Source organism: Pseudorca crassidens, chromosome 21 (genome assembly GCF_039906515.1).
Source record: "Pseudorca crassidens isolate mPseCra1 chromosome 21, mPseCra1.hap1, whole genome shotgun sequence".
In the NCBI taxonomy this organism is placed as follows: Eukaryota; Metazoa; Chordata; class Mammalia; order Artiodactyla; family Delphinidae; genus Pseudorca; species Pseudorca crassidens.
Window position 1 is genome coordinate 20,278,126 of NC_090316.1, and position 144,179 is coordinate 20,422,304.

General features: G+C 37.4%; 2 protein-coding genes and 1 non-coding gene across 8 annotated transcripts in view; all 3 read left to right on the forward strand.

Annotated features, from left to right (window-relative positions):
* Positions 1-13,142: 13,142 nt before the first annotated feature.
* MICU3 (mitochondrial calcium uptake family member 3) lies at positions 13,143-100,990 on the forward strand. Of its 4 annotated transcripts, XR_010939594.1 has the most exons (16): positions 13,311-13,754; positions 42,957-43,110; positions 49,407-49,438; positions 54,001-54,079; positions 57,809-57,856; positions 61,016-61,098; positions 64,050-64,121; positions 67,298-67,336; positions 76,444-76,539; positions 82,579-82,679; positions 83,181-83,352; positions 93,434-93,542; positions 95,553-95,710; positions 96,082-96,148; positions 96,861-96,929; positions 98,649-100,990. XR_010939594.1 is itself a non-coding variant. In XM_067721950.1 (15 exons), the coding sequence occupies exons 1-14, from the start codon at positions 13,368-13,370 to the stop codon at positions 96,927-96,929; spliced, it is 1,599 nt and encodes a 532-aa protein (XP_067578051.1). In that variant the 5' UTR covers positions 13,143-13,367; the 3' UTR covers positions 98,649-100,990. The 4 variants fall into 4 exon arrangements, 3 of the variants coding, with proteins under 3 accessions (XP_067578051.1, XP_067578050.1, XP_067578052.1); XM_067721950.1 differs by lacking the exon at positions 96,082-96,148 and having other exon boundaries at positions 13,143-13,754; XM_067721951.1 differs by lacking the exon at positions 96,082-96,148 and having other exon boundaries at positions 13,665-13,795.
* LOC137216235 (U6 spliceosomal RNA) lies at positions 27,784-27,890 on the forward strand. The gene has a single exon (XR_010939653.1). It is a non-coding gene; the product is annotated as a U6 spliceosomal RNA (small nuclear RNA).
* Positions 100,991-118,172: 17,182 nt separating the features above from the next.
* The window catches only part of ZDHHC2 (zinc finger DHHC-type palmitoyltransferase 2), a 66,855-nt gene continuing 40,848 nt past the window's right edge, over positions 118,173-144,179 (forward strand). Inside the window, exon 1 of one of the 3 annotated variants that reach the window (XM_067722077.1) lies at positions 118,173-118,546. In XM_067722077.1, coding sequence (XP_067578178.1) covers positions 118,407-118,546 — 140 coding nt within the window. In that variant the 5' untranslated portion in view covers positions 118,173-118,406. The remainder of the gene's footprint in view (positions 118,547-144,179) is intronic. The other 2 variants (XM_067722076.1, XM_067722075.1) reach the window with 2 other exon arrangements.

Genomic DNA, 144,179 nt, shown 5'->3' on the forward strand with positions numbered 1-144,179 from the left:
AATTGACCATGAAGTCACATAATTTGGGGGGGGGCAAATTCAGGCAGAATGAAAATTTAACACAAATTGAACATCTTTGTTATTTTCTCCTTAGTTCCAGGAATGTCAACTACTGTAATCCAGCCCCACTTCTCACTTTACCCACAGAGAGCAACAAGAGTAATAAACAACATAGTTTAATTTTTGCCTTGTACTTTTTTTCTTTCCTATCCACCTCACTAGATACAGGCAAGATATTTCCACTCGATAGTTATGAGACCCTGGGAACATTACATTACCTCCCTGGAACTCAGTTTTTCCTCTATAAAATTGGGTTAAAGAATGTTGTATGTAACTTGCAGAACTATTGATATTATAGGAATTATATGGATAAATGCATATGAAAATCCATTAGTTCTACAACACCTAAGTGATTATTTGAATGACGATAATCAGTATCTATTTTCCCTGTGTTTGGGGCAACTTAAAATTCCATGTTCTGCTCTAAGTTGCAAGAAAAGAAAGATGACTTATGGGATTTACACATCATTGAATCTAATAGTGGCCTTATTTGGAGCACAGAAAAATGCTTCCTGCAATGAAAGTTTTAACTAACAGTACTTAGAGATGTGTCTGAAAGAAATATGCTTCTAAAACAAGTTCTTTTGGAAGTAGCCACAGCATCAGGTTGACTATACATCATTTATTTGTCTTTCATAAGGTCTTCTACCATCATCCGAATGTATCATAAAATTATAATGTGAAAGTACTTCATATTTTTCATCACTTGGAAGAAATTTGCCAAGTTACCTCAACCAAACATCTTCATTTTACAAATGAGGAAGATGGCTCTCAGAGAAATGTCACCTAGTGGATAGAAAAATCATAATTTTAATTAAAATATTTCACATCCATTTCCAATGCTGTTCCCACCAAATAATGCTGCCAATACCCAAATAGTAATAAAAGCTGATTCTCTAGAGAAACTGAAGTACATACCTTTTAAAAAAACTGTGGTTCAAACTGATGTCATTGCTCATACACAATATTTTATTTGGTTACTCCCAGAATCAGCAACTGAATAGTGGATTTGGAAAAAGTTACGGTTGGTATTTTTTTCATTGCTTTATTGCCTCCTTACTATGAATGTATCCACAGATGCCACTAAACCTCTTTGTTTTTCATTTCTCCATTTTCAAAGTAAAGAAAGAGTATATAAGTTAAACGTGCCTCGTCCTACTGAAACATAATGCCACACAAACACTAAAAGCATATTTTATTACAATAACTAAAAATTAAATCATCAATATTAAAATAAATTGCGTTTTTGGAGGGCATAGAATTGCCATCTGATTTTTTTTAATGACACTCTTCCAAATATAAAAAAAATCTATTTATAAAATTTAGGGAGTCAATAGATTTAAACACTTAATGAATTTGTTCATTGTCTATCCTTAGAATTAGTCAGAAATAAAACACACCATTACAAGAATGGTGATACAAGTGTTTAATCTTTCACAACATCAATAATATGGATGAATTATATTTCCTTTAAAAGTTAGACAATGAAAAAGTAATTTATTAAATTACCTTGAAATTTCGTGTCTTTTAAGCACCGTAATGTGATAAGAGTAACTAAAGCCTTCTTTACCCATTTTTCTCCCGTAATTAGAGGCCTGAGATAACTAGGCCTGTTGATGCGAACCGGAGCTTGGCCCCAGGCAACACCTGCTCGGGAGGCCTTTCGCCAAGTGGTGCTGAAGGGAGAGGGATGCGTCTTCACCCCCGGACCAGAGGGAAGACTGGTAAGGCACTGCTTACACTTTGGCACACAGTTTAGGAAGACATACGTATCTCTCCATAACAGTCACCCTGGAGTGAGAAAATAGTATACGGAGCAGACTAACGCATTTGTATGGCGAGGTGTGACTGGAACTGCTACCAGCTATGTGAGTGACATGTTGCGGTCGTCTGCAGCTTGCCCTGAAGGCAGGTTAGAGAGATAAGACAGACACCAGCTACATGATTGGATGTTAAGAACACAGTTCATAATAGTACAGTTATTGAAATACATCAAGTTTACAAATAGCCTGGCTTGAATGTTATCCTTAGGAGAAATACGATCATTAGTGCTGTCCTCATACTAGAACGTTATGCTCCATGCCGGCAGGGATCTTTGCCTGTTTTGTTCATGAGTGTATAAAAAGTGCCTACAACAGTGCCTGGCATACTTTTTTTTTTTTTTTTTTTTTCCGATACGCGGGCCTCTCACTGTTGTGGCCTCTCCCGTTGCGGAGCACAGGCTCCGGACGCGCAGGCTCAGCGGCCATGGCTCACGGGCCCAGCCCCTCCGCGGCATGTGGGATCTTCCCGGACCGGGGCACGAACCCGTGTCCCCTGCATCGGCAGGCGGACTCCCAACCACTGCGCCACCAGGGAAGCCCTGGCATACTTTTTATACTTGATAAATATCTGTTGGTTGATTGATAGACACTGTAAAACTTTTTCAGAAACCTGAAGTACTTGCTTTGATGTTTCAATTCATCTTTTCGTTTCCCCTAAGAATGGTTAGAAGTCATAGAATGTTTATTCAAATATGTAAAATTTAATTTGACCTGTTTTTTTGTTTTTGTTTTTGTTTTTTTGGCCTCGCTGTGCAGCTTGCAGGATCTTATTTCCCCCACCAGGGATTGAACCCGTGCCCCCTGCAGTGGAAGCAGAGTCCTAACCATTGGACCGCCAAGGAATTCCCTAATTTGACTATTAGTAAACACATGCACACTAGTACAAATATCTTTCATCCTGAAAAATCACCCCTGGGCATAAAAGCCAACCTCTGAGAGAAAGGGCAGTCGGCCACAGGGGTACAGGGGCTGTGGGTCTCTCACGGGGTCATCCACTAGGGGACAATGTAGGCGCATTTGCTGCCAGACCCTCGATAAGGCCAAAAGGGACCTTGATAGAGAGGAAGGAATTGTGCCAGATTTCACTTCTCCAACTTCTAGTCATGCTGTTGGTAAATTCCTCATGTGAGTCTCACCTCCAAAAATGAAAACAGAAAAACAACACCATTATGAGGAGGTCCTTGGCAAAGAAAAAAAATCCAGGGAAAGTTGTGAAAATGTGAGTAATCTTGATGGGGAATAAAATGCAGCTCAGTAGATACTGTGCGGCTGTCAGGACACCACGGAAGTGCTGACGCTGAATATGTTTGACTGAAGCTCTTCCTGCGAACAAGGCTATAAGCTTCTAGCTGGCAATGAAATTGTGCAATGAGTTCAAGGACAAGGAGCTGAGTTAAGCAGATGAAACAGCAAGGAACTGGATTCGGAGTAGACTGCTGTCACACAAAACCAATAGAAAGAACAGTTCTTCTTTGAGAATTGCATCACCCATAAAACTGCAAGTACCAGGGCTTCCCTGGTGGCGCAGTGGTTGAGAGTCCGCCTGCCGATTCAGGGGACACGGGTTCGTGCCCCGGTCCGGGAGGATCCCACATGCCGCGGAGTGGCTGGGCCCGTGAGCCATGGCCGCTGAGCCTGCGCGTCTGGAGCTTGTGATCCGCAATGGGAGAGGCCACACAGTAAGAGGCCCGTGTACCGCAAAAACAAAACAAAACAAAACAAAACTGCATGTACCAGATTATACAACAAAAAAGACACAATAGCAACAGTAAATAACCTTTATGTAGATTTTTTAAAATAAGAGGTGAAAGGTTCAGACAGCAGTCTTTTATGATTGACTTCAGTAAACGCAGACCCACTATGAGTTCCTCAAAGTTATCAATATAATAAATTGTAAGTATCTCTAATGAGCTGTTACAATTGAAATGTATTTTTCAGGCCAATCATTTTAACCTAGTAGTTTCTTGACTTGGGTTTCTGAATTTTGAACAATTTAATTCATATCTTATTATCCCAAAGAATTTCTATTCATGTTAAATTTGCATGAATTCTAGGTAATTTTAGAAAAACAAATATTTGCCTTTCATTCAAAAAATACATAAGTTCTTACTATATAACAAGTACCGTCTGTGTTTGTTAAATGGCAAAACACATCTCCATCTTTCTGCCACTTACTGTCTAATTGGTTGATACAAACAAGTAGAGGAGAACGTGATAATGGTGGTGCTAAGATGGGGAAGTTCGAGGTATTTTGTCGAAAGCAGGTAGCAGGGTAGATTAAACCATCCTTGGAACAGGAGAAACATTTAGGAAAATTTGTATCTAAGCAGAGTCCTGTTAGGGAGGGGAAGCAGACAGAATTCAGACTAGGACATTCCTCCTGGTAAGTTTCCTCCCCTAAAATACAGGTCTTGGATTAGATTATCTCCATGGCTCCATTCAACCTAACATTTTTACAATTCTCTATTCAAATATCAAGTCAAAATTTAATTGGAAAATAGAATTCAGTAACTTTGCTTTATAGACTGATTTTCACAAACCTATTTATTCAAATTACTTAAATTCTTCATCCCTTAAAGCTAGAGATTTAAAGAATGATGGTTCTAATTATGAGACTCAAATACTGATATTTTAGCAAAACAAATATGTAGATAAAGATATTTTATGTATATGAGGTTCCAACTTCTGAAGTTCTCAAACACAGCACAATATTTCTCTAGATGTATCTGCAAGCTCCCATTATTATGTAAATGCTACATAATTTATAATTTTTGACTCTAACATAATCCATTTATAGTATACATAAACTGTCTTTCAAAGTATCTTATTTTTTACTAATACCACATTTAAAATTCAACTAAATTTCAGTACAAAGCTGCAGAGTGGTATTACCACCTTTAAGACCTCTCTCTGGTTTCACATCTCTAACTGCCTGGTGGCCTCTTCCAGTTGGATGTTATAGCAGTCATACATAATTATCAGAGAAAGATTAGAAGGAAATTTAATTTTAATCTACAGAATGGAAATTTTAAAAAAGGAACATTTATCCCATGTCCTGAAATCCATTTCTCATTTGTTTCCACTTTTAAGAGACTTAAGATGATGAATTACTCTGTTAGTTCAACTTTTAGCTCTTCCTCCTTTATTTGATTCATTATCAGTCTGAAAAAGCAGGTAGTTTGGATAATGACCTTGAGTTTCATATATGGGTTTCATCACTGTTTGATGTTCCTCTTTATTTAAAATTCATTTTAGGGATGAACTCTTCACAGGCACATAGGTGTTTAATAAGTAAGTCAATGTAATTATTATATTTAACCATAGCCAAGAGTACAATGATTAATTCTGGATATCATAGAACACAAGCCTCCATTACATAGATTTTGATCAAAGCATATGCCCTGAAACAAATGCTGCACACAATAAAATTCTAATCAAACATGGTTTCCGTGTATAACACTGGAAGAATTGAAGGAACAGACCTCCTTATTCTTGAATAATTTGTTCAAGGAGCCCCCGGCACCTGCATGACGATGTTAGAGAAACTCGTTTAGTGGTATTCTATAAAGTCTTGTCATCAAGTGAAAGGTTCACTTTACTTCCCTTGATGTGGTGGTCTGAGGTTTACAGGTTCCTGAACATAAGATTTGACATGATCCTGAAAAAATGGCAAACATTTTCAAAGCACAAGAGTTTTGATATGCTTCAGTTGCCAAGAAATTTATGAACACCCCTATTTTCAGACTTTTTGCTTTTAGATCAGTCTCTAGTGTTTGAGGCAAACCGATTCATTGTAACATAAAAAGATATTGCATAGTAACCAAAACCACTTTATTATTACTTTGGCTTAAAATGAACATCTTCCTGTGAACAAAACCCCTGAATTTTAAATGTAATAAATTCAAGTATTGTTTAGATGTATTATATTGTTATATTTTAAATTTGAAATAACATTTTAATCAAACCTAAAAATTAATATTAGCATAAAGCAAGACCTAATCACCTGGCAATATCAAATGAAGTTGGTCCCTATTGGGTGGCAGTTTTTGATGCAACACTTTTCAACTAGGTAGCTTCAGGCTCAGCTCTAGAATAGTCTCCACCTGGTCCTGGTTAGTCAGTTGCACCCATCTAGACCTGAGATGATTCCTTAACTCCAAGTCTTTGGAAAAACAAATATAATTAATTGGAAAGAATAAAAATAAAGGGAGAAGGTTGGGGGGGAAGGGATAGTTAGGGAGTTTGGGATTCACATGTACACACTGCTGTATTTAAAATGGATAATCAACAAGGACGAACTGTATAGCACAGGGAACTCTGCTCAACAATATATAACAACCTAAATGGGAAAATAATTTGAAAAAGAATAGATACATGTATATGTATAACTGAATCACTTTGCTGTACACCTGAAACTATCACAACATTTTTAATCAACTATACTCCAATATAAAATAGAAAGTTAGAAAAAAAAGAATAAAAAAATTCCATAGTAACATCTGCATGCAGGTTGATTGAAAATAATTAACGACCCCAAGAAGAGAGGGAAGGTTGTTAACCCTCTTCTTGACTAAAGGATGGGTAAATTCATTTTGCCATTTGTGGCTAAAGGCAGATCCTGATCTTTTTTGGCTTAGTTTTATGTCCTTCTTATTCTGTTTCCTTCTGGAATCAAACAGTGGTCTTCAAGAGCTCCCAAACTCTCTAAGGAATATGGTAATCTTTAAGTAGTCGTGTGGTGCAGCCTCCTTGCTCAAGCTCAGTAGAGCTGATTGTTAAATTTTCAGGCATTTAGTGAGCCAAGTTGTAAGAGACATTTTAAAAATTAAGTTATATAAATTTACAATTAGATAAATTATATTAAAATCAAAGGTAATAAGTACCAAAAACTCATCACTGCCCCAAGTTTTTTACTATTCCTGTCACCTCTTTTGTATGTGTATCGTGCAAATTTTATATAATGATGTGCTACTGTGAATCTTTTCACAACTCTGCAGTCAGTAATGTCATGTTGGTAGCTTGACATCAGCTGTGGTGGGAGTATATACACCATGGAAATCTGTAAATGCTACAAATCAGGACTTCCCTGTCTTCTACCCTAGAACCAGCTGTTAAACATTTACCAGCACACCGCCGGTGCCTGACCACCGAGCCTTCTAAGAGAAGCTATTCTTCGTATTTCCTAGAAACTGTTCCCATATGACTCCACCCCTTTCATCCCAGGCACAGCTGATTGGCCTTAGAGTAAGAAACGAACAAAGATAGAAAACATCTGTAGGCTAGACCAAGCCAATACTTTATCTTTAGGTTCTGACCTAAAACTCATAGACACTGATGGGATTAGCAGCCAAGTCATGTTCACACCAGTATGTTAGAATAAATGTCCTTGAACTCTTACTATGTGGGTCTCTAGAGCTAACTTGGTTACCATACTTTCTTAGATCTCATAGTACCACTGTTCCCGGATTTGATATGGCTTTTATCCATAAAATAACTCTTTTATTTGAGCTAATGCAATTTCTATTCTACTCCTTGCAAATTAATGTGTTCTAAGAAAAACTGTTTTGGGCTTCCCTGGTGGCGCAGTGGTTGAGGGTCTGCCTGACAATGCAGGGGACACGGGTTCGAGCCCTGGTCTGGGAAAATCCCACATGCCGCGGAGCAACTAAGCCCGCGCACCACAGCTACTGAGCCTGCGCGTCTGGAGCCTGTGCTCCGCAACAAGAGAAGGCCGCGACAGTGAGAGGCCCGCGCACCGCGTTGAAGAGTGGCCCCTGCTCACCGCAACTAGAGAAAGCCCTCACGCAGAAACGAAGTCCCAACACAGCCAAAAATAAATAAATAAATTCATTTAAAATACATATATATATATATCTTTAAAAAAACCTTTTAAATTCTTAGCTTCTGATTGCAATATAGAAACTACGTAGATATAGGGCAGAATATCGAGGCTAAAGCCCTGATTGTGTAACCCAGAGAAAAGTTTTAAATTCTTTTCCTCATCAGAAAAAATTAAAGATGTGTACATTTTCATGATTTTTAAGCCCTAAGATTCTACAGAGATGCTTCAGGCCTGGCTGTGGGTGTTTAAAGAGAGGCTTTAAGTGGACAGGATCTGGATCCCCTCCTGTTTTCAACTAGAGACACTCTGCTGTTGTTTACTGGGAATTCTGGACCTTGTCTGAAAATTCTGCTCAGCGCAGTGTTCTGGGTAACACATGCCAATCAGTTGGAGTTGGCAAGAAATGAGACTGGTTTGCCATCCCACTAAGTTTCTGCACATATGTACATGGACTTACCTTATGCTATGCTTGATTTCTCTAATGGTTCCCTCTTGGTGCTGAGCTTTCCATCTGTTCTGAAGGCTGCCCTTCTGTTTGATTATCTTCCCTTAAAGCAATTTCCCATCCAACACCTGACAGTCTGGGGTTAGAGCCAGAGACAAGGGTATATACTGGTTGCACTAGGTCTTACCACCAGATACCTACTGGGTCTGTCCATATGGACATTTCACAGGAGAAAGTGCTACAAGTCAAAGAAGATGAAACACTAGGTTGCTGCTTAAAATACCAAGTTCCTTTTGGTCTTTCCTTACTAAATAAGGGAAATAGCTAATGAGCAGCTTCTTAAGGATTTTCAGGTACTAGAAGACTTTTTAAGATGCTCCCTCATTAAATCTCTTTAGGCTATATCAACATTATCTACCTTTTCTGTTAGTTTCCAACTCTTCAATCAATTTTTGCTCTTAGCTCTTTACAAGCTCTATACATTCCTTTTAAGTCACATAGTTCAGAACTGAGCAAGTTATAACACTACAGTAAATAACACATCATATAAGAACATTAGGAAGAAAATCTATTTTTTATTTTATATAAACTTTTAATTGAAGTATGACATGCATTAAAAAAATATACAAATTGTAAATGGATAGCTCTAGGAATTTCCAGAGTGAATACACTTGTTTAACCAGCACCCATATCAAGAAACAGAACATGAACAGAACTCTAGAACCCCCTTTTCCCACTTCTAGTCACTACCCTCGACCCAAAGAAACCACTATTATGATTTTTGACACCACATGTATATATGTATATATATATATATATATAGTTTTTGAACATTATAAATAGAATAATACAATTCTTTTGCGTCTGCCTTCTTTGATCCACATGATTGCATGTAGTTGCATTTCAGTAATTTTCATTGCTATATAGCATTCAATTGTGTAGATATAACACAATTAAAAAAAAATCCAGGGCACTATTGATGAACTTATGAATACGTTCTAGTTTCTGGCCAGTTAAAAATATTTCTCTATATGTCTTTTGGTGTACATAAGTATACATTTCTGTTGAGTATTTCACCTAGGATTGAAATTGATGGGTCATAGGGCATGCATATGCTAAACTCTAGTAGTGATTGCCAACAGTTTTATAAAGATGATATTGTTTTGTAACCCAAATATCATGCTTGCATAATAGATGATCAATATATTATTACTCTGAGGCTATTCTTCCCCAGAAGACGGCTTCTGATGGGCATGGAAACTTTAATCGCTATCAGGCATGAAAACAGAATATGACAATTGAGAAAGGGCTCACATGTTTCAGGCAGGCGGCTTTGCTGTTCCTTGTTTCCCAAATACATAGGAAAAGAGGTCCTGGCTACCAAATGGAGGGTAAAGGCAATAACAAGAATTGAACAGTGAGACACTGTCAGCAAAGACCCTGGAAATTATATAAAATCAGAAATTATAGAAATCAGATTGGACAGATGTAATGGTCAGAGCGAGGTTATCACTGGTCTTGAAGTTAGATAGTTAAATGTGTACAACTGGCAGCTTGGTGGTGTCACCAGTGAGATATGTAAGAATGAATGGAAGGTATCAAGGTCAAATCACTGACCTTTGTCCATGGAGCATGCTGGAATTTGTCAGAGCACAAAAAGAACCAGATGGAAGTGTATTGTTTTAAGGCTCTAAATGTAGCAGGATTATGCCTCTTATTACTATGTAAGAGGATGGCTTCAAATCACAAAATTTGTTTCTGAATCAGCCCTTGTCCGTGACAGCAACTTTTTCTTGCCAACATCTTGCTTGCTCATTTTGCCCTTCCCTTTGCATTAATTGCCTTTTAGGATGTGTTGCTTACTTTATGAACTTCTTTAGCATCAGATGAGCTACTTTATTTCCTTGTCTCCCGATTCACATTCCCATCTTGCCTCTCCCCCTCCCCCTCATTACAATAATAAATTCCCTTCTTCATTTAATAAGCATTTGTTGAAGTCCTACTATGTGCCAGCACTCGAGCCAAATAGATGATCTGGCTTCATGAAGCTTAGAAGAATTTGCTTTGACTAAGGGAAGAGGGCAGAGTGCAAACCATTGTCAACTTGTCGCTGGGAGTGGGAGCTAGTCAAAATAGAAAACGATCTGTTTTCTCAGCGCCTTCGATGAATTGGTGTCCATGGCTCTGGATGCTAGGGAATAAAGTTCCAGACTCCTAGTGGCTGGCACTCTGAAGACAAAAGACCAAGAAAAGGCTGCAACCCCACAGAACACAGCCTTCCCATCACTTTCTCTTTTGATTTTGCCAATTGTCCCCCAAGGAAAACAGCACTGAAGATGGGAACAACTTTCCCAAGAGAGAAGTGGCTTGCTGCAGCCTTACTCTTTGGCCGGTAGCCTCCCTCTGTCAGAATTGAGTAGACCTGCGGGTGGGGAGGTTCATGTGCCCTGATGTAGGTCCTCAGGGATAATTTCTCCTCTTCCAACTAGTCAAGATTCTGGTGCTCAGAGTGAGTACAACTAGATAAGCAGGATTTTTTTTAATAGAAGTTTTGTTAAACAGGACATTTGTGCCTAGGCATGACACATATTACACTTAAATGTCACATTTTCAAAATTTAAAAGTCACTCATTTATTTGCAATTTTAAAAGTATTAAAAGGTTAAAATAATTAGGTCATGGGGTGGAATTTTAATTGGAAAGAATAAAGCAATTGTAGGGCAATTATGTGTTTTGAGAAGGAAAATGACATGTGAAAAATGCTATGAAGGAAGTATCTATATTCGCTTTACTAATATGCTTGGAGCATTTTGGTTAATTAGGATCATGGGTTCAGAAGGTGATCACCTATTCAATTCCATTATTTTGTAGGAAACTGTGGCCTCCAAAGCATTATAGGTTATGCAGTTAAGATGTAGCAAAATCAAGAGTCCAGATTTGCCTTCTACTTGATCACTCCACTGATAGTTATGCTTTCCTGAAAAACTGTCTGGCTTAATTCCTGCTGTTGTAAATATTTTTAAATGCTTTAGAGCATTTCTTTTTACTTAGACCATAGTGAACGTAAGTCAAAATTTTTTTGAAGGTGTAGGCTCTCACTGTATATTAGGGACATTTTTTGGATATTATTAATAGTAGAATTGAAATAAAAGATGAAAGAAATTAGGCTAAATCTATATTGATCTAACATTATTACCTGTAATTTCAAAAATTTTTCCAAATTCTTAATATCACGTTTTTTTTAAAAATAATTTTTCCCTTTGAAAATTAAACTCAAAATGTACAGGTAATAAAGGAATCGAGTTATTTTCATGTAGCTATAGTTACAGAGCATCAGAAGTGAGATGAAAATAATAACTATTCTTAAGGAAATTTAGCTTTTAGAAGAGAGGTACTGAGGAAAGTTAGAATAACTTCTGCATGTAGAGAGACCTTTTATCCAAAGCTTTCTGAGTACTTGGCGAACCTAAACCCAGCACCTCTCATGGCAGAAGTTGGTTTCTAGCCAAAGAAATGGCTTGCAGGAGCTACATTAATTTTTTTTTAAACTGGAGAGAAATTATACAGATAGATATGTGAAATCATCTTAGATGGATAATTTCTGTCATTTTCCTTAATTGTAATACCTTATTGTATTACCTCCCTAATTCTTTTTAAGCTACTTGTCTTTTAACATGTAGCTAATAAAAATTCATCAGTCTGTCCAAGAATTCTGCTATTAGGCCATGTCAGAAATTTATGAGAAAATCCGGAAATTGTATTCAGCTTGAAGTAAACAGTGCCAGAAGAAGAACTGTGTTGTAGATCCAGAGAATAAATGCTTCTGTGGGAATTTTCCAGAATTCAGAGAAGACAGAAATTGAAGGAATCTTGGTGATAAAACAAGGAGCCACCACTGAGTCTTCCTTGAGGTACTGGTTATATAAAACCAACAGGCTGAAAGTAAAAGAAATACAGAGATGGCATCTTAAAATAGACACATTTTGTTCATGTTATAGAGGCTTTTTCTGTTTATCACTTTTAGTGGCTTTAAGAAAGGAAAATTCCATTAGCCTATATTAAAACAAGATGTAACTGAGGTGTATCCGATAGATTACTTATAGGCAAGGGGTTAGTGAGGAGTGGCAATAGCAGGACCTGGGCCAGAAAATCTCATTTTGTTTGCCTCTGAAAGCCCTCAGTTTTCATAAGACTTGGCAGGATCTAATCCCATTGTGACCGCAGCCCATTTGAGACTAATAAATTTAGTTGTGCACATCCCTAGACCCAGACTATTTTAAGGGCTCCTGGAAACATTCCAGAATATAAAGACCAAAGCTAGGTAACTAAGTTACCAAAACTGGGTTCAGGGGCAGGAAACTGATAAGAATGTCATAAACACTTTCTCATAAAGTGTAGCACACAAACAAGTATAGGAATAACAAAAATAAAAAATGGCACAATACACGTACCAATTATTTATATCAACAACTTCCCCCCAAAAGTAAGACAGTTCTGTTTTATTGAATTAAGTCACGCCACTGGTATGGTAATGTTTTTTAAACATATTAACGGTAACTAAAAAACAGCATTAGCCTTCCCCCATCAAAAGACCAGAAGCTGTCATGTAGTCAAAAAAAATCCTTTTACTTAATTTGCTATTTTTATGACTCGAGCCAAATTTTTATATCTCATTTTTGTTGTACACCTGAAGATACCGTTCCAAATTATTCCCGACCTCGTATCAGAAGATCAGGATACCGTTAGGGGATGTGACTTTCTTAGAGGGGCATTACCGATGATTCGAGACCCACCCAGAAAAGCAGAGGCGAAGGGTCACGTTAGCGGAGGGGTGCCCGACACCCCCGCCCCCGAGGGCTCGGTTCAGCTCCGCCGACCTGGCTGTCGCCTGCGGTGTTGGGTTCTCGCGCAGTCAGGTGTAGTCCGGGGGAGGCGCAGTTATTTATGACCGCGGGGTTGGGCTGGGAACGCGGGGCCGAGGAGCAGCCGGTTGCGCCCCCTCCTCCCCAGGCTCTCCCCAGCCAGAGACCCCCGGTTCCCCAGGTGAAGGCCGCCCGGAGGGGACCCCAGGCCGCGCAATCGTAGGGGTCGCTCTCGGACAGCAGCGAACCTCAGCGAACCAACTTCTCGCGAGGTTTCGGGTGCCGCTCCACCGCCTCGTCCGCGTCGTCCTAGCTCCGGTGCGGGCAGCTCCCGCGATGGCGGCGCTGCGGAGGCTTCTGCGGCCGCCGCCTCGGCTTCCGCCTCCGCCCTCGCCTCCCCATCCCTTCCCTGGGCCGTGCGGGCGGCCTGCGGGCATAGCTCCGGGCTCTCCCGGCCGGCCCTTCTGTCGGGAGGAGGAGGAGGGGGCTGTGGCTGAGGCGGCTTGGAGGCGGCGGCGGCGCTGGGGGGAGCTGAGCATAGCGGCCGCGGCCGGCGGGGGTCTGGTCGGCCTGGTGTGCTACCAGCTGTATGGGGACCCCAGGGCCGACTCCGCGCGGGCGCCGGCCCCCTGGCTCCCCTCCAAGAGCGCGGCCGCAGAGCCGGAGGAACCGCCCCGCGGCCGGGGGCTGCTTCCCATCCCGGTCGCCGCTGCCAAGGAGACGGTATGTGCGTGAGCACCTGCGCGCGCCCGGCCGGCCCGCAGGTGACTCTCGGGGTTAGGACCGCCAGGTACTACACCTGAGCGCTGGGAGGGACGGTGTGACAGCCGTGCAGGGCGCGCGTGAGACCGGACGTTGGGGGTTGTCGCAGTGTGACTCTGCGGCTACAGATCGGGACGTCCTGTGAGCGAGACCGAAACCTAATAGGCCAGGCAGCCCCGGGTCTGTTCACCCAGGTGTTGGGAAGACGTACATGATGCATCACGTCAGGATCTTAAAGGTTGCTGCAGTCATCACCTATCTACCAAAACCCAAACCCACGACAAAATAAAACCAAAAAGCGACGCAGAAGAAGTCAAAGGCATGACAGGCAGAAAGTGGAGGGCCGCATATGTGAGAGAAAGGACTCCCAGGCAGGGCCATGCAACAGCAAATGATGGAGGAGGTCCAGTGCAGTAGGAGCGCACTGAAGGAGGATCTGAGGTCCCAGAAGCCTCGACATTATTGTATGGAAGTTTATTAGTCCCAAGAAAGGAAATGCCAAAACTGTGTAGCCTCCTTATCATAGGTCAGAAAGAATGAAGATGTCACCAGATTGGAAAAGAAAAAAAATTATTCAAAAAGAGTATATTTCTCTAATTTTTCCCCCCACTAAAGCCAGATATTAAGTAGGGACAGTGAGACGATGGAAAGTAGGGAACTGAATGAAGCTAACTCCTGCAGAGGAACTTCAGATGACAATGTTCAAGTCTCATTATGTAGTTGATAATATAAGGTAAAGGTGAGTGTAAGGCAAGAGTGAGTGAAGGGGCATGAAATTTTTGTCTTATCAGTATATTTAATAGTCATGTATGACTAGGAAATCGTCTAGGGAAATTTTTCTTGCAAGACAAGAAGAGTGTGAGGGGCTTAGATGACAGTACTTTGGAAAAGAGGTAGCTATTCTGTTTCTAACTTTAATGAGATTTATATACCCTTTATTCTTTGCCCAAATACGCAGTGGTGATCTGATGTAAGTGCATCAGTTCTTCTGGAGATTTTTGTTGTATTTAGGGCAGGGAATCTATTTTATCGACCTTCTAGCAGCAAATCACACATACATAGCATAAAGTATTTTTATACAATGAATACTTAAAATACTAGCAAATACCCTCAACCTTCATCCCCCAACCACACACACACACACACACACACACACACACACACACACACATATTAAGCTTGTGTCCTGATTGACCAAGTCAGAACTTTTAATCAACCATAGTTATCTGGGAACAGATTAGGATGGTAGTGAACGTTCAAATGGTATTTTCTTTTCTTCTTTTTTAAAATTAATTTTACTTTTAAAGTTGAGAGACAGTATCATGCAGTTTTTGAAAGACCATGCTCAGAAAGCTAGGACTCTGGCTCTACCACTTCCTAGATGTATCATTACTTAATCTCTCAATGCCTGTTTCCTCATCTGTAAATAAGGTTAATAGTGTCTTCCTCATAGATTTATGAGGGTTAAATGAGTTAATATATTTAAAGGAGTTTGAATGGCACCCCTAGCAGGTAGTGAGCATTCAGTAAATTGATTTTATTTTATTCATTTGTTTACCTATTTATTGTCTATTATTTATTTACTTACATTATTATTGCCTGGTGTTTATAAAAATTGCTGTACATTGTTTTAAAAGTCAAATAATACTGAAATCATGTCTTACCCTTGCCAAGTCTCCAGTAGTACATCCTGATCATTATTCCTTTTTGTATTTTACCTTTTCCCCCCCTGAAAACTTTTATAATCTTCTTTTTATCCCTGGTGTTTGAAAACTTCACAATAAGGAGCTTTGGAGTGGGCATTTTTTCATTTATTGTGCCTTATACTTGAGGGTCCTTTCAATATGGAGATTCACGTCTGAAAGTTCTCTATACTTTTCTTGTATTATTTCTTGGACAGTTTCTTCTCTATTTTCTTTTTTTGGAATCTCTATTAGTCCGAAGTTACACCTCCTGACAGATCCTAATTTAATTCAAATTTTAATCTTTCTTAAATTCTAACTTTTTAATCTTTTTGTTTGTTTTTATGAGAGATATCCTTGACTTTATCTTCCAGTCTTCCTATTAAATATTTTATTTCAGCTATCCTAATTTTTTAATTCAAAGAACTATTTTTGTGTTCTCTGATGTTCACGTGTTCATTGTATTTTGTTTTATGGCTGCTAAATTTCTCTTTTTATTATAAGGGTATTAATTATAGGGTTTTTAAAAATTGTCTTCTACCCCATGTATTGTGTGGTTTCTTCCAGGTTTTTGTTTTTGTTTTTAAATTCCTGTTTGATTTTCTAAGCTCTCACTTTCATTTTGGAGGTTTTCCTCACTTATCTGTGGTTGTTACCTATCTGTATTTGAGAGCCACTCAGAAGCTCTTCATACATGGACATGATTTTTCATTTGGGCTTTTCATTAGAGTGGCATCCAAATGTCAGTATTTTATGTCTTTTTCTCTGGTGTCATTGCACTTCTTCAAAGAATAGGTGAGGTGGGAGGAACAGTAATATTCTGGGTTCAGGCACAAGTGCACATATGTGTGAGAGCATATATGCTGGGGGAGTGTCCAGTGATGGACTTACGTATTGTTCTCTAACCCTCTCTTTTCATCCCCACCACTTACTCTCCCTCCACAGTAACTTGTGTTCCCTGGTCTTATCTTTTTTGAGGTCTGTGCTGAAAATCAGCTAACTTCCACTTGGTCTCCTCCTCCACAGTACCCAGGTAGTGTGTCTGCTCCCCTAGGTCAATTATCACTCCTCCAGCTCTTCAATTTTATAAAAATTTGATGAATTCTCTTGAGTGTTTTAGTCTCCTCTCCTTTTTTCTTTTTTAGTTCTCGTATGTTTGCACCTTTTGAAAGATTCATTTACTGGGATTTTAATGTGGTTAGGGGAGGAAGGGGTTCAAAGAAACTCATGAGGTCAATCTGCCATTTGTCAGAAATATTTTAAACCTGTGTTGCCTCCTCATTTATTATGCTTATTTGATTTCCCTGAAGTGGTAGAAGTGATTCCTTTTGATGTTTCAAACTATAGCTAAGAACCTTTGATTTATAAAGCCTCTTTTAAGCTGCATTTTATACTGAACATAAACCTAGCATATAAATTAACCTGTACGTGTTGTGAGAATAATATAACTGATGGGAATGAACAGCAGTAACCTACAGACATGCAGTTCTGTTACCGTAGCCTTGAAGATTTTTGTTTTAAAGGCATTGCCTCTGAACTTCCTCCAGAAGGCCTTCCCTGACTCTATAGATTTGTTAAAATACCCCTGCTTATCCTGTAGCCCCAGATGATGACTTTTTGCAATTATTTGTTAATTGTCTTCTCTTCTTAGTCTTTTAAGGAGTGGCATTGTGTTTGTCTTGATCACCTTTATGTCTTCATTGCCTGCTATGGAGCCTAGCCCTGGTAGGCACATAATAAATACTTGTCAAATGAATAAGCCCATGCTAAATATTTACATGGGACATAACACATTGAAAAGACACAACCACATTCTGTGAGAGTTAACAGTTTCATATTTTGTTCAGCTAAAGTAGTTATTTATAGCATTAGAAATGGGAAGACATCAGTCAAGGTCAAAATTCCACGCTTCAGGAGACCAAATCATGTGACATTGTATTTATTTTAATTGTGCAAGTTTGGCTTGCCAAAATTTTTTCAGTAAATGTGGCCTTGAACTTTATTAATGTTATAGAGAGATGTTGACAAGATTCTGTTAAGAACCCTACAGTTTTAACCTTAAAGCATTATTTTTATTAGAGAAAAAATTTGGGTTCTAGAACTGCCTTTCTGGTTCAGGTTCAAAAATTTTTAAAGCTACTAGATTGATTAACATACTTTAATCCAGTATTTTACCTATTATATGTAACGCATGATCTATTTTATGGTTTGATCATCTTAAGACTTTAATCAGTTTAGTTTTACTCTCAAGTGAAAAAGAGAGCAATACTTTTTATCTCTTTTGTATATTTCTATAATAATTGCCAATAATTATGCATTGTTTCTTTCACTGTATACCTTTTCTAACCTCTTTTTAAGGCAGCACGTTTTGAGACTTGAGGTAATGCTCATTCTTTCCCAGAATATTGAAGAATTTGCCAGATGTGTAAATGTAGAAGAGTCTTATGAGGGGAGTCACACAGTTGTGAAATTGGAGACAGGTTAATTCTGTGTAGAATAACCTTGTTGTATAGGAAGCTAAATTAGGTGATCCCCTCTTTTGGTTTCCTGGTAGAATCTGGTAGATTTATTTGTCACAGGGTAGCCAGGTAAGATGTTGTTGCCTCTTAGGTGAGAATGTTAGAGAGTATGGTTCTCCATATTCTTTAATTAAAAAAATACATGTCAAGCAGTTTTTTTTGTTTTGTTTTGTTTTTTGCCACGCCATGTGGCTTGTGGGATCTTAGTTCCCTGACCAGGGATTGAACCCAGGCCCTCGGCAGTGAGAGCACGGAGTCCTAACCGCTGAACCACCAGGGAATTCCCACGTCAAGCAGTTTTTAACAATAATATTTCTTTAGACAAGAGATAGTTATGGCTTTACTAGGAAAATGACAGTGAAGCACTTGGAAGTTGCTGGACTGGAGAGAGATTCTGGAGGTAGGATCAACAGGATTGGTAGTTGATTGGATTTTAGGGATGAGAGAGATGGAAGAGTCTAGGATGATATTCAGGTTTTTGTCTTGGGTGGGTTGTGCAGTAATTCACTGAGACCAGGTCTTCAGGAACAAACAAACAAACAAACAAACAGGTTGGGGTAGTGGACATGGATGATGAGTTTTTAACTTGCACAGTGGATCAAGGTATCTTTGGGCAGCTGAAGGGAAGTTTCCAGCTGGATACATAGGTCAGAAGCTCAGGAGAGAAATCTATATTATACATACAGAATTGGGAATCATCAAGTGTTAAAAGTCGTAAGAATGGATGATGTTGTTCAGAATATGTAGAACAAGAGAAAAGCACTTAAGGAGAGAGCCCTGGTGAGCATCAGCGTTTTAAAAGACTGACAGAGAAATGGAACTCTGCAAAAAGCTGAGATCCAGACAGAATAAAGCAAGCCAGGAGAGTTGTGGAAGCCAACAAAAGACTGCACTTCAAGTAAGAGTTATTCAGTTAGAGTGAACGCTACGAGAGGAGGTCAGCTAAGACGAGTAATGGGAAGTGTTCAACGGTTTTAGCAACAAGGAGGTCATGGGTGATCTTGGTGAGATCTTGAAGGAGAAAAGCACATTATAGTTGGCTAAGTTGAGAGTAAAGGTAAAGAAAAGCTGAGGTGGACAAGGTGAAGCAAGTGTTGACAACCCTTTCATGAACTTGGCCATGAAGAGAAAAAGAGGGCAGTAGCTCAAAGGACTACTATTGTGGAATTGATTTTTTTCTTAATGAAAGACCCTTGAATATAATTTAATTGCTGATGGAAAGAAGAGGAACACTAAACCCAAAGGAAATAGAGGATAATTGACTTGCCAAGGACCAAGGTGGAGATGGGAGCTGAAAGTTAAAGCACAGGGAAGAGTTTAATCTTGTATAATAGGAGATGCCATTTCCGGTGTGACAGGAGCAAGGGCTGGGAGGAGGCAGAGAGCATACATGTTTAGTGGGAAGCAGTCGAAGGAGTTCATGCCTGATGGCTTTTATTTTCTCTATGCAACAGAAGATGATGTCATCTTCTGGGAGCAAGATAGTAGAAATTTGTGGAGTCACCATGACAGAGATTTGGGGGAGAGTAGAGGATCAATATAGCCACTTAAAAAAAACTAGAAAACCATGAAACCTTTTAATTTGCTTATGTTTAGTATTTGCAAGTTTAAATGTGAGTTTTTAAATGATAAAATGAGATTTTAACTTGCTCATGAAACGTAGAAGTTTTTCGATGAATATTTTTACCTGGTCACAACTTTTGCTGTTCTAATTCTTGTTTATGCTATCTCTTTTTTTGAGATGTATAAATGCTAGTAATATGATTTAACTAGTACTTTTTTACCCATGATGTAATGTTTAACTTACATAGGAAATGCACCTAACTTATAGTACACTCCAAATTCTATTCTTTTTCTTTAAACTTGATGGGCAAGTTTAAACTGGACAGTACTAATTCTCGCTAATACTAATTCTGATTTCCTGTATGTGCCAAACACTGAGAATTTGAGCAACTTTATTCTGTGTAGTGTAAACACACCCATGCTGGAGAAAAATGTGTTTTAAAAAATTGAACAAGTTTTATTTATGGCATTATGTAGCATTAAAGAAAACACCTAGTCATTTGTATACTAAGTAGGATTTTCTAGACATATTGTTTTCTTCACCTTCCTCTTTAAGTAACCCTTTACTCCTTTATCCTTTGATGTATTACTAGATTATATAAGCTAAGTAAAATATGGAACTTCAGTGCTGTACCACTTAATTGACTGGCATAGTGTTTGCTCATTACAGAATTATTTTTCCAAATTGGAAAAGTAGACTCCATCTACTTTTTGGGTTTTTTTTTTTTCCCATTCACTAGTTTGCCTTTTAACAATTTTAATACTCAACTCCATCTCTGGAATTTAGAATACAGAAAGTATATATAAAGGAATTTCAAATAATTCCATTTTTTTTCCCTGCTTTCTGATAAGGATGATATCTATCCAGTTGACACTCTTAAGTATCGACTAGGTGAGAGATTTGGATTTTCCATTTCCCTGGAAGGAATATAATGGATTGTTCAAATTGCTTGCAGCAATTCAGAGTGAACACTTCCTAACCAGTCTCACATCGGGTCAGAAGGACTCTTATAGGTTAGGTCCAATTTAAGCTAGCTCCAACCTGTTGAAATTGGTTCTATTCAGATAGGATCATCTAAACTTCTTCCCACCACTTTAACTTTATTCTTACTGATCTAAGGTGGAATGTGGTTTGTAATTCTCCATATACATACAAGCACATTCACTCTTGTCCCCAGGAGATTAAGAAAGCTTTTGAGACATTACTGTTATCAAGCTCAATGATGGAGTCCTAAGGACAGTAATAGAAAGCTTTTGGACTAAGGTTTGTGGTGATAGGAGATCAGTGTGACTCGAACTTTACCTCCTTTCTGCATTCGATCTTTGTGGTCATGTGGCTTCCTCCAGACTGCTTGCTATCCAAATAAATGTGTCACATCAGGATTTTATGTCCTCCTAGTAAAGAATACAGTCTTCGTAACCCTTTGGTCTAGTACTGTGCAGCTGTGCTATCACATATGCCTGTCATGCTCTCCTCTGATCTGCTAGCCCCGGTGATTACCTGATCACCATAAAAGGTCAGGTAGGAGTGTTGATTCAAGTCTTTTATAACACAGACTTAATCAAAGTCAAGACATCCTATTTGGGGAGCAACGTTAAAAGTCTGTATTTCATACTTTGATCTAATATTCTAAATTTTATTACTTAAAAGTACAAGAGTGCTATTGTGAACTAAGTATTTAATTATCAAAAATATTACACCTATACATCACCAAATAATTAAATCTAAAACTTATCCTGAATCACTATAGTAGTTATTTAAAACTTTTTATAAAACTGTAGGCAAGGAGGCAAACTTCTCAAGATTCCTGCCATTTGCTGGCAAATTATAGGAGAATAGCACTTGGTGTCTTTGGTCTTCTACCCACACCCCTCATCTAACAGAATTTGGAACATGGCTAAAGCCATAGATGAGGTTGAACATTGATCTTCAGTAGAATAGTGAAAACTGGGAGGATATGGAAAAGTGACCCAGAGTGGGATTATCAAAGTGTCAGGTTTATAAGGGCAGAAGTTAGGTTGTAGGCGTCTATTGTTTGATTAAAGGCTGACAGAGAAGTTCTAGAAACATGTCTTTTCTATATTTTGGTGATATGTTTTATTCAGGACTTTACTCCGATTCTCTCAGAATCTTACAGAGAAAGTGGCATTCTTAAATGTACTATATAATTCCAGTGTCTGCTGCTGTGCTTTCTTAATTGTAGGCGAGTACAGTGGCTCCCTGGGAAGTTTAATTCCTTTGGAAAAACAAGGTACTGGGGAACAGATGGGTCAGTTACCTAACTTAGAAAAAGTGGTGGAGACACTGTGGTGTGACTACTGATTCACTCACAGCACCACATCCTAGTCCAAAGCAATTTGATCTTCACACAGTGTTTAGCTTCTGTGTGGGAAAATACAGATCTTCCTCCCTTGCCTTTCCCTCATGTCCTCCCTCTACAGTGATCTCTGCCCATTGCTGCTTATGATTGCCCTCTACAGCAGCTTTAAACTCAGGGATGAAAGTGATTATGGAAATAACACAGGCTGAAATAAGTAAAAGCAAAGTGCAATGAGGAGCAGTTGGCTTGGGGTCAGGAGAAATAAGTCAAAATGATGACTTTGCCTTTACTCACCTGTGCCCTGTATAGCTGAGTCAGCAACCTTTAAGCTGGCTTTTCAGGAAGTCTCAAAAAACACTTTTATTTACATTTACTGGCCCAAACTTAGTCAAACGGCCCTATCTAATTGCAACAAAGCTTGAAGAATGTGACCTTATTCTGTGTGCTATTGGGCCTAGCTAAACATCAGAGTTCTCTTTCTAAGGAAAAACGAGAGAATGAGCAATAGGTATATGTCGGTCTTTGTTAGTTGTGAAGTATATTGTGTTGGGAGAATGGCTTTTAAGTGAAATGAAAATGCTCGTAGATAAATTATGGGATGCTCATTTAATAAAATAAATGGTTTAGACTTCTGGTTTTATCCATACAGCATGCTGCATAATCTGTCCTAAAAATATTTGAAACATCTTTTTACATGCCATGCCATGCTTTTCAGAAATTAAAGGAAATTGCCTGCTGCAGGAATAAAGAGGAAACTAATAACTAGAACAGTGTGACCTGTGGCTTAAGTGGGGAGCAATGAGTCATTATTCATGGAATTCTAGGGATGTGGATTTTAATGCCTATGTGGGGACAAGACCTTGGGAAGTTGGAACTGAGGCACCACCTCCCTAAAGCCAGAGCCCTCATCAACAGAACGGACTAGAAGAAAACCATCCCTGGTCCTGCCAGTACAAGTTGATGACAGGGAGGCCTGACGATGTCTGTATGGGCTCTAAGTGGAAAAAAGGACTCTCCTGGGCTTCCCTGGTGGTGCAGTGATTAAGAGTCCACCTGCCGATGCAGGGGACACGGGTTCATGCCCCGGTCCGGGAAGATCCCACATGCCGCGGAGCGGCTGGGCCCGTGAGCCATGGCCGCTGAGCCTGCGCGTCCGGAGCCTGTGCTCCACAACGGGAGAGGCCACAACAGTGAGAAGCCCGCGTACTGCAAAAAAAAAAAAAAGGACTCTCCTGAGAATGTATAAAAATGGTCCCACACTCCCTCAAATGGGTTTAGAGTTAGAACTTCTATTACCCATGCCGAGAAAAAGCTGTTGTAGCTGGCAGAAAGAAATGCAAAACTTCTTTGGAGGGAAATGCCCTGAACACTGGCCACATGGACATCCTACAGAGAAGGTCTCCAAGAGGGTAAGCTCATAATCCAAAGTACAAAGTATATTAAGTTCTATGAAAGAGAGTCAGCAAACTGAGTGATTAGTTTGTGATGGGAATAAACTGCCGAAACTCAGTCATATTCCATGGTTTTTAAAACTTGTTTATCCTTTTCAATATTAATTTCTACAAGTGAAAAATTGATTCATTACTTTAAAAATTTTATACCTTTTGTTAGTGCTTCTATTGTACTCTCTTTTCAGAATTAATAATTGTTACCATTTGGAAATATTTGTTTCTAGTCTTTTTCAGAGATTTAAAACTTACTAAGTATGCTGTCTTTTTTAATAGCAGTGTTGAAGAACATTGGCTTTCAATAGAGTTTCTCTTCATTTTTTCAAACTTAGCGATCTTAGCAATAGAAACAGTTGTTAGCAGAGTTATGGTTAAGAGTGTGGTCTGCAGAGTCAGAATACCTAGATTTGAATCTCCGCTCTTTCACTGAGGAACCTTGCCAAAACTAAATAATTTTACATGCTTCATTTTCCTCATTTGTAAAGTAGGGAAGTAGTAGTACCTACATTATAGGATTATTAAGAGGGGTTAAAATGGCCAGGCACATCGGAAGTTCTTGTAGGTGTTAGCTATTTTTGTGTGTGTGTGTGTGGCTAAATAGGGACTTTGTGTATGCATAGCAGCAGAGTTACTGTGCCACTTGTCAGATTATCACCTCAGCTCCAGATCTACCTTTCCTTGCCCTGCTTGTGATGCTGCTGCTGGAAATTGCAAACACTTCCTCTTTGCCGGGAGATTATGACAGGGACACTGCAGGCAGAGGAGGCTTCTGGCTCTGGCTCCGGCGTGCCTCTCTTCTGCTTGTTCCTGAGGCAGCACTGGGACGCCCCATGACACTCATCTTCAGGCTCTCCTGTATCAGTCAGGGGCCAGTCAGAAACAGAAGCAGTTAAGGTTTAATATAAAGAATTATTAACTATTTACAGGGGATTAGCTACTAAGAAGGAATCAAAATTAAAAGGAATACCCTAGGGCTGAGGGAGAGTACCCAAGGAAGGAACAAAGTTGGAAGGCAGCGGCCTCCCTAGGTTGGGATTCAGGCCTCGTTGGAAGAGGTGTGTTCACCTCTAGAGCTTTTCCAAGTTGCTGGGCTGAGGCTGGCAGATAGAGAACCAGAAGCTGGGACTGGCAGCCTGGAAGCCTCCTGCTGGGGTGCCATTGGACCAATGCTGGCAGACAGGGAACCATGGGCCGGAACTGGCCTGCAGGAGACACCGCCCCCACCCCCCGCCCCCCAAGCTGGGATGCAGCAGGCCAAGGCTAGTTGGCGGGTGGGGAATCTCAAGTTGGGACTAGCAAGCAGGAAGCCCTCCCACTGGGGTATAGGTAGGTCAAGGAGACTGACACTGATCTTATTTAATGTTTTTTGTTTGGTTGTTTATAAATGATCCAAAAGAGAGGGGACATGGTTAAATCTCCAAATATTCAAGTTCTTCCAGAGAGTAAATTGCCAACTTGACGGGGATGACCTACAAGAACATTTTTAAGGCCTATATAAGTGAGTAGAGAAAAAGGGCAGATGGGTTGCTCTGTGGCTGGTGTTCTGGAATGAATGTTTTGTGTCTCCCCAAAATTCATATGCTGGAGCCCTACCCCCCAGAGTGGCTGTATTAGGAAATTGGGCCTCCAAGGAAGTAATTAAGGTTAAATGAGGTCATAAGAGTGGGATCCTGATCTGATAGGATTAGTGTCCTTACAAGAAGAGACGCCAGACAGCTTGCCCTCTCTTTCTTTCTGTGCCCACACACTGAGGAAAGGCCATGTGGGGACATAGAAAGAATGTGGCAATCTACAACCCAGAAAGAGAGCTCACACCGTGACCATGCCGGCACCTTGATCTTGAACATCTAGTTTCCAGAACAGTGACAAAATAAATTCTGTCACTTAAGCCATCCAGTCTATGATACTTTGTTTTAGCAGCAGGTAAGTTCACGGTGATTCATTTAGGGAAAAATAGTTCAAACTATTAATGGTATGTTGTGTTTGTTTCTTTCAGTTGTAATCTAGAAAAACTATTTTGGAGTGATTATGTAGCCAGGCCTAGAAGACAGTGGCTCAGTGCATAGCTAGAGGTTTTGTCATTACGGGTCAGCCATCACTCTCAAGAAATAAATAGAATACCACCTACTGTATAATCTAGGAGTTTGGAGCTGAGCCAGGAAGATTGAGAGAAAGGGAGTAGCGTGTGAGGCAGATGAGAGCCACAAGGAAATTCCAGGCAACTGGAATAGTTTTGTCACCATGGACGTATTTAGAGAACTCCCAATTTATAGTGACACAGAGGTACTGAGCTGCCACATTCTCTGTGTGGAGCTGAGGTGCCAACGACTGATTAATAGAGAGGATTAATAGAGAGGATAATAGATTAATAGAGAGGATACTCTTCATAACCTGATTCTATTGACCAGGGGAGAAGGAAGTGTGCTCATTTAGTTTTCATTTAATGTTTACAGTTCATGGAGTTAGTATTTATTTGTCCATTTTACAGTGAAAATGCTAAAGTTCGGAAATCTCTTTTCCCCAAGTGTACCTAATTAGGAAGTGTTGAAGCTGGCATTTGAACCTAGGCCTGAAGGATTGTAAAATCCAGGCACTTTCATTTCAGTGTACCAAGTTGTGTAACGTGGAAGAACACTGGGTTGGGTGTCCTAACACCTGAGTTCTGGTCCCAGACTCATTTGCTGTCTGTGTGGTCCTGATGAAGTCCTCTCTAGCCTCTAGACTAAGCTAACCCTTTTGTAAAAATGAGTTAATATATGTTCTGTTTGCTTTTTTTAAAAATAATACACCATTCCACAACTTTTTCTGTCTATGCATATATGTGTATATATGTGTGTATGTATGTGTATGTATTGATATGTACATATATATGTGTATGTTTCTTTGAAGAATGAACTTTTTAATGGTCATAGACTACTCCATTGATGTGCCATAATTTATTTAACCATTGTCCTGCTGATGGGAATTTTGATTGTTTCTATTTTTTTCACTGTTAGAAGCAGTGCTGCAGTGAATATCCAGGGTTCTTTGTAGATGCAAATGTTAAATTGCTGGGTCCATAGCTATTATATTTTAATAGGCACTGTCAAATTGTTCTTCAAAATGGTTACACTAAGATATACTTTTACCAGCAATAAGAAATGGGCTTCCAATGTTCCCCTTCACTTAATATTGTTAAGTTTAATTGTTTTCCCAATTTGAGTGTGAAAAATGATTTATCATGATTATTATAATTTCCATTTCTATGGTTACTAGTGAGGTAGAGAATTTTTTGTTTGTTTATAGTTTCCTAGGAATTGCCCATTAATATCCTTTGCCAACTTTTATTTTTTTATTGACTGATTTCTAGGATATGTCAAAATATTAAATCCTGTTCCTACTTTATAGGTCACAAATATTTTTCTCACCTCAGTCCTTTTTAAAATATATTTTACAGGCCTGTAAACTTAAACACATATATCATTTCCTTTTTAACACAAATGTGACCATACTGTACATATTGTTCTTGCCTTTTATACTGATATTTATCTGAGATATTAATATATTTATTATAGGTCTCTTTATTCTGATCTTATATTTGGATGCTCTTCCAAACTATGGATATGCCATAATTTATGTTTAATGTTGTCTCTTTCATTTTCAGTTCTTTTTCAAAATCAGACTTGATAGAGGTTTGTCTATTTTATTAAGTCTTTTCAAATACCACTATTTTGTGTTTACTGTTTTATTGGGGGGGTTGTTATTTATTTCTGCTTTTATCTTTATTGTCTGTTTCCTTCTGTTTTTGTCAAATTTATCTTATCCTCTTTTTTCACTTCTTGAGTTGAATACATAGTTCATTTATTTTAAATTCTTAATTGTTCTTTAGTAAATACATGTAAGGATATGAATTTTCCTGTGTCAGTAATGACTTTGACCAAATTATACAGGTGGCTATTTGTAAGTTCCCAAGTGTCATTTATTTTCAAAAGGCTTGTAATCCCAGTTTTTATTTCTTTTTTAATCCAATAATTGTTTACTTAATGGTGTATCTTAAATTTTCCAAAGTGGCCTTTTTTCTGTCAGTTTTTTGCTGTTAAATTTTAACATTTTTCCATATGCAGCAGGGAATAAGCCTTGAATGAGTTTGTTTTTTAAAATGGAGTATATCCAACTTTTAAAAAGACAATAGACAATAATACTATAATGCATAACTATGTATGTACTACCAGCTTAAAAAATAAACTATCAACATATATACCTTCCCCCATCATAATCCTCTCTTCCCCAAAGAGGTAACCACTGTTCCAAGTTTGATTTTTATCATTCCCATGTAAGTTTTCATAGTTTTATTACAAATGGATGTATCTCTGAATAATATACACTTATTTTGCAATTTAAAAAATTTTACATAAACAGTACCTATCTTTTTATAATTTATATTTTTAAGATAATGTTTAAGAAATTTATCCATTTTGGTGCTTGCTTCGGCATCACATATACTAAAATTGGAACGATACAGAGAAGATTAGCATGGTCCCTGCACAAGGATGACACACAAATTCGTGAAGCATTCCATATTTTTTTTAAATAAAAAAAAAAGAAATTTATCCATTTTGACACATGACTTCTAGTTAATTTATTTTCACTCCTGAATAATACTCTACTATATGAATATTTCATTATACCTGTATTATAACTTTAACATTTTAATCTTATTGATGTTTTAGTGATGACTAATAAATGGTCACTTTATATATTCTCTGTTTATTAAAATCAAGGTTAATAAGCACCTTCTTTGTTTTGTTACTCAGATACTTTTTCTTACTTAGTTTTTCCACTTGACCTATCCATTTCTAGTAGAGAAGTGTTGATATCTCAGCCATGATTGTGAGTTAAATTGCATTCTTTTAACCGTTTTTTCATTCTATTATTTTAAGCTGTTTTGTTCGTGTGTGTAATATCTTCTTGGTGAATTTTTCTTTGTCCTATTGAATGCTTTTGGTTCTTAATTCCATGTATTTTCAAACATTCTGGGTAATGTTTGACTCTTATAAGGAACATTCATAGCTTTTTAAAAAACACAATATGAGACTTGCTCATTTTTAATGAAGGAGTCTAACCCAATCATATTTATTGTAATTATGGACTTGTATACATTCATTTTTGCTATATTATGTGAGTGATCTCTTTTCCTTTATCACCTGACATTAGATTGGTCCTTTTCTCCTTATCATTTCTCTTCCTCTAGTGGTTTGAAAGTTATACATCCTATTTCTGATCTTCAAGTGGTTACATGTAACTTTAACAAAAAATATATATATATTAATATATACATCTGAAACTTGAGGACATAAATCAGTATCAGAAAATTTACCATTCCTAAAAAGATGCATCCTTGAACATGTTTTACTGTATCGCCTTCCCCACCCCACAGTTTCTGAGGTCAGCTATACTGCTAATACCAGATAATTATTGATTTTTTAATATTATGCTTTAATTTTTAAGGGAATCATTAACAGTTACAATAAGTTTTACATCCACATTCACTCATTAATTTATTTAGCAAGTATTTGAGAGCTTGCTACAAGCCAGAAACTCTTCTAGGCACTGGGGAAATAGAAGTGTACCACTTAAACAAAAATTCCTGCCTTCATGGAATTTATATTATTGCAGAAGGCTGGAGATAGAAATTTTGGATTTGTCAGTATATTTATAGTATGTAAAGTCTAGATGAGATGATTAAGGGAGTAATTATAGATTCAAAAAGAGAGGAGGTCCAAGGACTGGCCCTAGGACTGGCCCTAGGGCAGTACAAACAGAAGTACCAGGAAGGAACTGCCAGGGGAATAGGAGGAAAATGAGTACCTGGTGGACTTGGACATTACGAAAAATTATTTCAAGGAAAAGAGAGTTATCAACTGGGTCAGACTTTGTAAGATGAAAACTGAGAATTGACCTCTGGATTTAGCAACACGGAGGTCATCAGTGACCTTGACAAGCAGCGTTAGTGGAGTGGCGGAGGGGAGACCTGCTGAAGCGGAGGAAACCAGAGACAGGAAATGCTGGCAGCTTTCCAGTAGCCCTGCTGTGAAGAGCTGGAGAGAAGTGGTGGGGAGGGGGATGGTGGCTCAGTGCAGAAGTGGGAGCGGAAGCTTTCCAGGACGAGAGAAATGTGCGTGCGCTGAAGGGAAGGACTCAGCGGAAGAGGGGAAAGTAGTGAGGTAGGAAGGGCAAGGAAGATTACTGCAGGAGCAGAGCCCTTGAATAGGCAGAAGAGGTGAGATATACACATTAAACCACTGTGATTACTGCCTCCTTAGAGATACTTTAACTTACCATCCTATCAAATAATGAGATGATATATGTGAAAGTACTTTGTAAACTTGTAAAGAACCCTGTAACGTAAGCTAACATAACAATACAAGTGGAGACTTTAAAATAAGTGGTCACTTTTTATTTTTTCCAATTTGATTGCAGCCAGGGAAGTGCTTATAGACTGGTCTTCAGCTGTGTGTATTTCCACATAGACACATTTACTAAGCATCAAAACATTTCACCTAGAGGGCTTTGGGATTTTCTCACACTGAGAATTTGATGTTTAACCTTTTGACCACCCAAAAAGCAAAGAAAATGTTACCCCTTTTATCTTCTTAGAAGCTTTTAAATAAGCCTGAAGCCATATGAGAAAGCCAAGTGTAATACTTCCATGAACATCTTTTTAGCTAGAATAAAAATAGATGTGAATAGAATCTCATGCACATCTCATATGACTCTTGCCCAGAAAATATAAAGATCTAAATTCAAATGTCATTTGCTCTTTAATGTTTTATAAAAATGTTGGTACAGTTGCCAGTATCAGGTAGGGCCTAATAACCAAATGCTCAACCTCCTACATGAAATTAAATACATGTTTTAATCATTCTTTACTTTAAAAAATTAGTATTGATTTAATAAAAAAATTTTTTTTAAATAAACTACTAAGGATGAGTAATCAAAATAATTTTGCTTAATACAAATGGTTTTATTTTTCCTTCTTCCATTCTTTATTCTCCTGTCTCTGTTTCTCAGCTGCTCAAAGGTAATGCATTATATGGTGTTTAGATAATTGATATAATTGTTTCGAGTTACCTCTTTAGGGTATTATCAGCTTGTAGGCATCAGTTTCTCTAATTGTCAAGTAGTGAATCCTTTATCTAGCATTTAATCTTGCCTCCCTGGGAAAACCAGACCTTACCACACAGTAAATTTTCGAATTGCTAACCTGAAGTAACATGAGACTGTGCCTTGGCAGTGAACCTTTGCTTTCTGTTATTCATGGGAAAGATAATGATATAGTCTGTTGCCTGAAGGTCCTAGTTTTACTACCTTAAGAAATAACATCTAAGTACTAGTTGCAAAGGTCTGAGTTTTGAAATTCCAGAGAAAATAATTGCATTGAGACAATATTTATTTTGGGGCGGAAGATGTGGTAATTAAAAATGTAAGTTTTATCATTTGTACCATTTCTTAAGCCGCTTATCTTATGGCAGCATGACTTAGAGGATCCACAGTTACCTGAAAATGATCATTACTTATTTTTATGACTAAATTATGAATGTTATTTTACAGGTGTGTTTGAAAATTTTATTTCCATGTATATACACATGTATATGTTCAATTTTTGTAAGTAACACAACTGAGATTAAAGATCTAGAATGTAGAATGTTTTGCAGTTTCTCAGTAAAACAGAAGACAGCATTTTCTAGAACTAGAAGGAAAATTCCCTAAACATTTTTAGCAAACTTGAAAAGAATGTTAAGCAATTCCCATAAAATAATTTCCTAAAAAGTGTAAAATGCAATTTTCTAGAAGCTGTAAAATGAAAAGTCAATTTTGAAAAAATTTTTTATTTTTTATACAATTTTTAATGGTTACACTCCATTTACAGTTATTGCAAAATACTGGCTCTATTCCCCGTGCTGTATAATACATCCTCGTAGCCTGTCTTACACCCAATAGTTTGTACCTCCCACTCCCCGACCTCTATGTTGCCCCTCCCCTCGCTCTCCCTACTGGTAACCACTAGTTTGTTCTCTACATCTGTGAGACTGCTTCTTTTTTGTTATATTCACTAGTTTGTTGTATTTTTTGGATTCCACATGTAAGTGATATCTTACAGTATTTATCTTTGTCTGACTTATTTCACTTAGTATAATGCCCTCCAAGTCCATCCATGTTGCTGCAAATGGCAAAACTTCATACTTTTTTATGGTTGACTAGTATTCCATTGTGTGTGTGTGTGTGTGTGTGTGTGTGTATACCACATCTTCTTTATCCATTCCTTTGTCGATGGATACTTAGGTTGCTTCCATGTCTTGGCAATTGTAAATAATGCTGCTATGAGCATTGGGGCGCATGTATCCTTTCAAATTAGTATTTTTGGTTTCGGGGGTTTTTTTGTTTGGTTTTTTTTTTTTTTTTTTGGTATATACTCAAGAGTGGAATTGCTGGGTCATATGGTAATTCTATTTTTTGTTTTTTAAGAAACTTTCATACTATTTTCCACAGTGGCTGCACCAATATACATTCCTACCAACAGTGTACGAGGATTCCCTTTCCTCTACGTTCTTGCCAACATTTATTATATGTTTTCTTTTTGATGATAGCCATTGTGACAGGTGTGAAGTGATATCTCATTGTGGTTTTGATTTGCATTTCCCTGATGCTTAGCAATGTTGAACATTTTTTCATGTGCCTGTTGACCATCTGCATTTCTTCTTTGGAAAACTGTCTATTCAATTCTTCTGCCCATTTTTTATTTGGGTTGTTTGATTTCTTGATGTTGAGTTGTATGAGCTATTTATATGTGTTGGATATTAATCCCTTTGGTCATATCATTTGCAAATATTTTCTCCCATTCAGTAGGTGGTCTTTTCATTTTGTCAGTGGTTTCCTTTGCTGTGAAAAAGCCTTTAAGTTTAATTAGGTCCCATTTGTTTATTTTTGCTTTTATTTCCTTTACTTTAGGAGCGGGACCCAAAAAATACTGCTGCAATTTATGTCAGAGAGTGTTCTGCCTATGTTTTCCTCTAGGAGTTTTATAGTATCCAGTCTTATATTTAGGTCTTTAATCCATTTTGACTTTATTTTTGTATATGGTGTTAGAGAATATTCTAATTTGATTCTTTTATGGTAGCTGTCAAGTTTCCCCAGTACCAATTATTAAAGAGACTGTCTTTTCTCCATTGTATATTCTTGCCTCCTTTGTTGTAGATTAACTGACCATAAGTGTGTGGGTTTATTTCTGGGCTCTCTGTCCTGTTCCATTGATCTGTGTGTCTGTTTTTGTGCCAGTACCATACTGTTTTGAATACTGTAGTTTTGTAGTGTAGTCTGATGTCAGGAAGCCTGAATTCTCCAGCTCTGTTCTTTTTTCTCAAGGTTGCTTTGGCTGTTCAGGTTCTTTTGTGTTTCCATACAAATTTTAATATTATTTGTTCTAGTTCTTTGAAAAATGCCATTGGTATTTTGATAGGGATTGCATTGAATGTGTAGATTGCCTTGGGTAGTATAGTGATTTTAACAATATTGATTCTTCCAGTCCAAGAACATGGTATATCTTTCCCTCTATTTGTGTTGTCTTCAGTTTCTTTCATCAGAATCTTATAGTTTTCAGAGTAGAGGTCTTTTGCCTCCTTAGGTATGTTTATTGCTAGGTGTTTTATTCTTTTAGATGTAATGGTAAATGGGATTGTTTTCCTTAATTTCTGTTGCTGATACTTCATTATTAGTGTATAGATATGCAACAGATTTCTGTATATTAATTTTGTATCCTGCAACTTTTCCAAATTCATTGATGAGCTCTGGTAGTTTTCTGCTGGTGTCTTTAGGATTTTCTATGTATAGTATCATGTCATCTGCAAACAGTGCCAGTTTTACTTCTTCCTTTCTAATTTGGATTCCTTTTATTTCTTTTTCTTCATTGATTGCTGTGGCTAGGACTTCCAAAACCATGTTGAATAAAAGTTGCAAGAGTGGGCATCCTGATCTTAGAGGAAATGCTCTCAGCTTTTCACCATTGAGTATAATGTTAGCTGTGGGTTTGTCATACATAGGCCTTATTATGTTGAGGTATGTTCCCTCTATGCCCACTTTCTGGAGATTTTTTTTTTTTTGGTACGCGGGCCTCTCACTGTTGTGGCTTCTCCCGTTGAGGAGCACAGGCTCCGGATGCGCAGGCTCAGCGGCCATGGCTCACGGGCCTGGCCGCTCTGCAGCATGTGGGATCCTCCCGGACCAGGGCACGAACCCGTGTCCCCTGCGTCGGCAGGCGGACCCTCAACCACTGCGCCACCAGGGAAGCCCCTGGAGAGTTTTTATCATAAATGGATGTTGAATTTTATCAGAAGCTTTTTCTGCATCTATTGAGATGATTATATGGTTTTTACTCTTCAATTTGTTAATATGGTGTATCACATTGATTGATTTGTGAGTATGGAAAAATCCTTGCATCCCTGGAATAAATCCCACTTGATCATGATGTGTGATCCTTTTAATGTATTGTTAGATTCAGTTTGCTAGTATTTTGTTGAGGATTTTTGCATCTATGTTCATCAATGATATTGGCCTGCAGTTTTCTTCTTTGTGATATCTTTGTCTGGTTTTGGTATCAGGGTGATGCTGCCCTCATAAAATCTGTTCAGAAGTGTTCCTTCCTTTGCAATTTCCTGGAAGCAGTAAAATGAAAAGGCAAATTTAAAGTCTCTTCTACCTCTAGATTTCTATGATTTCATTTTTCTGTTGTGTTACCTTAAGCTTACAAATAAGATAATTTATGTGCCAACTCTGAGATCCATTCCGGGTAGTTGTCAGTAGCAGTTTTGCGACATCTTTTTGATATAAAAAATTCCATTTTCCCAAAAAAATATGCCACATCTAAAAATATTGCACTGATACCTTAACTTAAACTTACAATGTCTATATTTTTCCTGTTCTGTGAAAAATGGTTCTATAAAAAATTTTAACATATCTAATTAGAATATGCCCAGTAGAAGCCAAGAAATCATAATTGTATTATATTTAATAGTAATATTTGGAGAGGGCAGACAGCAGAAGCAAGAAGAACTACAGTCCTGCAGCCCGTGGAACAAAAAACACATTCACAGAAAGACAGACAAGATGAAAAGGCAGAGGGCTATGTACCAGATGAAGGAACAAGATAAAACCCCAGAAAAACAACTAAATGAAGTGGAGATAGGCAACCTTCCAGAAAAAGAATTCAGAATAATGATAGTGAAGGTGATCCAGGACCTGGGAAATAGAATGGAGGCAAAGATCAAGAAGATGCAAGAAATGTTTAACAAAGACCTAGAAGAATTAAAGAGCAAACAAACAGAGATGAACAATACAATAACTGAAATGAAAACTCCACTAGAAGGAATCAATAGCAGAATAACTGAGACAGAAGAACGGGTAAGTGACCTGGAAGACAGAATGGTGGAATTCACTGCTGCAGAACAGAATAAAGAAAAAAGAACGAAAAGAAATGAAGACAGCCTAAGAGACCTCTGGGGCAAAATTAAACGCAACAACATTTGCATTATAGGAGTCCCAGAAGGAGAAGAGACAGAGAAAGGACCTGAGAAAATATTGGAAGAGATTATAGTCAAAAACTTCCCTAATGTGGAAAAGGAAATAGCCACCCAAGTCCAGGAAGCACAGAGAGTCCCATACAGGATAAACCCAAGGAGAAACGTGCCGAGACACATGGTAATCAACTTGGCAAAAATTGAAGACAAAGAAAAATTGTTGAATGCAGCAAGGGAAAATGACAAATAACATACAAGGGAACTCCCATAAGGTTAACAGCTGATTTCTCAGCAGAAACTCTACAAGCCAGAAGGGAGTGGCATGATATACTTAAAGTGATGAAAGGGAAGAACCTACAACCAAGATTACTCTACCCAGCAAGGATCTCATTCAGATTCGATGGAGAAATCAAAAGCTTTATAGAAAAGCAAAAGTGAAGAGAATTCAGTACCACCAAACCAGCTCTACAACAAATGCTAAAGGAACTTCTTTAAGTGGGAAACACAAGAGAAGAAAAGGACCTACAAAAACAAACCCAAAACAATTCAGAAAATGGTCATAGGAATATGCATATTGATAGTTACCTTAAACGTGAATGGATTAAATGCTCCAACCAAAAGACACAGGCTTGCAGAATGGATACAAAAACAAGACCCATATATATGCTGTCTACAAGAGACCCACTTCAGATATAGGGACACATACAGACTGAAAGTGAGGGGAAAAAGATATTCCATGCAAATAGAAATCAAAAGAAATCTGGAGTAGCAATACTCATATCAGATAAAATAGACTTGAAAATTATGTTACAAGAGACAAGGAAGGACACTACATAATGATAAGAAGATATAACAATTATGTGTGCACCCAGCATAGGAGCACCTCAATACATAAGGCAACTGCTAACAGCTATAAAAGAGGACATCGACAGTAACACAATAATAGTGGGGGACTTTAACTCCTCACTTACACCAATGGACAGATCATCCAAAATGAAAATAAATAAGGAAACAGAGCTTTAAGTAACACAATAGACCAGATAGATTTAATTGATATATATAGGACATTCCACCCAAAAATAGCAGATTACACTTTATTCTCAAGTGAGCATGGAACATTCTCCAGGATAGATCACATCTTGAGTCACAAATCAAGCCTCAGTAAATTTAAGAAAATTGAAATCATATCAAGCATATTTTCTGACCACAACACTATGAGATTAGAAATGAATTACAGGGAAAATAATGTAATAAACACAAACACATGGAGGCTAAACAATACGTTACTAAATAACCAAGAGATCACTGAAGAAATCTAAGAGGAAATCAAAAAATACCTAGAGACAAATGACAATGAAAACACGACGATCCAAAACGTATGGGATGCAGCAAAAGCAGTTCTAAGAGGGAAGTTTATAGCTATACAAGCCTACCTCAAGAAACAAGAAAAATCTCAAACAATCTAACCTTACACCTAAAGGAACTAGAGAAACAAGAAGAAACAAAACCCAAAGTTATCAGAAGGAGAGCAATCATAAAGATCAGAGCAGAAATAAATGAAATACAAACAAAGAAAACAGTAGCAAAGATCAATAAAACTAAAAGCTGGTTCTTAGAGAAGATAAAAAAATTGATAAACCATTAGCCACTCATCAAGAAAAAGAGGGAGAGGACTCAAATCAATAAAATTAGAAATGAAAAAGAAGTTACAACAGACACCGCAGAAATACAAAGCATCCTAAGAGACTACTACAAGCAACTCTATGCCAATAAAATGGACAACCTGGAAGAAATGGACAAATTCTTAGAAAGGTATAACCTTCCAAGACTGAACCAGGAAGAAATAGAAAATATGAACAGACCAACACAAGTAATAAAATTGAAACTGTGATTAGAAATCTTCCAACAAACAAACGTCCAGGACCAGATGGCTTCACAGGTGAATTCTATCAAACATTTAGAGAATAGCTAACACCCATCCTTCTTAAACTCTTCCAAAAAATTGCAGAGGAAGGGACACTCCCAAACTCATTCTATGAGGCCACCATCACCCTGATACCAAAACAGACAAAGATACTACAAAAAAAGAAAATTACAGACCAATATCACTGATGAATATAGATGCAAAAATCCTCAACAGAATTCTAGGAAAAAGAGTCCAACAACACATTAAAAGGATCATACCATGATAAAGTGGGATTTATCCCAGGAATACAAGGATTCTTCAATATGCACAACTCAATTAATGGGATACACCATATTAACAAATTGAAGAAGAAAAACCATATGATCATCTTAATAGATGCAGAAAAAGCTTTTGACAAAATTTAACACCCATTTATGATAAGAACTCTCTAGAAAGTGGGCATAGAGGGAACCTACTTCAACATGATAAAGGCCATATATGACAAACCCACAGCAAACATCATTCCCAATGGTGAAAAACTGAAAGCATTTCCTCTAAGATCAGGAACAAGACAAGGATGTCCACTCTCACCACTGTTATTCAACATAGTTTTGGAAGTCCTAGCAATGGCAATCAGAGATGAAAAAGAAATAAAAGGAATACAAATTGGAAGAGAAGAAGTAAAACTGTTACTGTTTGCATATGACATGACATATACATAGAGAATCCTAAAGATGTCACCAGAAAACTACTAGAGCTAATCAATGCATTTGGTAAAGTTGCAGGATACAAAATTAATGCACTGAAATCTCTTGCATTCCTATACACCAATGATGAAAAATATGAAAGAGAAATTAAGGAAACAGTCCCATTTACCATTGCAACAAAAAGAATAAAATACCTAGGATTAAACCTACCTAGGGAGACAAAAGACCTGTATGCAGAAAACTATAAGAACTGGTGAAAGAAATTAAAGATGGTACCAACAGATGGGGAGATATACCATGTTCTTGGATTCGAAGAATCAATATTGTGAAAATGACTATACTACCCAAAGCAATCTACAGATTCAATGCAATCCCTATCAAATTGCAAATTACAGAAATAGAACAAAAAAATCTTAAAATTTGTATGGAGACACAAAAGACCTCGGATAGCCAAAGGAGTCTTCAGGGAAAAAAAGCAGAGCTGGAGGAATCAGACTCCCTGACTTCAGACTATACTACAAAGGTACAGTAATCAAGACAATATGGTACTGGCACAAGAACAGAAACATAGATCAATGGAACAAGACAGAAAGCCCAGAGATAAACCCACGCACCTATGGTCAACTAATCTATGACAAAGGAGGCAAGGATATACAATGGAGAAAGGACAGTCTCTTCAGTATGTGGTGCTGGAAAACTGGACAGCTACATATAAAAGAATGAATGTAGAACACTCCCTAACACCATACACAAAAATAAACTCAAAATGGATTACAGACCTACATGTAAGACCGGGCACTATAAAACTCTTAGAGAAAAACATAGGAAGAACACTCTTTGACATAAATCACAGCAAGATCTTTTTTGATCCACCTCCTAGAGTAATGGAAATAAAAACAAAAATAAACAAATTGGACCTAATGAAACTTAAAAGCTTTTGCAGAGGAAAGGAAATTGTAAACAAGATGAATAGACAGCCCTCAGAATGGGAGAAAATATTTGCAAACGAATCAACGGACAAAGGATTAATCTCCAAAATATATAAACAGCTCATGCAGCTCAATATGAAAAAAACAAACAACCCAATCCAAATATGGGCAGAAGACCTAAATAGACATTTCTCCAAAGAAGACATACAGATGTCCAGGAAGCACATGAGAAGCTGTTCAGCATCACTAATTATTAGAGAAATGTAAATCAAAACTACAATGAGGTATCACCTCACATCAGTTAGAATGGACATCATCAGAAAATTTACAAACAACAAATGCTGGAGAGGGTGTGGAGAAAAGGGAACCCTCTTGCACTGTTGGTGGGAATGTAAATTGATACAGCCACTATGGAGAACAGTATGGAGTTTCCTTAAAAAACTAAAAATAGAATTACCATATGATCCAGCAATCCCACTACTGGGCATATATCCAGAGAAAACCATAATTCAAAAAGACACATGCACTCCAGTGTTCATTGCAGCACTATTTACAATAGCCAGGTCATGGAAGCAACCTAAATGCCCATCGACAGATGAATGGATAAAGAAGATGTGTTACATGTATAAAATGGAATATTACTCAGCCATAAAAAGGAACAAAATTGGGTCATTTGATGAGACGTGGGTGGATCTAGAGACTGTCATATATAGTGAAGTAAGTCAGAAAAAGAAAAACAAATATCATGTATTAACGCATATATGTGGAACCTAGAAAAATGGTACAGATGAACCAGTTTGCAGGGCAGAAATAGAGACACAGATGTAGAGAACAAACGTATGGACACTAGGGGGGAAAGCCGCGGGGGTGGGTGGTGGTAGTGGTGTGATGAATTGGGAGATTGGAATTGACATGTATACACTGATGTGTATAAAATTGATGACTTAGAAGAACCTGCTGTATAAAAAAGTAAATAAAATAAAATTTAAAAATTAAAAAAATGTAATATTTGTGAAAATCACACATGCTGTAGTTTCATTATTTGAAGTTTGATGATACTTTATTTTCACAATGAATTGTTCTTTATTAATGAAAGAAATGAAGTTCTTAGAAATTAAAATTTAAAATTCTAATTTTGAATAGTGGACTTCAGCAAATTTGCCTGCTGCTTGAACCCCTGTGTATCACTTATATTCTTGGCTAAGGTCCCCAGCCTGGGTCTTGTACTTGGTTCAGGATTTTGCCAAATAAATCGTATGCTACATCTTCTACACCTTTCCTGTGCTGGCTTCTTGCCCCTCCACTGCTGCCCTCTCTTGCAGTCAGTCCTCCACGTAGCAAAAAGTGTAATCTACCAAATTTGAATCTCTTTCAAATTATATTTATGTTTGTTTTTTCTCTAATGATAACCAAGCACCTTCCTCTATGTTGTAACTCCCAGTGTTCAGTTAAATGTGAAAACCTATATTCTTCTCTTTCTGGCCTTCCCTAATTCATATACTGATAAAATTCTCATCAGTTATACTGTCCTTTTTTTTTTTTTTCCTGTATGCGGGCCTCTCACTGTTGTGGCCTCTCCCGTTGCGGAGCACAGGCCCCGGATGCGCAGGCTCAGCGGCCATGGCTCACAGGCCCAGCCGTTCCGCGATACTCAGGATCCTCCCGGACCGGGGCACGAACCCGTGTCCTCTGCATCGGCAGGCGGACCCTCAACCACTGCGCCAGCAGGGAAGCCCTATACTGTCCATTTTTGTTGTTTTTGTTGTTATTCCTGTAGTCAGAAGCTAGAATTTGTGAATTTTACTGTCCTTTTTGGAAAGATATCATAGAAGCAAAAATTAATCTTTATTGTAGGAGAAAATTGGTAATGTATAACTGAAAGAAGGCAACAGAAGTAATATATACCTAGTATCAGTAATTACTTTAAAAAGTTAAGTACGTGGAACCCTGTTTTAAAATCTAAATATGAAAAAAAAGAAAAACTTGAATTACCCAATTTTTATATGTTGCAGTCACTTGGCAGGAGTGCCTGAGAATTGAGTGCTCCAAATTTCAAGACTTAAACCAGAAGTTATTAATACTTTTGCCTGAATCTGCACTTAAGAAGAGATTCATGTTACCGGAATTTTTACTCTATTAAAATAAAAAACAGTCAAAATTAAAAATAAATCCCATAAGGCTTCTTATTGCAATAGATATCTTAAACAATTACCAACATTGGTTATGAAGATGGTATGTTTGAACAACTTTGAAAAGATGGATACACCTAAGTTTTAATGTGGTACCTTTCTCACTAAAGCTTTAGGTTGTCTTTTATTATCTCAGTCTAGATTCCCAGCTTGGAATCAGAAGCCTCTCTTCTGGTTGTCCTTCACTGCCATCTGACCCACACTCAGTATCCCTTTGGCTATTTATTATCCCGTTCCCAATTATCTTTTCATCCATAAGCATTCATTCATTCACGCAATAAACATTTACCAAGCCCCTTAGATATGCCATGCACTATGTTAATCATATGTAGACAGGTAACTGCAACACAGTATGAATGGGGAGGAAAGAGTACAAGCGACAGAATAGTAGGATATATAATGGAAATAGCTAGGATTTATCCAAGGTACAGGGTTAACTCTCAGGGAAGGTGTATTGTCAAAGTCTAAGATACGTTAATACAAGGGATGTGATTAAGTAGGATTGATTTGGAGTAGCATCTCATATAGTAGAGAGGGTGTGGCAGCAGAAGTTTTCTTGCAGGTCGCTTTCCTAAGAGTCTGACTAAAAGAATCCCACTGACCATTTGATATGGAGCAAAGATTCATCTCCTTGGCAATAGCTGCAAAGGTATCAGGGCTCACCTCCAGAGAAACTGAAAAGCTGAACAGGAAACGGAAGTTGGTCTAAAATATTCCTGGAGCTGGCCATTGCTCAGAGACCAGTACAGTTACTGGAGCTCATTCCAGGCATAGAGTGAAGTTTGACTCATTCTTGTTTTTATCAACAGGCTATGACTAGACTTTGGTTAGGATTAGCTTAGTTGGTTTCATGAAGTTCTAGCAGTAGGCAACCACTGAATTTATTGATAACTAGTGGATCTCTATAGCAGAGAGAGTCTAGAATGAGGCATCAGGGAGACCTGGTAAATAGCAGCTTAATACCAAGCACTGGAGTGGGGAGCTTAGCACGTGCTGTAGTTCCAGGGGAGCTACTAAAGGATCGGGAGAAGGTCTCAGGCACAGGTAGGAAATTGCTAAATTCCTTCATTAATCTTAATAACTTTTTTCTTGGATTTTCTAGGTAGATAATCATAAGTTCTTTCAAAATAGTAACAGTTGTAACTTTTGCTATAAACTCCCTGGAGGCATTTTGATAATATGTATGAAATGATTTTGTTTGACCAATCAAGTTTACTCCTAGGAGTTTACCCCAAGGAACTATTTGTAGATATATTTAAATATTTTCAAGGCTGGTCGTTATAACATTGTTTTATAATAGTAAAGTACTATGAATTAACTAAATAGTCAACCAGTTAGAATTCATTAATTGTGTTAAGCTACAAACATTTACTATTAAATATTATATAGTTACTAAAAATGGTCTACTAGACTAGTGACATGGAAAAATGACACATGATATATTAACACATTATTGACTGGAGGATTTTGTAGCCATAATATGTCTCTGGTCAAAAATGTGTTAATAAGTAAAAAGGATCAGATTACTGAACAGCATAGTATAACCCCCATTTTTTGCCAAAAAAGAAAACAAAAACAGTTATGTCTATAAAATTTTAAATTCTATCTTCTAAATTATATATAGTAACTATGCATCGCTTTTGGAATCAGGAAAAAATCATTTTATTAAAAAAGTTGTTCAGAGAGAAAATAAATAATAGTGAGAAATTATTTATCTACAAGGAAAGATCTTTAAGTAAGACAAAAGGAGATCCCCTTCCCCCCATATACACACACTCTTGATTCTGCTCATCTTAACCTTAGGTAGAATTCAGAGTGAACATTGGTGGTAACTCTACTGTAGTGATGTAGACTTAGCAACTTCAGTTCGAATCTAAGCTCTACCACTAAGTGGTTTCCTTAGTGGTCACCATGAACAGCCTATCACACTTTCTCTTTCTTCTTTTAGAAAATTAATAGACTACAATGAAAAGAGTTCAGATTAAATAAATAAGCCTATATAGAGAGTACATAGTAGGCATTCAGCAAGTGTTGGCGTTCCTTCTGAAGAAACTACTAGGTCAGAAATTTAATGTTCTCTGAAACTGAAGAAATAAATCGCAGGTCCTTCAAAGTGCCAGTGTAAAGTCTTCAGAACCTTAATGATATTCATTGTGGGATCTTTTGAACATTAGTTCATTTTATTCATGTGGGTAATTATTTATAATATGATTAAGTTCTCCAGAAGACAATATTTTCACACTTTTTCATTTGTTCTGTTAATTCACTATCAACATAATTGAAAACATTTATCATCTAAAAGGAGGTGTTACTTCACACAGTCCAGACTTACTTGCTTTCTTTACTTTAGGTTGCTGTTGGCAGAACAGACATTGAAGACCTAGATCTCTATGCAACATCTCGGGAAAGGCGATTTCGTTTGTTTGCTTCTGTAGAATGTGAAGGGCAGTTATTCATGACTCCATATGATTTTATTTTGGCTGTTACAACAGATGAGCCCAAATGTAAGTATATTTCTTCAGTTATCTCAATAATTTTATAAGATTTTTCTCTTGTCTCTAGTTTGTAAAAATGTGGAGCAGTATAAGTTTTCAGAACAACTAAGCAAGCAATGCGGTGTTTCAAAAGATACTATGCTCTACAATGTTACCAGACTAATATTTCTTATCAACTCCTACTGGTATCTTTTCTGTTTTCAGAAATTTCTGTTGTTTCCTCTTTCTCAGTACATCCAACTAAACACTGCCTTACTCTTTATAATAGGTTCTTACTCTGCCAAGTCAGTTCGTATATCCAGTCTAAACAGAATAACTCAGAGGGCTGGCTCCAGTTAGACCTGGACAAAAATTCTTCCCATATCTCTTCTGAATATGTCATGGCTCCTGCAGTGTAAATATAAGTTAATCGTTTTTCACCTTTCCATGTGTTAGAGCAGTGGTTCTCAAATTTGGGGGCATTATGTACATTCTTGCAAAGTTACTTTAATGTCTGACTTAACAGAAGCCATCTGGATTCTCATATCTGCTTTTGTGTTCAATTTGTTGCAATGTATTGTTTTTCAGGAAGTATCTGAACAAAATCTGCCTCACAAATATAGAAGTAAGAAAAGGGAAGAGTATTTCAGTAGCCTTTTAGATAATTGTAGATATTCTTCTTTGGTACTGTATCAATACTTGGCTAATGGTAGTTTCTTAAAGTTTAGCTGCAATGTGGACTTTGAAACTTTTTTGTTATCTGTTTTGTTAAAATACATTGGCCTACATTGCACTTTGAATGGATCTTTTTCCCTTATATAATCTTGTAACATCAACTGGAAAATGTTGGTTTATTAAATTATGCAGATTTTCCAAATGTTGACATATCTCATTATACAATATTTTTTAAAAATCACATTCACTAATATTGTCATAATCTCATCAGAAAAGTTTTTACTTATTGGAAAGCTGTCAAATTCGTGGTGTATACAAGTTTTCCAATATTCTGATTTTTACTTGAAATCTCAAATGTTATCATTAACAACAAATACTGTCAGTTTTCTTTAAGCAAGAAGCAACTTTGTTCATTTGTACAAAAATGTCTGCCAGATACCCAGGTCTAAATAACCATAATTTGTCTGTCAGTTATTCTTTCAAGTAAAAATTGGGTTCCATGAAAAAAAGGAACTAGTTCAGTTCACAACTCAAAAAATAATCACAGAGTATTTTTTCTCAAGACAACCATAGTACTTTGGAAGGCAGCAGAAGTGCTTTTATGCATCCTTCCCATTTCATCTCACAGAATATTAAATGACATGTAGTCAAGGACAACTATCAAATGGCAGGCACTGCACTAGGCACTGGAGATACAGTGGTGAGGGGAACGAAAGGTAAATGTTCTCCACTCTCATGGTGCTTGCAGTCTGGTGGAGGAAGCCAACACTGATCAACAAAATTTACATATAAACAACAAATTATAACTCAGTGCCATGAAAGAATGTTTCTTGATTCTATGAGAGTGTATTTTTGAGAAGTGACCTAGTCAGGTAGCTCAGAGAAATCTTCCTTGCGGAAATAAATATCACCATGAAATATGAAATCATAAGAGCTAGCTAGGTAAATGGGAAATCGGGAGTGGAGAATTTCAGCAGAAGAAACAGCGTGTGCTGAGGTGCCATGACAAGAAGGAGTGTGATACATTTGAGGAGTGGAAAAAAGATCTGGGTGGCTATAAGTGCAAAGAGCAAGGAGGAATATGGTATGTGGAATATGGGTAGGGCCAAATCATTTAGAGTCTGTAAGCTGATATTAAACATTTTTGTTTTTATCCTAAAAGTAATGGAAAACTGTGGTAGTGGTTTAAGCTGCAGGAGAATTTGGTGTATTAAAAAACCAAATTCAGGGCTTCCCTGGTGGCGCAGTGGTTGAGAGTCCACCTGCCGATGCAGGGAACACAGGTTCGTGCCCCGGTCCGGGAAGATCCCACATGCCGCGGAGCGGCTGGGCCCGTGAGCCATGGCCGCTAAGCCTGCGCGTCTGGAGCCTGTGCTCCGCAACGGGAGAGGCCACAACAGTGAGAGGCCCGCGTACTGCAAAAAAAAACCCAAAAAACCAAATTCAACTAAGTAAATTTTCAAGATCTTATTGGCTTTATTCAACGATTAATGAATTGAGCAGCATCCAATCTAGCAAATATAAAGGGGCTCTGAGGAGCTGTACAAAATGAAAGGCCTTTTATAGGCAGAAGGAAGCAGGAACAAGTAAGTTATATTAGGCCAGAAAAAGCAGGTTGGTTATTGTGAGGTCACTTGCCTTCAGGAGATGGTAGGGGTCTGTCAGACAGATGACCTAACTGCTGCTGATCAGGTGATTCCTGATGACTGGTTTAAGATTCCATGTGGGAGATAACTGACACTGTAATTAAGTCTCAGTTGGGTGACATGGGGCTTAGCATAGGCAACTCCATTTTGGGCCTGTTGTCTTGTTTTTAACAGTTGCCTGCCATGATTATATTGTGTTTTGAAAGATCTCAGGGTGGAGACAGATTACAGAGGCCCAGAGTGGCCATGAGCAGACCAGAGAGGAGACTCTTGTCCAAGCATCAGAAGCTTCTAACAGTGGTGGCAATGGTAATGATGGAGTAGTGAGTACTAAGGATTTCTGGTTGGCTTAACTGGATGGATGGCAGTAGGGACTGGCGTTAAAGGGAAAAATCACAACTTCAGTTTTGGACATGATGTAGTTAAATGCCTCAGATTTGTAAAAGAGGAGATATCAAGGAGGCAGTAGGATCTAGCTCTTGATCATTGATTTCAATTCACTGAAAATCATCGTACCACATAATTAGTTGTTTGATAATCTGCTTGAAACTGTCAAATGAATGCCTTAAGTTAGGTTAAAACAATTATAGCCATCTCTTCTTCAGAGATAGAGTTATGGCAAAACCAAACTTAAAATAAATCCTCAAGGACTAATGGAAGCATGGTTACTGTAGTTGATAATATGGTACAGCATTGTATAATTAAAACTTGCTAAGAGAACAGATCTTAAACATTCTCAACAACAAAAAAGGTAACTGAGGTGAAAGAAAAATGTATAAAAGTTCAAAAAATTCAATCTTCGGTAATTTGACAAATAGGCTACTTCACACATTAGCTTTTAATGAATTAATTTTTGATGCTTTGGATTATTTCCATTGGAGATCGGGGGGAAGGCTGGGAAGAGGTATGTGTTTGGGATTCGTCTGTACATGATTGGTAATTAATGCAGTGTGTATGGATGAGATTGCCTAGGGAGGTGGCATAGTATGAGAATAAAGGTGACAGTAGCGATACAAAAGGCTAGAGGTTGAGTAGGGCTCTTTTTTTGGAGAATTTGAAGTCTGTGGTAAGAATTGTATCTCTCTATGCTTTTTTGGTTCCCGTTCCCTCCCCCCCTCCCTCCCACTTCCTTCAAGAAATATTTATTGAGTACTTACCATGTGCCAGATAAACATATTCTGCCTTGGAATTGGTTGTTTCTGTATTTTTTGTCCTCCTATAATATTGTACGTTTCCTGAGTGTAGGGACTTTGTACATAGAAAAGACTCTTATACATAAGTAGGTATATACGTGTTCCATACATTTTGTTTAATTGTTTTTGTACAGTGTGGATTTTTATATTTATTTTTGGTATAGATTTGATAAAGCTATTAATATATCTCTTACAATAGCAAATGGTACTTTTGCATCAAATTCTGTAACTGTTGTCAAACATATTTGAGAAGTTATCCTTTAAGTAATGCTTACTGGTTTAAAATTTCATAATTTGAAATTTTTTAATTCATTATTTTCTTTATTTTTATCTTCATAATGTATTCACTGGAAGCCTACTGTTGGATTTTTGCTTTTTGGAAATAATTTTAGCTGTGATTCTTTTGATAGATATTCCAAAACTATCACTTGCAGGGGAAAAACTGGTTTCCAGTATAAACACAGGATATTTAACAACCACAAATTAATATCAGTTAATTTCTAACCAGCACTTTTAAGACATAATTAAGAATGGTAACTAAAGATCAAGATAGTTGTAAAAACTTTTTTAAAACTGTAGGGTTTTAAAAAGAAATATTTACCTCAAAAAAGAAAATATGCTTCATAGACTGAATATTAAATCATATACATATCAAAATAGCATATTGAAATTTGACTTGTGTTTAGACCTTGGCATTCATTTATGAGCTTTGAGAACCTGAGTAAGTTATTTAATCTTTTGTTTCTTCATTTATAAAAGTAAAAATAGCAGCCTTATGAGGTTTTTTAAGGATTGAATGATATCAGTTATGTTTAGTGTAATACCTGACATGCAGTAAGCACTAATAAACATTGCTAGCTGTCATTGTCATCATAATCATTATCACTTGAATTCATAACCATTATTTTTAAAAATCTTTAATATAATTTTATGGCAACATCAACAGGAAAATGGTATGCTATGTAAACATTTGCTTAATAATTGTAGTTCAAATAAATGTCAATTGAGATATATATCTGATTGTTGATTGTAACTTTGTGTTTGAAATCAAGAAAATTTCTTGTTTTACCCACTTAAATAGAACCTAAGAGGTAAACTGTTCATCTAGAACTAAAATAAGTAATTATTTTCATATAGCTTCAAGTATTATTTAATTTTAATTTAATTTTAAGTTAAAAAATTTCAGACATACTAAAAATATTAAAAATATAATGAAAACATCAACCTATAGCTTAAGAAATAAAATATATCCAAAAGAATGAAGTCCCTCTTCACCTTATATTTATATATGCAGTAACTTCATGTGAAATAAGGAATTTAGAAAATCAGAAAATCCTTTGAAGAACAATCTTAATGGCTCTTTAGTTTTATTAAAAAAAAAAAACCAATAATACTGACCATGGTGACATATCCGGCAGAATGAATATGTCTTTTGTGAATAATTTACCCTGGAAATCTCATAAACCCTACAAAACTCAAGAGTGTCTAACTTCCTCTTTTGATAAATAGCTTCTGAACATTGCATAAGAGCATGTGCATGTACTTTTGTACCATTTATTTTTCTTCTTTTCTTACTGCTATATTTCAAAAGCAACAGAATAATAAATATTATTTACATTGTTGTGTTCATTGTGTAAAGGAGGATGTCTATGAAATGAATGTGTAAAGTATTATAATTAAGGTTAAATGCTGAATTCTACTGTATAGACCTGTGATTTTAATCTTGATTTTAAACTTGATTACATGTTTGCATATAAACTGTCTTGGGTAAAGGAAGGATGTTGTTGCTACATAGAGAAGAAAACTATCTTCATAAAAATCAGTTTGCCAAATTTTAGAACATAGTTTTTCCCTTTTGATCTTAAAATGACTTATTACATCGCTTAAAAAAGAGAAAGTTAAGCAAAACATGCCTATCTTATAATCTTGAATTTGATATATTGTTTACGTTAGCTATGGTTAACTATACAGAAATGGCCACATTGCCATGTAGAAAAATTATTGGTTGTCATTATTGTAATGTAGCTGAAATAGTTGATATTTACTAGTTCCTAATGCAGCTGTGTTATAGGACTTAATCACATACAAACCTGGAGATAATTCTTGGACAAGCATTAGATATTCACAGTGTTCAAATCTGAGCAAGGAAACAGCAATGTTGACTATGTATTTATTTTAATATTATGAGATTTATAGTGTTTGAGATCTTCAGGGATGTGAGGAGAAATCAGAAAAAGAAAGTGATCTCAGGTATTTTATTCAACTATGACATTCTTAGGGGAGAAGGATGGAAAACAGGCCAAGAGTCTCTCTATCACATTACCTGTTCTCTCCTTGATCTTTTTTTCTCTTTGCCCCTATCCTTCCCCTTCACTCTAGAGAGACCTGACCTTTGAAGTATAATCAGAGATACTAACACAGCAGAGATCATGAGTGACACCTTAAAATTATAATTTCTCTATGTTAATATTTTATATTCTAACATCAGTGTTTAATGAATATCATTGTTTGTGTTTTAAGCCCATAGGATATTTAACATGGAGTAATTAACTTACTTTATAAATCCAGAAATCCCCAAAGTAAGATAATGATTATGGAAAATGTGTTTTCTATTCCACTGATATTATTTAAGTAGTTTATAGTACGTGAAACAAATACATAATGCATAACATACATAGGTTTAAATCTTGAGATTAAAAAAACTTTGCCTTTTAGATATAAAAGTCAGTGTTATGAGTTATGATTGTAGATGGTTACTGAATTTTGATATATATTACATGAAGTATTATCTAATTTTTTATGTTTATTATAGTTGCTAAAACATGGAAGTCACTTTCCAAGCAGGTAGGTTAAAGCTCTTGGTATATGTATGCATGCACACTATTTTATTTTATTTATTTATTTTTTAAAAATTTATTTATTTATTTGGCTGCACTGGGTCTTAGTTGTGGCATGTGGGATCAAGTTCCCTGACCAGGGATCAAACCCGGGGCTCCTGCATTGGGAGCATGGAGCCTTAGCCACTGGACCACCATGGAAGTCCCGCACACTATTTTATATATATATATTTATGTGATGTATACATATATAAATGTGATATGTACATATATATAAGATATATAAAGCTGAACTCAAAGGAGATTATTAGCAAATTTTGCTAAATTAAATATTAAAAATTTTGGCACACCAAAAGACAGTGTCAACAATGTTAAAAGATGTATGACAGGTGGGAGAATATGCTTGCAACATATTGGATTGGCTAAAAAGTTCGTTCGGGTTTTCTTAAGATATGAAAAACCAGAACGAACTTTTTGGCCAACCCATTATTAACAGAAAAGGCTAAGTGTCTTGTAGTCATATAGAGCTCCTGTAAATCAATATACAAAAGATAATAAGAAAATAATGGGTAGACATAGCCAGAAGGACCAATAAATATATGTAAAGGAGCTCAACCTCACTAGTAATCAGGGATATGCAAATTAAACCAATGATCTGATGCTAGTTCACACCCATCAGATTGTCAGGTTCTAGAAATCTAACAATACCAGTAATTCAAGGACAAGAAGAAGGAGGAATCAGATGAGAATGTAAATTGGTATAGTCTCTTTTGAGAGAAATTTGGCACTATCTAATGCATATCAAAAATTCTACTTCTAGATATGTTTACAAGAGAAACACTTGTATGCTTATACCAGGAGTCCTAAAAAAATTAGGAACAATATAAATGCCAGTCAGTAGAGGAATTAATAAAAGAATGTGAAATAGGCATATGAAGGACAATACAGTAATATAGAGCTAAGATGAATAAATACACAAGAGATATGTGTATCAACATGAATAGACCTAAAAAACATGAGTTTGAGTAAAACAGCAAATTGCAAAATAATATAAACCGGTCTTTCTTAACGTGCAAAGACCTTTTTGGGGGTCCATGAAGTCAAGACTGTTTTCATAATAATACTGAGAAGATACTTGTTCTATTACTCTCATTCTGTGACAAGTGTACAGTGGAGTTTTCCAGAGGCTGCGTGATGAGTGATGACATCATCACTCTGAGAACTAATAGAATATGTGCTTGTGTGTTTTTGTGTTCTAAAAATGTATCATTTTGATTTCCACATGCATTAAATATTGATAGATATAACCTACATAAGCAATATCTCTTTTGGGTAAACAATTTTTAAGAGTATAAAGAGTTACATTTCAGAACTGCTTATATAGACAATTGCTAGGTAGCCATTAAAATGAAAATGAAGAATATTTGGCAGGAAAATACACTCATGACATATTAATGCAAAGAGTAATTTACAAAACAGTAAGCAGAAAATGATTTAATATTGGCAACAAGAATGACAAAAATACTGTATAAATATGCCTAGATAGAGAATTAGATTAAAAGGAGATTAAATAAAATTTTTAATTGTGGTTCGTCCCTGGATTACAATCCGGTTTTATTTTCTGCACTTACTAATTTTCCTATAACATATATATTACGTATATAGTTATAAAAATTGTCCTCAGAAAAATTGTATAAAGCCTTTCAAAGGCATCTATAATTCTAGGTAAATGAATTCAATCCAGCAAATATTTATTTAGTCCCTACTTGCAATACTGCAATACAGTTCTGACACTTATCACCCAGAGTTAGCATCAGACCCCACAGATTTAAGGACCCATTTCCCAAAAAGGTGGCCCTCATTTCAGCTGTCAGCTGCAACTCAAGGGGTCCCGGACCACCCACACTGCTGACCAACTGGCTACAAATTCAGAGAGTTCCCACAACTCCACTCAAGTTTGATAATTTGTTAGACTGACTCATAGAACTCAGGAACGTTCTACATGTAGAATTATAGTTTATCATTATAAGGGAACAAATCAAAGCCAGCCAAATGGAGAGACACATACAGCAAGTTATAGGAGGGTTCCAAACACAGCTTCTGTGCCCTCTCCCTGCAGGATCAGGGTATGTCACCCTCCTGGCACACCCATGTGTTCACCAACCTGAAAGCTCCACTGAGTTTGGTGTCCAGAGTTTTTATTGGGGGTTTCATTGAATAGGTGTGATTGATCGAATCATTGGCCACATGGCTGAATTCAATCTCCAGTCCCTTTCCTCTCCCCTCCCCAGAGGTCAGGCTAGTTCAAAGCCCCAACACTTGAATCATGGGGTTATTTTTGAAGGTCAGCCCCCCATCTTGAGTCATCTCCTCAGCATAAACTTTGGTGTTATGCAAGGATATAGTCTTCCTCCCAGGAACCAGGGACAAAGGCCAATCAAATTCTTTATCATACAACACTACTACCTATAAGAGACTAAGGTAGGCACTGGGAGAGGGGAGAGAGATTCCCGCCTGAGTGGAAATACAGTTTTTAATAAAACTTAAAAGTCCCTAGCCTCCACTGCAGTGAACTCTACTCAATACTCTGTTATAACCTATATGGGAAAAGAATCTGAAAAAGAATGGATATATGTATATGTATAACTGACTCACTTTGCTGTACACCTGCAACTAACATAATATTGTAAATCAACTATATGTCAATATAAAATAAAAATTAAATTAAGAAAAAAAAGTCCCTGAAGTTGACACAAAACAAGATTAGTATGTCAACTGGATGATCTAGACCAGACAAGGAACTAAATTATTACAAAAATAAACTGCTTAGAGTCAGTAAGGATCTGGACAGTCATTTACTAGTTGTATAATCCCGGGTGAGTTACTTATCTTCTTTAAGACACAGTAAAATATGCATAATGAGGGTAATTTTTTAGAATTAAATGAGATATGTATCAGCCCATTGCCAAGCATATAGGGGACACTCAGTAAAAGGTAGCTATGATTTTTTTGGTCTTAAATTTTAGCTGAGTTTAAGTAGAAGAAATGAGTTGAATACATGGGAACAGTTAAAATGGAGATGGTAGTATTTATATAATAGAAACAGTATTAATGAAAATATATAAAATGTACTCAAAATATTAATATTTTTTAATCTCCTGCTCTAACAAAAATGTTTATGAGTTTACTATTGTTTAAACATTAAATATCCTAGCTTCTCATTATTATTCATATGTGAATTGCTACCCTAGTCAGACACTACTGAGCACCAAGTGGCATCTCTTACCTGCAGTGCAGAAATAACACCAGGAAGGAAATGAGAGCAAGGATTCACAGATAGACTTCAGGGCGTCTATAAATCCCCTAAAAATACCTCTCCTGCCTTTGGCATCCCAGAGATTCCTTATTTGCCTGCTAACCCAGCTCTATAATGAAAAAGATGGTTTATAAATGTCACAGAGCTTTTTTATGTACAACTACATCAGGAAGGATTTGTCTAAAGTGCTTCTCAAGCTTGAATGTGCATAAAAATCACCTGGAGATCGTGTTAAAAATTGATTCTGGTTCAGGAGGCCAGGGATGGGATCTGAGATTCTGCATTTCTAACAAGCTCCCCGGTGATGATGCCCGGGCCATTGGGGAACCACATTTTGAGTAGCAAGAGTCAGATCTGGAAAAAAAGTCATTTCTATTGTTTTTTCAGTATGTTACTTAGCAGACTAATTTTTTAATTTCAAATTATTTCAACTTATCTCAACAAATCCTTTAATAATTTTTTCACAGTTAACCTAATTATAATTTTCACTTATTTTTAACACAGTATGTGTAATAAATACAAAATCGTTTTAGTATCTGAGCAATGAATCAAATGTTTAAATTTTCCAAAATAGTCCCTCCTCAGCTTGATTAAAAAAGAAAAAAAGCTGGCTAACCAGCAATTGAAGTGGGTATTCTTTACTGAATATTTAAGTTAAAATTAGAAAAAAAAATTGCAGCGTTGGACAAAATAACTCAACACCCTGTCATCCCGCTTCATCTGATGTCATCATTCTTTGAGTCACTATTAAAATACTCTTCATTCTTTCCCAGCGTAATCTGTTGCCCAGTTACTTCATCTACCACAAAATCCCCTAAATCCAGGATGGCTACAGAAAACAGTATGTGAAGCCCAGTGATCATGTGTGACCTGTATTAGGAAGTCCACCTTTTCCTGTGGCTTCCACGGAACCATCCTTTTCTAACTGGCTCCAGAACTTAAATTCACTGTTTCATCTTAATTAGATTATCATATATATATGTATTTCTCCAGTTATTAAGTTTACCTGAAATTTTCGGTAGCTCTAATTGAATTTAATGTAGCATCTTTATCACTTATTTTTACATTTGGACTGTGGGCAAATATTGGGTTTTATGGTTGAATGAACCACAGATAAAATAGTATAAATACAGTCATGTCTCACGTCTTCTAAGCAGAGAATGTTTTTGCATAGGCATTTGAATATTTTTGGTCTATTTTATAAGAGTAAATGGTTTACCAGTTAATCAGCATTATGATACCTTATGTCATAGGAATTAAATCAAATGCTATCAGAAACACCACCAGTTTGGAAAGGATCATCAAAGCTATTTCGAAGTCTTAAAGAAAGAGGTAAGTTAACTATAGTATTTATGTATTTTAATATTGATACTATATTATTTATACTATTTATACATATTTTCCTCATGCTTAAATAATTTTATAATTAATGTGTCTATGTACATGGAAAAAAAACTGAAAAGAAAAACACCAAAATATTAATAATGATTGTTTCTCGGCAGTGAGATTAAGGGTGGTTTTTATGTTACTTTTTATATACACTATTCATATCTTCCACACTTTTCACAACAAAATGAACTTTTATAGTTAAAAAAAAACCTTTTTAACCATATTGAGAAGTATATGTTATATTTACCCACAGAAAGCAATTTTCAAAAATACCGATTTCCAAATGTCTATTTTTCTTCTTTCCTTTTACTTCCAGGGAATTGCAGATTTTCTTAAATTTAATCAATATGAAAAGCTTATTGGATATATCTTTTGGTTGCACAATTTGAACATGTTTCTTTTAAAAACAACACTCACTGCAAAAATCCACCTATTTCAACTTACCATATTACCCATATCTATTTATACATTAACTCGTTAATTCATACATGGCTTTGCAATCAAATTATATAGCTTTTATTGCAATTTTCTTTTACATTGTACTTTTTATAAATGTTTATAGCAGAAACTAATAAACTCTCTTTAATCTTAAAAAGGAATGTTTCTTAGAAATATATATTTTCATATTCAAATATAAGAGTATGCAAAATAACAATATAAAGCATTTATCTAAACTTACCTTTTTTTCATCAATTTCAACCGATATTGGTTTGAAAGTAATATATTTAATGTGAAGATAAATACTTTATAAAGGATTAGTTATAATCCATATATTTTTGCCTAAGCAGAATTAGAAATTCAGATTGCTTACACCTGGTTCTCATGGACTCTGGAAGGAGGAGACACCTTGTCTTTAACTGTAGGCTTTTCATAACTAGGGTTTTTAAATCTTTGTGAAATCTGGGCCATGGTGTCTTAGAAGTTTTTTTCTGGAAGTTGTCTTAAAGATTGCCATTTAAATCTTAGGGTGGAATGATAGGATCAGGAAAATTCAAAGCTCGGAATAATGAGGGAAATTGGTGAATGTAAAAAATATTTCTTTGATACCTCTCATGGGAAAATGCAATTGGATCAAATATAATCCAAGAAAGATAAATGCATGGAAGAAGGAAATTCTTTTTAGTTAGGGGGAGGGTTAAATCTGGAAGCCATAGGTTTAGGCAGGTCCTAATCCTACTTAAATTGTATGCATATTTGCATATTTTTTTCAGGGGGAGATGATCTATTCAGTGCTACCCAATAGAACTATCTGCAGTGATGGGAATGTCCGTATGGTAGCCACGAGCCAAATGTGGCTATTAATTACCTGAAATGGGGCTACTGTATCTGAGGAACTGAATTTTTAATTTTATCTACTTTTAATTATTTTAAATTTAAATAGCCCCGTGTGGCCAATGGCTACACTGTAGAACAGTGCAGATCTATGTCATAGTGATGGGATTATCAAGGTAATCCGTATACCCAAGAAGTTTTAGAACCATAGGGTTAGGTAAAGTAGAGAGTTACAGAGAATCTTGCTTTTTTATAAAGAGATTAGGTGGAAGAGGAATTGTAAAGCTAAGTTTTTAGAACTATTGAAAACTAATTTACAAATTAATTTTGTCTGCTTAAAATATAACCCAGCAAGAAAATGTTAGGCAGTTTTACAAAAATTTAATTGGTATACAGCATTTATGAAAACATGAATTACATAGACTTAGTTATAATAGCTGACTGTAATATATCATGATATAGGAACTAAACAGTGTAATGCTTTTAAGAAACTTCCCTTAGAATTTTTTAAAATTGAATTTTCAAGAGAAACCTAGTTGGCATCTTTCTTAGCCTCTTTTTCTAAGGATCGAAACATTACTATATGCTTAGCATTTATTACTATTTTATTTTTGACCCTGGGTGGCCTTAAAATAAATTGAAAGGTTAATCTAATGGTTTTCCATTTTTGTAATTAAAAACATTATGAATCTACAGTTCATGTTTAGTAATATTTTCCCTTCTCCCTGACCTTTTTTTTTTTTTACATCTTTACTGGAGTATGATTGCTTTACAATAGTGTGTTAGTTTCTGCTGTATAACAAAGTGAATCAGCTATATACATACATATATCCCCATATCCCCTCCCTCTTGCGTCTCCCTCCCTCCCACCCTCCCTATCCCACCCCTCTAGGTGGTCACAGAGCACCGAGCTGATCTCCCTGTGCCATGTGGCTGCTTCCCACTAGCTAGCTATTTTATATTTGGTCGTGTATATATGTCCCTGACCATTTTTATTAAATTATATCATGAGTTTCTCACATTGTTTTTCTTCCCTGTGGATTATACCACCTCAAAAACCACTTAGTACTTCAGACAAGTGCCTACCATGATCATCATCATCAGGACTCTCGCTGTTTTGTAATCCTTCAGTGAGGGGAATCTTGAGTTGATTATCAAGTAAAAGATGTAGAGCAGATATTAAACTTCTTTATGCTAACCAGCACCTCTTGTGCATTCCACCAAGTCAGAGCAACAGTCAGTGAGACGGGGTTATGGAGATACAGAGCCCATTTCCAGATCTTTTTTTTTGAGGGATCCCTATGGAATCTAGGTATTGTATCTTATATACGTTGACCATTCCAGAATCTTTCTCCCATAACATTCATGGCAATCAACCAGAACTATGTCTATAGGTCACAATATTCTAGTATAAACAAAAGACGGGAATGCTTTCAGGGCCTCCTAGCTCGGTCCCTTCACATCTTCTGACAAACTGCCTGACAGTGACTCCTCTTCCTTTGTTCTGTAACAAAGAGGGTAGCCTCAAAGAACATCAGGTAAAGTGGAGTTTAAAGTTCACGATCTGATTATTTTAAGGATTTTTATACCCTTTTACCAAACATGAGGACTGTCTGGTATCTGGATAAATGTTATTGGCTTATTTCTGATTTTCATTTTCTCAGGATACACTTGGAAAAACAATTAAGCCATTAATTCTAGTTTTGGGTGTTATAATCCAAAAGCAAGAATTTGAGTAACAGAATGTATGTTTTTATGTAGTCCAAACAAACTCCTTTTAAAGTTTATGAGATTACAGAGAACTCAGGATACAATATACAGAAAGTGTAAGCTTTCTGTAAAAATTGAAACTTCTTAGATTACATTTAATAGAAGCATGAAGCTTATCAAGAATAATGAGTGATAACTTGAAAGGAGAAAAGTGATAACTATAGAGTTGTGTTTTTTGAATGCAATAAGAAGTCAAATCTCTAAGCAAGAATATCAATGTTTTATTCAAGGGTTACTAAGAAATTATGAAGCATTTTACAGTGTTAACCATTTCCAACATTTTTATTTTATGTTAGATTCATACCTTGAAAGCTAGCAACACATTTAAAATTTACAGCTATATGTACACATTATTGATAATTTTGCTTTTATGCCAGTATATCTGGAAGCATTAATGTGATTTTTGTATGAGTTTCTACAGAGGCATATGAAACAATGTAAACTTTGTTTCTTTCACCCTGATTTTGTAGTAATAGTTTAGTCTCATTGAAAACAATATTTAGCATCTTCTTTAAAACTCTAAGTTCTTTATAAATATTACTGCTATTATAAGAATAATATTTTACCTGATAAATATGAAGAGAAAGTAATATTTTATATATAGCATAACTAATACTATTTTTCTTCTAGGTGTGATTTCTTACACAGAATATCTTTTTCTTTTATGTATTTTAACAAGTAAGTATACTCATTAAATCTATTTCTGGATACAGTTTTCTTTCTCAAGCATAATCTTGGGAAATAAATCTTTTTAAAATTAATTAATTTTTTGCTGCATTGGGTCTTCGTTGCTACACGTGGGCTTTCTCTAGTTGTGGCGAGCAGGCGCTACTCTTTGTTGCGGTGTGTGGGCTTATTGCGGTGGCTTCTCTCGTTGCGGAGCACGAGCTCTAGGCACATGGGCTTCAGTAGTTGTGGCGCACGAGCTCTAGAGCACAGGCTCAGTAGTTGTGGTGCACGGGCTTAGTTGCTCTGAGACATGTGGAATCATCACGGACCAGGGCTCGAACCTGTGACCCCTGCATTGAAAATCAGTTTAGGTCTATCCAGGCTGTTTTGCAAAATTCATGTCTAAATGCCAGTGGAAAATGCTAAGCACAGTACTATGAAGGGTCAAAACCATAAATATTATTATGGCTTATGGTGCAGTAAATAAAATGCTCATAAATTATACACTTAATATCCTATATCAATCCCTGTGGTTGGATCTACATGGGAGCCTAAAGGTCAGGATGTGTAGTGATTTGTAAATTTCCTGCTACACTCATTCATTCAAATCACATTTTCTGCAAGACTAGTGTGAAAGAATGAGTCCTTTAACTAGTAAGTCTATAAGAAGACCCATCATACATCCTACAACAGCTTTATTATTATCTTCCTCTCATATACAGCAATTCTTATGAAGTACATGAAGGGTTTACTAAGGTGTTCAGTTAAATTTCGTTGCATTTAATGGAGGAACTTACATGCTATAGTTCACAGTGCTCCAGCCACCTGACCTTTTTATTCCCTGAATTCTCACCTCAGGAATTCGTACTTTCTGCTCCCTCTACCATCAGTACTTTTACTAAAGATCCTCAGGATAGTAAAAATCATTCAGGTTTCCTTTGAAATATGAAGATTTAGAGAAGGCTTACTTGACCATTCTCCCTAAAATAACTCCCTCTTTCATCTCTCCCCTTTTATCCCTTTACAATGTTTTATTTTCTTCATAGTACTTGAACTATTCGAAAGTGTTTGTTTACTGGTTTACATGTTTTTGTCTCTCTCCCCACAGTTGAATGCAAGGTCCACGATGGCAAAGATTTTATCTTTTCACATGGTAGCCTCTCAGAAAATAATTGGCAAATGAATGAAGAAAGGAGTGAAATAAAAGAATGTGGCTAGTGGAATTTCCAATTGTGGAGATTTATGGAGATGTGTGGAAACAAGAACATCAATAAAATTGTATCATTAGAAACCAATCTTAAAATTCCTATACTTCTGTAATTAGAAAATTCACAGCCACTGTGTTATTTCTGAATTTAGTAATGGATGCTGTTATGTTGGAGTTCTGTTGCAGGAAATTTGGGGTGTGTGTGTGTGTGTGTGTGTGTGCTCGCACACATGTGTATTTCAAAAATTGTATATTTTTTTCTTGCTTTTTTCATCCTGGCTCAAAGTCATTTAAAATGTTGGTGCTGAAGAAAAGCAAGTATTGTGCAGTTAGTTATAGGACAGCCTGAGGTTGTCCCAGAGTGGAAAGCCATTCTGATGCTTTCAGTCCAGTCAGTGATGAATGCCACTGTGGAAAGTAGAGGAGTGGGTGCCAAGGAGTGTCTCAGAGACTTGTTTTAAAGTTATCTTGTTAGCAGAACAACTTTAGATGCAAAATTAGAAGTTATAAGTGCCTGGACCAGCAGAGTGATGGGTCCGAGTAAAACAAAACTGGTGAGGAAAGCCACTTGTTGAGCTGGGACAGGGTTGGTTTAAGCATGTTGGAAAAAACACAGATAGTGGTTTTTGCTTACTACAGAAAGGGTAGGATCTTTGGATGCTGTGAATCTTCATTTGGAGTTCAGGACCCGTCTTAGAAACTACTAAGAGTTTGAATTGAAAAGTTATGGGTGTCGTTTAGATTAGAACCAAGAAAAATGTGAAAAGAGGGCTGGCAGGAAGTGGGCTAGATAATCTATGTTACCTGTCCATAGTTTTCTCCCCTTTACTTTTTATTACTTTAACTTAATATTCCCTTCCAAGTAATGCTGGTGAGGACTTCTTTCTATATGTCTTCAGATATTTTTAAAGCTTAAATCTTGGTTATCAGAGATGGTGTAACTTTTTATTTCTTTCTCAAGCGAATGATAATGAAAATAAGTCTAGATTCCTAAAATACGTGCAAAAAAATGAACTTCCATAAAAGACTGGCTTTCATTTCCATTATTTTCAGAGACAGCTATTACCCGTTAAGAAAGTAGAGCCGTGTGCTTTGTTTTTGCCGGGTTCACGGTTTCACAACAGGTAGTGGCAAGTGTATCTGTGAGAGGTCCTTTTTAAACTTTTTGCCAGTCATCTTAAAAGAGAAGTTCAGATGTTTTGAAAAAGGCATGTACACTGAGCTCCTCTTTGAAGGATACGTTCAAGTTTTCTTCTGTCCAGGTTTTCTTCTTTATGCCTTAGAAGTGAAAAGAGAAGAAGGATTGAATCTCATTATAGGGTTCATAAAATTAAGGCAGTTCGTAATGTGTGAAAGTCTGATTTTCTCAGAAAAGGAGTTGTTCCTTGTATTTGGGGAGAATTAAGTATTCAAGCTCTCTTTATATTTCTGTATTTGAAGCCTCTAGAAGTTCAAACCCAAATATGTAATCTCTCATGCTTGACATTTTTTCTCAGGTTATTTCCATTATAATTTTCCCAAGATTTTAGACTGCTCCATTGTGTCATATTCTTATTTTTCCTTCTGTTCTAAGTAGCTGACATATTAAAAATACTTCAGATGTGATGAGCTGATATTTTCCTTTTAAACAAACTGACAGACTTTGGATAAGAAAGAAATATTTATCTTTGGAAGGAAGGTAGTCAAATTTTACTGTCAGTGCTATGCAACAGGTATCACACAAGTAGATTTAAAGTGTATTATCAATTGTGTTACTAAGTGTGCTAATTTATGAAGCAGAAATATATATACTTACATATAGCTTTTATTATATTTAAATAATAACATGTTGCTTTTAATTTCTTGGTTAAAGAAAGTATTTCTGTATAGAATGTGAATAATTGTTTACAACTAATGTGGATTTTTTTACTTTAAAAACATTTTTTCATTTCACAAATACTTTTCCTGTTCTTTTCTGGCAGAGCCACATGCAGGTTTTAGAATAGCTTTCAACATGTTTGACACCGATGGCAATGAGATGGTAGATAAAAAGGAGTTTTTGGTGGTATGTATATTACAAACTACATTTTATCAATAATTAAACATTGCTTACTTATTTTTTTATGTTTTGCATTATTTAGAATACCGTTGTAGAAAAAAGAGTGAAAATTTTATGCTTTCACTTTAATAAAGTATATACTCATGTACTTTATTTTGAATGATTTTGTTTTTTTGCTGTGTTGGGTCTTTGTTACTGAACGCAGGATATTTCGTTGTGGCGCGCAGGCTTCTCTCTAGTTGTGGCGTGTGGGTTTTCTCTTTGCTAATTGTGTCACGGGCTCCAGAGCACGTGGGCTCTGTAGTTTGTGGCACATGGGCTCTCGAGTTGAGGCCTCCGAGCTCAGTAGTTGTGGTGCATGGGCTTAGTTGCCCCGCAGCATGTGGGATCTTAGTTCCTTCACCAGGGATCGAACCCACATCGCCTGCATTTCAAGGCGGATTCTTTACCACTGGACCACCAGGGAAGTCCCTATTTTGAATGATTTTTACACTATAAAAAAATAAATTATATTCAGTGTATAAAGATGCTTATAGTTGTTTACACATCTTCTGGAAGTTTGGAATGTGTCAGATGTTTTCCACTGGGTGGGTGACAAGCAAATCCTGAGGTGTTATGCATGCTCAGTCTCTATCATATCAGCCACCCAATCACAGACAGCTCTTTGCCACAGGAACTCCCCTTCCTTCTCATTAAAGGATTTACGATTTTTCTTTCTCCTTTTCTCTTCCACTCATTGCTGCCTTGTATTCCAGTCTTAGCCCAATTTCCTACTCCCTTCTCCTGTCTTTGACCAGGGGCTGATCTCCAGTGGAGGGTAAGAATGTTCTTGGTATTTGTCCTTCAACCTTTCTCACCCGACTGGTCCCGTGTTGGTGCTGGTCTGGCAGCATCATCAGCTGCTCTCTCATCTTACCACCCCCACCTTCCAGAATTTTTCCATTGCTTTTTACCCCTGTGTCCTTTATCTGCTTCTGTGACCAAATGCCTATTATGTTTTTCTCCAAAACAGAGATTAACATTAGTTTACTCCTTCCAGTAACAACCTCTACCCTTAGCATTTATGTTTAACTCAATATTTACCTCTACTCTCCTAGTGAAAAGAGAAGGGAAAAATAACATAAATAGCCATTTAATTTTCTATTTTTCCTGTGTATCGAGCCAATAAAAATCCCTTGGAAAACCTCTTAAATAGCTTAGTATTTTCTTCAGAGGCTGGCGCATAGAAGAGAAACTATGCAGTCATTCTTTTCCATGGTAGGAAAGAGAAGAGAGAGAAATCCTCATCAAAAGCTAATTAGCCGTTAAAAAGGAAGCAAGCTAACTAATATTGCGATCTCTCAAAAGGCTTAATCTAATACCCATGTGGCCCTTGCCCGAGTACAGTGCCTGAGCAGGTCACTGGAGCTGGAACCACGAAGGGTCCCTCACTGCAGTGCTTTTCAGGATACGGGGGAGGTGAGAGGTTTCAGCTTCATGGCAGTAGATCGAGAGATGCACGTAACACCCTAAAATGGACAGGCTTAGTTTACTATAGTTCTGTCATGACAGTGTACAACCGTATTTTAGGACTTTCATAATGGGCCTAGTAATCTAAATAATTTTCAATAAACTTTCTATGACAGCAGTGCCAAGTTCCACCCCACTGTCTTAAAGATTAACTTTTGGAACTCAGTTCATTGGAAGTTGCCTGTCTTTCGGAATCTTGTTTGTTTGTGGAGATGGGAGGTGAAAACATTCATGCAGAATTTCTATTTATTTCCACTGTACACTCTTACAAAAGTTGCCCTTGCTTTAAAGCGGTGGTCTCCTCTGCAGTGGCTGTGTACTAATAGTTTTTTGTTTGTTGTTTGTTTGTAAACAGCAAAGAGTTTGGAAGTAGAGGTGGAGTTGGGCAAAGTTATATGTAGAGGTCTAAAATCTGCGGTCCTCCTGCCTATTTATGAAGTGATTATTAATAACCTTGCAAAAAATAAAAACTCTTTTCACTAAGAAAAAGTGTGGAAATAAATTTATGTGTTAATAAAATCATTTACATTTTGTACTGTATATTTTAATTGTTATTTCATATCTTGGGAGGTAACACATTTTGACTTTCAACTATAGCCATACGAAGTGAAGTAAAGAGTTGAGATAGCTGTTCAAATTACACAGACAAGAGCAATGACCTTGTCAGAAAACTGATATAGAGACAGGATTAGGCTTCCATTTGTAAAATAGGATTTTAAAGAGGAAATAATGCCTTGTATAATGGTAGCTAACATTTATTGAGAAGTTAACTGTGTGACAGGCAATGTGCTAAGTAATTACTTGTAATATTTACTCTGTACAACATTATTTTTATAAGACCTATCGATTATACCTCAGTAAAGCTGGAAAAAAATGCTGCCCTAAGAGATTCTGTAAGATATTATCTTCATGTTCCTGATATGGAAAACAAGCCTTAAATAATTAGACTAACTTGCTCAAGGGCTTATACATGGAGAGCCCATGTTCCTACCACAATGATCAGTTACCTGAAAGAGACCTTAGAGGTCGTCTAGCCCATCTGCATTTCATATAGGAGCAAATTGGAGCCCAGCAAGGGTTGAATGACCTGTCCCCCATTATAAAATTAGTGTATGACAGAAGATGGGCTCAAGCCCAGACCCCTGAGTTCTGGTCCAATGTCCTTTATCCCTCAGTAGACTTCATCTCTTTTTATGTATATGCCACAGGCTCCACATCTTTGTCTTAGAGATAAAGTAAAACTATTTAATAGATCCTTTGGTACTGGGTTGCCTTTTTCTCAGGAAAAACATTGATATCAGAAAATATATTTATACTAGTTTTAATGATCTTGGTATATGAAGCTAACTATTTTCTTTCTTTTTAGAATATACCTAGCACAGGGTGTTAGGTAGGTACCCAGAAACTCTTGTTGGATATTTGATTTTTGATTGTTTTTTTTTTTTCAGCTTCAAGAAATATTCAGGAAAAAAAATGAAAAGAGAGAAACTAAAGGAGATGAAGAAAAGCGTGCAATGCTGGTAAGAATAATTTATAATACTTTCAGGGGGGCTTTCTAGGCAAGAATTATTTTATTCATGTTGAGAAACAATAATTAAAGCCTGTAACTTTGGACCTGTCCCTTTCTTGAAAACTTTCTAAAGTTCTTATGTAGAAAAATTGCTTCAGTATTTATATGCTTTGATATCAATATTTATATCAAGTATTGATATTAAACATCTGTATCCATAATCACATTCATTAAATCATTTTCATCTGTATTGTTGTTATCCATGAGATTTGAAGGGTATATCATATAATAGATTAATACAGATCATTATGCATGTAAAAATTTAAAGGTGAATTGCAAAGATTTAATTATACCTGTGAGTAAATTTAGTGGTGCTATAACAATGTGAATGTTGAAGCAAAAACAAGGAAATAATATGTTTTTTTGCATTCATAGAAATATATATTATAGATTCTTCTTCTGGTAAGAGTAATGTTTTCATCTTATTCTGAAGGTAGAGTTAAGCAACATTTCCCTCCATTTTCCTACTAGTTTTCTTTTTTGCTTGTCCCAAGTATTTCAGCCTGACAACAACCCAGGTTCACATAATAAAAATCACACGCAGATACTGAGACCTTAGTATCAGACACTATACTAGGTGCTTTGCATGCGTTTTCTCATTTACTCTACCCAGCAGTTCCCTTATTATCTGTAATTATAGATGAGAAAACTGGCAGTTGGAAAGGTTAAGTATCTTGTCCAAAATTCCATAGCTATTAAATGGCAAAACCAACATTTGAACCCATGGCTGTCCAGCTCCAAAACCTGCCCTTTTACCCACTGTATCATATTTCTTCCTCTGGTACTTAGATAGCAGAAACATGGTGAATTTTGTTGGCATGTAAATGATAATTGTTTAATTTGCAAATTCATGGCCCTGTGAAATAGTTTAATTGGTCTATCTGCAATTCAAATAATTAACTTCAAAGAACTGCAACATTTTTTATTATTCTCGTTGTTATAAGGATATGTATTAGGTTTTTTTTAAACATGGGTTATCTGTAGCAGATGGGTGTCATATTCAGTCCCAGTAGATTTTCGAAGTATGTATTTATACTAATAAAAGCAGATTATCAGGATTATGAATATATATTATTTCTTAGGATATTTGACTATGATATATTTATCAGTATTTGTTGAATCACCCCCAGTAGACTAATTATGGAAGACACTTATATCAATAGAAGACACTGTCTATAGATAATATACTAAAAGAGTAAACAGTTATTTTAATTTTGATGGATTACCCCCAATTGACTGGATAGGCAAGTTGTTAATAAAATATCATTAAGGAGGTAGAATTATGTTAATGAATCTTTTGGTAAACCTCAGTGATAAAGTAGATAGTATTTCAATGGATACAAATTTAACTGTTTATTTATACTAATTCCAGAAAGGACTTAATGGATCTTAATGGACAGTAAAGTCACAATCCTATTCTAATCATTAACATTTACTAAAATACCTAAGTCGAGTAACAAAGGGAGAGAGGAAAGGGAATAATAATAGCAGACAACCCACATTGGGAAAAGCTACAGTGTCAGCACAAAAGCGTCTTTGCAGCCCAGGTAAAGTAAATTTAATACTGATGATTTAATGCAAATAATAGTGATATAGTAAAACTTCATTAAATTGGATTACTTAGGGAAAGTCTATCTGAATTATGAAATCTAAATTATATCAGCATACCCTAAATTGTATTAGTTTACATGAATATACGTAGATCAATGAAGCATTCTGTAGCAGATATATGGGGAAGGAGACCTGATTTAAAGAACAGATAAAAATAACTTATAAGTAGTATATAACTTATTTATGTGTAAAGGAATGCTTGCTAAAGGCACTGATCTCCATGGGTACCTCAGAGGTGTTTATCTTACATAGCTTACAATTAGTGGCTCCTGAAATCTCATTTACAGAATTTAGCTCTCAGAACTATTTCTTAAAACAATTCAGAAATAATCTTTAGTACAACCTCTGAACTAAACAACACTCTAGGACAATACAGCTCTCTCCAAATATTTGTTACTGTGTTTAACAATAATAATTAGTGGTAACTTATTGTTAATAGTTGTCACATTTTAAATAATGCATATCTGAACTGATGAGATATTTGAGTTTTGAAGCAATTGAATTTAGCTTATAGTGAAAATATATAGATTACATTAGGGAGACAGTGTAGCACAGGCTCAAGAGCCAGGTTTTCCGGGTTTGACTATTAGCTCTGCCATTCATTACCTGGGGGACCTTGAACCAGGTCCTTAAATTTCTCTGTGCCGCAGTTTCTTCATTTGTACGAGAATAGGAGTAATAAGCACATGTGATTGTTATGGGGGTTAAATGAACTAAAACATGTAGCCACTTAACAGTGTATGAAATATAATGAATACTCAAACAGATTAGCTAATCGTGAAACACGAAATTCTCTTTTAATTAGTAGAACGATACAGCTACTTTAAACTGAATATTACATACCCAAATCAAAATTTTAGCACGACTAAATTGTAAAATATTTACATACCAAAATTAACTATGCTTCAGAAAGAAAGAGGGAAATGAGCATAAAATTTCTTGGGACACTTATTATGTGCTAAGCTCTGTACTATATCCATTATAAATGTTACTCTCATTTAGTCCTCATTACACTTCTCTGAGGTAAGTATCATACCTTTTTACAGATGAGAAAACCATCTTAGAGAGGTTTGTTAACTTGCCTGAGGTCATGGCACTAAACAGGAGCAGAACAAGATGCCACTGTAGGTCTCATACCATTCCCACCACCATACTGCTGCATCTAGATTTCCCCCTTATCCCACATGGAATCGCTGAAGCATGTCTCAGTAAAACTGCATACTTTGGAGGAACATGTTTTACTCAAAGCAGTAGTTCTATCAAAAAGTTAAAATGAAAGTGGTTGAAATGAGCACAAGTTCATTTAATGTTTAATTATATGAGATTTAAAAACCTTTGCTACTCATCTTTAACATTTATCCCACTTGTACTGTGTTTATGCTCTATATAGAATGTAGCATAATGATTTGCCCTTCCTAATTGATTATTTTGTCATCTTTTTCTTTTTTTCTTTTGCTATACTTGGGTTCATTCTGAAATGTGACACTTCATTTGGCCCTTTGTGCTCTATGTCAGCGTCTTCAACTTTATGGATACCATTCTCCTACTAATAGTGTATGTACAATACTTTAAATGTTCTTTATGTAAATAGTCCTCACCTGTTTTACTTGATAATGCTATGTCTCTGTATAAAGCCAGATCTGTTACTGAGCATGTTTAGGAATTTATCGAATACAATAATGTGCAACCAGGCCAAAAATTTTTATTTCCTTCCTAGATTTATGAGGAGACTAAAACTAACAGAGCAATTGTATATCTTTAGCTTTAGATTAGAATAAGGGAAAGGTGAGTGAAACAACCAAAAACTCTGGTAGAATAATTGAAATTTTATATTTTTCAGTGGTATTTGAAGAGTTAAATACAATTTATGGAGCAGATTCTCAGGCTATGCTCTTGCAGGACACAGGTATTTTAAGAACTGGATCTGTCCATCTGATATACAGTCTTTTCTTAATTCTAATAAAGAAGATATTAATGGATAACTTTTCTTACTTTTCCGTATTTCTCCCAAATTTTTTTCTAAAACCTTTGATGCCTGCCTTCTGCCTATGGTCTATACAAAAGTCTGGTGTAAGACGACACTTGATATGTTTGATATATCACTCTATCACATGTTACTTCTCAAAAAGGATTATGATCTTCAGACTCACCTTTTCCTGAAAAAGTTGGGAGTTCCTGCAAGTGATCTTCCAACTGTACTCTTCTCACACTACGCTTTCCTTCTTTCCTTTCTCCTGGAAAGTCAGAGCTTGTTGGTTAGCCCAGCTACTACACAACTAAGAGTAGGCCATGGCCCCTTTTGAATGTAAACATGCACAGTCCATTTGATTTCCCCAAGGATCCTTAAGTCACTTAGAAGGATCCCTCAAATTATACAAATTACACCTGAGAGAAGCTCTTGAATTCAGGGTGACTGACTCAGAATTGTCCTGCTGAAAGTGTTCCAGTTATAGTGTAAACTCTAGGTGTGTTGCCTCCTATATTGTATATTTAATAAAAATTCCAAACTATAAAAACTAATTCTGTTCTAGATTTAAGTATACACTGAAGGCTGATTCAGCATAAGGTAAACCTAAGATACCTTGTCTAAGTCACAAGGAATGGACCTAGAATGGGTTGCAAAACAAGCCAAGTCCATGGGAACCTTATGACTGACTAATTGTTTTGATCCCTTACGAGATACTTTAAATTTTTTCTGCAAAATTCACTACTGTTTTCCATGAAATAAAGTCTACCATTTTCTTAAAATTTTTAAAAGATTCCTCTGTTAATTATTTCAAAAATATATAAGAATGTGTAAGACGAAAATCTCATAGATTCTAATGCCATATGCCCTGTGAAACTTAATAAATGTTAATAATAATTATGACTTTTTAATTTATTTTTCTAACCTAATATGTCATTACATGAATCATTTTTCCAACTGTGGCAATTTATATTTTTCTTTTAAACTCATAAATTTCATACAGGTGACAAATGGTTTTTTAAAAAATACATTTCAGAGTAATATTGTTAAAAGGAAATAGGTACTAATATAGCTCTAGTTTAAGCTACATATGCAAATTGTAGTCACTTAGACATTAAGAGAATAATGCTGAGAACCAGATTTAAATTACGTATTTCATTTATATTATGCTTACTTATGTAATAGGAAGGTAATTTACATTTTGTTGTGATAATATATATATATTTTATTTTACTGAAGGCATCTTTGTTTTTCATCTAAGAATGTAAAATACATATTTTAAAGTGATATAACTCGATGTCATTTTTTTATCCCCAGTCTTAAATGTATTACATGATGTTTCAACTCCCTTAGTTTAGTTGGCTATATAAACTGCCTTTTTTTCATATAATAGGAAAATTTTTGCTTAGAAAGGAATGATTATTTTCAAAAAAAATGCAAGCAAACAAGGAAGATTTATTTAAAATTAAAAAAAATTCAGACAACCTGAACATTTATATGAAATATCATTGATGTATGTTTTCACAAATATATTAGTATAACGTTATGAATTAACAGGCAGTTTTCTGCTAGTTTCCAGAATTGTAGATCAACTGGAGCGATAAAGGATCTAATTTGAGTGTAGTTCGTGGAGCTGAATGTAACCTAAGATTCTATCTTTAGGAAGAAGTTCCTTCAGGAAAGGCAGGGCCTCTGGATTTTACTATAGAGACAGAGATTCTGTGGCCTCTGTAGTAACCTGTTCCAAAAGTTAATCACCCTTACAGTAGGTTCTGCCTGTATTCTGTCAAATTATTCCTTGCTGCAGTGGAAGATTGAACATACTTCTTTGTATCCTGGAAGATAGTTACCTTACAGCCTTTTCTCTTCCAAACAACCCTGATTCTTTTCATATTTCTCATATAGTCAGCTCTTGATTATCTTACTACAGTAATGAAAAGAAATATAAAACATTCAAAAGAATAAATAATGCAAAAGTCAAGTATATTTGACTTTGACATACCTTATATTTTACAAATTTTTTAAAGATTATTACCCAAATTTCATTGTAGTCAAAAAATATAGCAATTTTTATATAATTTTTTGACATGGGTTGAACTTGTTTTATGGACTAAAACAATGTCAATATTCATAAATGATCTGTGTTTGAAAAGAATGTGTATTCTTCAATTTCGGGTACAGGGTTGTAATATATATATGACCAAACATATTAATTGTATTTTTAAATCTCTATCATTACTAATGTTTTTTTCTGCTGTTCTGTCAAATAGTGTGTTAAATTACACATTACAATGCTAGACTTGTTAATTTCTACTTATAATTCTGGTTTTATTTTATATATTTCAAAGCCTTCTTATTACTTGTATAAGAATATAGATTACTTAAGTCGTCTTAGCAAGTTAAATCTTTGATTATATACTATCCCTAGATCTCTAGAAATGTGTTTGTGTTAAAAATCTATTTTATTGTCAAAATAAATATACTACGTTTGTTTTTATTAACATGTTATTTTCCATTTTGTGTTTTTTATTGTCTATTTTTACCTCTAGTGATAATGAAGCTTTCCCTGATTTTTTTATTTTTTATTTTTTTTATTTTTGGCTGCGTTGGGTCTTCATTGCTGTGCCTGGGCTTTCTCTAGTTGCAGCGAGTGGGGACCACTCCTCGTTGCAGTGCGTGGGCTTCCCATTGCGGTGGCTTCTCCTGTTGCAGAGCACGGGCCCTAGGTGCGCAGCCTTCAGTAGTTGTGGCACGTGGGCTCAGCAGCTGTGGCTCACGGGCTCCAGAGCGCAGGCTCAGTAGTTGTGGCGCAGGGGCTTAGTTTCTCCGTGGCATGTGGGATTCTCCCGGACCAGGGCTCGAACCTGTGTCCCCTGCACTGGCAGGCGGACTCCCAACCACTGCGCCACCAGGGAAGCCCCTCCCTGATTTTTTAAATATGTATTTTAGTTCAGAAATATACTGCTGATAGAACGTAAATATAAAAACAAAAAACAATAAAAGTTTAATTACTATATAATATAGATCAAGAAATAAAACATTGCCTTTGCCGTACCCCAGAAGCCCCTTCATGTGTCTCCAATCATAATCCCTTCTTCTCCTTCAAAAGATAACCACAATCAAGACTTTTTATGTCAATTATTTCTTTGCTTTGCTTTGAGGTTTTATGACCTACTTATATGTATCCTAAACAATATAGTTTAGTTTTGCTCGTTTTTGATCTTCATATAAATGGGATCATATTAAATGAGTTTTTCTATGTGTTGCTCCTTTGACTCATCATGATTGGCAGCTTCATCTGCGTTATTGTATCTGGTCCTAGTTCATTCACTTTTATTGCTATAAGCAGCAGTGCTCAAACGTTTTGGTCTCAGGACCCCTTTACATTGTTGAAGATTATTGAGAGTCCAAAAGAGCTTTTGTTTATGTTGGTTATATTCATCTATTTTTGCCATATAAAAACTAAAAAAATTATAAATATTAATACATTTAAAAATAATTTTTAAAACTCTCATGTTACCATAAACATTTTTTATGAAAGATAATGTCAAAAATATTGTGAGGAAAGTTGGTATTTTTACATTCTTTGTAAATCTCTTTAATGTCTGACTTAGTAGAAGACCGCGGGTTTCTCATACATGCTTCTGTATTCAATCTGTTGCAGTATATTGTTTTGGCAACAAATACTATCAATTGTTTCCCTTGAAGCAACAGGCTCACTTGGTTCATCTTCCAAAAAGATGCCTGCCACATACCAAAGTCTAAATAACCATAGTTTGTGTATCTGTTGTTCTTTCAAGTAAAAGTGATGGTTCATGAAAAAAGTGGCTAGTCTACCTTGCAACACAAACCACCGCATAGATGTTTTTTCTCAAGGCAACCATAGTACTTCATTAGACAGAAGTGCTTTATGCATGCTTCCCTTCACACCGAATGTTAAAAAGATGTGTGCTCAAAGATTAAATTAACACAATTATGAGTTTTATTCTTCAGCAAGTACATTCTTAAGTGAAACTTTTTTTTTAAATATGAGTGTATGACTGAAGAATGTGACAACTTCTGAAGAATGTAATGACTTTGGTCTTTGGTGCTGTCATTGTACTAAGGCTTCAGCAATTTTACCCACCATTGCTTTTGTACCAGTCAACACAGTACAAAAGGCAAATAATGTGTTTAAGATGCTTTAAGATACATCTATATTATGTTTTGTCCAGTATTTTTCAGTTATTCTCAGTGAGAAGATTGGCACTGTTTTTTCTAGTCTGTCATTACTAGAAGCCTGGTTTATCATTTACAACCTCTCATTTTCCTTTATATTTTGGATGTGTCTTTTTTAAAAGTATATTTTGTGTATTTTATCGGTTCCTTTTTATCTGGATTGATAATATATGCTTTTTAATTGGAAAATTCAGTCAATTTACATTACTGTGATTACTAACTTATTTGGATTTATTTTAGCCATTCTATATACTGTTTTTTTTTCTCTTTTCTTACTTTCTTTTACCTGGGTTACCTGGTAAAAAAGGTAACCCTGGCATTACCTGGGTTTATTTTGAGTTTAGAAGACATTCACTATATTTCTTTTCTTTGTGTAGTTATTTTTGAAATTTTAATAAGACTAGATTAGGCCATATCTTTATTCTCTTTCTCAAAAATAGAGTTTAAAAGTTCTTTAATACTGTTCTTTCCTCTCCTGGCATGGGTACTTAAAGTTGAATAATGTTTGCCCTTGTCTTTTTTTAATCCCACAAGTTAGACTTATAAAATATGTATCATTCATGTTTGTTTCAAATTACTTATATATTTGCTCTTCTTTACTCAGTATTTCCCTCTTTAATCTCACCCCTTCCTAAATCTCATAATCTTATACTCACAAAGTATATCCTCAAGTGATCTTCTAATAAATTTTTTTAAAAACCCTCTCTCTGGAAATCTCTTTTTTTCCCTTTATTTTTTTCTAGTTTATTGAGATATAATTGACATATAACATGGTATCAGCTTATGGTGTACAACATAATTTGATATATGTACTTATCACAAAATACCACAATAAGTTGAGTTGACATCCATCCCCTCACATAGTTACAATTTTTTTTCTTGTGATGAAAACTTTAAGACCTATTTTCTTAGCAACTCCTAGCATACAGCACAGTATTATTAACTGTAGTCACCATGCTTTACATTACATCCCCAAGACTTACCTATCTTATAACTGGTAGTTCGTACCTTTTTACCTCCTTCATCCCTTTCCCTACCACCATCATTCCCACCTGCCTCTGGCAACCACCAACCAGCCTCTTCTGTTTCTGTGGATTCGTTTGTTTGTTTTAATTGAGATAGAATTGGCATATAACATTACATTAGTTTCAGGTGTATAATATAATGATTCGATATATGTTTACATGCTGTTATTTTGAAAGAATTTTACTATATATATTATTATGGGTTGACACTTATTCTCAGCACATTGTGGTATCATCCCAGTCTTCTGGCTTCTATTGCTGGAAATGAAAAGTCAACCCTGGGTCTAATTATTATTCTTTTGTAGGCAATCTGTTTTCTTTCTGGGTGCTTTTAAGATTCTGTTTGCCTTTGGTATTCTACAGTTTTATCACAGTCTATCTCTCTTTTTGCTTGTATCTATCATGAAATGTATTGGGCTTCTTAAATATGAGGATTGTTTGCTTTCATTATTTCTTGACTATCCACTGCCAATATGTCTCTGAATATTGCCTCTTTCCCATTTTCCCTAATATTACTTTCTAGAGCTTTGATAGATATTCATGTTTTAATGTCTCTTAACTCCTCTTTAATTTGCCATATTTTTTATCTTTTCACACTGCATTCTGTATACTTTATTCATATTATCTTCAAGTTCACTGATTTTCTCTCTAGCTATATATAATACGATATTAAATTTCAGTGGTTCATTTTTCATTTCTAGAAGTTTTATTTGGTTCTTTTTTCTAATCAGCCTAATAATTTTTGGTAGTCCCTTTTTCCTAAAAAGTCCTGTCAAATACAACTTCATCTTCTTTAAACTTATTAAACTTATTTTGTATTCCATATCTAATAATTTCAATATATGGAGCCTGCAGCTCTGGTTCTATTGTTTGTTGTTTCTGCTGGTTCCTACTTATGGTGGCTTACGTTCTTTTACGTTTAGTAATTTCCTATTATGAGCATGTATTTGTTGGAATGCATCTGTGTGGATTCTGTAAGCGCTGGGTTAAGGGTGTGTTTTTCCTGGAAAGACTTGTGTGTGTATGTTTGTTTCTGTGATACATTGCAGGTACCTGCAGTCCCATGTAACTTTAAATTACAATTCTCGGGTTATGGTTTCTCAGGCCACACTTGTCATAGTGGGGACAGATTATAAAGATGTAGTTTTCTTTTGTTTGTTTATATTTTTCTGTGTTTTTAAATATCACTAATAGCAAAGACAGTTTACCACCTATTCTGTGGGCTAATATTTTGGGATTTTTTTCCTAGTTTGCCTAACCTCTGCGTGTAGCCTTTCTCAGACCCTTACTTTATATATAGGGTATTTACCTGTCTGCACATGGACCACTTTAGGGAGCCTCTGTTCTGCTTACCACAGTGATGGAGTCCCATCTCTAAATCGGTCTTTTTTCCCCTAACTTCCTTTTTCTTCCTTCCTTCTATCTTCCGTTTCTCCCTTATTTTACTTCCTTCCTTCTTTCCTTCTGTCTTTGCTTGAGCTGCTATAACTAAAGTACCTTAAAATGGGTGGCTTATAACGAATAATCATTTTTCATAGTTCTGAGAGCTGGGAAGTCCAAGATCACCAAACCAGCAGATTCATTGTGGCAGCTGATGAGGGCCTGCTTCCTGGTTCATAGGTGGCACCTTCGCACTGTGTCCTCACATGGTGGAAGGGGGCAAGGGAGCTCTCTCAGACCCCTTTTCTAAGAGCACTAATCCCATCCATGAAGGCTCTGCCCTCATGACCTAATCACCTCCCAAAGGCCCCACCTCCTCCTAATACCATCACCATGGGGGTTAGGATTCCAGTATGTGAACTTCTCACACTATGGCTCCCTCCTTCCTCCCTCTCTTGCTCTTTTCCTTCCTTCCTCCCTCCCTCCCTCCCTCCCTCCCTCCCTCCCTTTTCTATGCTCAGAACATACATTTTTTCTTATAGAGATCTGTGTTAATATAGTTTTTTATCCCTTCATATGTTGTAAGTATGAATAATGTCATCACAGTCTGTGTGGGTGGGGTAGGGATGAGGGTGACCAGGGTTTGGAAGTAGGGGAGAGGCCTGGCTTCACCAAGCAAGTCACTCCTATTACCCTCCTAATAATAGTGTAGTGAGCCTTATTTTCTAGTTAGGTTGGTTTAGCAGTCCTTTTCTTGACCATATACTGCCTTTCTACGTTACAGTTTAAAAATATATCCACATTCAAAATATTTAGATAACTTTGCAGAGTATTTAATCTAGTTACCATTTATTGAGGTTCTGCTATATCTGTGTAAAAGAAAATGAACCGTGTTAGTGCTACACTCAGTTAATTTTACTTGGTTACAGCTTATTTAGTTGCTAAAGGGGGTGACGAGTAGATTCTCTGCCACGTTGCTACATTTACACTTATGGTAATAAATACATCTATGTTATATAAGTGATTCCTGCTTAATAATACTTTATTATTAACATTTTATTAAGTTTATTAAAATATGGGCAGTAGGCAGTGTTTTCTAGTTCATAATAATGAATTAAAACACAGATCTTTGAAATAATTCCCAGATGCTTATAATTTTATTAGTGGCACTGGACTTTTGAAAACTAGCACACACACAAAAATAAGAGTTCTCTCATCATCAGCCACTCCCTCCTAAATTCATCATGCAGCATTTTCTTCTCACAATAACCCAAAGAAGACCAAGCCTGAGAATCTGTGAAACCTTCCCTGGTAAATCCTGAGAGAAACCACATTTAATTATTTTTGTTTATAAAGACCCAAGGGAAGCTTGTAGTTCTACATTTCATGTAAAGATTAGACTACACTTCTTAATTCTGACATCGCCTGCTTTAGACTAGCCTGTACCGAGATAGAAGCTAGTGCTCTGTCCTTGGAATAGATCAGAAAGTACCTGATCTATTTACAATAGACACCAAAACCCTGATCAGCTTTGAGTGGTTTGCCTTAAACTTGCATATTTTTTTGTGACAAGTTTTCGATTAATTTAAATTTACTTTCTCTAAAGTATGGATATGGTCATTTTGATTCTTTGATGCACTAACATAATATAGGCTAACCAACAATGATTCATTTTTAAATTAAGCTGAATTTTTATAGGTTGCTATAAAATTACCAAAATCTTCTCCAAATGAATTTACTTCACACAAGGTGTGAATAAAATTTTTATTTCACACTTTCTTAGAAGTTATGTATGTTTCATTAGAAGGGCATGGGGCAGGGGTGAAGAATGTGATTCTTATTGACAAAGCCACGTTGTACTTAGAAATAGTGGTTATATACCATTACACCTTTGAAAATGCCCTGGTTTTACCAGTGATGTAATATGATACTGCTGTGTGCAGCAGAAAACAAAAAAGGTAAGCTAATGTGTTTTCTTTTCAAGGTTGGCTAGAAGAGATTTAAACTGTATAAATTATCATTGTTTCTGACTATTCTTTAGATTTCAGTTGTGCTTCTTAAAACTTCTACAGGTACTTAAAACAGATGCTGAGGAACTTGTCTCCAGAAGCTATTGGGATACACTGAGACGTAATACAAGCCAAGCACTCTTTTCAGACCTCGCAGAGGTATAATTAAACCTCAACCAGGTCCTTGTACTATTTGCCATTTTGTTAATCTAGTCCTCATTTCATTTTCGAGTCATAGTGATGAAACCAAAAATATATTTTATATTTTCTCTTTTTCTCTAGTAAAGCAGTAATTCCTATATATAAATTGGTATATTTGAATATGTCAACTGTGCTGGCAGGGGCGGCAAGGTCACCTGTAATAGCCCATGGTAAATCCACTAGCTTCTTGTAGAAAACACGACTTTCCAACTTAATTAAAAGGAAATACTGTTCTTTTTCACTTAAAGGTCACTTTCAGGAAATTTGAAAATACTATTTTATAGTTTCACTGAATCTTTTAACCTTATAATTTGCAATGTTACATGAAGTGCTGTAACTTCTAACTTGGTAAAAGATAGATAATGCTTTAGAGTTATGGTAGATATAAAATCAAATTTCCTAACATTAATAGCGAGTGGCTTACCAAGGGTGGGCATGGGGGAGGTGTGCTAACAGCTGTCAGTCAGAGAAGGGAGGATATTTTACCTTGACATTGGTTAGGATTGCCAGTGTGTGGAAAATTAAAAGTAGACTGACCATTATATCATGCACTATTGTTTTCGAATTCCATAGAGACACATACCTTTTTGCTGCACTCAGGTGGACTGTTCCCACCACCCCACTCTCATTATGGCACTGTTAATAGGGATTTGTCACTTTAAAAGATGGGCTATGTCTTGTAGATTAAATACTTTTCTATGTTCCCTATTAAGAATTTTTAAGAACTTTATTAGAGATGGCTGTCTGGCTTACCACAAAGGACTTTTCAGTAAATACCAAGAGATGTATTTTTTCATTATCTTTTTCTCTTGAAAGTTGGCTTCTCGTTTCTTTTTCTAAAGTTTGACTTTTAAAAGTTATACTTAAAAATATCTAGAGAAGTAAACTGGAATGAATTCTGTTACCCACATAGACAGTGTTACTCAGTGGACACCTCTAGAGCAGGGCAAACACTTGTAAATGTTAATTTTGTCACTTGTGCACAATTTTAAAGTCCTAAAACAAATAAAGCATTCTGCCCTACATATAGTCTGTCTGTGATATGTAAATATGATGTAATTATGACCAGCAATTATTAATCTTTAAAAATTACCTTTTAAATTTTAGCTATTTTTAGTCATAAAGTGCTAGTAGATAGTCCATTTACACATATTTTAGAAGTGCTTAATTCTGTAATCATTTATGTAGGCATATAGTAGTCAGTGCCTAAAAGTAAGAGCAATGGGGGACACTAGTCCTTAGAGTCCCTACAAGCCTGCTGTGCCCAGCTTCAAATTAGCAGTCGTGTCCTGCTGTCTCTTCCCACCATGGGCTGTCCACCTCTCAGCCTCCAACTGATCTTCAATCCCATTGAACTCTGCTAGAAATTCTCACAGTTAGGCACGACCTGCTTATTATATGTCAAATTTAATTTAAATCTTGGTAATATCAGAAGACCAGTCAGCTCTTACACATACTCAAAGATCTTTTATAAGATTTGCGTAAGATCTTTTGACGATGTTTATTGCTCCATCTGATGTGTGCTGGAGCTGGCTTTTACAGCTTCCCAGAGCTAGTTGTGCACATCTCTTCCCAACTCAGCATTCCATGACATTCCGTTGGTACCTTCAGATTGACCATGATAGGCATGTTACTACCGTAGACATTGGCAAACACTACAAATCAGGCTTTTTTATTTTCCTAGAGAGCCAGTTCACTAGCACACCATTAACTGTAATCAATCCACACTATAATCATAAGCTGCTAAATCAATTAGTGAATTGACTCAAACATCGTGAAAATAAATTTGATGGAGAGAAGTGCAAAGAAAAAGAAGAAAAGAAAACAAAACTTATATTGTGTTTCCAAGTAAAATAATTATTGGGGGATCATCTCTGTTACTGCCCTCCCACATTAGAGAAGATAATTGAGAATTAGCTGTAGTTAAATTACAACTCATTATAATTCCTTATAGGTTACTACTGATGCCAGTGAAACATTGAATTGTTTATACTGTCAGTACTTCAGGATTTGAATTAGTTCAGAAAGAAAGCTTAGAAATCTATTTGTATTTCTTTGTTTCTCTTATATTTAAAATGTAAATATTGAGATAAAGCAGTTCTCTTTACATAATGTAGGTAAATTTGAGGTTAGACTCTCATATTCTTATTCCAAAGCTATTTCTAACCATAAATTTTTTTTCAGTGATAGTAAAACCATGTTATAATGAAAATTTGAATACCACAGCTGATACCACTTTCTAACCAAAATAATAGATAATAAATTCATAGTACAATATATCTATCATGCAGCTATTGAATACAGTCTGAGTACCAGAATTACAAAAACTGTTTTGAGCTTTACAGATGCAATTTAAATTTTTTTCTTATCTGCTTTAAACTTTACTAACCCTTAATAAGTTTCAGTAGGTTATTTAAAACCTTCCTAACAAATCAAGAGTTTGACGATTTCCTCCAGCCCATGAGTAGAGCTTGATAAGATTATTATCATATAGTAATCAATAAAAATATATTAAAAGAATTTCTTAAAACTCTTTAATAGCTTGATATATTTTTATTTTATGCAAGTTTTAAAATTTGTTTATTCCATTTTTGGTGAAATCATTTAAAATAATTTTTAATCAAAACGAAGTTAGATAATGTCCACTCATGGGGTTCTTTTGTGGTTTTTTCTTGCTTTGTTAATGAAAACACCTGAATTCATTTTATTTTAACAATGAGCACAAGAATCAAAGGGATAAAGTCTCTATTTTTGTCTCAACTCTCCTGTGATTTAAGTTATATAACACTGTTAGGATACCAAGGACACTGGTATAGTTTTCAATGACTCCCAACAGTACTCTGTTTCACTGAATGGGGGGAAAAGGTTTTCACCATTTCCATTTTCTAATTTTTCTGTCTAATGTCAAACTGTTGTTTATGCCTCTGTGGGTCTGGATTATCTGGATAAGAGCAACCTAAGTCTAATAAGATTTTGATGATGAAAGACTGTAAATGAAGATTTGCTCTGCTCAATGGGCATGAGGAAAACTGGCCGAATGAGGTCATTATTTAAAACCTGTGTAAAGCAAAGCCACCTCATTTCAGTGTATTATGTCTCAAGGTAAGGAACATGACAACACTAGAGGAAGACATTCCATAATTATGTTATCAGGGCTCTCTAACTTTTGGTGTTCCTGTATCCTCTCATTTTAAGGCATTTTTTTAGATCTATATAACATATATGTATAGTTTCAATAACACAAAAGAAGTAAGAGTATACCATGTAAAAATATTTTTTTGCATTAAGCTCCAACATTATTTTCTGTCTTGTCTAGTCCTTTTACAACTTCTTGGAATATACTGATTTGTCAGAAATAAATAATAATAGCTAACACTTATTGAACATTTACAATATGCCAGTTATAGTGCTGACTAACGTGAGTTTTCTAATCCTCACAACAACCCTTTAGGGTAAGTACTGTTGTTGTTCCTGAGGATAATTATATCCTCGGTGAGATTAACTTCCCCAAGGTCACCTAACTAACGAGGAAAAAAGTCAGAATTCAAACCAGAAATCTCACTCTTGAGTTCATCATCCTATTTGGTCACCATACTACTGCTTATTTGTGAAGTAGCAACTTGTTCTAAAACCTTATCCCTGCTCCTCTTCTTGGTCACTTTGCCCCTCTTCCACATTCCATCGCTCTAGCTTCCAGATGGATACCCCACTTCTTCATGCTGACCTCTGATTGGCTCGAGCCCCCACTATTATGGTCCCTTTAGGCATGCCTTCTCAAATATTTCCTCCCCCTACTAAATTAAGCTGTTCCTTGGATAATAAACTGATTAGATTTGATTATACATGATCACAAAAGAATGTCTATAATTAACAAGCTACCTTCTCCCCCCACAAAGGTCTTAATGCTTTTGTCCAAAGCATCTTATGACTACCAATAAGAACATGTATATATTTCATTTACATTCATATCCTAACCTTATCCTGAAAATGGTTATTGTAGATAGGGTTTTTCCCATTTTACAGATAAGGAAGCTGACGATCAAAAAAGGTCAGTGAACTCGGGTCTTCTGATTTTAAATCCTGTCCTCCTTCCGTTACATCAGTGTACCTTCTCAACTTAAAGCTACTGGTGGAAGTATAATAGTAGTGCCTTTTGAGCACTAGTCAAAAATTACACTAATTTGTCACATAGGGGGCCTTGAAAGACTGGCACCACTAATATTCCTCAACACTCATAATAAGCTTGCTCAAGAAGATATATATGTGACACCTGGCTTCCTGGCTGTGTCTTTTTTTCCCCAAGTGATCAGATCAAACCACTATCAGATCAAAGGAGTTGGTTATATTATAGGGAACTTCTCGGTTATTCCAACTCCTGAGAATACTTGGAACTTGTCAGCAAACTCAAATAAGAAGTAGTAGAGATCATCCAAACCAATTATTAGGAGGTTACATTCTAGAGATTATTTAGAAAAATCCAAACTAAATTACAAATATAGACTACATAGATGATTACTAAAGAATCTCAACAATTTTAGATAATTTAAAGTAGAAGATACCCTACATGTTTTAAAGAGTCTTTAAGAGAGACATGAGTAATCCATGTAGCAGAAAGATCACTTTAGAAAAATAGTTTCATGGATTAAAAGAGGGCATGTTGGAGGGGAAAAAGCCTATCAGAAGATGTAGTCTTCTATAACTCCATTCTAGTCGTTACAAGAGAAGAAGAATATTTGGTCTAGGGAGAAGGGAAATAAAGACCCAACAAATGTTATGAAGGATAAAAATGGCTATCTTCATGAAAGATTGGGAAGGGGGCTATCAGGGATCAAAAGATTGCCAAATTTAGTGTTTGGAAGATGGGTAAGATGAGACTATATCAGGGAACATGGAAGACGACTGATGCTTTGAAGAGAAGTATATATTTTCTATTTCTTATGTTTTCTATGGAGTGGTATCATGATTCTGGTCAAGAAGTAATAGTTTCAAATATGTACCTTTAGATGGACATTTGCAGCTATTTTTTAAATATAGAAAAAGATACTTATTATTTAACCTCTTACTTTTTCTTACATTTCCCAGGATAATACATGGGGAGAGGTTATAATCACTTGAATTTTATTATTTTTGTAACTGAGTTTATAAGATAGGTATGAGTTAATGGCCAAGTGAAGAAGGAAGGAAAGAGAAAGAAGGAAGGAAAGGGAATGGGATGGGAAGGAGGGAAGAAAAAGGAAACCTATAAAGCTACATTAAAAAGGGAAGATTTTCTCAGGCCATTAAACTTTATAAGGACTATAATTAAGCTATTTTAAGAATACATTTGTTGGAACTTGTTTATCAGTTGAATGGGGAAGGGAAAATCCTCTGGAATTAATTTCTTATCCATTCAAAAAGTAATGTAAGACTTTTCTTTGGAAAAAATTGTAGATGATATAAATTCCAAGGTAATATTACTGTAGTTTCTATTTCAAAATACAGTGTCTTCTATTTAAAGTATCATGGATAAGAATACAATAGGGAAGAATCATCGTTCAAGGAAACTATTTTACGAAGCTTGAGGCCATTCTTTTGTCAGCCCTATCTGCTCAATAATCTGAGGAATTTACCTCTTTTGGACATCCTAAATGAATGAATTTTTCAGGTTGATTAGGAAAATCCAAAGTAAATTACTTAAATAAAAATAAAATATTTGATGATTACTAAAGGCTTGTAACTATTTTAGATCATTTAAACTATAGATACCCTATATGCACAATTTGAGGCTGAAGACTTCTTAATATAATCATAACTTCAAGTTTTTTGAAGATAAACATCAATTTCATCAGTATTTCCATTTTCGAATTTTGAACTTCTTTTTAACTGTAATGGCATGTATTAATACATCCTTCTGCTTTTCATTCTAATGTTAATGTATGTGTTCTTTGGGGGATATTGGGTATCTGTATTGTTTGGTTTTATTGCAGCTAACCTTTAAATTGTGATTTTTTTTTAAAGCGTGCTGATGACATTACAAACTTAGTAACAGATACTACACTTCTTGTACACTTTTTTGGAAAGAAAGGAAAAGCTGAGCTCAACTTTGAAGATTTTTATAGGTGAGCTTAATTTTTATATTTGTATTGAAAAACGTTAACATGCTAAAGTCAGGAAGGTCTTTAGGAATCATTTAGTGCAGTGACACTCACCTCTTTGCTGCTTTCATCTTAACTAAAGATACTCTAGAACAAATATCCACTCCCGTCAGTGCTTGTGTACCAGTAGTTCTATTGATAAATGTAACAGGAAGTCACTGAATGATGAAAACTATCCAGATATCTGGATTGATTATTTCCTATATATTCAGAAGAAAGAATATTACCAATTCCTCAGTCTTGATAAACTGCAGTAATAATAATAAATAGGCATGTATATAGTGTTTGCTGCAGTAAACAATTGGCAGGGCACATTAACTCCTTTAAGTCTCATCGCTACCCTGCAAGATATTCTTGTTATGCCCATTTTACAGATGAAGAAGCCAAAGTCCTGAGAGGCTAAGTACCATCTGTTACCATCACTCTTCGTTTATCTTATTCATTGTTTATGTATTTTTGTCATAGATTCATGGATAACCTCCAAACAGAAGTTCTAGAAATAGAATTCCTTTCCTACTCTAATGGGATGAATACTATCAGTGAAGAAGATTTTGCTCATATTCTTTTACGATACACAAATGTGGAAAATACATCAGTATTTTTGGAAAATGTGCGTTATAGTATACCTGAAGAAAAGGTATCTAATCCCCATTTTTATTTTGTTACATATGTTACTATCTTGTAATTATATAGGTCTGTAAAATATATTGTCCTTCTGTTAGTTCTTTTGCTCCTCTGTGGATTAATAGATTCTTTGGATATATTCCATCCTTCTTTCCTCTGTGTCTTAAGCGCTCTGGCTAAACTTTAAAATGGATTAATTTAAAATTCTGGGTTGGGACTTCCCTGGTGCCACAGTGGTTAAGCATCCGCCTGCCAATGCAGGGGACACGGGTCCAAGCCCTGGTCTGGGAGGATTCCACATAGTGCGTAGCAACTGAGCCCATGCGCCACAACTACTGAGCCTGTGCTCTAGAGCCCATGAGCCACAACTACTGAAGCCTGCATGCCTAGAGCCCGTGCTCCACAACAAGAGAAACCACCGCAGTGAGAAGCCCCCGCGCACTGCAACGAAGGGTAGCCCCCCACTCACCACAACTAGAGAAAGCCCATGCACAGCAACAAAGACCCAACACAGCCAAAAATAAATAAATAATAAATTTTTAAAAAAATTTAAAAAATAATATAATTCTGGGTAGATATCCATATTTTTCTTAGACATGCTGAAAACCTTTAAGGTTATTAGCAGTTGTTTTATTCACATTATGGATATCACTTTTCAAGAGAATTCTGCTGAGCTATAAGCTTTGACTACTATGTAAACATCACCTCATATAAAACAGTTTATATTGACATCATTTCAGTCACACTTTATTCATTTCTATAATACCCTTAATAAAGGGTCATTAGAAGACGGCTATTGACGAGTGAGTGATCTTATCGGTAGTTGAAGTGAGGTTTTTCAAAGAGTTTGGATGGCATGAATGGTTAAGAACCTGGGACAACTGATTGTCTATTTGTTTAGTAGCAAATGTTTTGTCAGCAATTCTGAGCAGTTGCATTATCTAGTGGTATTTGAGTGCATCACTGCAACCAAATAGAACTGGTGTTACAAGTACCCCTTCAAGCATGGGATGTTTTGGATATATTGCCTTCTATTTGTGTTTGTAGAAGGATCAAGTTAATCTATCCAAGAAAAACTTGCAAACAGTTTGACTTGGTTTAAAGTGGATACACTGTGACAGTGCTAACAATTCTGCAGGTCCCCTACGGAATGAGGAAAAAAGGACTTGATGCATTTGACTATTAGTTTATGTAATCACTTAGGGGTCTTTTATCTGTTTTACATGTTGAAGTAAATTTTTTCCAATTCATAGACACTTCCCTAAAAATAAATATCAGAAGTTGTACTATTTTGTCGAGCTACGAGTGTATTATTAGGGCCTTGAAGAATATGCTTTTTTTTCTTTTATCCACTGGAAACTTATAAAAATCTGAAATTCAAAAAAATCAATTCCAGGGTGAAGTGTTTAGGGAACTCTTCGTACTGTTTTTGCACCGATTTTTTACATTTAAAATTATTTCAAAATAAAAAGTTTGGGGGAGGGGAATTCCCTGCCAGGCCAGTGGTTAGGACTATGTGCTTTCACTGCCATGGCCCGAGTTCGATCCCTGGTCAGGGAACTAAGATCATGCAAGCCGTGTGGCACAGCCAAAAAATAAAAAATTTTCTTTTAAGTTAAATTCAGCTTCTCAAAACTTCTAATTGATAGAGGTATCTTAAATGTAACAAATCATTACAGTAAGAAAAGGAAAATATAGCAAGTGAACCAGCATTGATTCTCACTGATTTTTTTTTTTTTGCGTTATCTCATCAATCATTAGAACAACCTTCCAGATACTGATAAATTTCTTTTAGAAAAGAGGAAGCTAAGGCTCTCAGGTACTTAAGATAGTTGCCCAAGGATTCAAACCCAAGACGCTAAGCCAGTGATATTCCTAACACACCCTACTTCTGTATTTACCATCTTTTCACCTGCCATCCTCTTCTCTCAAAAGAATAACAAGTAGTAGTACTTGAATAGCACTTTACATTTCTAAAATACTTTCATTTCCATTCATTTATCTAGCAGATATTAAACATCTGCTGTTTACTAGGCCTTATTGTAGCCACCGTGGATAAAGTGACAAGATAAGCAAAATCCTTCTCTCATGGAAACACTTCTTCATGGAGAGATGCAATAAACAAGTAAAGGAAAAATAGTAAATGATATCTTTTCAGATAATGATAAATATTATGAAGAGGACTAGAAAAGAAGATAGACAATCAAGGTAGCTTTTGAGAAAAGGCTGTGAGGAATGACCTGTGCCAAGATCTGGATGAAGAACCTTCCAGGCAGAGGAAACAGCAAATACTAAGGGCCTGGGGACAGAAAAAGCTTCCTTTATCTGAGAAATTGCCAAAACGGTAAAGTCGGTGAAGGGGAAATAGTAGGAGATCGAGGAGAGATAGATTAGGGGTCAGGTCTCAGAGGATCGTGTAGGCCAAAATAAGAAGTTTAGATTTTATTCTAACAGTGATTCTAAGAGTGATGGTAAGCTACTATAGTATTTAAACTTTAAAGCAGTGGTAAGTAAACTACCTACTTCCTATTTTTGTAAATAAAGTTTTATTGGAACATAGCCACGCTCATTCTTTAATGGATTGTCTCTGGCTCCTTTTGAGCTATAACAGTAGAGTTGAGTAGTTGCAACATGCACCATATAACCTGAAAAAATTAAAATATTTATTCTCTGACCCTTTATAGAAAAAGTTTGCCAATCTTGTTTTAGAACATAGGTGTCATGTTTGTTCATTCAACAAGTATTCATTCAGTGAGTATTTGCTGTCTACTATGGCACTCAAATCTGATCTAACTCATGAGCCAGATATGACCTGATTCATGTCTCAAAAGATTATTGTGGCTGGTGTATACAGAATAGACTTCAGTTGGCCCAGGTTTGAAAGAAGAAGGCAAGTTAGAATGTTGTTATAATAGGAATATAGGTAAGAGATGAGCATGGTTTGGACCAGGGTGAAACTAGGGAAAAGTGGTCAGATATTGGATCATTTGAAAAGTAGAGCTGATAGAACATGTTGCTGGATTAGACTGCAATATGATGGAACAAGAATCATGAAGAACTCCTAGGTTTTGGCCTGAACCACATGGTGAAACAGTGCCATTTATTGAGCTAAGCAAGACTACAAGCTTGGGATTAGGAAAGAATCAATGGTTTTATTTTGGACAAGTTAAATTTTAGATTCCTATGAGGTATCCACTTGAAGAAAGTCTGCAGGCAGTTGGATGTGTGACTAGCATTCAGGGGTGCAATGAGGACTACTTTTGGTGTATAGACTTCCAAATGGTGTCTCCAGTTTAAACGTCTCCCCCGAATTTCAGTCTTTTACTTCATACCGCCTACTCAGCATCTCCAGTAGTATCCAGTAGACATCTCAGGCTTAATGTTGCAAAACTAAACTCCTGAGCATCCCCCCCAAATCTTGCTCCATGCGCCATCTTCCCTGCTTGAATTAATGGAAACTCCATTCTTCCTAGTCGTTCTAGCCCAAAATTTTTGGACCTCTCCCTCTCATTCTACGTACAATCCACCACAGATCCTCCTGGCACTGCTTCTGTCAGCATTTGATCACTCCTTGCCACCTGCACTGCTACCACCCAGGTCAGTTGCCTCCTAAGTCACCTCTCTGCCTCCAGCTTTGCCTCCCTGCCATCCGCTCCCCATTCAGCATTTAAGGAAGCGCTTTATACCATGATTCAGATCTTATCATAGTAACTCCCCATTTTTCTCCTTACAGTGGCCTCCAAGGCCTACACAGGCTGCTCCCTCATTACCTCGGACCTCACTTCCTGCCATTCTCCCCTGTCCTCGCTCTGCTCCAGCCACACTGGCTACTTTACTGTTTCTCAAATACCAGGCAGTCTGCTGTCTCAGGGGTTTTGTGTGGGTTCTTTTCTCTGCCCAGAATGCTCTTCTCTTAGATATGCTGTGTATATCGCTCACTATGTTATTTCTCAATGAGGCCTACCCTTCCAATCTAATATATAAAGACTCACCTATTATATAAATAATATGTAACATGCTATGTAAGTAATAATCTAGTAGATAAATTATAACCCTTTCCCTTGGCATTCCCTATTCCTTCTTCCCTTAATCTGTTTTTATTTCCATAGTGTTATTGTCTTCTAACATACCATATAATTTACTTTTTATTTTTCATTGTTTATCTGGATAAATAATAGTATTGATATTTACTTATTTTTATTATTTGTTGTCTGTCTCCCCTAACTAGAACATAAACTCCAGGAAGGCTAGTGTTTTTATCTTTTTTATTCACTCGTATATCCGCAGCACCTAGAGCCCCTGTCAAATGAATTGATAGATAATATTTAAAGATGTGGAACTTAAAGCTTTTCTGTTTTTGTGAATTTTATCTACATATATATTCACTTATATGAAATGGTAGATATATACAAAGTTATTTATTATAGCATTGTAGCAAAAGATTGGAAACTACCTGCCTCTTTCAGTAACATACTGGTTAAATACCAGAAACTACCTCTTGCAGTAAGTTACTGGTTAAATAAATTATGATGTAACTATAAAATGGGAAAAGGTGCAGCTGGAAAAAGACTAAGAAAGGTCTTTATGTACTAATATAGAATGATCTCCAAGATGCAGTAAATGAAAAAGAACACAACTTAGAACATTGTGTATAGTATACTACCATTTGTTTAAAAAGATAGCCTATGCTAATTCTAGAAGGACCCACAGAACTAAAAACATTGGTTCCTCCAAGGAAAGGAACTACATGGCTAGGTGACAAGGGTGGGAGAAAGGGAGATTTTGTGTTGTATATTCTTTTGTTCCTTTTGAATTTTGAACAGGTGAATATATTGCCATATAACTAACTTAAAAAATGTTAAATACCATGGGACCAGGTGAACTTATCTAGGAGAGAATGTAGATAGAGACTGTAGAAGGGAAAGGAAGAGGGCTTATCATAACCACGTAATGTAAATATTAACAAGAAAGTAATAAAATTACCGTTATTAAGCTTTGAGGACACTGATGTTCAGAAAGATTTAAGAGACTTACCTTATTAGGTCATTCAGCCAGTAAATTTCAGAGTTTGAATTTTCTGCTTTTTTCACAATGGTACACTTCCCTCAATCTTTCAGAGTTGTTTATATATTTGTAAAAGTTATTATGTATTTGCTATTTAGATCAGTTACTGATCTAAATAGCACACTTAATTTATGATATGAGTATGAATTTTGTGTTGAGAATAAACATAGTTTATATTCCTGAGGTCCTCTTAAGCGCATGTTTTCTAAATGGTCGTTTTAGTTTGGATGATAATTTGTCTTGATGATTTTTTTGGCTTTTTCAATTTAAATCTTTTCCTCATTCTAGTCTTTTGATTTTTTCAAATTTTACCGAGGTAAAAATCATGTAACATAAAATTAACCATTTTAAGCTGAACAATTCAGTGTCATTTAGTATATACACATGTTGTACAACCACTATCTCTGTCTATTTCCAAAACATTTTCATTACACCAGAAGTAAACCCTGTACCTATTAAGTGTTTTCCCCCAGCCTCTGGTAACCATCAGTCTGCTTTTTCTCTCAGTGGATTTAACCATTCTGGCTATTTCATATAAAAAGAATCAGGCAATATGTGACTTACCATGTTTGGCTTCTTTCATAATGTTTTTGAGGTTCATCCACATTGTAGCATCTATCAGTACTTCATTCCTTGTTATGGCTGAATAACGTTCCATTGTAGGTATATACCACTATTTGTTTATCCAGTCATCTGCCCATAGCCATGTGAGCTTTTCCCACCCTTTGGGTATTGTGAATAATGCTGCTATGAATATGTGTGTACATGTATTTTTTTGTTTAAATACCAGTTTTCAGTTCTTTTGGGTATATACCTAGAGTGGAATTGCTATATATATAAATTATAGCCATCCTAGTGAGTATGAAGTGTTATCTATGTAATCACCTTTACCTTTACCTTAACCAGAACTCTTTATTTCTTTATATAGCTTTGAGTTGCTATCTAGTTTCTTGTCTTTTCAGCCTGAGGGACTTCCTTTAGCATTTCTTGTAGGACGGGTCTGCTAGTAATGAATTCCCTTAGCTTTTGTTTATCTGAGAATGTCTTAATTTCTTCATTTTTGAAGGATACTTTTGCCACATACAGAATTCTTGGTTGACAGGTTTTTTTCTTTCAGCACTTGAAGTATCCCACTCACTTCTTGCCTCTGTGAGTTCTGATGAGAAATCAGCTGCTAATCTTATTGGGGATCCCTTCTATGTGAAGAGCTGCTTCTCCTCTGCTGCTTTCAAGTGTCTCTGGCTCTGGCTTTTGACACTTTGAATATGTGTCTTGGTGTGGGCGTTTTTTAGTTTATCCTACTTGGATTTCATTGAGCTTCTCAGATGTGCAGACTCCCATCTTCCCTCAAATTTGGTGTTTTCAACCATTATTTCTTTAAATATTCTTTCGACTCCTTTGTCTCTTTTCCTTCTGGAAGTCCCATAACGTATGTATGAACTTGATGGTGTCCCCAGGACCCTTAGGCTCTGTTCACTTTTCTTTTTTATTTTTTTCCTGCGGTACATGGGCCTCTCACTGTTGTGGCCTCTCCCATTGCAGAGCACAGGCTCTGGACGCGCAGGCTCAGCGGCCATGGCTCACGGGCCCAGCCGCTCCGCGGCATGTGGGATCTTCCCAGACCAGGGCACAAACCTGTGTCCCCTGCATCGGCAGGTGGACTCTCAACCACTGCGCCACCAGGGAAGCCCTGTTCACTTTTCTTCATTCTTGTTTCTTTCTGTGCCTCAGACTGAATAATTTCAATTGTCCTCTCTTTAATTTCGTAGATTCTTTCTTCTGTCTGCCCACATCTATTGTTGAACTTCTCTAGTCAGCTTTTCATTTCAGCTATTGTACTTTTAAGCTCCAGAATTTTTATTTGGTTCCTTTTACACTTTCTGTCTCTTTATTGATATTCTCATTTTGTTCATACATGGTTTTCCTGATTCCCTTTAGTTCTTTGTCCATGGTTTCCTTTAGCTCTTTAAGCGTATTTACAACAATTAATTTAAAATCGTTTTTTCTTTGGTCCAATGTCTTGGCTTCTTTAGGGATGGCTTCTGTTGATTCTTTTTTTTCCTTCTTGTGAATGGGCCATATTTTCCTGATTCTTTGTATGCACTGTAATTTTTTGCTAAAAATTAGCCATTTTGAATATTATATGGTAACTCTGGAAATCACATTCTCCCCTACAGTTGTCCATTTGCAAAATAGCTTGGATAAGTCACTAAACAAACAGAAAAGACTGTATTCCTTGTCGTGTGCAGTCACTTAAGACTCTGTTCCTTTATCTTAGGGGTTAGCCAGAGAACTGACAGAGATTTCCTTAAATGCCTGAAGCCAAGAAGAAAAAAATATAGTACTGTCCCAGTCTTTGCAGTTAAGCTGTGAGCTGGAGCACTCCTTCAACACTACGCCAGGCTACCTAAGCCCCTTTATTTACCTTCACCTCCTGCTTTCACAGAGCTCACATATCTGCCAGAGGTGGTAACCTAGGGTCCTCTCAGGTCTGTTAAAGCATGTGTCAGTTCCTGGGCATGTCCAATTTCCCAAGTATATGCAATAGCGCTGTGAGCCCCTATTCTCCCAGTAACCATTCTCTTCAGCCTCCTCCTTCCCAGGCTTTTGGATTCTGTCTGCCACTTGTCTCCTCTGTCGTCCCTTGCCCCAGGCTGGCATAGAGTGTGTATGTCTTTAAATGTTTTAATAGATGTCACTGTCACCAGGAAAGCCATTCTAGTCCAAGGGGAAAAGGGTGAAACAAAAGTTAGCCTCTGTGCTGGTCCTTCAGGGAATCACCAGACAGGTCAAATCACATATCATGACAATTTGAGAACAAGGCACCCTTACTGAAAATCAGTTGACCATAGATATTTGGGTTTATTTCTGGACTCTCAGTATATATGTATTTTTGATACTTTAAAGTCGTCAGATATTATCATCACTTTATTTTTGTTACAATGTAAGCTACTTCTTTTTACTCCACTTCTAACGATTAGGACACACTCCATTCAAGTCCCAGTGGTTCATTACAGAAGTGATTCTGGGAATAAGAATGGGGAGGGAGAAGAAATGGCCATACCCCTGTCTCTCTGCCACTTCCCCAGACTGTCTGTCCCTCACTTCTGTTAAGAATGGATTGCTTTAAATAATCGCCGTCAAAATGAATGCCCTGTTTTTCAATTTACAAACACAAAGAGTTTAATCTGTACAAAACAATTACTGTATGGTTTTGAATTTGCCCTGTCTTTCCAAACATGAGATCCCCATTTTGAAAAATCCAAAGGTTCAGATGGAGAACATTGTATTCTGTCATTCTTTGATTTCCTTTTAATTTTAAGCTCCCTAAAAGTATTGACATTTTTGTTTACACTTTGTTTTAAAATATCCCATCCTCTTGTTTTTCACTTTTACCAGCATTAACCTGTCACCCTGACACAGAGATTGTTGCTGGGACAGCTGATCCAGCACAAACTGATACAGAACCAGAGCAGTGGCCAGTTTCCCTGGCAACAAGCTCTTCACATCAAGACAAACCCCTTCTGGCTCAGTCTCCCTAATTGAGTCAAACAGTCCTGTCAGGAAAACATGGCAGGGGGGATCAGATCACAAAGCAGAATCCAGAGTTGGAATGGCCATAAATGAATGTAAGGAAAGAGAAAAAGAAAAAGTGAAGAGAAATGACAGTGATGATTCTCCTTGAAAGTAAAGAGGGGTGATAATTGAAGTGGAACTAATGTGTATTAAAATTTGGTATTATTATTTCAATAACAAATTGATAATATTATTTTGATAATAAATCACTTAATCAGTAGCTGGCTTATATGAAAATAAACTCTCTGGTTCTTTGCCCAGCTTTCCAGTGCCACCTCCTTAGCTTCCCTTCCCCTGCTACCCCAGTAGTAAGGTCAGAAATTGTGACGCCTAAGCTCTCAGCCCTCTGCTTGTTCTCTGTTTACTTTGTCTCTCAGTTTTGTTCATCTTGCTGAGGAGAACACATCAAGCAAATGCAGCCCTTTGTATCCAAATTCATATTATCAGAGATACATTGTGCTTATTTCAAGTAACTTTCCTGTTTAATTGAAGTTATAGCAGTGGCAATAAACATTGTGCTTATTTCAAGTCACTTTCCTGTTTAATTGAAGTTATAGCAGTGGCAATAACTTCAATTTACGTAAATGAAATTCCAGAGTCCTTTCCATGACCCTACCGGAAGCCCTGTGTTGGGCCTCCCAGAGCTCTGCTACAGTCATTGTACTTCCTCCTGTTATTCTGGCAGCCTTATCATGGCAGGAACAAGTAAAAATACACGACTGTTGGCTTATTAGACATATTTATTTTGCATTGTCATTATAAAGACATTAATGACCTAATGCTGAAATATATTTAAGGAGAAATACATGTACAGGAGAAACTGGGTGTTTTTTTGTTGTTTTTTTTTGTGTGTTTTTTTTTTGCGGTACGTGGGCCTCTCACTGTTGTGGCCTCTCCCGTTGCGGAGCACAGGCTCCGGACATGCAGGCTCAGCGGCCATGGCTCACGGGCCCAGCCGCTCCGCGGCATGTGGGATCTTCCCCGACTGGGGCACGAACCCGTGTCCCCTGCATTGGCAGGCAGACTCTCAACCACTGCGCCACCAGGGAAGCCCGAGAAACTGTTTTTAGAGGGTTTTTTTTCTTCTTTTTTCTTAATGATCATACTAACTTTTAAAGTTTAAGAAATTCAGGCCTGAAGTGAGAATTTCTAAAAATGGAAACTTTTAAATTTATGTTTATTGTAGCATTTTTCTTTAACTTTGTGCTGGTATGACAGTGTTTTAAAAATATTTTCACCTATCATTGCTAATAGTAGCAACATTACCCAGTGAAAAAAATTTGGGTGAATTTTACATTTCGTTTGGAGAAAGAAGGTTTCAGAAGGTACCCTGGAAATATATACTTACAAGATATATTGCTGATGCTCAGTCTACTTATTTCTAGTAAGCGTAGATATTTATTTAAATCAATTTGACAATGCTAAATATATTTACATATATTTTCCCAATATAGGGCATTACATTTGATGAATTCAGGTCATTTTTCCAGTTTTTGAACAACCTAGAAGACTTTGCAATAGCCTTGAATATGTATAATTTTGCAAGTCGCTCTATAGGGCAAGGTAAGTAACAAACTTTCAAAAACTAAAAGCAAACCATATTCCTACATTGCTTCTGGTGACTTTGACAACAAATTAACTAGATATATCATATTAGCCATCAATTTGCCTGAAAGTTTGGTGTATACTTCAACAGGAAATTTGTTTTCCCTAAGCTAAATTTAGGAAAATATGCTACTATTTTGTATTAAATTTATGATTGCCCTTCACTGCATATTATGGGAAAAGCTAATGATGTTTGTAAAGGTTTAAAGAGGAAGAAACCTCATGGCTGCTTGGTAACCTTGAGGGGATATGTGTCTCCCTATAGAAGAGCCAGCTGGCCATGCCGCAAACATCATCACAGGGTGATATTCATATTATTTGTTTGTCTTACTGATTTTACCCACACTCTCTGCTGGCTCAGAAACCTGAATTTTGTCAACAGAGCCACCTCTTAGCCATGGACTTACATTAGCCAAGTTTTAAGAACGATATATAAAAATGACAGTCAATTTTGCTTGATTTACCAAAAAATACAACTGCCATAGAATTCTGAATGCTGTAGTCCTCAGGACCAGCTCATTCTTTCCCTGTAGGTAGACTAACAAGTCAAGTCCTTTTCCCAGCATTCTGTAGCTATGACCCACCTTCCCTTCCCTCGTGGCCATATTGTTTTTAAATATTCTTGCCATATGAGGGCTTTCTGGTTATGTCTTTATGGTGATTTTACCCGTGTCTGCCATAATCTAATAAGTGCTAATCCCCCAGTTCAATCTCAGAGGACAGTCTGGTTATTTTATTACCAAGTTCTAGGGACAAGGCAAACCGGAGCCTCTAAGTGCTAATAATTCTCTTTCCCCAAAACACAGATAGTGAATCCCTCGCATAGCTTCATTCACTTACTCGTTGAGGAAAAGAAACCTAAAAACTGAAAAGTTTTCATATTTCACCCTTTGACTGGTCTAGATATTCCAATAAGGCATCTTCTTAACACATTTTAGTGTTTTAAAACCAAAACCTTTGGGAGCCCTGCCTTAACAGGCCAATGTTTTACTGCCATGGTAAACCTACTAATCAACTTTAAAAAGAGAAAAAGTCAGTATCTGCTTAGCTGGTTCAGAATGGAAAGTTGCTCTTTTACTTTGTGGAACTGAATGAAACGAAATGAAAAAAATCACCCTTGCAGGTGCTAGGAATAGATCTGTCTCTTTTTTTTTTTTTCTGTTGCTACTTCTAGCACGTTAATTCACGTTATCACCCCTTAGAAAGAGCTATTGCTGTAGCCACCGCAGTGGTATTCCTGCCATTATCCACTCTCCTCTCTGACGTTTCCTGGACAACTCACAGAATAATCTTCCTAAAACAGATTAACCCTGACACACCTGCTATGGAAAATTCTTCAGTTCCCCAATTGCCTGTTGAAGATCGTACAGGTTCCTCACCTCAAAGTCCCCCCGCAGAGCTTCCCCAGCTCCTGGGTGTCCAGGCTGCTCATTTTCTGAACATGCCTTGTGCTCCTGTGCCCTGCCCCACCTTTGTTCTTTCATGTCATCATCTGCCATTTCCTCTCATCTCTACAAGCTGAAATCCTTTATCCTTCAGGGCTGAACTCAGATACAAAGCGGCAGCCTTCCCTAATCGCTGTCTTCTCTCTCTTTTCCCTACGCTACCCCACAAGTAACCACTCATTTCCAAATTCTCATAGCGCTTTGTTGCTGCTTTTTGTGTGGTCCTGTGTAATGATTATTTGGGCAGGTGTGTCATCTCCCATCTGAACTGTAAGTTTCTTGAGAACTTATTCACCTTAATAACCTCTAAAGTATCTGTGGTTGATAGTAGGTCCTTTTAATTAAAACCGCAAAAAATTTTATGTTCCCTAAAAAGATGGCATGATTAATGAAAAGTGCTATGTTACATAAGATCATGACCCATGTTTAGAAAAAAACCCTTCTTTTATAACCTTGCTAGTAATTAACACATATTATAAAAATAATGTTAATGGTTTACTCCTTTTCTGTGTCATTTATCTAGATGAATTTAAACGTGCCGTCTATGTAGCCACTGGCCTCAGACTTTCACCACATTTAGTGAACACAGTCTTTAAGATTTTTGATGTTGACAAAGATGATCAATTAAGCTATAAAGAATTCATTGGAATTATGAAAGACAGACTCCATAGAGGATTCCGGGTAAACCTATAAATTTCAACCCTATTGCTATCCTTTTTAAGAACTGAAAGAAAAAAATCCATCTAAGTTTCAGAAACAATTTATATAAGTTTTTAAGGATATAAACAGGAAATGTTATATTTGAAAAGAAAAAACATAAGGCCCTACCTATTTTCAAAAACAATTTGAAGAGATAAAAGGTGATGCTTTTTTAAATATAAAATCAGTGTGAATTTTAATAACTTATTTTCATATTCAATTAGTTTAATGTCTTCATCCCAGTTTGTGGGGGGGAAATGTTGCCAAATATTTTGATTCAGTCTGCACACTGGCTGTTTAAGACTTGCTAGTATACAAAGAAATATCACTATTTCTCATTTTATATGATGCAGATTTCCACTAGGCAACGTGAGGTTCTTAAGTCACTGCATATTCAGTACTTTTTATATGGAAAATGAGGTAAAAAATGTTTTTTTGTCTGTTGAACTGTTCTTTCCTTTTAACATCTTATACTGCAAAATAATTACAAGAAATTCAGTGATTTTTCTCAGAAATATGTTTTAAAGAATGAAATGTAGCATAAATCAATAAATGTTTACACATTTAATGTATTTGGATGTGCCACAAATGGAAAAAGAAAAAAATATATGATTAACAGCTAGAATATTCAATCTTCCCTCTTTGGTAACAGTACCCCTGAGCATTGTACATTTAAAAAGAAAAAAATATATATATGTACCAAAAAATCAAGATTCATCTGAGACAATGTTTTTAAAGATTTTTAATGGATTCTTAAAATCCCAACTGTCTTGGTAAAGATACCGTGTACTTAACTGCCACCTAGTGGTTAGTTATTAACATTTGCGGTGATGGCACAAATGCCTAAAAGGGCATGCGTTGAAAATCATTTTTTTCCTCAAATATTTTAGAATAGCAAGATCAAACTAAAATATTGGGTTGGCCAAAAAGTTCGTTCAGGTTTTTTGTAAGATGTTACGAAAGACACGAACAAACTTTTTGGCCACCCCAATATAAAACTATGCTATAAACCCTTGACACTGTATTTCTCTCTTAGATTTTATGTATTTTTATTTTTGCCTTATTTATTGAATATCTGTGACCCCATAACATTTTATTTACATTTGCACACTCTTAATCCTCTGTTCCACAGGGTTATAAAACAGTTCAGAAGTATCCCACTTTCAAATCCTGTCTGAAGAAGGAACTTCATAGCAGATAAGTATGTTAGCACCTGTTTGTCTAAATTTGTTCAGTAACAGTAAAAGAAGGGTCATAATCTATTCTTCTCTTACAACATTTAGGTAATAGCTGAAAGAAATAGAATTATAATTTATTTTTAATGTTTAGGTCACTAATTCAAGTTAAGAATTAGTCTTTTAATGATTTCATTTTACACCATACAATTCAGTTTAAGAACAGTTATTATAACAAAGCATTAGTTTGCCACTGTTAAGTTGTGATCTAAAAATGAACTGGAATAAATACTCATCTGACTGGAATTCTCATGAATGTTGTGACTGAAAATTTTTCTGCTTAACCTGTAGTTTTGTATCTGAGCAGATACAATATAATGAATCCAGATTGCATTTTTATAATCTAGGATTACTAGCATCTAAGGGATATTTGTAACTATTTTTTAGGATCATGATTCCAAACATCTGCTACAATAATAGCAACTAAATTTTTTTAGAGTTATTTTGGGTGTCTGGCACTATACTAGGTGTTCTTCTACATGTAGTATTTCATTTAATCCTTACAGATAGATATCCCATTTAACAGCAGAGAAAATAGAGACTTGGGGAGTCATTTACCCAAGATAACTTGCTAGTAAGTTGCAAACCAGGATTTGAGCAATTTGAGCCTCATTCTGTGTGATGACAAAACCATCTTAGTTATTATTTACTACACCATCACCATGGAATGAAATAGTTGAGGAAGATACGGGAGATTTGTTCGGTTTGTATCAACCCAAATAAGTATCTCAGACTTGTTGCTGACCTCCAAAATGAGAGATTTGTTTTTCCTTTTTTCTTTTTGTTTTTCTTTTAAAAGTCAACTATAGCTCTAAAATTTTGGTTGATTGTGGGTTCTGATTAGGTGTCTGCAGTGAAACTTTCATTCATTTACATGCTTGCAAATACCTATTTTTTTCAAGATTAAAACATTTATATTTGTCTAGAGTGGCATTACCGAAGTGGTACATATGCATAGGATGTCAATGTATATTAGTTAAAAGACGAAAAGCTGTTTAGAAATAAGTATGAGAAATATCATAATAGATATGGTTAAATAGGTTCCTTAGGACTTACAGATCTTAATATGCCACTATTGATTTGTCTCTCTAAAAGAAAACAGCAGTATTTGGTATTTTGCAAAGTAGCTTTGAAGCCTAATATTTTATGGAACCCATTTAGGGAATTGCTGGTCTAAAATGTTTAGTGGTAAGTAGGCTTATTTACTTATCTAAGGTGGTAACTGTTGTGATTGAGCTAACAGAAGAAGTCAGGTCTTCCTAATCTCTATTTTGAGGAACTTTATATTGCCTTTATTATAAGAAGTTAAGCTAAACATTTAAAAAAATAGTAGGACTATACCATTTATATGTTCATATAGATAGTGTTTCCAACCAGCCTGTAATAGTGTCACATTGACATTATTGATTCTGTGTAGTAGTATATAGAACCATAGAAAAAAATGACTACTTAGATTCTAGAACTTTGTAAGACTGTGGATTAGACAAGTTACTAAACAAAACACTGAACCTTTAAATTTAAGGAAATAGTTTATGATTAAGTCTTTGATTCTTATACTTGCTGTTGCGTGTTTTTATCATGTGCCTTACTGTTTCCTGTGATTATTATAATGATTAATGCTGTTACCTCCGAATTTCATCCTAAAAAATGTTACTTTTATGTATTACATATATTTTTTTAATTAGGTACTTCTAAAGCAAAGTTTAAAGGATTATTATCTACTTGAAAGTGCAAGAAGCAAAAACTTCAGAGGGCGGAAGCAGGTCTGAGATCAGAACTTGTGTAAATGAAGGAAAAGGTGAAATGCTAATTATTTTTTCTTTAACTGAATTTTTGAATATAAGATGCATCTTCTTACTGATTACTAATGTTACATGTTATCATGCATCTTCTTACTAATTACTAACATTACGTGTTATCATGTTGAGCTTTTGACTTGATTTACTGAACTCTGCACTTTTTCATTCCCTTCGGATTCTTCCAGTGACTATATAAGAATGTATTTTAATTTTTAAAAAAATTTATTAGAAATTTGTCTCATTTCAAAATAATGTATGACTCCTGGAATCTAGATCACTTAAAAATGAACAGCAACATATTTTTGGTTTTAGACTGAACTTATTATCAGAAAATGAATATTCCTTGAGATTTATCTTAGGGCCCTTAGAATTGTTAATAGATCTCCAGGCTTTTAATTACATTGAAGTAATTTTGAAACACAAATAGAAATTAAGCTACTATACAATATGATGGTTTACACTGTACTTTTAACTTTTAAAATTGCTTAATTAACATATATTGTTTGAATCATATAAAGTTTTTTTTAAAGTTTTTGTTCATTTACCAAAGTCAACAGAATGTCTGATACTATTTTATGTATACAGTAATTTAAAATGTAAATTTTTTTTCTCAAAAAAACTCATACATTAATGGTAGAAACAGTGGTAGTTTTTGTATCAGTAGTCACTGTTGTTGTCGTTATTGTTTTAAACATGGTGCAGCTCCTGATAGCAGATGGTACATGTTAATAACAGTAGTAAAAATAATATCTTGAGGCTCTGTAACTTATCTCATATTGTTATTATGTGTCTGTGGTGTCAAAATGAGTATTATAAAAGATTAATATAAAATGGTTTAGCAGACTGAAGTATATATTAGGTAGAAGTTAATATTTCTTTCTTGCGAAAGGACCACATGTTAAAGTAATGCCAAACAGCCAGTAATCATGAATACTTTAAATAGAATTTATTATTTCAAAATGTCTTAAAAGAGAAAAGATAAACTTTCTATTGAAAAACAGCAAAATTAGATTTTCTCCTGGAGAAAATAACTTGATAGGATTTAATGGAAATCTGTTCAATTAAAAAAATGTAGTTTATAAAAAGTTACTATGCAAAAATAGAACAATGAATCTAAATTATACTGTATGTGGAAGATAGGTTCATTTATCTTCTAAGATGTACTAAATATAAACTGCACACACTCCAACTGTTATCTTGCTTTTACTATGAAAATAGGAAATACTGACTTTGTTTTTGTTAAGTTATTAAAGGTGAAATTGATAGTTCTGCATCAGCCTATTTATAAAAGTAATGTTATTCCCAAGAATATGTTGTTAGCATTGACAATGCATTTTTAGACTTTTTACATTCTTTTTCTGATATTATTTATTACATTGATATAAAAATATGTGATTCATCAGTTTTAGGATTTCACATAGTATAATTTCACCTGCTTTGCAGGTTGATTCCGTTGATTAACTAAATGAAAATGTCTACCTTCTCATTTAACGTGCCCCAGCTCTATTTTACCTTACACTGAATGTTCTCAATATTATTTGCTATCTAAAAGAATGGAAAAATGCAACTTACTTTTATCTTTAATTATAAACTAAATTATCTTGCATATATGGAAAAATTGCTATTTAGAACAGTCCTATAAATAGATATTAAAAACTGAATTAGCTCATTAAGATTCTTTGTAATTCTGCCATTCTCCCAAGGAATATTACATATGTAACCTTTATTCTTTATTGCTTATCAGAGTGAATGGATACTCATCTGCTTATAAGACTGCAGCATAATATTAAAATGCAAATAAATAAAATATTCTGATGAATTAAAATGGAAAAGAGTAGTAAATTATGGTGATTCTCCACATATTATCAGTCTTGAACTTTATCATCTATAAAATGGGAGGTAAAAATATCTCACTGGACTGTTGTTTACATCAATTTTAAAAATTTTAAGTACTTTGAAAATAGTAATGTACTAAATACATGTATGCTATTCTCAGTATTTCCTTCTACAAACTATTCCTTGGAAAGATGAAGCTATACATGAAATTTTAGTATCATACTCTTTACAGAAGACTTTATGATGAAAGGTTTATGGTAATTCTCAGAATCATTTCTTATTATGAATTCCATTTAAGTTCCAGTTTATTGTTCTTATTATAACTGTAAAGTGACCTGTCTTACATTCTTATGTTATCTTAAAATAAATACACTTGCTCTTGAATCAAGAAATTTAGTACTTTGCTTTTCTGTATATCTGTGGACTAATGTCTTTCTGAAAAATGTCACGTATAAACTTTGAAAATCTTTGTTGATTACCAAACCTCCATTGATTTTATGCCCTCTGCTATAGCAATACATGCCAAGAAATTAATCTCATCAACACTTCTGTAAGTAAATACATCATAGAGCCATAAAGCCTCTCAAAGTGTATAATAGGAATTCATACATTATATTGATAAAATATTATCATTGGTACTGGAAAACTTTCAGAAAGTTTACATGTGAATGGAATATCAATTTTCCTTTACAGACTAACTGTTTAAATGGTTTAAAATCATTAAACCAACACTGCAGCAGCCCGTTTCACTAATGTTGGTATTTTGTAGGTATCATCTTACTAAGACAACTCCTAGAAATTTACCAATTTTCAAAATACATTTCAGTAGTCCCCCCTTATCCATGGCTTCACTTCCCGTGGTTTCAGTTACTCGTGGTCAACCTGGGTCCAAAAATATTAAATGGAAAATTCCAGAAATAAAAAATCCATAAGTTTTAACTTGCTCACCATTCTGAGTAACATGATGAAATCCCACTATGACCTTCCTGGGTTGTGAATCGTCCCTTTGCCCAGTATATCCCACCCTTTAGTCACTTAGTAGCCGTCTTGGTTATCAGATGGATGTCATGGTATCACAGTGTTTACATTCAAGTGACCCTTATTTTACTTAATAATGGACCCAACGTGCAAGAGTAGTGATGCTAGTAATTTGGATATATTAAAGAGAAGCTGTAAAGTGCTTCCTTTAAGTGAGAAGGTAAAAGTTTTCAACTTGGGCTTCCCTGGTGACTCAGTGGTTGAGAGTCCGCCTGCCAATGCAGGGGACGCGGGTTCGTGCCCCAGTCTGGGAGGATCCCACATGCCGCGGAGCGGCTAGGCCCGTGAGCCATGGCCGCTGAGCCTGCGCGTCCGGAGCCTGTGCTCCGCAACGGGAGAGGCCACAGCAGTGAGAGGCCGGCGTACCGCAAAAAAAAAAAAGTTTTCAATTTAATAAGGAAAAGAAAACTATTCTGAGGTTGCTAATACCTACGGTAAGAACGAATCTTCTATTTCTGAAATTGTGAAGAAAGAAAAAGAAATTCATGCTAGTTATACTGTCACACCTCAAACTGCAAAAGTTACAGCCACAGAGTGTAGTAAATGCTCCATTAAGATGGAAAAGACATTTAATTTATACAAGAAGATATTTTGAGAGAGAGAGAGACCACATTCACATAACTATTATTACAGTATGTTGTTACAAGTGTTCTATTTTATTATTAGTTACTGTACCTAATTTGTAAATTAGTCTGTATCATAGGTATGTATATATATAGGAAGAAAATTTTTTTTCTCTGAATTTACCTTTTTATTGTCTCCTGTGCTTGTTTTGCGTATTCAGCAGCTTTTAATTCTGTCTCTGATTATTTAATTTCAGTGTCTTTGAAGTTTTCTTCTCCCTTCATTGCCTCATTCCATTTTTCTGTTTGTGTTTTAGGTGTCTCATATTAGAGGTTTTTCTCGAATATCTGGTAATCTTCTGTTATATGTTCATATTTTAAAACAAACTAGAAGCTCTGTGTGCATGGAGTGAGCTTTTGGCCAATGGATTCCACTCATTGCTCTTCTGGCTGGGCCATTTCATATGAGGGGCTTTGACTATCAGTATTGCTAGGTCTTTTTCTCTTTGGTCAGATTTCTCCTGCCTGTTAGTCCACAGCCTAGCTGCTGTTTTGTTCAGAGGCCCTTTGAAGATGGAGCCGTAGGTATATTTAATAAAGGGGGCCATAAGCTCATGTATTTAAGGAGCTGTTATTGAGCTGTTTGAGTATTTTTACCATGTCTTTGTTTACTTTTTCAAGAAAAGCACATTTTTAAAACTTAGGACCTCAGTCTGGGAAAAGTGGGACTAAATCATGAAGGTCATGTGCTGGATGGATTTATTCACCAAATCCAGAATTTGGTTACTTCTTCTTGAGGCAGATAGAGATAGTTTTAAGAAAAATAAATGTATAATGGTGATTTTGAACTTATGGAACTACCACATGTTTAAGCTTGGGTGGTAGAGATGAGGAAGAGATTAATTGATAAAGGAACGTCAGTGAATATCAGTTATTTTAAAGTTTTTAAAGTTAAAGATAGCAGACATACTCTCCTACAAGACATATTTTGGTGACATTTACCAAAGAGACCAAGAACTGAACTTGATTATTAGCCTAATTAAGTATGGCATTTTCTATCGCATAGAAAAGTATGGCATTTTCTATCGCATATTTTCAAGGATGAAGCAAGTAGCTTGAAGGTAAGCAGATTTGTCTTCTAGCGGATTTTAAACTGTGATAAAATGAGAGTTTAGGACAGAAGGAAAGAGAACTAATAAAGATATTTGTAATCTGTGGTATTTAATGCTTTATTCCTTGTAAGCTCTAGGTGCTATAAGAGTTAAAAGTTCAAGCTGAAAAATCTACAAAAACCACTCTGAAAATCTATACTTTTTTATTTCACTGCTCTTTGGTGCTAAGAGGTTCTCAAGAAGGTGAGTATCTTATGTACCATTTGTGCTGTAATATTTAATTACAGTGAGTGTACAGAAGATTAGCTGTCTCAAAGATTCTTTTGAAATCAGATTGCACATCAAAACTGCATTGTGCCCTGCTAAGTAAGCAAATTTAAGAAAGAGGAGAAGGTGATGTCAAGACTTACTGCCAAATGAACAAATAAAGGAATAGGATTTGCTTGGTGTTCAGCCTATTAAAGCATAGCCAAATGTCAGCCTTCATTTGTCAACTTAAATATATTTTTCTAAAATTTACAAAGATTCAGTCTATGGAAAGTATCCTTTAGCTCGTATTTGAACTTGAGAAATAAATTAAGCAACACAAAAATGATGAATAGATTATACTAATAACTCAATTTCTCATAGTGATTACTTACCACATGAATTGTACATTAATAATTCAGATATAGATACCTGTTGTCCTTTTTTGTAATTTTTCTGATTATAATGTTAATACATGTGTTTTTGCTTCCTAATACTTGAGGTTTTAGAAACTTAGAGGTTAACTTCTCCTCCACTATAGCTAGACACCCCCCACCCCTGCACAAACACAATATACACTGAAGCATTTCAGGTTTCCAGGGATTTCTCCCTTCAAAAAAAAGAGTAAAAATGAAATTTTTAAAATCCAAGAGCTGAGCCCCAAATAATCAGGTAGACTAAGGTAGCTTGGAGCCTGATTTGGACTTGCCGGAAATAGTCAGGAACATAGGTGAGGACCTCAGGCCAGAGCAACAAAGTTCACAGGTGCTTGAAACTAGAATGAGAGGGAGCCTGCAGGCTTTGTGCAGGGATAGGATTTCCCTGAGGTCAGAATTCTGTACTGACCATATCTGAGTATATTCAGCCTTGAAACAGCAACGAGGTGGAGAACCTGAATCTGAGACCCCTTCCTCTAAGCTAAAATCCTGAAGGAGGTCCTGAAGCGTCCTGAGACACGTATGTACACAAAGAGAGATGCTTGATTACAATCAAGCTTGACCTCTTAAACAAAGACTACCAAATCCAGATAAGGCCTGCCACTATTAGTGAGAATCAACTAATAAATTTAGACCCCAAAGAATGCAGTTGTTGGAACCGAAGACAGAATGCATAAGAGCTATGTATGAAACAAACTATGAAATTACAACGAGTTTTTTTTAAAACTATAGGAATTACACAGATACACTTACGAGGCAGAATCTCTAAGAAAATTTAATTGCTGAAATCAAAACCTCAATCAAGAGTTTTGAGTCCAGTCGTGAGTAACTGGTATTGTTCCATCATAAACTACAACATTGCACAACAGACACTTCAAGGCTTTTGTCCTTGAGAGAAAGGACACTCATGTGGTGACCTCTACATTCACTCTGGCTTGCTGCCTGGAAGCACTTTCAGCAGAGGGAAGTGAAGCCCAAACAGAAAATAGAAGATGGAAGAAATGAGATGAGACAACAGCCACTTAAGGTCACACGGGGCTGGGAGACATTGGAGTTCAAATCAGCCAGAGTGTAAAGGCCTCACTGAACAACCCAAGAATTAAAGACATGCCTTAGGAGTAAGACCACTCTAGAGTAAGGGTGACTCTGGACCCTAATAAAACCTAAAATTAATCCTCAATTGGAACAAGCGGATCTACCAGTATAGTGACTACCTGCCAAAACAAAATTCAGTACTCTTTAAAGGAAAACAACAAAAATCCTATTTCTGATAATGTAATATCCACAGCAACCACTATAAAGCAGACAACTTTTATATATGCTAAGCAAGAAAATGTGACCCTTAACGAGGGGAAAAAGCAACCCATGGAAACAAATGTTTGACTTAGTAGATAGAAACTTTAAAAGCTCTTATAAATACATTGAGAAGTTTAAAGGAAAAGATGGACATAATGAGAGAAGAAATGGAAATTATATACAGAAAAATTAAAACTATAAAAAATAACCAAATGGAAATTCCAGGATTGGAAAATATATTATTTAAAATAAAAATTCATTGTATGGACTTAATAGAAGATTGGAGACAGAGTAAGAAAGGATCAGTAAACTTGAAGGCAGAGAAATACAGACTATCCAAACTGGTGCACAAAGAGGAGAAGTTACTGGCGGGGGGGAGACAAAACAAAAAACAGTAGTGCATCAGTGACCACACAAAGCAGTCAACCATAAGTGTAATTACAGATCCTGAAGGAGAAGGAGAAGGGTGGGCTGGGGAGCAGAAAAATACTCAGAGATAATGGCCAAAATTTTTCCAAATTTGAAGAAATACATAAACTATAGTTTCAAGAAGTCCAGCAAACCCTAATAAAGAAACCTACACCTGGTCATATCCTAGCCAAATTGCTGAAAAGCCAAAAAAAATTTTTTTGATCTTGAAAGGATCTAGAGACAAAAGATACATTATACACAGGGTTAGTGATAAGAATAACTGCTGGCTTCTCATCAGTAACAATGGAGAGCAAAAGATAGTGGTGTAACATCTTTAAAGTATGGAAAGAAAAAAAGGAAATGCAACCTAGAATATGATATTCAGCAAAATAGCCCTTTAAAAATAACAGTGAAATAAAGACAACTTTAGATAAATATCAGACAGCCTGAAACCAGCAGACCTGTACTATAAGGAAAGTTAAAAGAAATTCTTCTTCATTTTTCCAATTTGGTCTCCACATGCAATATATCTGCTTTACAGGCTTCCTAGTTTTAAATTGTCCCATGTTATTGTAATAAACTCTGATCATAGTAGACCATTCTTTTCATTTCCTGGTCTTAGACAAGTTGCCTTCCCTGTATCAGGTTCCTTATCTCTAAATTGGGGCTAAAAATTGTATCTGCCCCATGTTACAGGGATGAGATGAGATGAGATAATTCACATAAAGTAAATCTGTATAATTTGCAGTTACCATCTTGAAATTCTTAATAATGTTATCTTTGAATTTTTGTTTTGTAAATGAAGTCAGTGGGCCGATGGAGCTTGTGCAGGGGCTTGGAGCCTCTGCTCACACCCAGGCCTCCTTCCCACTCCCAAGGATGGGTTCTTGGCTACCCGCTGCTTTGCCCAGCTCTACCCTCCCCACCCCTGCCCAGGGCTCTAGGTGTAGGAATGGGGAAGGGCACCCACACTGTCAGAGTCTTGGGGCAGAGTGTGGTGGAGACCATCCTGCTCTGGACTGGCAGTGCTAGCCACGGTGCATCAGCTGGCAGCCAGCCAAAGGCCACAGGTTGGTGGAGATGAGCCTTTATCCCATATTCCTAATCCGAGTACTTAGAGCTTTCTAACTCCGAGGTTTCGATACCCTGGGGGTGGCTTATTCACTGTGGGTTGGGGTATCATGCCTATAGGAAGGAGAAATGTCTGCCTGAACTTCCCCAGGGTGCTCCCCCAGCTGAAGCACAGTGCATCAGTCCAGCAGCTGGTGTGAGCAAGTGTATGTGCATCCTGAGTCATGGGATGGGGACCCAGGACACCTGTGAGGGTCCACACTCACCTTGGAAGCATCCCCGTAGCAGAAGGAGCAGGCCCTTGGCTTGCTTCATGCTGGATGGACCTTCTCTTCCTCCTCCCAGCCTTCCTGAGTCTGACTCAAGATGCCTCAGAAGCATTCTCAGAAGCGGTGCCATTAAATACGAATTACGTAATTTTGGCGATTTCACAGAGAAGGTAAATGCTCTGATATTTGCACTTTAAACAGACATTGTACAATATAAAGATGAATGGTAAAAGTCATGCTAATAACAAAATTTTTAAGTTTTAGTTACTTAAAATGACATTAAATAGCAAATTAAAAACATCATGACATGTTGAAAGACTATGGAAGAAAGAAAAAGTTTTCTTTTGTAATACCTTAGCATTTTTTCCTGCTTTGTTGAACAAAGAGCCCTGCATTTTCATTTTGCACGAGGCTCCAAAAATTATGTAGCTGGTCCCTCCCTGGAATGTGGACATTTGGGCCAGTGTGCAGGGGTGTCTGTGGGTTTGGTGAGATACAGGATGGTAAGAAACACAGAAAGAAAAGAGTACCATTTTATGCTACTTGAAAGTGGATATTGATTTTCTCAAAACTGTAATGGAGAAAATGGTTTTTGTGTTAGAAAAAAGAGAAGAGAAAAGAATGCTAAGATGGTAAGTGTGCTGCTTATGATACCGGAGGTTTATGGCAACAGCATAGCATTAAGGCCTAGGAGAACTTGATGTCTAGAGAGCAGTTTACGATGAACTGTCTGAACTGACCACCTGAGTATCAACAATACGACTTAGGGACTCTACTTAACAAAATTCCAAGCAGGTTCACTTGTTTTAAAAATGTACAAAGGTAAGCTATAACTCCAGCAGAATGTAAATTTATAAAGAATAAATCATAGCAAGATAGTATAACATGTTTAAATTTCACATGAGGCAGAAGGCATTTTGATAAAAACAGGGGTTTAAAGGACAAACAGAACATACCCTAACTGTGGGTTTGCGCTGTGGGCTATGGGCAAATGACTGTAATAGATAACCTAACCAAAAGATAACCTAACCTTGGGACAAATTAAAGGAAGGAAATGAATGACAGCTGGGGAAAAAAAAGTAAGAACTAGCAAATAAAGTCACCTTCTGCTGCTTTAATGTACCCAATGCTGGAAAGAATACTGGTCACCTTAATAATAAGTAGACAAATCATCATCTTCAAACACAGAAGAAAAGGGTAAGGAACAATTCTTTAAAAGCCATAGCGATGGTTCTCACAACTGGTACTTCGGTAATTACTGTTGTCACACAGTGTCTTGCTAGAGAGGCATTTTCATTCGAGATGAATATGCGGTTGATTAGCACTTTTCAAAAAACAATTGTCTGAGGTTCTCGGTACTAGATATCCTGGTACTATTTTCTCATTAAGGTGATTCATGAAATTTTTCAATGAGGTTCCTATGGTATTTTTAAAAATCGATTTGGTTTCACCCTTTCAACTAAATGAATGAGTCAGTGTATCATTCAGACAGATGTGGACTTGCTTAATTATAAAGTTAAATGATCTTTGCATAGAATTGAGAAGATGAGCAAACACTAAAAGCAGAATTCAAGATGACATAACTATATCAAAAAGGATATATTGGAAAATATGCATAAACAGGCGAAATGCATTTAGCCCATCCATTCAGCACAGCATGGTTAAGCAAGGGCTCTTGAGTCAGCCTTCCCGAGTTCAGATCCTGGCTCTGTCACTCCCTACCTTTGTAGTTAAGCAAGGTTCTTACTACACTTTCCACACCTCAGCTTCTTTGTATGTAAAATGAGGTAACAGAGCAGCTGAGTCTTAGGGTGGTTGTGAGAATTAAAGGGGAAACTGCCTGTAGAGTACTGACTTTAGCAAACACACCATCAATGTTAGTTATTATTCCTAAAATAATATTCCTATTCATTTAGAATTTGCTTATTTGTAATCATGTTCATAAACTTGACCTTGAAGATTAACACAAAGGTAAAAATTCATGGACTATTGAAAAATATAAAGTGGTACTTATTATTAAAGTGGACTAAAAATAGTGAAAAGAAAATATCTTTTTAAAATCTCTTTTGGTAAATATGGCTAAGCACTTTAACCCTATCCTGTACATGGTTCCTACTTTAGTTGTTGTCACCATCTTCATCTATTAAATTTTCTTGGTTTCTGGGCACCTACTTAATTTAATGAATATTTTATGCCATGCATGTGAAATATATAGTCCATGTACCTAGGACTGTTTCTGTCTACTAGTTTTTCTTGTTTCTAAAAACAGAAAAGAGGAATGCCTACAGCTAAAACAAAAAATTCTCTCTCTCTGTCAGCTCCTTCTGCTGATATTTCAGTTTTCCAAATTATATATTCGCATAATTTGGATTTTCCGACTCTTAGTTTTCAAAAAAACAACAAGAAGTCAAAACTAAAATACATTGCTTTTTATAGCAGAAAATAGCTTCCATTGCTCAAAGCTAATTTAGAATAAAATCCAGACAACCCGAAAAACATATATATATATATATATGTATATGTATATATGTATGTATTTAAATTTGGTTGCAGATCCCTTGTCACTCATATTCCCACACAAACATCTCTTTAATTTTTTTTTTTTTTCGGTACGTGGGCCTTTCACTGCTGTGGCCTCTCCTGCTGCGGAGCACAGGCTCCGGACGCGCAGGCTCAGCGGCCATGGCTCACGGGCCCAGCCGCTCCGCGGCATGTGGGATCCTCCCGGACCGGGGCACGAACCCGTGTCCCCTGCATCGGCAGGCGGACTCTCAACCACTGCGCCACCAGGGAAGCCCCTTTTTAATTTTTTTAATGTAATATTTTCCTTTAAGAAGTGGGAATAAAGCTTTATCCTTGTTGAAAAGCCTTGCTCAATCCTGTGCTTAGCATAGTGCCTGGGATCTGGTCAATACAAGTCTGTTGAAAGAATAAGTGGGTGAATCTATGAATGAATGAATAAATAAACAAAGTAAGGCATATCAAGCCTGAAAAGCAAATGCAGTCTTTGCCTGACTATTACTTTACTCCTTAACATATTTCCTAAACTGTGTCTCTGCCTTCCAATATTAAAATTAATAAATACAGTCACTCACATACTCGAGAGTTTCCTAGTAAAACACACATCCCAACGACTAAAGTACTTCAGCCTCAACGAAATGAATTTGCCTTCTGTGATAGTAAATGCTGACAGTAGCTAACATATATTCCTCATATATATTATGCATATAAAATGCTTAGTACAGTATATACATATGCTCTATACATATAGTTTCTCTTTATATGCTGGACACGAGGCTAAGCATTTCTTTTTTTTTTTTTCGGTACGTGGGCCTCTCACTGTTGTGGCCTCTCTCGTTGAGGAGCACAGGCTCCGGACGCGCAGGCTCAGCGGCCATGGCTCACGGGCCTAACCGCCCCGCAGCATGTGGGATCTTCCCGGACCGGGGCACGAACCCGCGTCCCCTGCATCGGCAGGTGGACTTTCAACCACTGCGCCACCAAGGAAGCTCCCAGGACACTTCTGAAAGTGAAAGAGGGCTCCTGCAATAATTACACCAGGATAGCACCACAAATTGGACTATCCTGGTAAACTAGGACAACAGTCACCTTACCCATGTCCCTCTCTGACTAACTTTTTCTCTTTTATTCCTTCTTTCTTCTCTCCTCTCTTCTTTCCCCTCTCCTTTCTCTTCCTCTTTGTTCTCCCCATGTCTCTCACCAACTCGTTCCATGCAGCTTAAGTGGCAATAATTTGCCATGATTATCAGGAATTATCAGGTATGCTCACTAAATCCCTCATATTTGAACTTATGTAGACAAATGCTACAAAGCAACATTTTCTTTGCTACTATATTAGTTGTGGCTGCATAACAAATTACCCCAAAATGAAGTGGTCTAAGAAAACATTTATTATCTCACACCATTTCTGAGAGTCAGGAATTCAGGAGCAGCTTAGCTGGGTGATTCTGGCTCAGGGTCCCTCATGATGACCAATCAAGCTGACAGCTAGGACTGCAGTCATCTGAAGACATGGCCGGAACTGAGGGATCGACTTCCAAGCAAGCTTACTCACATGGCTCTTGGTTGGAGGACTCTGTTCCTTGCCACCTGGGCCAATCCACAGGGGTGCTCATGACACGACAGCTCACTTCCCCAAGAACAAATGATCCAAGATAGAGGAGAGAGGCACAATGCATTTTACGACCTAGTTTCTAAAGTTTCCCTCTCTCAGTTCTGCTATATCCTGTTTATTAAAAATTAGTCATTAAATCCAACCACACTCACAAGAAGAGGAATTGGACTCTGCCTCTTGAAGGGAGGAATGTCAAAGAATTTGAGGAGACATTTAAAACCACCAGAGTCCATCCTCTGGCCACAAATTATTTACATTCTTCCCACCTGCAAAATATACTCACCACTCCCAAGGTCCACAAGATCTAATGTATTAGCTCGAACTGCAGAATCTAAATCAGTTCCTGGTATGGATGAAGCTCCTTGGGTATAGTCCTTAAGTACAGGTCCCTTAGTACAGTTCCTTTCAACCTGAAAATGTGTGAGTGAACAAGACAAGTTACCTGCTCCCCCTGCCATACACACACACACACACACACACAAAACCTATATACAATATATTGTACAATGGTGGAACAGAGATAGCATAGCCGTTATAGGCATTCTTCTTCAAAAGGCAGGAAACTGGAGGAATGAAGGAGTCAATGGTTGACAGCATTTCTGGAAGTATGTTAAAGTGCTGGAAGTTCTCGATAAACATTTAGTATTACTCCTGCCTGGGAATAATTCTCCATGGCTCTTAGATCTATTCTCTGGGCTCTTGGTTCTGCCACCTTAGTCATCCTTCCTTTTCCATAAAAGGTAGCACGTGTTTGCAGCTGTGCAATTTCCTTAGTGGTTTCCCACTTGTAGAAGTCTGGAATCCCAAAGGCCTCTTTTTATTATGTACTGTCTCTGTCCCTGGTAGTCCGAGCTGGCTCTATTTCTATGAAGATAATTCTCTTTAAAACTTTGTGGCTTAAAACTTCGTGGAAAGCTTAAAAGAATGAAAATTTATCACCCAAACCCATTATTTGGTTTAAAGCATAAAATCCAAAACCTCTAATCATTTGGATTTTGAACCTTCAACCACTATATAGAGTTTTTGAAAAACAAAAAACCCATGTTGTCTCATATTCCAGATATAAAGGTTACCGATATTCCACTGCCAATCTAGCATTTCATAGCATGACCCATTATCAGAAAGACTGAAATATAAGCAAATGGAGAAAGGTTTTAGCAACCAGTGAAACAGTCCAAAGAAATTCAGAATCCAGTGTCCAAGTATCACTTGAAAATAATTGTAGACTCGAAGACTCTGAGGTGTAAGACATAACTTACACTGAATACATTCTAGCTGATGGAAGAATCCCTGATAATCAAAAATTTTTTTCTACTACAAGTCTGAAGCCAACATACTTTGTGGTTAAATGTCATCATTAAATATTTATTCTCCATTTTCCCTGCTCTTTTTAAAGGCCTGAGAAAACCCTGGTAAGATTTTTTTTTTCCCTTCTACAGTAACAAATTGCAATGTGAGCTTGATCTCTAAGTTACATTTAAAGTCTTTGACAACACTTGGAAATACTTATTAATATTAAACGTATATATATATATATTTTTTTTTCAGGACAAACGAGTGTCTTGAACCAGAGCCAGTGTCAGTTTCTACAAACCACTGGGCAAGACATATTAATTCCACCCCCTCCCACATCTGCCATACAGAAAATCCAGCATGACTAATCTAGCCTACAGCTTGACAGAAACAGAGCTGAATATAACTGATTATTCTTCCGGTCCCCCAGTTATTATCTGCTCAATCAACAGAACAGAAAGTGTCCTGACGGCCACTGGATGAACACAGACGATCCTGTGCTCAAAGGCTGGAGTTATCCCAGAATAAGGCTGTATCGAGCACTATTGGATGAAAAACTAAACCCAAGATCTAGCTTTATGGATAGGAATTTGAGTGAAGTATTGAAATATGTTTCTCCCTGCATATCCCTTGAAAGTAATTATTTGTATATAAACCTCAGGTTGAAGAATCTATAGTGTGACCTCTTGTCCCTTTAGTGTGGCTCCTGACTCTTTAGATTCTCGTCTTCAAAGGAAGAAAGCTCGTAATACTATTAACCTAAAAGTGTCTTTAACTTCCGATTACCTCTCATTTTTTTTTTTTTTGGTTTCTGTAAAACAGTAGAGATCTAATTAGAGGCAATTATTTTGTTTCTTGCAATTATAAATATAGAGCTTGCCACATGAATACTCAGACAAGATTAGTCAGCACTTCCAACGGAACCTTCTGTGATGACGGAAATGTTCTAGATTTTCACTGTCCAGTACGGTAGCCACTAGCCACATGTGGCTCTGAACACTTGAAATGGGCTGCTGCAACTAAGGAAATGGAATTATTTTATTTTACTTTAATTAATTTTAATTTAAATTTGAAAAGCCACACGTGGCTAGTGGTACTTACTGGACAGTGCAGGTCTGGAGAGTGCAATTTGAAGGCACCTAGTTGGCTCCCCTGTTCCCAAATTCCTGTATCCCTACTTCTCATAACGCCTCGGTCTCCATGACCCTTTAAGAAATGGGATGCTGAATGAAATTAAAATTCTGTTCCAGTCAAAGTTCTTGGTTGCAAACACAAGTCAATGCCAGTGGACTTACACAAAAAATGTCTTTGCGAGTATGTATACACCCCACAGAATCAACCAGAAGCCTGGAGAATCGAGCTTGAGCTGACACAGAGGAAGCTGATGGCTGGCCAAGGGCCTGCCGCTGAGAACAGTCTCCTAGGACGCCATTGCTGGCCTTGACATTGCTGGACGCTCGCCACCGCACTGCAGGACTCTGCTGCCCTTGGTCATTCTCTGCTGGCCATTGAACTCTCCACTCCACACAGTGGCCACGTCTCATCATCTCTAAGTGAACTTTTGCCATTGTGTCACCACTTAAAGATCATGCCAGTCCATGGAGAGGAAATATCTGCTCACATTTTGGGTTCATAGATTCTGCTTTCTCCCCATGTAGGGGCAAGGGAGGGGGGGTTGGTGTAGGCAAAAGCACTCATTTAAATGAAAAGTTCCAATTTTATTTCTAAAGAGATTAACCTTCGTGCAAACTGTAAAGAAGTGGAAGCAGAAACAGAGCAATTTGCATTCTTTTCAATTTTCTGAATATGGTTTTCATTAGCCACTAAATTATAGCATAAAATTGTATAAATATAACATAATTATAATTAGTTATAAGTATATATAATTAGTCATGCAATTATAATTCATAATTTATAATTTAAACTAGTGGCTGATTCTATCGAAATCTCTACAGAAAGATGTCAGGAGAGCTGCACCGCTTGGTGTGCGCCTGCCCTCTAGTGGCAAGATGCTATTAACACTATCATAGAGATCCCACAGGGCTTGAAAGGCAAGGTTTGCCAGAGTTTTTCCCACTTTACTGTTTTCCTAACGTTTTAACCCAATCCACCAGATACTCCTTAGGACTTTGAAATTCTCTTCCATTATATTCCATTCCACTCCACACCAGGTTGACTGCAAACTATAAATCTCTGAGAACCAAAGTGTATCTTAGCAGCACTTTGAACCACATTCCCTAAACCAAGTTCACTAAGACTGCTTTTATGTTACTTGTGTCCAGAAACGATGCGTGGATTGGGCATACTATTAAGGTCCCACAGAGAATATCGTGGCCACTATTACGAAAATGCAAATTAATACTGGAGTCCTTGATGTCATGGATTTCTGACTTCTAAAGGGATTTTTCTTTTCCCCCAAAGAGTGATAAGCTTAGTTTAAGAAAACAATGAAAGAGGATCTATCGGTATTTTTTTCAGACCGCTCTAAGGTGGTATGGCTGAAAAGATGAGATGAGGTTGCAATAGGCAGCATGAATGGAGGTCCATGCTCCCCAGGGACAGGCTGGGTCCAGGGGCTCCCTGGGCTTGGTTAAGGCTATTCTCAATTCATACTATGAAAGTCAATAAGTAAACATTTTTAATCTGGATCTGGAAGTAGGAGGAAGATTTGGAGTATTAGTCGGGATGGCAAGACAGATTTGATGTTTGGGGACTGGAGAATCTGGGGACTATTTCAAAGTCGATCTTGGCTGGAGAAGAGAAAGATCGTTTCCTATGTGGGGGTCAGGGTATGATGATAGGGGTTTTGAAAAGTGAATGACTTCCATAAAACTGCTGAGTGGGTGGAGCATGGAGGCAGAGGTCTGGTAAGGGCGGAGCTACGGTTCTTAGGGACTGCGTGGGCCAGGTCAGGGGGACTCGCTCTTCTCAGATGCTCCCCTGCCCTGATGCTTGCCTGGCCGTCCCCTTCTTCTTTGCCTTTGTGTTACCCTCTCCCTCCTTTGCAGTGGCTGACTCGTTTTTTCATAAATAGCTGTAGCAGTTTTATCAAAATTATTACATGGAATTCATAATATGACTTACTGGGCATCTAAAATTGGTGAGTTGAACCTTCTGTACTTTTAAGTCTCCAGTGAAGTTCCTCTCTTAAGTCTCCAGTGAAGTTTCTTCTTAACAGTTGATGACCTTCAAATTGTTTTCTTGTTGATGCACAGCTCTAAATCAAGCCCCCCAAAAAGGCTCTCTGGTCCTAAAAATTAAAGTTACCTTTCCACTCTCATCAGAGCCTAATATCTAGAGATTGGCTACTCCCCAAAGAGCTTACATTTGTGCATGCATGTTCATGCCTGTCTAATTAGAGCCTAGGCAGAGCTAAATCCTATCATCATGTGGCTTTAGAGACAATTATTCCTGAGATAGACTTTCTTTTTTAGGTAAGAGTGATACCCTTGGAGAACTCAGTAATAGTAGTACTCTTAAAATGACTCAAAATAGGTTGCGATTATTCCACAAATATTTATTATAAATATGAACAATAGCATGTTAGATACATAATAAAAATGTAGCCTCGGGGCTTCCCTGGTGGCGCAGTGGTTAAGAATCCGCCTGCCAATGCAGGGGACATGGGTTCAAGCCCTGCCCCGGGAAGATCACACATGTCGCGGAGCAACTAAGCCCGTGCGCCACAACTACTGAGCTACTGAGCCTGCACTCTAGAGCCCGCAAGCCACAACTACTGAGCCCCCATGCCACAACTACTGAAGCCCGTGCGCCTAGAGCCCATGCTCCGCAACAAGAGAAGCCACCACAATGAGAAGCCTGAGCACCGCAACAAAGAGTAGCCCCCACTCACCGCAACCAGAGAAAAGCCTGCGTGCAGCATCGAAGACCCAATGCAGCCAAAAATTAAAATTTAAAAAAAAGCATCTTTAAAAAAAAAAAGTCGCCTCCTTCAAAGATCTTACACCTGCATATTCTTCCAAAAGGGTAAAAGATGTGAAAACTGTCGAATGTTCTCCATTTCTGATCTCAAGACCCTGTAAGACTGTTTGCAGAGAAGCAGCACAGGGCGGTATAGCATCTAATATCTAAAGAGGCACACTTTGCGCTTTCTTCCACTGTTTCCAGTATGGGAAAATTGATCCCTTACTTTTCATTCCTTAGAATTTTTCAGTGACCTTCAACACTGATTTTCTCATTTTGTGGAGGTATATCAGTCCTGGTACGAACTTTTGTTTCTTGTTTTTAGAGTCTTCGGACTGGAAGCATAAATTTGATATCCATGGGAAAAGTTGAGTATTCCAAGGAAGTTATGTTCTTATATTAACCTACCCTATAGGATATCCATAAAGGGTATAAGGCGTTATACCAATATGCAGTGATTCACTGGGATAGAAATGATCTCAGAAAGATAATCGCAAAGACATAAGAGCTTAAATTTCTTTATGCAAATCAGTACTTCTTTTTATCTGTTCATTCTACAGATGAATACGAAGTAATTTCATCCAATATGGTTGCTGTGTAGTGTACACACATATATTCATTAATGTTAAAATCGTGCACATTATATATAATGATTATGCACATAATTCAGAGACACTCCATTTACTGGGGTGCTTCCATGCGGAGTCAGGTGCGTTCATAATTAGAGGAAAGGAGAAAGAAAACAATCTCAGAAGCATTCGTTTCTTTTCCGTTTCACCAACCATAAAGCCGGGCCTTCAGTCTCACTACCTTAAGGATTCTTTCGGGGTTTTTAGCAACCACTTTAGAACCAGCTGTATGCTAAGTTGAGAATTGCCACCACAAAAGAAAACACTGTAGTGAAGAACCGGCTGGGAAAAAAGCGTACACCAAGAGAAGCCCCGGCCTTTCCGGAGGCGGCGGTGGCGATGGTTGCTCCTACAATCCCTAAGTGGCTTAAAAGAGTTCAAATTCTCAGAGCACATGATTTGTGTGTCTGACTCCGGTGGTTTCTGGATTCACAACCCAAGGTGCTTCCTCCTCACGCACAGTCCACGGCGGACGTCGGCCCCGCAGCCCCTGTTGGTGGTGCATTCCCGCGTCCCCCCAAAACGCCGCGTGCAAAGGAGGCGCCCCAGCCGCTCGCTCCAGCCTCCGGGTCTGGAGCACCAGCCCCGCCCTCGCTGACCCCCGCCTGTTTAGCGGGACCCGCAAGTTGAGGCTTCCCTTCCTAGCAGGAGGCACGGACGTTGGCCCCGGCGCCTAAGGACGTCGTCGAGGCGCATCCCCAGGGGTGGCGGCTCGCCCCGTCCGCGCGGGGCCGGCGAGGAGTCCGGTCAGTGCACACGACTCCCGGGGCTGCCCCTCCCCGGCCATGCCCCGCGCGCGTCTCCGCGGCCCGCGTCCGCCGCCAAGGGTCCTCGCCCTCGGCCCGGCGCGTTCGCTCCAGCCCAGGGGCCAAGCCAGAGGCGGACGGGCCAAGGTGGGCGCCTTCACTCCCCGCCTCGGGCGCCCCTGAGGTGCCCAGCGACGAGGGCGCGAGGCCCCGGGGCGCAGCGGGGACGGCCCGGAGCGCCGCGAGAGGCCGCCGGGGGGCGCAGCGGGCCGCGCCGGGTAGGCGGCCGCGGGGGGGCTGGGGCGCGGGCGGGACGCGCGGAGGCGGGGCGGAGGCTTCCGCCGCCTCCTCCTCCCGGACCTCCTCAGCCTCCGCCTCCGCCTCCGCCTCCTCACCGTCCGCCTTCTCCGCGCCCTCCTCTCGCAGCCACCGCCTCCGCCGGACGGAGGAGCCGGGAGTCCGCGGCGCCGACTCGGGGCTGCGGGATGGGGAGTTAGCGCCACGGCGGCGGCAGTGGCCGCGGCGCAACCGGCCGCCGCCCCCGGGCCCGTCCCGCCGGGGACGCCGGGCGCGGCCAGCCAGCCCCGGAGCCAGGCCCGCGGGCAGCGGCGGAGGCGGCGGCGGAGCTGGGTAGGTGGATGCGGCTGGAAGATGGCGCCCTCGGGCCCGGGCAGCGTCAGGCGGCGGTGCCGGCGGGTCCTGTACTGGATCCCCGTGGTGTTCATCAGCCTCCTGCTCGGCTGGTCCTACTACGCCTACGCCATCCAGCTGTGCATAGGTGAGTGCGCGCCCGCCCTCGCTCGGTCCTCCCCCCGCCCCCGGAGGGCCGGCCCGGCCACTCAGCGGCCTCTGCGCTCGCCCCTCGCCCCCTCCGCCGCCCACTCGACAGTCCCGGGACGACGGGACGCCGAGCGCGCGGCGCCGCGCGCCCGCTCTCCCCACCCCGGAGTCTGTCGCGCCCCGTGCGCCGCCAACTGGCTGTTTCTCGGCCGGCGCCGCGGCCGAAAACAACCTCGCGGCAGCCTCCCTCCACTCGCGCTACCGTCGCCTTCCCCTCGCAACTCTCCGGCTACGGTGTTACCTCCACCCGGACGCTCGCGCAGCCCAGCCACCCCCGCCCTCGGCAGGCCGGCACCCGGGACAACGGCGGTGTCCGCCGCCCCAGCCTCCGCCGAGGGGTGAGGCCCGGAGAGGCTGCGCTGGAGGCTGGAGGGCTCCGAGCTGGGCCCAGGATCTGAGCTGCGCCAGACCGGCGCGGGGGACGGTGGCCTCGCGTGTCAGAGCTGCCCGTTTCTGGTTGTCCTTAATCCACTTTTTAAAAATTTGTGACAGTCCGCAGGGGCGTTTTTGCTGCCTTTATGATCTTTGAGCGTTGCCAATTGGACACTTGATAGTGAAGTGGAGGTGGGTGGGTGGTCAGCTACTATAAAGTATTTTCGAAGATACATGCAGTACGCGAGACCGTAATTTACATGTTAGAATAATAGAAGGAAGAAAGGAGGCGACCATCTGATGTTTCTTCATCCGGAGAGCCAAGTGGCTCCAGTCCAAGTTTTAGGCTCCAGAATCGGTTGGATGGGGTATTTGCAGCGCTGAAGATGAGAAGAAAAAAAGTTGATTGCGCACGATTAGGGAATACAATTCTGTTTCTTAATGTAAGCCGGTTTCTACCTTAGAGGTTTTGTGAAAACTCATCTGTGTTATCAGAAAAGGTGATAAACCAGAGGATGACCTTTCTGCCAGTGACTTGTGAACGCTTTTTGTGTTTTGTGTTTTCGCCCTCCGGAGCATTAGCTTCCCGTGAGGCCAGGAGAAAGGTTAAACGGTGGCCTGTTTAGTTGAACCTTCTCAATTTAAGTGTTTTGCAAGCTGCAAGATTCAGTCATAGAATCTTCTCTGAAGCCATCTTACCTCAAAATGTTGCCCCTTGTGAGAAATAATAGGTGTCAGAATAATACACCAAAATAATTACTGGCAAAACTTTTAACAGAATTGAGACTAACTTCCCATTTCATATAGTTTTAAAATTTGATATTATTACTATATTGTTTATTGAATTTAGAAACAATATTTCAGTACAAAAGTAGCTTTTTTAAAAAAAAGAAGGATTGGGTACCGAAATCATCAAGACAGTGCAACTGAGTATGTAGCATTCAAGTTATCAAAAATGTACAGGAAAAAATTTTCAGAAACGTACTTTTTGTATTAACTGTTAATATTAAAACAACTTGCCTTATTGAGGTATACTGAAATGTTACATAACTATTAGAAACGTTTGTTGTATTTCATTCCTTCTCTTAAAGAGAAGCAGTGAGCAGTTTCAATTACTGTAACTGGTGCAAAAGAGGAAAGTCTCAGAAGACCTCAGTTATCAAAACAGGCAATTTATTTGCCTACATTATCACATTAAGATAAGAAGGTTAGCCTGATGCAGTCTCATGCCCATCAGGAAGAAACACATGAAGGCTGGGAGAGCTTTTCTTCCCTTACAATTATCTCTGTCCCAGCTGAGTTCTACATAGTATGTCTTACCGTATTGAGTGGACAGGTGATGGGGGAGGAACTAAATGGAAAACCGCTGTTTTATCTGAATATTATTTATATATTTTTTATATATTTTTATTTTAATTTCTGTAAGTTTAAGATAAATCCAAAGTATCCATGAATTCCATATCACTATTTTAGTAAGTGAAAATTTGAGAGGGGAACGCCTCTTTTTAAACTGCCTAAGTGACATGGCCTGTTTTTGATACTTTCCCTGGAGATCAAAAGTGAAGTCTCATATCATTTCTCATCACTGCCTCCCTCACCTGGTACAATGCGTGTCATGTTGAAAGCAATAAATAGCCTTGAATAAACAACAAGAACAAAATAATTCAGAGGCAATCTCTCTGAAGTTGTCAGAAAGTAGTTTTTATATTAAAGCTATAGAAACAAGTTGTAAGTAATCGTATGAAACGTCTAGATCGTAGAGTCAAGAAGACAGAGAAAATTGAAAATGAATTTGATTCTAGACGCTGTGACAGTTTAGGAGGGGTAAGCTCTAAAAGCTTGGATAGCCTTGGTTGGGTGGGAAGTTGAAATTAACTGTACAGTTCCCTTACAGGCACTGGGAAAGGGGGCCACTGGTGTGGCAGGCACACAAAAGCAGGCTTCTCTCCTTTTCACAGACAAAGCAAAGAGGAATGCCAGCCTTCCCAACCCCCCAGCATTATTCGCATCTCTGACGGCCCTGCCCTTTGTGGATTCTGTTTCTCTTGGAAGTTGCTGTTTACCATCAGATTTTCCAAATTTTACCCATAAAACATTGGCCAGGGTTGGGACCAGGGGATGGGGGTTGGGGGTTGGGAATTAGAGTGAGTAACAAACAGAATAGAAAAACAGGGCGGTTTACCCTGGCCTTCCTTCTGTATCTGCTGTCAGCAGAGATGACCCTGAATATAAATTACTTTGTGCCCTTTGCTGAATTAACTGCAGTTTAGGAGTAGTGCTTACCCTGGTATCCTTGGAAACTGGAGATAATGATTCTCATTACAGTTAGTTTCTATATTTAACGATGTGGATGTGTGTGGCTCTCTAGGCACTTTTTCAATTAGCATAATGTTTGCTTAGTGTTTGTATTTAGAAAAAATAAACTCATATCTCTTTTTGGAATATGTGTACATAAAAAATATACGGGATGTACATATATTGTATGAGAGTCAAGTATTTGGGGTTAGTTTCCTTCCTCGTCTACCAAAGAAGAGATAAAATAGAGCTGCTGCTATGTGTGCTCATTTCAGAACATGTTTATCTAGTTAATTGATTAACTGATCTCTTCTACTCCCTCCTTCTGCCTCCTACTACTCTCTCCACTCCAGCTTCTTTTGTGTCTTATCTGTCTTTGGATCCCTTTAATTACTAGTTAGCTCATTTTCCATAAAGTAAGATAAATTCAAAGGGTAAAATCTGTAAGGTGGGTAATTAGGATGCAGAACAGAGGGAATGACGGTAATCTGCAGGCGTGCTTGGTTCAGGGAACATACTAAGCATGGCGTATGTGTTTTCCAGATCCATTATGGCAGTCATTGTGTTAACTTTGTGGAATACGGTGACTGAAGTTTTCCCTTTTAAGTGCTAACATTTAAAGTTGTTTTAACTATTTTTATACCTTTTAATTTGATGATAATTTCAAAGTTACAGAAGAGTTTCAAGAATAGTACCAGAAAGCTCCACATACCCTTGTTTAATAATTTTGGTTTCCACTTTTCTAAAATGTATTCCTTCCCTGCCTTCACCTTAGGCAGGTGCCATGAAACATTTATTATTAAGTCGTGTGCTCATGTGGTTCTGAGTTTGCTTATGGATTTACTGAAGTCATTTCAGAGAATCATGAAGATTGCAAAGCTGAAAGATCATTTAGGCCAACTCTCTCTGGCATTTGTAGATGCAGACATTAAATGTCCAAGAGTTGCTACCAGTTCTATGTCCTTTTTCCAAATTAACCAATGTGACTTCAGCTTCTGTGGTACAAATGTTAAAATGTCTCCCTTTCCTTGCAAACCCCTCACCGAATCTCTCTAGTCCAATGAAGTCCTTTAGCAAGTTCATTAAACTTTATTGTTGTTGTTTAGTAAGAGTTAACACAGCTCTGAAAGTAAGGGAAACAGCCTTTATATAATGATTTCAGAATTTTCAAAGGGTTTATAGTTTGGGCCAGATAGTTACAACCACTCAACACTACTGTTGTAGCACAAAAGCAACTTTAGATAATTTAACAAATGGGTGTGACTGTGTTCCAATAAAACTTTATTTATAAAAATAGTCAGCAGGCCAGACGGCCCTTGGGCAGTAGATTGCTGACCCTGGATTATGTTAGAAGTTAGACCATTAGAATATTGGGGTTTTACTCATGGTTTTGCAGTCTTTATTATTAATAAACACCTCTCAGAAATGACTGCAACCTCTTGTATTCCACAGTGATTATTGAAGATGTTCAAGAATTATAAGATTAGTCTACATACTTAGGGATCAGTTTAGGAGATAGAAAATTACGTTTTCCTTCTTTTAAGGATATCTTTAAGGATAAAACATATAAAACCTCATACGTGGATTCTGTTATGATCTACCATTAATTCAAGGCCATTGCATGTTCAAGGATGGAGACTGGATGGGGCTCTAAGTTGTTTTCCATCATGAAAGGAATTTGAGCCCCACAGAGAAAGAACTGTGTTTTTGTTATTGGTAAACTATCATTTTTTTAAATTATGCAGGACATTAAAACTTTTATAGAAAAAACTGACGACAAACGATCTTGAGAATACAAGTGTTACAAGTCTATAATTATTAAAATAGTTTTAAATGACACAGAAAGCACATCCGTAGAAGATGTGCACATGCTGAATGTTTAATGCCTAAATGCTTAGAAATTATTTCTTGTTGACAGTTGATTTAAAATATATTAGTTCTTTAACTTTTCTTGATATTATCAAATACTTTCAAGATTTTTAATTGTCTAAATAGAGGGATAAGAACTCAACATTTCTTCAAATCTAAAATTCAAATGTATAAAATGTGATATACTCCAAATTCTTGACCTGTGTACCATTTGACTTTAATATAAATGGTCAGTGGGAAAGGAGAAAAAAAGCCTCTGCTTAATGCTTTCTTGGTTCCATTTAGTGTGTCAGAAAACTTTTTAATTTGTATATTGGACAATGCAGCATTACTGTTTGCTATTAAATCCTATCAGAGATGACATGACATAGGTAACGCAGTTACCATGGTACTTAGCATGCAGAGGTGCTCACTAAAAGTCGAATGAATTAATGTCTTTGATTTTTATGAAACAATTGTATAAAGTAAATAGGTAAGAGAAGAGGGTCTAGAAGTCCAAACTCAATTTAAAGTTTGTTGTGGAGAATAAAAGTTTACTTTCAAATGCTTACTGAGAATGCCGTGTCCATGCCATCAAATTAAATACTTGCTCAAGTGTTTCCAGTAGTTAAGCAGAAGCTGAAGGGATGGTTTCTTAAGTCAAGATAATTGTCTCTAGAGAAGGTGCATTTCTGCAAGGTTAGAAAGAGGCCAGCTTCAGAGGGGTTTGAGCAGGGTTCATTCAAAAGTGTTTATTGAACCTTTGTTATGTGCTAGGCACTTTTTCCCCACAGAGATGATTTAGAGGAGAACTGAATAGACATCTTTTCCTCACAGCTAAGGGGAAAAATTGCCTCTGGAAAAACAAAACAGAACAAAACTGAAGCCTCCCTCCAGCTTGTGCATGAGGAGAAGGATTGGTAACTTTCAAAATGCGGCTCCCATGGCACAGGGGCAGGAAGGAGAAATGGAAAATGAACCTTCCCAGTCCTGGGAGCCTGGGAGTTGGTTGCTGTACCAGTGTTAAATCAGAATGATCAGTACAGCAGGTAAGAAGAGCTGATGGAGAGCACTTCACTAGTGATGACTGTCTAATCATGTTATCAATCTACCACATATAAATATCTCAGAGTGAGATTATGACCAGCAAGTTTTGCCTCAGCTACGTGCTATGTGGTTGTTTCAGTTGCCTCATTTCTTACCCAATGCTTGGGCAACTTTTACTGTGCTCTCAGCTTAGGGCCTGTGGCTTGGTGAGTAAATGTGAGAAGTTCCTGAACACACCTCATTGAATCCATGGGAAGACTGGAGAACCTAGCTTAGAAAATGAGCAGAAACCAAGAGAAGGTGGGTGAAGCAGAGCTGACGTCATACCCTTGGAAGGAGCTGCCGCCCTAGTGGCCAGCCATCCCAAGCCCTGGAGCCATCCCAAGCCCTGTGACTCCATAAAGATGGTTCTGGGAGCATCAGCTGGCTGAGCTGTTGTTGTGCCCACATCCCAGGCAACAGGGTTTATTTAGCAAGAGCAGGTGTTGGATCTCTTTGGCCTCCGTGGTAGGAAGAAGTGCCAGGAGGACAAAAACCAAACAAACCAAGAAGACAAATATTCCAGAGATTAGTATAGATGGAGCGTTCTCAGTGAGAAGATTCTTAGTGGACTTTGTTTGCTTCGTTTGTTTTTCTTTTTCATCTTGATGGAAAATTTGTGGTTTTTCTTCTCAGAAAAATGGAACCAGGACTTACATGTTGTAATTTATACTGCTGATTTCATGCATTTTGACTGTTGTATCACATCGCTCAGCCTTCTTTCCTCTAGGAAGTGGTGAGTTCGTGGGTCCCCTGAGACTGCAACATTGTCATGACTGGAGAAATACTATCTCATCTTACTTGCAAAATGATAGATTTGCCATAGATTCTTAATGCTCTCCGTTGGGCAAACAGTTTTACAAAGATTGTTTAGAAAGATAGTCTTAATAGTATGTGGAAGCCTACGATTTTATATTACCATGTAGATATATACCAGAGAATTAATAATAAAAGCATAACATAATTGAATTAATTTCTTTAATCGTCCATTAAACATTGTTGAAATATTTTTCTCTAATTCTTTTAAGGGTAATTTTATGTTATCTTAATTGTTATCTCAGTCAAATGCTGAGAATGGAAAAGGGTGGAATTTGCAGGGCAGGGGGTGGGGTGAGGGCAGCTGGGAGGAAGTAGATGACCTGATTTCTTAAGAAGCATATGTTAGCAATAAAGTAACTGGCTATGATTGCCTGAAATTTTTCCGTTCAAAATTAAATCACATTTGAAACGTTTGTGTAGCATTTTTCCTAATTTGACTTTTCATCTGACTATGACTTTTAAATTCAATTTTAAATATTTGTGCCAGAAATGTTAAAAATCCATTTTTATTTGGGAGACACTGGAGCAAAACTATCTGCTGCATTTATCATCTTAGCGCTTCTCTGCACTCTAAAAAATGCATATTGATGGTAGTTCCTTTTAGATATGTTGTTGATTACATTTTTAAATGCAAATGAAAGAGAAGTGCTTTTACAGATCACTGAGCTTTATTTCTTTGCCAGTATTTCTCCATGGTATCCTGAAATTTCTCCTCATGTAGAGTGTCAGTTAAGCTTTCCTGCTATAAAGTATTTTGACCTCTGGATTTATTCACTAGCATCGCCACCCTAAAGGAACAGAATGGTCCAGATCAGTTCTTCAGTAAAATAAACGCCAAGCAATAATCAAAAAACCTTTTTCTCTACATCCTTTAAAACCAAGTACCCAAAGAGTACAATAGTTTCAAGGTAATTTGCTTATCTTCATGGTCATCTTATAATAGCAACAGTCCTTGTAAAAAGCAGCTCATGTATTTACAAGAACTTTATAGATTTATTTGATTATAACTAGGTGAAATTTGGCAGACCAGAATGCTTTGTAATGCCTATCTATTTTCTCATATATATAGATACAATTAAATTTCTGACTCTGTTTATTGCATTATGTAAAAAGTGGATTTTCACTGTATTTGAATGAGTATGTTTAGAATGAGGTGACTGAAAACCCAGACCAGACTGTGTCCCTGTGGTTTTGGGGGTCCAAAGGTCATCTCAGGAGAGGTAGTAGGTGGCTGAATCTGAAGTGTGGCTTTTCACCAAATTGGTAGGGATGTGAGAGATGGTGCAAGGTAAAGTACAGTCTCTGTAATGTCCATAAATTCACATTGGGAATATGGTAGTGGGAAAAACAGCCTGCTCCAAAACAGCTGATGCTGAGCCCTAATGAGAGACACCTGGTACCATTTACCGCCGGAGAAAAAGATTTCAGTGTTATAAACCTCAGACTGTAAGTCCCAAGCCTGCTCTGAATTGCAGGGACTAATTTGTGATCAGGGTTTTTACTTGGTGGCCAACTCCATGTGACATGTTGTAGGAAGAAAGACAGTAAGGGATTTATGTGCTTAACTATGACTAGTGATTATACAGGACACCTCCAGGGAGGTCCATTAATGTGAAGGGATGCAGGGCAGAGACCAGCTGGAATTAATCAAGGTTTTAATTATAGCATATTTTTAATGAAATGCAGCTTATTCCAGGACTAGGACATACTAAAAACTAAGATATGCACAACTGAGAGCTGTATGTAGGTTGGAGGGGGTGGAGAGCAGTGATTCATTTGGAGGCCCCCATAAACTTGCATTTTAGCAAGCAAGTTTAAAATCCAAGAATAGAATGCATTTCAAACCATCCATAATTTATTGAGTACCTCCCTAATTTGTTCATTCATTCAGAAATATTTGTTGGGCTTCCCTGGTGGCGCAGTGGTTGAGAGTCCGCCCGCTGATGCAGGGGACATGGGTTCGTGCCCCGGTCCGGGAAGATCCGACATGCCGCGGAGTGAGTGGGCCCGTGAGCCATGGCCGCTGAGCCTGCGCTTCCGGAGCCTGTGCTCCGCAACGGGAGAGGCCACAGCAGTGAGAGGCCCACGTACCGCAAAAAAAAAAAAAAAAAAAAAAAATATATATATATATATATATATATTAACGGCTCTTAGAGTTTACATTCTAGTTGGAGGATAGGAAGAACAAGAGACACAGTAGCTTATATAATGTGTTAGAGGCTCCTAAGTATCATGACAACAAAGCAAAAAAGCAGAGCAGAAATGATGGGGAATGCCAGTGGAAGTTTTCCTTTTTTAGTTTTTAGATCACCATAATAAGTCTAGTTGTCATCCGTCACCATTCAAAGATATTACATAATTACTGACTATATTCCCCACACTGTACTTTGCATACTCGTGACTCATTTATTTTGCAACTGGGAGTTTGGACCTCTTAATCTCCCCCACCTATTTCTCTCCTCCCCCCACCAACCTCCCCTCTATCAACCACTTGTTTGTTCTCTGTATCTAGAACTGTTTAGTTGTGTTGTTCATTTGTTTTGTTTTTTAGATACTACATATAAGTGAAATCACATAGTATTTGTCTTTCTCTGTCTGATTTATTTCACTTAGCATAATGCACTCTAGGTCCATCCATGTTGCTCCAAATGGCAAGATTTCATTCTTTTTTTTGGCCAAGCTATATTCCATTGTATATATAGACCACATCTTTTTATCCATGCGTCTGTGTGTGTGTGTGTGTGTGTGTGTGTGTGTGTGTGTGTGTGGTGGTGGGATGGTCAAGGAATTTAAGCAATGACTCAAAGATGCTGAGGGATTGAACCATGCTTGCACTGGGAAGAAATGCGTCTCAGGCGGAGGGAACCGTCAGTATGGAGTCCCTGAGGCAGGAGTGTGTGAGCATGTTAGAGGAGGAACAAGGTCATTTTGGCTGGAGGGGTGTGAGCAGGGGGAAGGGACGTAGGTGACAAGGTCAGAGAGGTGCAGAAAAGGTACAGATTATGGGACCTCATAGGCCATTGTGAGGATTTTGGCTTTACTTGGGGTGAAACGGGTCCGTGGCAGAGTGCTGAGTAGCACAGTGACGTGCTATGACTTACGTTTAAAGAGATCATCCTGGCTGCTGCGTACTCTGGGCTATCTACTTCATCAATCCAGGTGAGAAATGATGATCTGTCAGACCATGGTGGGGACAGTGGGAAGGGAGAGAGGTTGCCAGCTTCTGCATTTATTTTTAGAGACAACAGGATTTCCTGACAGACATTTGGGAGTTGTGAAAGAAAGGAAGGAGCCAGTCGATTCCAGTGTTTTGGCCTGAACAACTGGACGAATGGAAATGAGCTGAGATGCACAAGATGTAGGTAGAGCGGAGCTGGGTGGGGATAGGGTGACCGTAGATCAGCTGTGGTATGTGGACATGGAAGCAGAGATGCTGAGTGAGCAGTTGTGTAGATGAGTTTGGCATTGGGAAGAGAGTCTGGACGGGAGGAGTAAATTTGGGAGTCCTCAGCATTTAAATCGATTTAAAGACTTAACATCGGATACATTTGTCCCAACAAGAGAGTGAACATAAATTGAGCAGAGACGAGGATCAAAGATGACCAGCACTGAGAGTTGAGGAGATGAGTAGGAACCAGCAAAGAAGACTGAGAAGGGATGACTAGTGAAGTGGAGGAAAACTAAGAGAATGTGGGGTCCTGAAGCCTGGGGAGGAGAAGGTGTCAAGGAGGAGGGAGCAATCGATGTTGACAGATAAGCTCATATGTTAAGTAAAATAAGGACTGAGAATTTAACAATGTGAGATTGAACTCTTGTTTTTTTTTTGCGGTATGTGGTCCTCTCACTGTTGACTCTCCCGTTGCGGAGCACAGGCTCCGGACACGCAGGCTCAGCGGCCATGGCTCACGGGCCCAGCCGCTCCGCGGCATGTGGGATCTTCCCGGACTGGGGCACGAACCCATGTCCCCTGCATCGGCGGGCGGACTCTCAACCACTGCGCCACCAGGGAAGCCCTGAACTCTTGTTTTAATTTATTACTGACTATGCTCTGAAGACCCCCGAATTTAATTTTAAAAGTTTTACCAAAATGAAACACATATACCAGTGTGTGAGTCGCTGGGATATCTGGATTCCTTCAATCCACATTAAAAAGACCTTATTCTATTAGACAAGCTTAACTTTCTTATTATCTGAAGATTACCTATAGAAAATTTCATGAGAGCAGTAACCATAACTGGTTACAGTAGTAACCCTGATGCCTGACAGAGTAGCATTCAAGACATACTTTTCTTAAATGAATGGATGCCCACTGAACTTGTTTTAATTGAGCCTTTTGTGATCGCAGTAGACATTTCAAGCTTCAAAGAACATGAATCCTTTATGAGAGACTTACCTGCTTAGCTTTTTATTATTTGATCACTCAGATGTTCATAAACGAGTTTGTAATATTTTTATGGTTTCAAATTATTATGGGCCAAGTTGTACCCTTCCCCCCCCATTTCATATGTTGAAGTCCTAACCCCCAGTACCTCAGAACATGACTGTATTTGGAGATAGAGCCTTTAAAGAGGTAATTAAATTAAAATTAGGTCATTAGAATGAGTCATAATACCAGATGATTGGAGGAAATTTGGACACACCCATGTAGAGGGAAGACCATGTGAAGATACAAGAAGTCAGCCAAGGAGAGAGGCCTCGGAAGAAACCAAACCTGCTAAATCTTGATCTCAGATTTCTGGCCTCCACAATTGTGAGAAGACAAATTTCTGTCGTTTAAGGCACCCAGTCTGTGGTACTTTGTTATGGCAGCCCTAGTGAACTAATACACAAATATAATAATCAAATGCCTCTTTTTTCTTTCTTTCTGAATATTGAAATGTAATCATCTATAATAAGGATTTAGATGACAACATTAATTTTATAACCCATTTGAAAAGTTAAAAGATTAAGAACAATTTAGAATATGCAAAATATTTGCCCTAATATATACGTATAAAATAATCACTAAAAAAATGAGTGAAATGCATTTGCAGGAAGCGCTCAGACTTAGCCAGCATTGCCCAGAGATGCTACATTCCATTTTAAAAGTTTTCAGCTAACTAAAATCTCCCCTTATAATGCTAAAATTTTTACTCATTTTAGATTACAAAAAAGAAAGACTTTCTAAAATGTTCAACTCCCCCTTCCTTGCCCCAGCCTTCTTAAATAGAGTATGCTGTACGTAATTTAACTTTAATTTGAAGCTGTCAATCTGAGATGGCTACATGTATGCAGTTAATATCCAAAAATACCCAAGACCCTTGAAGTCTTTGGATTTTGCATTCATTCACTGAAAAAGGCCCAGGAGGTGTGGAATTTGTAATTTTGCCTAGGTGTTCTTCTGAATCTCAGACCCTGAGAATCTGGGAAGACTGATGAATGAACCACTTCAGTGGAAATGCCTAGCTAGACGTCTGCATCTCAACAAAGCTTTGTTTTTCTTTACTCACCACTTCTGAGCTTACTTTCTTGAAAAGATCAAACAACAAAAATCCTTCATTGTAGAAATAACCAGAGATGAGAAAGAAAACTTTAGCTACAGGTGAATATTAGTTTAATTTGTGGTTTGAGAACAGTCTCTGGAGCAGGTGATTTTTAAATGTTTTGATTGTGGTAAAATATACGTAGCATAAAATTTTGCCATTGTACCCATTTACCATTTTGACTGCGTTTTAAGTGTGCAGTTCAGTGACATTGAGTACATTCCCACTGCTGTGCAACCACCACCACCATCCACCTCCAGCCATTTTTAATCTTCCCCAGATGACACTCTGCATCCATTAAGCAATAACTCCCCATTCTCCTTTTCCCCCATCCCCTGGCACCCACCATTCTACTTTCTCTTTCTATGACTTTGACTATTCTAGGTATCTCATATGTGGAACCGTGTATTTGTCTTTCTGTGTCTGTTTATTTCACTTAAGCATATGTCTTTAAGGTTTATCCATGTTGTAGCATGCGTCAGAATTTCATTCCTAATCATCTATAATATTTCATTGTATTATATACCACATTTTGTTTATCTGTTCATTTGTTGGTGAACATTTTGGTTGTTTCCACCTTTTGGCTATTGTGTATAGTGCTGCTGTGAATATTCGTCTGCAAATACGTGTTCAAGTCTCTGATTTCAGTTCTTTGGGTATATACCCAGAAGTGGAATTGTTGGATTATATGGTAATTTTGTGTTTAATTTTTGAGGCCTGCCATGCTGTTTTCTTGGAGCAGGTGATTTTGATGGAACTGTGATTCCAGAGAAGCCTGTATATACCCTTGTAAACATATCTAAACTTGAAGATCTCTGGAAGTGTCTGTGAGGTCCATATTCAATGTCACTGGAGTAGTTTTTAACTACCTTGCCCTTTCACAGTGCAGCAGGAAAGCTGGTGGTCAGGGAATTGTGAGTAACTCCATTTTGCCCATGCAGTAGCTTTTTTCATTCGTAGGGACTGTGTCCCTCATGAGAACACCGGCCATCAGGTACGGCCAAGGCAGAAGTGTTGAGAGCTGCTGGCCTACTGTACGTAGTCTAAAATTCAACAACAATTTTTGGGTAACCAGAGCACTAATGATAACTGGTGGAAATTTTATCTTTTTAAAGAGCAACATGTTATGAGTTTAAATGGTACATATGCTGGGTAAACATGAGCTGGTGGCATGAGCTGGTGGGGAGAAGTCGAGGAAACATACCTGTGTCTGTGGATGCGTCAGTATCCCCCGGTGTTAATCATGAGCTAGGTCCTTATACACAGCACAGGCAGTGAACACAATTCATGAATGAATATCAGGGCATTTGTTTTGCCTGCAGATCTAGAGTAAGTGACCGTGGTTTCAGGAACAGAAAACAAAAATCAGCACATTAATTGGTGGAGAGATACAAGTAGGAAACATGAGATGCAACTCACACACGGAGCGGAGAAAGAGAATCAGTCCAAGTATTGATGACTGCCTTAGTTCTGTACACAATTGTGTAGAACTTCCTGTTTACATTAATGAATACATCTAGTTAGAATTAGGTGGTACTTGTGTACTAGTGTACTCTCATACTGTGCCTTAAGCAGTAGTAGGGCCCGTCTTTCATCTGTGACCTGCCAGTTTACAACTATGTCAAATTTGCTTTTGCTGCAACTGAATATAGGTACTATCACTGCAATTACTGTCCGGCGGGCTGTGCTAGTGCTGTTGGTAAATACAGTACAGAGTAAGGGTATGATTTGCTGCAAGTAAGAGGAACAAGGCATACTGTAATTCACGCTGAGATCAAAGAAAGATTGTGTGTGTGAGAAGTTTACTTCATGAATATATGACAGTGAAGTTATAAAAGAAAATACTGACTCACCCTTCAATACCCAGTACAGAAGGGTGAGTCAGTGAATAGTTTAATACCTTTGCATGTTTTAATAGATACTGCGACTCATTGCTCGACTGCAGTAATTACTGCTGGTGCTAATGTTGTTTTAAATCTTTTAATTCATCCCTTCAAGTGTGACACTGTAAATTCTATACTGATGAGCATCGTAAACACAAAGGTTGGAATTATAGCTTTGTACCTTTCTCTGGAGTACTATAGAAGTGTCAGATAATTTACATGAACCTAGAAATATTGGTTTAATTTTTAAATATGTTATATGTGCTCTGTTGTAAGTGCCCTGGTCATTTGGTACTCAACATGTAGCTGCTAATCCCGGGAGATAGTTTTAGAAGGTTATCTGTTTCCATGGAGAAGCACACAAGAAGCACTGATTTGTCTACTTAATAAATCAGAAAGCTAATGTTCGGTAGTGAAAAAAAAATTCTCTCAGTATTGTCCTCTGTGATAATTCTGAGTACACCAGGTAATAAGGGATTGATCTAATGACATTAAAAAATACACTACAAAAATTGTTTCCATCTGATCTTATATGTGTATTTTTAAACGCTGAAATAACCAAAATACAAGTGGGATTTTTGCTTACTACGAATAAATAAATACATATATAAGAAACATGAGTAGTTAACACTGAGCAAAATAATCATTAAGACCCTTCCAGTTCTAAAATTTGGGTTCTGACTAATGAGGGGGATGTTTTCAGGATTTAAAGTCTCTGCTTGACCTTCCCCCAATAGCAGACAAGCATTATTTGGGAACTGGGGAGAACTTTGCTGAAGGTGTATTGTCCACACCAACCTGCCTGATTCAGAGGAGTCGGTCATGCCTCTCAGGGCCAACCCAAAGAAGGGCATGTGGAATTGGAAAGGAAGGGGACTGGAGTTGAAAAGACCCAGGCATTGTTGGAACTTGAGTTGAGCTGTAGCCACGTGTGGAAGAGGGGGGGGACCCGTACAATTCTGTCTAACAGGGTAAATAAACTCACCTGCCTTGAAATCTGTACAACTTGCTGGCACTGGGAATCTCCTCTATTTTAACTGAGACAGAGGGATTATAGGATTCCATTGAGTAAGTTTATAAGTGAGGGCACTAAGCCAGGGACCAGCCCTGAGATCAGTCCCTCGTTTAACAGTACTGCTTAGTACACTCAGTGAGTCAGGGATTGTCTTTCTCTTTGCCGAGAGGAAAGTGGCAGTGAGTTTTCTCAGGGCCATAATAGTGAGACAAAATCTTCATTCCCCTTTCAAAACTACTGAATCAGAAGACCACACATCCCTAATGATTAAGTACAAACATTTGGTGTGTTCCCAGCCTTCAGTTGGGAAAGTCAGAGTTTACACCAAATGTTTCTGCAGAGCAGAGCTTAGGTATTGAGAACAATGATGTGGTCAAACTGCTAAAGAAGGGAGAGAGAGAGAGAGAGAAGAACTTCTAATTTGGAAAATTTTGATAGCGGTAGGAATTACAAATTCCCTTTCCAGGACAGATGTATGTTCCTTCACTCTTCATTGCCAGTTTCTACAAGTGAGGGATCTTCCTGTAAGGGAGTGTACCTGGGCTGTACTGACCTCAAGAATGATCTTTCCCTCTGCTACTGAGAAGGCAGGTCAGGAAGTCCCAGTCTCCTCTCCTAACCTTCTTCCATGCATAACCATCTCACTCTTACCCTTGGAACCTGGAGCTCTCTTCCTTCCCCACCTCTTGAATTGAGAACTCAGGAAAGCCAAGCTCTCAGCACTGAAATATAACCAAATATTTGAATTTTTTTGTGCCCAGAGTTTGTAAAATGACCTGTTTCCAGGTTATGTTTAGGTTGGTTGGTGGAGGAAGGGTGACAAAAAGAGGACGTCTTAAACCTTGATCTCCAAAACATCCCTCATCACAAGTAACAGGTAGCGGCCCAGGTGTTAAACACAGAGGGGCCACTGTGTGGGAGCAACCAGAGAAGGAACTGCCCAGGACAAAGAAGCCTGGAAGGGATATGCAGTTGGGGGTGCCAGATGTCACACATCCTGGGAGGGCAGGTGGAATCCTTGAAAGAGTTTTGGAGTCAGACAGACCTAATATGTAGATCCTAGCACCACAGGTTATGACTGAACGACACTAGGAAAGTTATTTTACTTTTGGGAGACTGTTTTCCCAACTTTTAAAATTATGATAATAATACCTTCCTTACAGATTGTCGTAAGGTTTAAATGAGATAAACATTTGAAAAAAATTAGCACAATTCCTGGCATAGAGTTAACATTTAACAAAACACTCCCTTCCTTTAGTTTATTCTTGCCCCTTGTCATCTGACCGCCCCCACCAGCCCAGTGATGCCCTGTCACCCCGACCTAGCCTTCACCCTGCTCGACCTGCAGGCTTATTTCAGAGAGTGTTTCGGGCTGAATTGTGTCTTCCCCCAAGTTCATAGGTTGAAATCTTAACCTGCAGGACTTCCGAATTTGGGGATAAGGCCTTTAAAGAGGTAATTAAATTAAAATGAGGTCATTAGGGTGGACCCTAATCCAGTATGACTGATGTGCTTGTAAGAAGAGGAAATTTGGTTCTAAAGATATACAGAGAGAAAACTATGTGAAGATACGGGGAGAAGATGCTCATCCACAAGCCAAAGAGAGAGGCCTCAGAAGAAACCAGTCCTGCCGACACCTTGATCTCAGACTTGTATCCTCCAGAGCTGTGAGGAAATAGCTGTCTGATAAAGAGGCCACGGAGTCTGTGGTCCTTCCCCAGACCCACTAATACAGGAGTCATCACTGAAGACTTGGGGTGGGAGGAACGTCAGCTCTCATAGCCCAGCAGGTAGGGGAAGAGAATGAGGGCAGCCTCTTGTCTATCCTGGTGGAAGGAGGTGAGTTTGGAACATCTGACAGCCAAAAAGCCTCCCCTGACACAGAGTAGCTGATTTTCGTAATATTGTTAATTCACAGCTTTGTCATATTGTTTCAGGTACGTTAAGCGTTAGAAAGGCTTTTGATGGCTGATTTGGAGGCCTGACCACCCAGATAACATACGACTTGCATAACCTTTTGGATCATAACCTGTTCTTTTTTTTTTTTAATTTTTATTAAAGTATAGTTGATTTACAGTGTTGTGTTAGTTTCAGGTGTACAGCAAAGTGAATCAGTTATACATATATCCATTCTGTTTTTAGATTCTTCTCCCATATAGGCCATTATAGAATATTGACTAGAGTTCCCTGTGCTATACAGTAGGTCCTTATCAGTTATCTGTTTTATATATAATAGTGTGTTTATGTCAATCCCAATCTCCCAATTTATCCCTCCCCCCACTTTCCCCCCTGGTAACCATAAATTTGTTTCCTACATCTGTGACTCTGTTTTGTAAATAAGTTCATTTGAATCGTTTTTTTAGATTCCACACATGAGCAATATCCTATGATACTGGTCTTTCTCTGTCTGACTTACTTCACTTATTGAGCTCCTCATATATGCCAACTTCTATTCGAGGTGTTTTTACTTACATTACCTAGTTTGTTCTCAAAACAACCCAATGAGATAAAATATTGAGATAAGACTGAGGAGAGAATAAGTAATTTGGCAGAGATAAAACATCAAACTGGACAGAGCCAGGATGCAAACCTCAGTGAAGGACATAGAAAAGAAACAAATAAAAACAAGTACAGACTGTGCTAAGTGCTAAGAAAGAAACAGTGTGTGGTGGTAAGGATTGTAGCCGGGTACTGGACAGGAGGACCTCTATGAGAAACTGACCTGTCACTTGCAAGCTGAAGGACGATCAGGCGTGAGCCAGGAGTGGCAGCAGGTGAAGAGGGTAAAGACACCAAAGTTTAGTGTGTTCTGGAAGGTCAGCCTGTTTGCAGCTTAGTGAGCAAGAGGATGAGGAATGAGAAGTGATCTTGGAGAGGTGGGTAGGACCCAGAGTGTGTTGGCGCACTGAGGCCTGAGTAAGGAGATTGGACTTTTAGTGTAAATTCAGTGCAAAGCCACGGAAGGGTTTTTAGTGAGATGACATCAATTGACATTTTAAAAGAGACCATGGTTTTCTTATCCCAAAATGAGTATTTAAGGAGCCGTATGGGGATCTGACAAGGAATGTAGACTGCATGGCCTGTGTTTGTGGTTGGGATTGTGATGTCTGGCTTTTATGTAACCGTGAGAACCCACATTGGAAACCATGCGTTTTCGGGTCCAGATAATGTGAAGCCTTACCCTTATGCTTTGTTTCTGTTCTGAAACTGCTTTCCTGTCCTTGACAAAACAGTTCCTACAAACCCACCGATTCTATTTGTAGAATGACTTTGACCCCAAGTTTTTACTTTTATTTATTTAAAATATTTATTTATTTATTTTTGGCTGCATTGGGTCTTTGTTGCTGCACGCGGGCTTTCTCTAGTCGCAGCAAGTGGGGGGCTACTCTTCGTTGCGGTGTGCGGGCTTCTCATTGCGGTGGCTTCTCTTACTGAAATGGTCTAGCAGCGGTGTCACCAGTATTCATGGGAATGATTTGATGTATTCTACTGCCCCAGTTTTGATCTCTAATGCATTAAAAGTGAACTAGTGCTTCTTGGAAAGTAGCTGAAAGGACAAAGGATTCTGCTTCAAGGGGTTTTCACTGGCTGGTTTCACCAAAGAATTCACTGTCAGTTCAACAAAGCATTTCAAAGAGAGAGTAATTAATTCTGTTAGAGTAACTTGAGTACCAAGAATTAGGGAGGGTATTGATGATCTTGACAGGACTGATAGCAGTGGAATGTTGGGGGTGCAGAACCACTTGGTGGTGGTCGAGGAAGTAACAAGAAATTAGGGGGTAGGGACTTCCCTGGTGGTGCAGTGGTTAAGAATACACCTGCCAATGCAGGGGACATGGGTTTGAGCCCTGGTCCGGGAAGATCCCACATGCTGCCGAGCAACTAAGCCCCTGCACCACAACTACTGAGCCTACGCTCTAGAGCCTGCGAGCCACAACTACTGAGCCCATGAGCCACAGCTACTGAGGCCCACGCGCCTGGAGCCCGTGCTCCGCAACAAGAGAAGCCACCGCCATGAGAAGCCTGCGCACCGCAACGAAGAGTAGCCCCCGCTCGCCGCAACTAGAGGAATCCCGCGTGCAGCAACGAAGACCCAACGCAGCCAAAACTAAATAAATAAATAAACAAATAATTTAATTAATTAAAAAAAAGAAATTAGGGGGTAGAGGCAGTGCATTTGGATGATTGTTAAAATAAGTTTTCCTGTGAAAGGGCCAGAAAAATGGGGTGGCAGCTAGAGACTTGAGGTCAAAGGAGAGATGTTAGGACAGAAGATATTAAAGTATATTTGTAGCACTATTCCTATTTTCATCTTAATTTTCTGAATCTGAGGGGCTTCTGTTTCTTAACTGAAAGTGTTTTACTGTTCTAATATCCTTGTTTTTTCTGTTAGTTTCAACTTCTATGTAAAATGGCCCCATGAACTCTAAGCTTTTTGAGCAGAGGGATGGAGTCTCATTTACCATTTTGTCCTCAGTGGTGTAACTATGGTAGAGTCAGTGACTGTTTTTCAATAAATGAGTTAAAGATAAGTAGAAAAAAATAGAGCTTGGCTATAAAGTTACCCTTCAGATTCATTCATTAGAACCAATTCTTTACTTTTGGTGTTCTTCATTATCAGACTGAATATATGGGGCTAAGGTATATCTGTGTCAGACTGCCCTAGTGGATTTATACAGAGAAGGTACTGTGTTTATGCAATAAAAGTAAATTATTCTTCCAAAACAGAGTTTGAATTTGAAGGCAAGAGAAAGAAAATTCAGATTAAGAAAAGAAATAAAAAATCACAGCAGTATACATTTGTGATGAAAACACCCCAAAACCAGATTGTTCTGGAAAAAATTATGTAACTGTTCTTTGCTAATTTAAGGGGGAAAGTACTTTTTTTTTTTTTTACCTACTATGAAGGCTTGTTTTAGTATCTGAAGTTTTGGATTTTGGATGTACTTAGGACTGAAAGTTGAACTAGATTCAAGTTACTGACTAACAGTGGTAGCCTGCTACTTATCAATAGATAACATTTTTGACAGCAAACTCTCAATTGTATAATCACCAAAGCAAAATTTTAAAAAATCAGTTGGTAAAATATAGGACTGGAAGGATCTTTGAGGTGAACCTTTGCTTTTAATCAAGATTGAATTTAAATCAATCTAGACTAAATCGGCTCTAATATTTTTAGAGCTCTTTAGAAAATAGGGTTGGATAGCATCCTTAGGGAATCATATGGGTGTATATATAAAGTTAATTTGAATAGGATTATTTGCAGTCAAGCTTTTAGAGTATGACAAAGGATTTCATTATTGTTTTCCCTCTAGCAGGTACATAAAGTTAGTTTATGTAGTTACTTTGCTGGCTATAATTCCAATTTTTTAATTTACAATAAATAATGAACTTGGCTTCAGAACTTAGAAGATCAACACATGTCTTCTTAGTAAACTGTTTCTAGAATAAAATTAGATTCTAGATGCAAGGTGTGATGATTAATTTTTTTATTTTATTTTATTTTTTTTTGCGATACGCGGGCCTCTCACTGTTGTGGCCTCTCCCGTTGCAGAGCACAGGCTCCGGACGCGCAGGCTCAGCGACCATGGCTCACGGGCCCAGCCGCTCCGCGGCATGTGGGATCTTCCCGGACCGGGGCACGAACTTGTGTCCCCTGCATCAGCAGGTGGACTCTCAACCACTGCACCACCAGGGAAGCCCCAATGATGATTAATTTTATGTGTCAACTAGGCTAGGCTGTGGTGGCTAGTTGTTTGGTTAAACACCAGTCTAGCTGTTGCTGTGAAGGCATTTTTTTTAGATGTGATAAACATTTAAATCAGTGGACTGTGAGTAAAGCAGCTTACTTTTCATAATGTAGGTGGGCCTCATCCAATCAGTTGAAGGCCTTAAGAGCAAAGACTGAGGTCTCCTGAGGAGGAAGCATCTCTGCCTCTAGTCTGCCTTCAGACCCAAGACTGCAGCATTAACCCTTTCCTGGCTCTCCAGCTTGCCAGCCTGCTCTGTAGAGTTTGGACTTGTCAGCCCCCATAACCCTGTGAGCCAGCCCTTAAAATTCATATTCATTCATGCTCTACCCTCTCTGTCTCCTTCCCTCCTCCCTCCTCTGGCCTCCCTCTCTCTCTACACACACACACACACACACACACACACACACACACACACACACACACACACACACACACACACACACACACACACACACACACACACACACACACACACACACACACACACACACACCCCCTATTGGTTCTGTTTCTCTGGAGAACTATATTTATACAGGGGTTGAAAAGCATTCTCTATAAGAAGGCCAGATGGTAAATTTTCTTGGCTCTGCAGGCCATAATACTCTTCCTGTCACAACTACCCAACTCTCCATTGTAGCACAGAAATAGCCATGTAAATGAGTGCGTGTGTCTCTGCTCCAAAAAACTTTATTTACTGAAGCAGGTGGCTGGCTATATTTGGATTGAGGACTGTAGTTTACTGACCCCTGGATTAAATGACTGCTTGATAATTCATGTGGAAGAGATAAGTGAGGTATGCCTTTAATTTTTTTTGTATGCATTTTTAAGGATGTTTACTCAAGTCAGGTTTGGAATAAGAAGCAGTTTTTCACCCTTTTGTATATTAGAGGTTTCTACTTTGGCTGACAGTCTGACTCTTCAACTTTGGTTTTACCTGTTTTATTTTTACACAAGAGTTTCTTAAAGATCAATACTACAACAAAAGTATCATGCATCAATTCTAAACTGATGGCTGACCAGTCAGCCTTTTCTCTAATGCCCCACTCTGTTTCTTAGAAAAATGACTAATGAGGGAGGAGGAGGGTTAGCAGAAAGGGTGGCCAGAAAACACAACTGGCCCCCCAACCTACCAGTCTTGCAGTTATATTGACAGTGCCAGATTCCAAGATGTAATTCTTTTTTTTTTTCCTGGTACGCGGGCCTCTCACCGCTGTGGCCTCTCCCGCCGCGGAGCACAGGCTCCGGACGCGCAGGCTCAGCGGCCATGGCTCACGGGCCCAGCTGCTCCGCGGCATGTGGGATCCTCCCAGACCGGGGCATGAACCCGCGTCCTCTGCATTGGCAGGCGGACTCTCAACCACTGCGCCACCAGGGAACGCCCCCCAAGATGTAATTCTTAAAGGCCTTCATTTTCCTCTTGGCAAAAGGAACATTCTTGCAAACACTGGTAATAATTTATCATTCCCACTTTCTCTCTTCCAATAGACCACCAGTGCCAAGAAAGTACTTCAGTTCTTCAGGATCTTTCAACAAGGCAGAGTTCTTGTTGCCTAGTTGTACTGCACTTAATCTGGGAGGAATGTTAAGTCCTGCAGGTAGATTGAAAGTTAGAGATCTCTAAAGCAACATATTATCATTGTAGGCTATGGAACTGGAAAGAAATTAGGCTAATCCAAGATAAAATTAGGCAGTTAAGTTTTTGAAATGAAAATTAGAATCTTGACCCATGGTGTTACCATTGTATGTATTTAGATGGTCACCATATGTATGAACGGTAAATATTTTAGTGTAACAACAGCAGTGCTCTTATTCTCAAGAGTAAATTGCATCTAACTTTTTTGGAATGAATATAAGATTTAGGCCTTTAAAAAAAAAAGTCATTGTTCTTATTCATTAAGTTGAACAGATTGTGTCACATCCAAAATAGATTTTCTCACTTTTAGTGAAGTTCTCACATGGACTGACTGCCACATCAGGAATGAAGTCTTTATGTCTCATCATTACCTGTGTAAGGATGAGTACCACCATTTTTATTTATCACGTTTCTGGAATGACACATCTATATAAAAAGGCAAGATATGGAGATCTAAGTTATTTTTCACCTTTTATTTTTCACTTTGTAAAGTCTATTTTTAGTCAGAATTTTGCATTGATGTCTTTCAGAGATCTGTACAAATACTACTTGTCTCTTTGTAATTTGTAGTCCCCTTTCCTATATGTTATCTATTACAGTTAGTGTTTGCAAAATTAAATATCATGTATTATAATTGCTTGTATATTTGGGGGGCTTACTGTGTGCCAGGTACTATGTTAGGTACAGTACATGTATTACCTCTTTTAATTCCACAACAGCTGTGATGATATTGCTGTTGTTATTACTACCCTCACTTCATGATGGAATATGTACAATCACTGTGTAAACCAGCAAGTGGCAGAAATGGGATGGAGCTTTGCCGGTCTTTATCCAGAGCCTTTGCTCTTTAGTTTGGTTGTGCTTAGTAAGATTCTTCTTCACTTTGACAAACTGAACTATTAAAAAGTAAAATACTAAGGAAGAGCCAAAATTAGGAGGGAAAAACCCTGTAAACGTATAAAACCTTTCTGTCTTCTTTTAAAGTTGCTTGAAGCCAAGTTGAAGCCAGTGTCTTCTTCAAGCTTTTAATTTTTAGAGGATCATGAACCACTTGGTGGTCTCTGTCTCCTTTGTGTAATGAGGTATTGTCTTCACTTCTGGGGCTGTATGCTAGCAGGCAGTACAGATAAGATTACTCTTGGTTTTGCAGATTACTAGTTGAGTTTCTACAGTGTGCTAAGATGACAGGTAAAAGTTCTTGAAATTTTCAAGTCAACAGAAGAAAGAATTAACATTTCTCATAGGTGTGCTTTGGGATTCCACTTTTATGATTCAAATTAATGGTGTTTTCTTCTGTTTGTCTTTTTTTTTAAGTAAATTTATTTGTTTTATTTATTTTTGGCTGCACTGGGTCTTCTTTGCTACGCGTGGACTTTTCTCTAGTTGCAGAGAGCAGGGGCTACTCTTCATTGTGGTGCGTGGGCTACTCTTCGTTGTGGTGCACAGGCTTCTCATTGCAGTGGCACAGGCTCTACGCGCGAGCTTCAGTAGTTGTAGCTCGCAGGCTCTAAAGTGCAGACTCAGTAGTTGTGGGGCACAGGCTTAGTTGCTCTGCAGCATGTGGGATCTTCCTAGACCAGGGCTCGAACCTGCGTCCTCTGCACTGGTAGGCAGATTCTTAACCACTGCGCCGTTTCTGTCTTTATTCAGTAAACATTTATGGGGCAGATGCTCTATGCCAGTTATTGTACTTTAATAAGGAACTAATTTTAATAAGATCCAACAGAGCCCAAATCATAATATTTTTGGCACATGCGTAAAACTTTAAAATTGAAAATAAAAGAATTTCTCAGGTAGAATTAACTAATGTGCTACTCATTGTGACTTGGAGTAAAGCTCATCTGCCTCCATTTTCTTTTAATAAAAATAGAAATAACTATATTAAATTACGTCAAAAGTCATTTTTACAAAATACGTTAAAGATGGTTATAAAAGATTTGAAATTTCTGTGTGTGTGTAGTTGGAGAATAAGTATCAGCATAATTTTTAAATAGACCAAACTGAAATTCTGTGAAATAATAAAATTAAATAATACTGAATAAAACTCAAAATTCACATTAAAACCCAGTAGATCTTTGGAAGATCTGTCATAAATATGATCAGTATTGCTATTTAATTCTCGTGTTGATGTAAATAGTCAAATTACATTTGACTTACCATCTATTTTTGACTTACCATCTATTTTTTCCAAAAATGAGTCTGTATTTCCCATATATTATCTTTATATACATATAACATATGTGGCTAAATTATAACCTTTTCTTCAACAGTCATTTATGAACAAAATAGAAAATAACATTGTATTCTATGTGGTTTTGTCTGAGAAAGGAAATGTTGAAATTGACAACTCTTCCCCTAAATTGAAAATTACAAGGTGAACCATTGACCCACTAAACAGGTAAACATGGTTGAAAGAACATTAATTTCCTCAAGATCATAAAGCAAAACCAAGTATAGTCCATATATCTGTTAGTGAAATAGGTCAGTTTGAAAGTTTTGATACTGCTGTTTAATCAGGGATAAACCGTAAGATTTTGCTAGTATTTATTGTCTTTTTTTTTGCTGCGGCATGCCGCATGTGGGATCTTAGTTCCCCAACCAGGGAACGAACCTGCGCCCCCTGCGTTGGAAGTGTGGAATCTTAACCACTGGACCGCCAAGGAAGCCCCTAACCTATTAAGTCATTGAAAGTAGTTATACACAACTTTATTTGGAACATATGTAACAAATATGGGATTACTTCCCAGAGTACTATATAAAAGGCTGTCAATAAGTAAAAGAGAAGTAGACCAATGGGAAAGTGGTAATTTAATCAGAAGAGGTCGGAAAAGCCAATCATTTTACTTTTTAATAAAAATTTTTTAAAGTTCACTAGTAATCAGAGAAATGAATACTAAAACAGTGATTTTTTATTTTGGCCTAAAATGTTGACAAAAATTAAAGGCATTTTACATTCATAGGAAATTGGATAGGTTCACAATTTGGGGGAGTGTAATTGATACAGCCTTTTTGGACCTTCACATTTAACTCTATAAATGTTATCAGAATTATTTACCATAAGCATGCATCCATGAGTAACTTGTTTAAATGGAAAAAAAAGAAGGTCTGTGAATTTTGAAGTACATTAAGAGAAAAACAAACTGTGAGGGGCAGAAATAGCTTTTTAAAAGATGTCTTTGAATGCATATCCTGTCAATATAATAATGGTCCAGGGCAAAAAACTTCTCACCTCGTACTAACTGTACTTTTTCTTTTTTTAATGTCATTTTGTTTTACTGTTTCAGTTCTGACAGCTAGAGTCATGGGTTAGCAAATACATTTTCTTTAAAACACCAGCACCTCTGA

Coding starts and splice junctions, on each gene's coding strand:
- MICU3 (XM_067721950.1), top strand. CDS start 13,368: ATGGCGGCGCTGCGGAGGCTTCTGCGGCCGCCGCCTCGGCTTCCGCCT. Junction 13,755..42,956: donor TCGCCGCTGCCAAGGAGACG/GTATGTGCGTGA, acceptor TCTTTACTTTAG/GTTGCTGTTGGCAGAACAGA. Junction 67,337..76,443: donor ACCATTCTCCTACTAATAGT/GTATGTACAATA, acceptor AAACTTCTACAG/GTACTTAAAACAGATGCTGA.